The sequence below is a fragment of the Notolabrus celidotus genome, chromosome 17 (genome assembly GCF_009762535.1).
Source record: "Notolabrus celidotus isolate fNotCel1 chromosome 17, fNotCel1.pri, whole genome shotgun sequence".
Classification (NCBI taxonomy): domain Eukaryota; kingdom Metazoa; phylum Chordata; class Actinopteri; order Labriformes; family Labridae; genus Notolabrus; species Notolabrus celidotus.
This window is the reverse complement of record NC_048288.1, coordinates 11,728,664-11,872,842: the sequence shown is the minus strand read 5'-3', so window position 1 is coordinate 11,872,842 and position 144,179 is coordinate 11,728,664. Positions and strand designations below refer to the sequence as shown.

Genomic DNA, 144,179 nt, shown 5'->3' with positions numbered 1-144,179 from the left:
AAGCACATCGCAACCTTTGACAGCATGCCTCCCAGCTATGTTGGCAGATGTCAGCTAATCACTGCCATGAGATTTCAACCGAGGATCTCAGAACCTAGACAAGCTTTTTTTTATATAAATATGTAAAAGAAAAATAATATAATAGCATCTAACTTCTTTACCTTTTTTCCTTACACAAAAGTGGGAAGAATTCAACTTTATTAGTAATGTACTATATTCTGCATTGCCCTTCTGCACTGTCTTGAACTGTTAACCCAGAAGACATCATAAACTGTCAGATAGCTGGGTATCTGTGCCCTGGTCGCCATGAACCTTCTCTGAGCTGTTCAGTCTGAGCAAGTATAACTGACCACTGCTTGAACCAAAGCCAAGATTAGGACTGATTCCTCCTCCAGCATCCCTCCCTGCTCAGTCATACCTTCACTGCACCAGCTTGCTACTGCAGCACTGGCGGGACATGAGAGGTCATCTTTTTAACTCAAATGACCAGACTGACTTGAATAAATAGTGCTGGTGATAGAGGGTGATAGTGTTTCTTACCCTGGCAGTGACATTTCTCCCAGATTCTATATCCTCAGGAATGACATTTCCACCAGTGCTGATGATGTTTCCACACAGGGCAGAGCTGTATTTATCTTCTGACGGGGATCCTGACCCCAGCAGTGACCCATAGTGACAACATTTCTACTCATTTTTCTCTGTTCAGACACTTCTTTTCAATAATTTTTCATTTAATGTAATAAATGAATTAATAATAATTCAAACCAGGGTTTATTTGATCGAGTGATTTTTACTAGGAAATGCTGTGGTTCACTTAATTCTCGGAACAATATGAATCAAGCTCCTTCTGACAGAAGCTTTTGGTGGAGAATCAGAGGAACTAGTCACAAATCTGCCCAAGATGCAAATTTTCGAAATTTGAAATTTCAAAACAGCACTTCAGAAACAGATGGGTGATGTCACGGATACTACAACCACATTTTGTGTAGTCTGTGATTTAAAAGCCACTCCAGTCTGTCATCAAACAAGGTTGAGCTTTTCTAAATTGAATGGTGAAGCTGGTTTTGCTAAAGGGGGCAGTGCTAACTGCTAGCACAAACCAATAGCTGGAATAGAGTTACAAAGGTTTTCACAATTTATCAGATAAAACAACCTCCTCACTAATTTCCTCAAAGTGAGCTCCTGTTTATTCCTGTTCAGTAGATAGAGTCACAAAGTTCTAGGAAGCTGTACAGCGACGCAATCAATTTTTCCTATATTTTCCAGATTAATGAACATGTGCCGATCTGTTCATCACATCCTCTGGATCCTCAAAGGATCTGCAAGCTGATGGGCTATCGAGGCTGGAATTATTTGCTTTAGTACAGATTTTTTTTCAACTGTTGCGAATGAAGCGAGCGAAATGTTGAATGCGTCGCTATAATTGCTTTATTTGCACAAAGATGCGCAATGTCGTGCCACCTGACCAGAAGTCATTTCTACTTGTTTCTTTGCATTGATTTTATATATAATTTAGTCACACCAATTATTTCTATTCCTGTTTGATGAGAACACCCCTTTAGACCTCCAGGTAAACTGGTTTAAAATGAAGTCAAATCAGCCGTGCCCTTAAAGTTATGTATAACTCTTATCCTAAATATAATCAAAACATATGAGTTATAAAAGCTTGACCCCTGTGTAGTGTGTATACACAAAACTGTTTATTCTGTTAACATTTCTCATTCTGCAGTTAAATGAGCATTTCAACATGAGGGTTAATTGGGTTTCTTTGGCTTTTGCAGCCAGCCTCTGGTGGAGATTTTGGGAGCTGCAGTTTTTTACACTTTTGACACTGTGGACATTGAACTGATATTACTGTTCAACTGACTCCTCACTGCTTGCCTCAGTTGCCTGCATGTTGTTCAATGGTAGTGTCCTTGTATTACGAAACATCCTTTTACATATGTAACGATATCTGGAGGAAGTCACCATGACAGATGACAGATGTCTCCGCTTCCTCCTCCTGCATGCTCTACACAGGATGCCTCATTCTCATCTCAACCAAACAAAGAATTTTGAGTCATGAGTGTGCGTCAAACACAGCTCCTGCTGTGAGGTGCATGTCTGAGAGGCAGGACTGGAAAATATCAGGGCCTTAATATCTTGAAATTATGTTGAAAATGTCAAAAGTTCATGTGTGAAAGAGGTTTAATGGAAAGCAATTTGTAAGTAAGTGAAAAAAATAAATTACTTGGAGCTCTTTGGGCTGTTTATAACTTATCTGTTTTCAGAATAACTTCAGTAAACGTCATGCTCTCCGGTTCAATACAGGTAACGCATTTGGACTCATGGCACTGCTTTCTGAGGGAGTTTTTCTTCCTTTTCTGATGGTTTTTATCTCAGCATTTGCTTGCCACAAAAAAATCAGGAAAAAAGAATACACCACTATGAACCCAGAGTAATTTATCAATTTATCTGAAAAATGACTATTCTAAAGGAACTAATCTGCTTTTAAAAGAAATCATGCTCTCAAACTTCTACATTGGATGTCTTTTTTCTGTTAAATTCTCTTTAATCTTAAGTCTGCTATGTCTCTTTACCAACGTAAGATAAGATTTGAACTACCCGCTACCTTTAAATGCATACACACATTGGTAAGCTGCTGTAATGTGAGCATCATTGTTCATACTTGACTGTGTATGTTGCTTATTCCTTTGGGGTACCACACAGTGCAGAGAGAACAATGAGCTCCATCAGCTCTAACTGAACAGCTGCCACATTTCAACCAATTGTTCAGATTTTTTTTTTCTGTGAGACTTAGATTTCATAATCCTGTTTTCATTTTTAGAGGTATGAATGTTTGTTGTGTTAAAGCTATAGGTGTCATGATGCGGCAGAAAATCTTCTCAATTATTGCTCTGTGTCATTCACATCTCATCATGTGTGTGGGGATGAGTTGCTTTCCTCTGTCTGTCTACATGCAGGTCAGACGCATTGGAAATGGCCTGCGGGTGAATGTGTAGGCGAATGTTGACAGAGTGCTGATCCTCCCGGAGTTAACTGCAAGATAGACAGGTGTTGATGGACAGATTACACGTCTGTTAGACTGTATTTGTGAATTATTTAACAGAGATAATTAAGTCAGTGACAACTTCATGAGCTCATCTCTTAAATAAAATATTACATAGTACAAATCCAATGTTAAAGCTCCTGTGAATGGAAACAGACTAGAATTAACAGTGAGGCCTCTTTATGTCCCAGAAAGGGGACCAGATCACTAGCAAAAGACCGACAGGTTCTGTTTTGTAATTGTAACCGCTACAACAGAGTACATGCCAGACGAAGAAAACCCTTTTTATACTCTGGCAATAGCAAAACAATAACAATTAGTGATATATCTGCTGTTTAAAAAAAGCAGGATGAGATGTTTTGTCAAAAAATAAGGCTACGACATGTTCATGACAAGATAAGCAAAGTTTTGTCCACAGGGGGCCCCAAACTCCACACAAAGAAAGTTCCCCACAGGAGCTTTAATGTATTGATTTTATAATGCCTCACTAATCTAAATCATCACTTCCAGGAAGCATGGTAGAGAGAAATTGGTTGTGTTTATTGGTGAACTGTGCCTGATGATAATTACAGCAAATGAGAAGGATTTAAGGATTAAGCATCATATATCAAACTGTGACATATTAGCAGTGAGGCTGTTAATAAAGCAAGCATTGCACAGGCTCCAATTACAGCACTTCAGACTTCTTTAAAAACTTGGCACAGCTAATAAAAATTACAATATATGTATGATATGATCACGAATTTTCCTCTTTTTTTTAAAGCCCTTCATCCACAGTACCAGCAGGTAAAACTGGTGAAGTCTGTCCTCAGTAAAGGCCTTAAAACTCCTGTGAGAAGATTTTAGCTGCCAATGAAACAGACTGATATCAAAACGGATGCTTGGATGTGACCTACGAAAACGAATAAGACCAACACCAAGATTGATTGTTTGTAAATAGGTGTTTTATATGCTCATCACTCCTGATGCAGGGTAAATTTTTTTCCACACCAGACTCATTTAAAGTTGTCTGTGAGAAATTCAAGTAAAGTAGGATGAGATTATTTGTTGTCAGTGCACACTACTTGAGCATGTACAGGACAAGCTCAGCAAAGTACGTTGGCTGGGAAGTGCAATACAAATTTACAAAAGATGAAACACATTACAAAGTTGTAGACAATTTTACATTTTGTTAAACATTATTAAATTATATCAAACATAATTACATTAGCAACATACTTTTACCAAGGCCAAAATAAATAACACTTTTAATTTACTATTCTTACAGATTCTGATGGAAAAGGAATGTACCAAATACCTGAAGTGATCGAGTAAGCAGTTTGTTTTGGCGGAGAGAAATGGACTGTTCTGTCACGGGTCATTGTGAGTTGTCCTTTCAAAATAAAAGCCAAAAGAAATTTGTAAAATGTGATAATTCATGGATATTTTCGATCAGAGATGATGAAAAATCTCAGTTTCCACTGACTCATTAAAGTTCAGACTAATAGTGGACAACCTCATAATGTAATCTAGCCAATCGAATCTTGATCTGAAATTAAAATATAAGCCATTTGAATTTTTTTTTTTTTAAAAGTGATAATACTGGATATTTTCAAACAGAGCCATGAACAAAGTGCCAGTTTCTCACTGAAAAATGTTCCACTATTAGTCTGAACTAAAATGATTCTGTGGAATCATGGATTCTTTGTTCATAATCTCGAATTGAAAATATCCAGAATTATCACTATTTTTTCAAATTTAATTTGGCTTTTATTTTGAAGGGACACATCACGATGACCTGTGACTGACAGGACAGTCCATTTCTCTCCGCCACAAGAAAACAGCTAACTCAATCACTGCCTTTAGTACATTCCTTTTCTGTCAGAATCTTCCGTTAGTAATTCGGTTTCAGGACTGGTAAAAATGTTCCATCTCTTGTAAAAATTGTCTCACCGCTTGTAAGTGATTCTGATTTTGTAAATTTGTTTCTTAAATGTAAATTTATTTTTACCTTAATCAAGTGTTTTCTAATATAATTCTGTTTTATTAAATGTAAAATAGTTATCCATAATGTAAATTTATCTCCAACTTTGTAAAAGTGTTTCATCCTTTGTAAATTTGCATTGCACTTCCCAGCCACTGTAGCAAAGAGATAATAATAATAATAATAATAATACATTTTATTTAGAAGCGCCTTTCAAAGCACTCAAGGTCGCTTTACAGACAGATAAAAACACAGTAAATAATAATCCAGTAATAAATAATCCAAATCCATAAGGGCGCAAAACTGACAGAACCCCTTGTTACTCACAGGGGCTTTAAATGGTCGTATAAAGGTTCAGTATTGACTATATGGTATGATCTCATTTAGTTCATCTGTTGACTATATGGGGCTTGAATTAACATTCACACCTTGTTTCAAACCCATAAATCTGACTAATTCAGCTTTTAACTTCCAGGTTTGAGTGGTCTCAAGAATAGGACAGCATAATATAAGCAGAGATAATTTACCATCCCCCCTTGACTGTTTTTAGGAAACATGTGACAACCTTTAATAGTATAAACTGGAAAATTTGATCCACCCAAGCCTTTGTCATTCATTTAAATGATGGCATTTCCACAAGTTGCTCATGGAAGGGCGGCAGTGGAGAAGCTAACAGCGGGTGTAATAAGTCTGCACCAGACATGGCTCTGAGGATGGCCTCCAGTTAACAATATTTTGTGTTAATTAAAATGTTAATTAGACTTTCCCTGCAGCCACTCTCAGAGATGCAGTGCTCTTTTTTCAGGTCACTCCATCTAACCTCCCTTGGACACCACAAATGTCATGAAACAGCGGGGAAGCAGCTTTGAAGTCTTTGCACATCTGAGATTTCAAACGCAGCATTTAAACAGAAACATGGAAATACATGACTTTCTATAATTAGAAGAACTTCCTCTAATATGAGAGGATTATTTTCACGAGTTGATGGTTGGAGTTGGGAAAGTGGTTGGTTTTCCATAGACAGAAGTGGATCTTAAAACCAAATGGAAAAACTTTTCTGTTCAGAACTTGACCCAGAAAAAAGATTTATAAATGTGGTGTTGATTTTTGTTTCTAAAACAAATCTCTGAAAATCAAAGAACATATTTTAAGTGTATGGACTAAAATGAGACATGAGCACGTTGTCTCTGACTTCATCAATTGCATGTGTTGAGATGGGTTTCTGAAGAGGTGTTTTGGAATTGCTGATCCAAAGAGGTGCAGCTACTGGCAAAATCCCACCAGATCTGTCTCCGATCTGTCATGGCACTGGATCTGATAGTCAATGTGTCATATTCCACTGCATCCGCTCTGATGTGTCGCAGCTGCCTCTGTGATGCTACATTCTGAAAACATAACTGGTGGGTGTTGACCATAGGCTGTATAAATAATGGACAGAGTATCTGTTATGTCACCCATCTGTTTCTGAGGTGCTGTTTTGAAGCTGTTCATGGAAATGCTGAATTCAACCTAACGTCTGTCGAGCTAGTGTGAGGTAAAAAGGCGGACTTTGAGCCTCCAAAATAACAGCTAAAGTTCCCACCTGTCAATCAAGTCAGCTATGCCTCTCATAATGGAAAACTTGCAATCTTAACACCTTTGAAACTGCTGCGTTATGACAAAATTCAAACCCTGTACAAAGTGGGCCAAAAGAGAAATAAGCAATCCAGACTACAGCTGTAAATATTGTCTTCTTTGGTGTGTAAGTGGTTTCCGGTTCTTCCCGGAGGTAGAAAATGTACCTGTCCAAAATCATACAAAACCATGCGAGATGCCAAAACGAGAAGGTGTCATAAAAACACAGACGTTCCCGAAAAATGTCTTATCCTGTTTTGACAGTGGTGAGAGTACTTTCCTTGGAAAGTCTCAAATCTATAAGCATGAATCACTCATGAAATGGTTACACTGTATTACTACGGTAGTTGAGTGCAATGTTCATTTTATATATCTATTAAACATTAATATGATATATAACTTTACAACACTGTGACAAATAATTCTACAGTTGCCTAAAGAAAAAGTTATGGGCTAAAAGTCCAGTTGTTGACGATACAGATCCTGAATATGTAGCCGGTTTGTAATGCTGAACAATATATCCCCCATCAAAAAGTATGTCTTATGTATATGTTCTGATGCATACTGGACGCAGACTCCGTCACAAATAGACTGTGTGTATCTTTAGCAAAGTGGAATGGGTAATTGCCTCTGGGACAGAGCTGAGACATGCCACATGCTCCCTGAGGAAACATGAGCATTGTTTAGAGTGGGCACGAATCAGTGCTGGAGTAAGTGGCACTCACGGAAGGTGACGCACATGCTTCGTAATAAACCCAGGGATAAGTCAGGTACATGATTTATGACCTTTTTTTTTTTTTTTTTTTCAACAATAGTTCAATAGAGACAAAATAATGACAAAATTCGTTCAACGAAAGTTCAATGATCAAAGAGCTATGCAAGTCACTTTGCAATCGTGTGCATTATCGTATTCATAATACTCATCAATACTCTTCCCTCCCTCTGACAACAGACTTGTCACCCCATTGTCTGGACTACCTTCAAAGGCAACTTTCTTTTTTTCACTGATAAATGTTATTTATGCAGCACACTGTGATGACACCTGTGGCGTCATCTTGTTGGGCTCTATTTAATTGACCTCTCTGCTCTTTCTCAGCAGGAGCTCGTTAGAGCAACGAGCCACACCTGAGGGCCCACACTGAGCTCAGGTTCAGCAGGTTCTCTTTCTCACCTTGCCCTCTCACTGTTTGGCTGCCACTCACGACTGCTGCTGTTGCTGCTGCTGCTGCTGCTGCTGCTGCTCTCAGCCCTTCTGTCTTCCCTTAGTGTAGTTTGGTTCTTTGAGCCATTGATTTGCCTTTTTTACGCCCTACTACATGCACATACATACATCATTTCCCACAACTGTCACTCCATGTTTCCCCACCTCTTTCCCTAGATATGATGAATATTAATTTATTATGTTTTAAATATTATGTTTGACCCTGAGGTCCTTAACACAGATGGCCTGTGTTCAAATCTGACCTGCAGCCGTTTACCACATGTCATTCTTACATCGGACTTCCACCAGACCTGTGTTCGGTCCATCTCTGACAGACACCTGAAGTCATGTGACCAAGGTTGTCCTGCAGTAATTAATGCATAAACAATTAGCCGGCTCCTCTCCTAATCTTTGTTGTCTTTATCGGCCTCTATAAACCTCCAACCTGTTGACTCCAGTCATGGCTTCGCTCATTATGACGGTTTGTTGTTGTAGTTAAGTGTTTCTCTGAGTCGCTAATGTAGACGGCCTGTTGCTACGGACGTCCCGGACTCCAGCGACAACAGCTACTACTGTCCTTCTCATCACTATAATCTCTCTCTCTCTCTCTCTCTCTCTCTCTCTCTCTCTTTCTCTCTTTCTCTCTTTCCAACCCCAGATGGCAGGTGGCTGTCTAACATGAGTCTGGTCCTGCTCGAGGTTTCTGCCTGTTAAAGGACGTTTTCCTTGCTGCTGTAACTAGCTGAATACAGTGAGGTAGGGATGGGAATTTTAAGTATTCTCCGTGATCTAACTTTGGAAATGTTAACGATCAATTAATGTCTAATCAACACAAAAAACATTGAGTTTTGTCACTTTGTTTTGAACCTAAATTATATTTTCCAGGTGAGTGTCTCCGCTGTGTGCAACACCTTTAACCAGCTGACTCACTTTTAAACATGCTTGAAACTTGAAACTTAAAACAGCTCCCTGATAGCTGAATGTAATATGAGACCACATGATGTTTGTGCCACGTGATGGAAAATTGAAAACAAAATTGCCTGTTTGGAGTGATTTCTTATCAATCAATTAATTGATACTTGGTTCATTGTTTACATCCCTACTGTGAGGTGCAATGCTCATAGACGATTAAGATGAGATCAGACTGAGACCTGTCTGTAAGATGGGACTAGATCTTATCTTGTCTTGATGTTTGGTCTTTGTTAATAATTTAAGATAGGAGTGGTCTAGAGCAGCTGATGTTTGTAAAAGCGGCTAAAGATTAAGTTTGTTGTGACTTGGCGTTATACAAGTAAAGATTGTTTGATTGATTGATAACATGGAGTGTTATATTAACTGGATGTTTTAATTTTGTTTTGGTGCCTGACTTCTTGTCTCCCTCGATCTGCTCTGTTGAGATTTATGTCATCGTGCTCTGGCATCTGGCCAAAATACAAGTCTTGTGTATCTGATCCAGAGGGCTCTGACCCAACGTAACGGAGTGGAGCCAGTGGAAATTAACACATTGACTAGAATTGAAACCTATCAGATTCAGAGACAGACTGGACCTGGTGGAATTTGCCCATCTCTCTCTTTCTCTCTTGGTTTCCTGCTTTATGCAGTGTCATATCCCCTCTGAATTAATGCATAAAAGCCCTAAAGTAAACTTAAAAAACTTACAACTTACAGTTTGTTCAAGTCAGAGTCATGCTGAACACTAAATGGCTGTAAAATTAGAAAAACCAGCAACCACTCGAATCACACTGGAATTATCCCTAATTATGTTCCCATGATACCAACCTTCTGTTTTGCTAAATTACCATCCTGCCTGATGTCCCTGGCATTATCAACATGCTATATCAACAGTCAATCATGGTTAGACGCACACCTACCCACGCTCACACAGATTCTCATAATCTATATGCAGATTCTCATTAATTTCCTGTGTGTAATGACACAGTTTCTTTTATCACTGAGGCCATTCCATTACAGTCAAGCACAGCTAATATGTGTCACAGATGATGTTATGTGCAGTATTTCAAATCTGGACTAACTTTGGAGTTAACTGTGAGGCTAAATGGCTTCATAATACCCGCTATAACTCAGCCTCTGTGCAGCGACAGAAACATATTACTGTCCTTTTCAGCCAGAGCCATTCAGACCGTCCTCCATCCTGCCATATGACATCTATTACAATACTCATCAATGAGATCCTCAAAATGGCATTAAAAGGTTCTCCCAATGTCAGCTCTTCTATCTCTGAAATGAAGTCAATGATTAAAGGGAATAAAGACGGAGAGCAAAAGGCCGTACTTGAGGTGACGGACTGGCTGCCGAAAAGTGAGAGGGAGTTCTTCAAGTAGCCATATGCTGGGAAGCCACAAAATGATGATGGTGTGTTTGTGCCGAGGCAGCTGAGCAAAGCACGAGGAAAAATTACCCCGAGACATGCTGCTGTAATAAGTGTTAAAAAATAAACAAACAAATAAGATATCTTGAATTGCTCTCATGCATCACTAGATTGATCTGTGCAGGGTGCTTCTCATCTGTGCTCACTCTATAATGCTGACACAGCCCAAATATCCACTTACAAATGTTCAATTAATATTTGTGAATTAACTTGAATTCATTGTGACATTGCTTCATATTAATTGATAAAAAATGGCAGGCCTTGAGGTTTGAGGATAGGAATTTCAAGCCTAGTAAAATGAATTTAATGAAGCAGGTTGTAAAATTAATAATGTAGATTTTTTTAGGGTAAAAATGTCCCTATCTGCTCTAAGGGTGGGCATACACTGTATGATTGATCGTACAATATTGATGTGGAAAGTTAAATTCATACAACGCAAACCCAAAATCATTGTCAAGCACTACCTGAGTGCTCAATTGTCATAGCTCTGTCCTAAAACACATTGTTTTCATTGAAAGCTCCCACACACACGGAAGTTGAAGTCAAAGAATACAACTTCAATCATACATATCAATCTTTATTTGTATAGCGTCAAATCACGACAAACATTATCTCAAGATGCTTTTACAAACATAGCAGGTCTAGATTGTAATCTATGTCAAATTATTAACAAAGACTCATCAAGACAGGGTAAGACGGTCTTATCTCATCTTGATCCACCATGAGTAGAGCACTTTGCAGCATTTAGCAAGTTACAGCGGCAAGGAAAAACTTCCTTTTAACAGGAAGAAACCACGAGCAGAGCCAGACTCATGTTAGACAGCCTTCTGCCTCAACCAAGTTAGAAAGAGGGATAGAGGAGATGAAAAGAGAGAGAGATGAAAGTGGTGGGATGGATAGTAGTAGTTGTATCCTATATCCATCTCTTCAACATGGTCTCAGCAGATGGCCGTCTGACATGAGTCTGGCTCTACTCGAAGTTTCTGCCTGTTAAAAGGAAGTTTGTCCTTGCCACTGTAACTTGCTAAATACTGCAAAGTGCTCTACTCATGGTGGATTAAGATGAGATAAAACTAAGTCTTACTCTGTCATGATGTTGGGTCTTTGTTAATAATTTGACAAAGTACGGTCTAGACTTGCTATGTTTGTTAAAGCATCTTGAGATAACGTTTGTTGTGAAGGAGGATGCAGTCGGGAGCAGCCGCCCCCTAGTGCAATGAGCTAATGGAAGATAATTGGGCAGAAGCTGGGATGCGAAAAGAAGTTGAAAATGTGATTGTAAAGAATAGTCCTTCTAGTGTGTGAGTGTGGCAGATGACATTTTGCATAAAAATCACCTTTGTTTGATTGACATCTCCCTGTCACTTCATATAAGCTGCAATGTCTTGTATTTGTTCTCAAGGCTGAATGCAATGCCTAATGATGGTTGTACTTAACTCCCACCATCAATGTTGAACATCAATGCACATGGCTGTGGACAAAGGTCAGGGATCTATTACAACCTTGAGATACATATTTTTTTATATGAAATAACTGAGTGTACAAAAGCTACGTCCAATTTGGATGTATACTTTTTTCGAATACATTTTATTCTCCATAAAGTCTTTGGTTTTCTTTTGCTTTAAAAACATTCATTTTCTATTTGCATCCTTCTGGGCTGATTCCTCTCCAAGAGCCCTTGGTCTGATTACCATAAGAGATAAATGCAATATAAAATGTTGCACAATAGCATGTAACTTATTAAGGCAGCAAGTATCAAGATGAATGGTGCCATGCATTTGAAAAAATAAATGTCTTTCGGCACTGTTTCTTCCTGTTGGAATTTATTTTTCCTGATATTGTTATTGATCTGGTGCAGACCATTCTTTTAATAAGGTTACTCTCTCAGACATCTTCATATTTTTGCAGTCGAGAGTTTCTTGGCTTCTCTAAATCCCATCTGGGCTTTGAAATTTTTTAACACTCACCAATTTGTTTCACTTTCACCCAATGGAATATGTTATCAGCCTGTGCTAAAATGTCTCCAGAGCTGTTGTGATCCTCCTTTTGATGCATTTTAAGTAGGGAGAGAGGAACACCTCGCTAACACTCTCTTAAATGACTTGCAAGCTGTTACTCTAGCTTGGAGTGACTGTTAGATAAATTAACCTAAATACCTTAATATACATTCTGGGACAGAATGCATTAAATCTGCATGTGGTGCCAATGCCCTGGTAGTTCTGACTTACAGAGCATTGCACATTTTATAGTTAAGTAGCATGGATGTGTTGTATTTTCTTTATTGTTCTATTTCTTAGATTTATGGTTAATTTTGTAAGATCCTTAAATCCTATGTGTTTCTCTTGGCACCTTGTCTTGTGTTATTATTCCTTGTGTATTTCTAGTGTAGTGTTTCCTGTTTTATTTTGTAGTTCTTGCTCCCAGTGTGTCCGGTTTAGTTATACTTCCTGCCCTTGTGTGTTTCCCTCCATTTTGATTACCCTAATTAGTTTCACCTGTGTTCACCCTGTTTAGTGTGTTAAGTGTTTAGTTTATCTGTTTCCCCTCTCCTTTGTTAGTTCATTGTGTGTCATACCCGTCCAAGGGTTGTTCCTTGTGGCGCTCTCTGTGGTTCTCTGGTTTTTGGACTTTTTGTTATTAGTATGTATTTAATTATCTCTTTATGTCAATTAAACCTTTCTCTTTTGAGTCTGCATTTTGGGTCCAACACATTGTGTGCCTTATCCAACTTAACAATTTGCCCGTGTTGTATAGCAGGGGTGTCAAACATACAGCTTGCAGGCCAAACCCGTCCCGCCAGAGGTTCCAATCCGGCCTGTGGGATGACTTCCTAAAGTGAAAAATTGCAGAGATGACAGTAAGTGTAATTTTTGAATAAAAAGTAACTGCTATTTCAAATTTGTCCTCTGGGGAGCGCATACCATCAAACGGCTGTTGGAGCGCACCTGAACAGCTCTCCGGACTGTTTTTCTCAAAGTGAGGAAAAATAATATTAGTATGAATAGTTTAAATTCATAGACTCTTTAGAGCAGTGCATGATTAAATCAACACTGAAGTTTTCGTACATGTAAACTTGTCACAGTAGAAGAGGTGCGCTCTGTCACCACTAACACTAGCACTACACCCCTGCATACAACACTGCCCAGCAAGCAAACTGTTCATGCTGGAGCTGAGGGCTCCAAAATAGTCAACTTTACCTTATCATTATCATAATATCTGTTCTTTTGCTGTAAACATTACACACTGTATCAGGTGAATGGTTAACATGTGTGCTTGGTGTGTTCCTAGCAGGTTTTAGTGCTTACAGAATATCATATTCGGCCCCACTATTAGACTCATCATGGCGAAAAGTTACAGCAGCTGTTTTTGGAAAAAAAAAAAAAAGATAGTTCATGAAATGTGAAATTTTTAAGAATGTACTTGTACTTTTTTTGTACCAAAACAAAGGGAAAAATTTGGAGTTGTAGATATTTATAGGGTTATTATGTTGTGGTTTTGCTGGTACGGCCCACTTGAGATCAACTTGGGCTGTATGTGGCCCCTGAACTGAAATGAGTTTGACACCCCTGTTGCATAGTAACACAGTGACTTAGTGTACCTACATCTCCTTTCAAAAGGAAATAACTACCCTATTCATTCAAACAGGCTTATTGACTCAATTTCCTTTAATTGCTATAAAAAAAAAAGTCCCTTTGTTATACAATAAAGCTCCTGACAATTTGTGGATGAGTCACAGGTCTTTTATATTTTCTCACAAAGGCAGCATGAGATGTGTAATGATATGCACCCACTTCACTTTCCCCAAATGACCTATTGCCTCAAATGTTTCATTCTTGAAGCTAAGGCCAACATTACCCCAGATTACTGCGATGCACGTGTTCTTTCTATGCCAACCGAAAATAGAGTTAGTCTGGTGGATACTTATCTGGGTTTGAGGCCCCATTTACTTCCTGAAGTGCCACAATACAGAGCCAGCAAATATAAAGACAACTGGTGTTAGTGCTGTGTTCTCCAAATTCCTTCCACATCACTCAAATAAGATAAGTTGGATTTGTCTCCAAATTTGGGACATCTCTGCAGACATTTCCACTTCCTGTTTGAATGATATAAATATGATGTGACTAACACATATGTGGAACTTTTTTCATTCTTTTGACTGTGCGACTTAGTGTGATGTTTTTGGGGAATCTGTGCCAGGCAAAGATGTTTTCTTAAGTCTGATGGGAATGATATGTGGGCCACAAACATCCCCATTGCCCAACAGCATAAATTTTGAATGGTGCTTTTGACATGTTTTGCCCTTACAAGGGTTGTGCCATCTGGATTTGGGAGGCTGAAGTGGTTCATGTTGTTCTTCGGTTGGAGTTATGTTTATTTGTTTTGCCCTTACTCATGAATTTATGCAATATCTGTCATCTCTGTTAACTCTATATATTCATATATTTCAGCAAACGTGGGTTGCATAATGTTTCCCTACCTTTTTTTCATTTTAAGAAATGTCTTTATGTCTTTGGTGTACTTACCAACTGCTTTTTGGTAATGGATTGTAGAATGCAAATGCAGCTTTATGTAGCACGATTGCCGATGGCAAATTTCCCATCGGGTACATCGTAGTGAGACTAGAATTAAGTATTGTAGCATTTTTTCCCGCTGTATTTTTTTCATTTCAACATGGCATTTATCACCTGCATCTATTTTAGTGTGAGCAAATTATATGTTATCCATTGCTATCCCTGGCTGGCCGGAGGATTCAGGAAAATAATATGAAAGTAAGTAATGCTACAACATCATGTGAATTCAAATAACTCAAGCAGAAACCTTTGAAACCCTGATGACTAAGCTAAGAGCATCTAAACGGTTTTATTTGGAAATCTGTTAATTGAAAATACAGCCCGAAGAGTCAAGTTAAACCACACACCTGAATAAACAAACAACAGCATTAACTCAGGTCTAATTATTCCAGTTTTAAATCTTATCTTTTCTCTTCTCCTTAAACGCCTGATGAAAATTATTGGATCTCTGCTTAATGTAGGCCTGAATTAACACACCAAACATAAACCCATTTCCACACTCTTCTCATGTTTCCTCAGAAAAAAAGGCTTCTTTTCATTCTTTTATCTCTTGTTTTCCCTTCACGATGCATCTTGGCTCTCACTCAGCCGCAGAGGGAGAAGCTGTGATGAATTACTTTTAGCCTGAGGCTGGAGTGAAAAAAAGAAATAAAAAATGTAAGCTATTTTTGTTTTGACTGTTTATCATAATAGAAGCTCACCTGTATAACCAACTAATTAGCCTGCAAACTATATTTGGGAGATTATGTGTGTTCATTTCACAGTCATGTATGATTATTCAAAACTGAACACATTTGATTTTTCTGTAAGAGCTTTAAACGCTATAATATATGCTATAATCAGCCCTTTCTTTAAAAAATAGGACATCATTGAAGACAACACATGCAATGATCTACAACTTCAAAAGTCTATACTTGTTTCATGTAGCTCTATATGAGCAATCATTTCACATCTACATTGTGATCATGTTAACCAGCATTAAGCTCTGTAAACAAAAGCAAAACAGTTTAAGTATCTCAAGCTCAATGTTACATATCAACTACTTTAAAATCAGAGCTATAGAGGTGTGTTTCTGGGGTGGCTGTCAAAAGCGCGCCCCTTATACAGAGGCTAATCGTCCTTGTCGCAGCGATCACAAGCTCGACTCTCGGCCTCTCGGGAGACCTCCCCCACTCTCTGCTCCCCACCTTTACTGTCTCTCGCCAGGTTTCCAATCTAATAAAGGCAAAAATACCCAAAAATATAACTTTAAAATGTTTTAAAAAGCTGTGTTTTCACAGAGAAATCTGATCCGGTTATGGCCCTTGTGCACATTTAATTGCGTTTCCACTGTTAAAACATGTACTGATCAACTCTTACGAAGCCTGAGACACAAGCTGAGCAGAGAGAAGGGCACCGAGATGGATTCAAAGAGAGAGGGAGATCCCACAAGAAGAAATAATTTGTGTAGTCGCTGTTTTAGAGCCATCACGCAGCCAACCCTTTGTGAAGTACCTAAGGGTTCAGTTAGTGAAAACAAACATAATCAGGGTTTACCTTATCAAACGGGCTTAAATACCACAACTTTCGGTGCATTTTCATTAAACTGTCCAGTTTTGCTCAGTACAAACTCCATTTTGGGGGACTCCATGCAGGAAAACGGTAACCTTTTTCCCTCTGGAAGACTTTCATTGCATTAAGCAAAGTTCTGTTTTTATGCAGATGTGAAGCTCTGTCTGGTACCATCTGTCATTGCTGTGCTGCCAGCTACCCATACAGTAGTTGAGTTCAGCCCAGAGCATTGTTGGTAGTCGTGCAATACAGACGCATGCACTGTTCAGACCAATTCACAGAGAATCATGCCATCACGCTCTGCTGGCCACTTGTTGTCTTTAATATAGTAGTCAAGAAGCACTCTTTTAATTATGCCTCCCTCTCTCTGCATTCTGTGTTGGTTTAGCTGTTTCAAAGTAGTGAATGTTGACTGACAGGTGTTCCATCTGTTTAGCAATCAGCAGTAGCTAATGTCAAATGAGACCTAAGATGTTTTTTTTTAGATGTGGCCCCAACAGGGCTGCCTTTGGGTGGGGCGTAACATTAGTGATAAGTAATATTGTATTTAAATTGTTGCAAGTGGTCTGAAGGATTGCTAGGAGGGCTAAACAGGATGTTATATATATTCTCATATCTTCTGACATAGTTATGTTAGACCCAGTGTGTTAGACCCAGTGTGGGTCTGGAGCTGTAAACATGGTTCTATGGATTTATCTGTGACTACAGTTAAGGTTGATTGTCACAGGGATCAACACTGTAATCAATCATTAGTGGGATCTGCACTATAATCAATCCTTTCACTCCAGAAGAAGATATGCAATCAATGTTTGTTATGGCTTGAGATTTAAAGGATATGTAATCTTAGTCCTCAGTTCACATCAGTCATCCTTTACAATAAGACACTTTGATTGAAAACTATGTATTTAAACCACCAATGTGTGTCCACCTTTTGAAAACCACAACTGCATCTACAAAAAGAGTAACATAAAGCCTTTTATGTCGCCTCAAGTGATGTCACAAGTCAGTCTGTTGGGACCAAAGGCTGCAAGTTTGACAGTGATATAATAATTTTGTAGTTTGATAGAAGCAAGCTAACTTGAACATGAACTACCTAGCTCTATCAAGGCTAACTTCCCCACTACAGCATAACACAGAGACTTGAGCTGCAGCCCATCACCAGGAGAAGCTCCACTGTAAAAGTTTTGGCTTTACTTGGGGTAGCTGTTGTGCTGTCCAGGATTTTATACAGTCTTTGTTTTCACCTCACAGTTCACTGGAATAGATTGGGCTGTTTAACCACTCTGTTAAATATTAACTTTCCACATATGCCTTCGTTGTTCTTTGCCAAAATGTTTTTGTGATATTTGTTAGACATAAGCTTGAGGGCATATTTTTGTAATTTCATTGGAGGACAGTACTTTTTCCACGTTCCACTCTAAATGCTTTATTAGGCTGAACACATTCTGGATTAATATCTCTGCTTTACTCAAATTAAAGACATATTTTTCCCTTTATTTATAGTCCCAAACAAGCCAATAATTCTTAAAAACTTGAGTGTGACAAGGGACATCTTTGGTGACAAATCTCCAAGTCATGTAGTCATTTAAGTGCAATTAAGACAGTTTCTCTCTTCAACCTTACAGCGTCAAGATAAGGGATCTGTCTTCTACTTTCACATTCATGACACTGATTTGTTTTCAGTACCTGAGATGCCCCACAACAACCTTGAATTGATTTGACAGCAGGGTGTCACTCTTCTGTCCTCCTGTGTATGCAGTTCACTTCCTTCACTCGTCCCCCTATGGCATCCTGCGAGGATTTGAAGGAGATAGGAGGATTTTGCTGGAGGGGTCCTCCATTTTGCATGGCACTTAGATTTGGAACTGCATCACGACATTCCTTCTGCATGCTGAATACGACGACACAACAATTTACTGTAGGCCCCGAAACACACAAACATTTACACACATCTCTCAACGACTGTGATTGATAGTGAATTGGAACTAATTTGTTTGTTTACATGTGAGGGAAGGAGAACAGAACATGCCTGTCCACAGTTTTATAGTTTAATGAGACAGGCATCAACACACTTGCAACACTTAATTCTCTTGGGCTGTTGTTTTAAATAGCACACCCACAAACTCACTTATAATGACGCAGAACATTTCTATGACTGCCTGTATAGAGCCTCACCGGCCTTCTAATGCTGTGTTAAACTCAGAGCTTTGTATGAACACAACTTAAGCTGATATAGTCCAAGATGTTATGTTCAATTATTGACAGCCATCCTGAGCCCACTGCTCTACATTCCCTGATAAGCCCATTATGGTTTTCTTCCAAAGCCTGTGGGGTTCATAAATCCCCCAGCGCTGAGAGATGCTTAGCATTGATGGGTGTGCACCAACACATTTTCATTCCTTTGGGCGTTTTGTGGAACAAAACAATCAAGCAGGGTTAGAAAGTCACACGGTACATTACAGTGACGGATTCCTGAAAGCCCAATAAAGACCCTTACATCAATGCCAGTTTCAATTGATTACTTTTAATGAGCGCAAATAAATAATGCAGGACCATTCTCACACACACACACACGTACGCACGCACGCACGCACGCACGCACACACACACACACACACACACACACACACACACACTTAAAACTTACTAGCACACACTCACATTGGCAAGCAACAGAAACTTGAGTAAAGTTTAATGCCCTTCATTTGCTTTGCCTTTGTTGAAATGTCTTGGGCAGAATTGCTTGTTAGCACTTTGCCAGCCACCAGATCCCACTAGCACCAATAAGATGGTGTCAGGGGACCCTTCATCCTGTTAAGTTAGCATGCAGGAGAACTGTTCATTCTGGGATTTCCAAATTCACCAAAATGGTACCGTGTTTCCATTCATTGCAGAGTTGGTTTCTTCATGCTCCTGCTTCTTCAATGAAAGTTCTTCCTAATCCAGTTTGATTTTTGCCCCTTAAGCACCAAGACCCTAGACATGGTATATCTACCCATTAACAAATATCAAGCCTAAGTTAATTGGATGTGGACTGATCCAATTTCCATTAAATTTCTTCCCAGTCCAAAGAGTATTCCAGTGATCACTTCCTTGCCTCTTATTTTTCAGTATCCAAAATGTAAACACCAAATAATTCATGAACCAGCTTTAGCTCAGCCACTGAAGGCATGCTTACATTAGCTGATTTGTATAATGCAGTCATTATTCATGCTGTGCAATCACTTGCTCATTCATGTTTGGTTGCATGCTGATTAATGACTCTTTCAATTATGTTCCTGAAGATGCTCAATGATTCTGTTTCAACCCAAGACAAAACAAGATTTCGTTATGCTGAGATTATTTGGCAGCTATGTTACCCTACAGATTTGAGACAGTCTTAACAAAAATAGCCAGCCTATTCTCACACCATCCATCCAATCAGATACAATCACACTGGTAATTTAAACCCACCAATTAACCCAACAAGCATGTATTTGGGCTTGGAGAAGGCCATGGTACCAAGAGGGAGCACAGTTATGGCTGATTTATACTTCTGCGTCGCCCTACGCAGCAGGGGCTGACGCGGACATGAGCCCCTCATACTTGTGCGTCGGTGTGTCTGTGTCGCGCAGCAATTCTCCGCCGAAACGCCTGAGGGCAGTGCGGTCTCTCTGATAGCCGGTCGCCTGCTTCCGGTCCCGCTACGATCTCTGTTTACTTTTCCACATCGATTCAGAGCATGTTATGTTAATCTACAGCTGATACATGTTGCTGTTTATCATACAGACATGATTACATGAAGAATAGAGAGGAGGAGATGAAATACACGGCCGATGTGTGGCCGATGTCCGGGACCCCGGAAGTGCTGTGAATGCGGGAAAGACAAAGCCGTCGAGCGGACCAATCACAGAGCTTGCGGTCCGCGTCGGCTCTACGCGTAGTTACATTTTGGAGGAGGTGCACGTCAGCTACGTGCGTAGGCCTCTGCGTAGGTACGGGAGCTACGCGGACCTACGGCGTAGGTTACGCCGTCGATTCGACGCAGAAGTATAAATCAGCCTTTAGAAAGGCCCCAGACAGGATTCGAACCAGGAACCTCCTTTTTTTTGTTATATTAAGTTGTATTATTTGGCTTGTATGCCTTTATTCTGAGTGGATAGAGCAGCAAACAAGGACATAGAGTAAGGAGTAACATATATGAAGGGGACTGCAGGTTGGAATCAAACCTGGGCCTCTTGCTTGAGGACTATAGCCTCTGGCCAAGGGCTTAAGATGCTCACCCCGGATCCCCGTGCACGCCTCACCAGGAACCTTCTTGCTGCAAGGCAACAGTGGTAAACATTGCACCACTCTGCATCCCTGTTCTCACTCCAGAGTAGTCAAATACAGATTTACCTTGGGGTGTTCATCAGGCCAATGGGTGGGCCTTTCATCCATGACACCTTAGAAAGGGAGAAAACAGGTGTTAGTTTATCAATCTGTGAGTTTTTAAGGGCAAGGACAAGGCCTTAATATTTTGCAGTCTGGACTGACAATGCATTGGCAGAAGCATGGGAAGCTGTAGTAGAGCTCAGTGGTTTAGTTGGTCATCTCCCAATGGAAAGGCTGGCAGTTGATCCCAGCTCCTGCAGTCCACATGTTGACCTGTCCTTGAGTAAGACATTGGACCCCAAAAATGTTCCAAAATAGCATAGTCAGCAGTTTATGAATGGAGAAGATTAATACTGATGGACACAGAAATGTGAGAAATGAAACATGTAGTGTAAAGAGCTTTGAATGGTCAGAGGACTAGAAACAAACAAGTGCAGTCCATTTAACATTTTACCATTTACCAAATAAAGGCAACAGTTGGATTTGTAAATACTTAAAAAAAAAAACTATTTTTTCTTGCTCTCCCAGACTAGAGGGTAAGAGAAGTCTGCTGAGTCTTAAATCAGACTTTTCAGAATCACAGAGCTGGTTCTCTTTCAATAATACGAGATCACTCAAAGTTATTCTCCAATGCTTACCTGGTCAAGTCTGGGTTGTATTCAGGCTTTAAATTGGCCTTTGAATGTGGTCGTTTTATGGATTATTGCCTGCTGACCTTTTCCACGTTGGTGCTAGATTTAAAATGGAAATGTGAATAGTTTTGGCAACAGTGTGGCACAGCCAATAGGAAATTATATCCAAAACACAAGATTACATGGTGCTACCTTGAAGTTGTGTTGTCATTGGGATGTTATCGGAACAAATGAAGTCCCCCAATTGAGATTTGGCAATGCCAAATAATCGCCTCTGTCCTTGAGGTTGATTCTAAAATGCAGAGTGGTTATTGCCTATGAACAATCATAAACGAGTAAAGGACCCTTAAGAATTGAAGAGTTCAATTTCCTTCATAAAGTTAAAATTTTCATTGAAAGACTTGAGTGTACTTGTAACTAAGTCCAAGGTTGTCAAACAGGACCTTTGCCGAGTTGTTCACAGAGACAGTCCACCTTGTTTCTTCTCTTTTTATTCCTTGCCGGTATTCTTCCTGTCAGATCTTTTCTCTAACCTTTAGGCCTCTCCATCCTCACACTGTTGTTATGGTAAGATCTTCCCCATGTTATCTGATGTACAATGTCATCCTCAAACTGCGAGAAAGCACTTGGGAACACATTGCCTCCGCCATGCAGTGCTACCAGTGGGGTGCATTGCATTAAGGCTGGAATCACATCAGCTCTCTCACTCAGTGTGGATCCTGCCTCTACCATGTATGCATGTATATTTTATGAGTATATGAAAATGTAAACCATTATCTCAGAGTACATTTTTTTTCCTCGATGGTAGCATATAAAAAGACGTATAAATCGTGGCCATCTGTGATTCATCGACATTGCCACAACACAACTTATTTGAATATGCAAGATTAGACAGGCTTAGTCATACAATAATTCCCAGCATCATTTTATTTTCTGTGCTGCAATAGAAGCAGTGGCTTGATTAGAGTGCCAGAGGCAGGCTGGTGGTTTGCCCTCACTTTCCCTCCACATAAATAACCATCATTGCTCGCTGAATTAACAAACATGGGCTGAGGGTTAATTTTGCATTGTTGCTCGTCTCTCTCTCTTTCTCTCTTGCTTTTTCCTGCTCTGCAGTCTGAATTCACTGATTAAGTAAACCTGAGTAGCTGAGCTGTGGCTGCCAAATTCACTCCCGAGTTCCAAAGAGGATTTTTTTTTGGTCTCTCCTTTATTTTCATTCCTCTGTCTTGTCTTTCAAACAGATGAATGGATGATAAGATTTGACAGGCCCATTTTTACCAACAGAAAAGTAGTTTTTTGTTTCCCACAGTTGCACTGATGAAGGCTGACTGCCAAAACCAAGAGCTCTGCAGGAGGACCAATTTGTAATATCACCTACACCTACATATCACCTAAGTGCTACTCTTTTTCCCTCTTGTGTCATGTGCTCAAATGTCAGAAAACCCACTTTGGGAGGGGTCCATGTTGCTTGAAACTCTTTTTTGGTGCCAGAAATATAGGGAAGAAATATGTGAAAGCCTCATTTGACTACAAGAGTGCTTGAAATGCCATTGTGTGCACTTAATGTACAATTGTCTGCATACGAATGTCTTTGCAGAAGGACATGTGTTTTCAACCAATTAATCATGACCTGCATTCTTCTGGTCCTTGAATGCATCCTTTTGCAGGCTGTAGAGTGTTAATTGGTTTATTTTTACCCGTTGTGATTGGTGTGGGTAATAACACACATTGAAACCTGCATTGCCTGCATGAGGCTATGATGTATACATATTTATAATAAGAAGTAATATCTTTTAAAACCAAAACAAATAATTGCAGTTTGAATTGTGTTTCTAAGCTACAACCAAACAGCAAGTTTTGGATAGATGCATGATATTTGTATGTGTTTATTGTATATGTGTACCCAAAGGTGCCATATTGAGGAGAAAGGTTGGGACCATTTGTGGCAGTGGTGCTGGTAGGGGCATATGTGATGTGTTTCCAAAACCTCCAGCTGGGCCCCTGTGCATGACTTTTATCTCACTGCAGGATGATTTGCCCCTGAAAGCTTGTTACCGAGTTAACAATACCCAAAGCAGGTGTGAAGTACTTCATGGTTAATGTAGAAAGGCTGGGCTGTTTGTGCTTGCTTTTATGTTGTGTGCACAGATAATCCAAAATGTGAGAATGAGCTGTATCCTGTGCCAAATAAATCACCAAAAAGTGAGATCACGTTATCAGGGCTGTCCAACAATGATTTCTATAATAGCGATTAATCACATTTTTGATTGCATGATCGAAAATCCATTAAATCAATAAAAGCAGCTTCTTTATATCCAATGTAAAGTAATTTATTTAACCTTGTGTCTTCATTTCAAAATCACTTTCATTTAACTGACTGATCTTGTACTTTTGGCTGGTCACAAATGACCAACCTGAGGACCTTCCTTCTTCAGTGCAAGCTGGACTGCACCCATTTAGCAAGCGCTATAGCCAGCTTCTTTGATTTATTTTTATCCACATGCCTGTTGTGATTTCCACACTCCAAAATGGCACTCTGCAGGCTTTTGTGATGCAGTTGCCTTGTGACATCTGTCTGATTGAGCTGCACCAGTATGCTTAGCTTGTAGGTGGTACCTCAAAGAAGTTTAGGTTGATATATGATTTCTGCTTGATGCTAAGTGCATATTACTTATGAACTGTCAACTGAGGGAGATTTCCAAAGTTAAATGCGCCATTTGAAAGTGCTGATGTCGTCACATGATGTTGTCATCTTCCATCACAGTGGCAGCAAAGCATAAGGATACTTCAGTGGCTTTCCTATAGAGTTGTAGAGTTCAGAAATAGTAATAATAATAATAATAATAATAATAATAATAATAATAATAATAATTAAAATAAAGAATATTAATAAATCATACTTTTCATTATGTCGCTCTTTTCAAAACAGGGTTAAATGGTGCTTCAAAAATAAGAAAGTAACTTAAATACAATAAAAGAGAAATGTGAGGAAGACAAATAAAAGGAAATATTAAAAATGTTTGAAGAAAAAAAAGAACAAAAGATAAAATAACACCATCAAAAATCAGAAAACTTAAAATGTGAAAATCATAAAAGCCTGCCAGTGATACTGCATAAAAATAATAACCTCTTGATTCAACTGGCACAGGATTTAAAAGATGCATTGTTTGTTTTTTTTATGTAATTGCATCATTATTAATGCAGCAATGCTGCCAGTCGTACATTTTATCTAAAGCCCAACTAATAAGACTCTAAAACCTCAATATGGTAAAATAAATCTTTAACATTAATTTATTAATTCTCTGTAGCCTGTCCTGGGCCCCAAAAGACTAGAAATAACAACTTATTTGTGTGAAAATTGGTTTCCCTTTCTCACCTGTAGACCAACATGGTTAAAGCCAAGTATAACTATACTTCATTATCAGTTGGCCAATTTGTGCTGAATTGTGTGCAATTTCTAGCTGCAACACACTGGCACATTAAGAAATTCCTGAAGATTTTCCGTCAAGAGTTACTTCTTATTGAGAAGTTAAAGTTCTGTAATGTTTGACATAGAGATGCTGTGACTTTGTATTTATAACTGTTGTTCTGCCATTAAACAACTCATGACATGTTTAATGACATTTAAAATGTAAAATAATAACCATTGTCAACTGGTATAAAATATGTATCCTTGACATCTGCAGTTTATGAGTTATTGTGCTTTATTGAGTTTTGCATTGCATGTGGATTAACTGTAATAATCATTATAATAATTTACAGTTTAGCTTATAATTACTTGTGTATTGTTATGTGTATGGAGGCCCATCTGTCCCATTGGTTTCAATCACACGCACCTGTGTACACCACCAACTCTGTTGTGAAAAGCTCAGTATGGCATGCTGATAAACTGTACATAATCTCATTATGATGACTTTCACAGCTGAGTTATTCAGAGTTATGTAATAAATCAAATTCAACGGAGGCCTATTCAGTCCTGCACAAGTACACAGAACAGATTTTATTGCAATGTTAAAAATGCTCTTGTTCATTGATCAAGTGAACACAATGTTATTTTTATGAAATGAGTTAAGAAGCTAAATGTTAAATTAAAGTCTATGCAGGGCGCAGTCATTCCCACTCTTGTGTGCAGTTATATATAAATAAAAGTCCTATACAGCAATGCATCAAAGCTTAATGCCAAGTGTTTTAAAGCTCCAATCCTCTCCGACAGCATATTTATCTCAGTAAACACATTAGGACTGTTGTCAAATGATTATTAAGTCATCCAAAAACCGTGCCAATCAGCAACTATACACTCAGTACTATATAACTGGAGCAGAAACGAGTGTGATTGCTGTCATCCTCCTATTTTGTCCTATTCCTTCATCTTGAGTAGTTGCATTAATGAAAGATGGTTGATTTGGAATAACATTTAGCTGCACTATCAAACGAAAAGTGATTAAGCTAATACAAAAAAAGGAGTAACTGTCTCCAGAGTTGGAAACCATGCCAGTTTTTGCCATCATCAGCTATTCACTCCCTTTTTTTTAAAGCTCCAAGCAAACAGATGGAAGCCCTCAGTGTTTGAATTTCATCTGTGAAAATGGTTTATTTAAATATTATTCTGATATTGTCATTATAATACAAACTGTTGCAATGTTCCAGTACAGAAGCCTCACACAATACCAAAGAAAAGAGAGAACTATAATTCATCAGAATTTTTGACAGCTCAACAAACAGACAGGACTGCATTGAAATGAAATACATTAGAAGAAACAAATACATCTAGAGTGGATGGGTAGAGTGGCATATAAAACAGAACGGAGAAATGCTTGTGTGATGGTTCTGAAATAACATCCCTGGATGAAGGAACTGCTGCTCTAGCCATCATCGCGAACTCCTCTCTTCTTTGGTAACGAAGACTTTTGTTGCTTGTGCGCAACTCGGCCTCCATCACAACTCGAACTCACTTTTTGTCACATTTTTCATCACTCTGATCAAAGAATCCATCTCTCCTTCTTTGTTATTTAACACATTGCAAGGGCCCCAAAATCAAGAGTCCCCTAGATTAGGATGAAGCTTTATAAAGGAGATGTTTCTAATATATATAGATACATTTTTTTGTCAAATACATTTTAATCCAAGTTCATTTTGAAGAGATGAAAAAACCCACTTTGGACTTGTTAACACTTGAATATGAGTACATGACACCATTGTTACAAGTACAGAACATCATTGGCCTCTGCCTTTTTAAATGGATTAAAAAAACATGTTAACATGCTGATTATTTCATTTACAAGTTGTACAGATCTGTAACTTTTTACATGAGGGTTGGACAAGCTGTCCACTCGTACTTTGCACACTCTCCAAAGTGCTCGCGGGCACATTCCCAGCACACTCAACATCCGAATCCCATTCTCGATACCTTTTAAAATAAGCTGTACTTCTTCTGCAAACTAAACATTCTGAATCTTTTTTACATAACATTTCAAAACACAGCAATCCATTTCCAGTCACTGCAGAGTGGTTTATTTATATATGATGGTGATGCGAGATTAACTGTCCAAACACACCCTGAAGCTGTTTTTGAACTTGAGGGATTAGACAGGGTTGCCCTCTATCGCCTGCTCATCTTGTACCCCGGCTGGAAGCTGCTGATCAGTAGATGCCTCTTGTCTGATCCCAAAGCGTGACACGCCCAGCCTTTTTTTTTTAACCTTTTGATGCTGAATCAACAAGTTTCCCCCACAGTTCTTTGGGAATGCAGTACATCTATACAGAAGGGATTGTTGCTTTGACTGCAAAGCAGAATAAAAGCTCAGAGGGCGGTGAGTGTTTTAGCCTTGTTGAAAACGCAGCACAGTAAGTGTTGGCAATTTCATCTGTATGCATGTTAGATTATACCATACAACACATGAGGAAGTACATTATCATGCTTCATGTTAGCTTAGAGTTGGTGTCGATTTTTGGGCATCAACCAAGCAAAAAATAGAATGTGCTTAGGGGTCGATGTCTGCCAAAATAAAATATTGATCTTATTGCAGGGGGACTGCTGCACTCTGGCAGCATGATCCTCACGGTGGGTAACATTCACTTACAGCTCTTGAGACATAAATCAACTACTCTATTATTCATAAATATTTCACTTTGAGTTGGAACGACTGCCTGTCTGATGGATGGTGCACAATCTCCTTTTCAGCTCAAAAGTTAACAACAACAAAGGAATCCCATTTATTTCCCAGCTTACACCGCATCACTGTAATAATAAGACGCTTTTTGCGCTATGAAACCGAAAAAAACACCTTTTGTCTGCGTTTGTCAGATTGTCAAAGCGGTTTGCTTATAAATGCTCTGTGTGGATAAAAATCTCTATGATATATCTGAAAATAAAGCTAAAAATATATTACTGTGAAATATAGGAGGGAGAATTCCAACCAAACTAACTAATTTCTTCTGAACATGGGGTCATATACAATGAAAAATTAATCTACATGTTGCACAGCTTCTAAACGACACACTTGAGCTGACCATACATCTATCTGTGCGAATGTATGTGTTGGCATCAGCATATTACTAACTAGCGATACTATATTTATAAAACCTAAAGTGGATGAATCCTCGATCACCCTTCTGCAATAATAAGACATACCAGGGAGGTGCACAGCAACCGAAGCATGCTGTTCAAAAAATGGTGCAAGTGGATTAAAATTAATCACCCAGTGGTCACATATTAGGATTTTAAATGACTCATTAATTGTAACATCCTTTTTATTCCTACAGAGGATGCAATACAAACTAAAAATGACAAGGGACAGTATTTTTTTTTTCACACCGAGGCTAGCACATCAAAACAAAGCTGAATTCAACAAACTGTAACACTGAACGCCAAGTGCTGAGTCATGTAGCTCAAAAAACAGATGCTCTCCTCTTTTTAGCCTTCAGACCAATAAGCATGCACACCTTTATCACTAACAAGATGTTAAATTATGCACATCAGATAATTTGAATCGTTAATACAGCAGAAGGAAAATGATGAATTCAACCTTTTTTAACCTGATGGTTAATTTTTAACAGTCTAAATTAATGTGTACTTAAATATCTTTTGTTTCTTTGAGAGGGCCTATTCACAATGAAACCCAATGGCCAATATGGTGAGCTATGTATACAGCACATACGATAATTCTCAGTGTTTCAAATAAAACATATATCTAGAATTATATATATTACACAAATGTAGATTCTCCTTTTTTCTTGTTCACTTTTGAGCAATGTACACATGAACAGAAACAGCGAAACCATAAGAAAGTCATTTCTCCATGAGCGATATCCAACAAAGATACAGTCCGTTTTCACAGCGGAGCCTCGCACCTCAGATGGTGTTGAGTCGACGTCTGTACAAAAGGTAATCCGACTGGTTTAAAGGTGACTGGTGTTTACAGTGGCTAATAACAATGTGCTGGGTGCAAGAGCAGTGGTGGCTGGGAAATGAGGGGCCAACTGTGCTGTCCGCATGGTGGGAAAGAGAGGGAGAGAAAAATAAAACAGGCAATTTCTTTTTCGCTTTGAGAGCGAATGGGGAGAAGCGAGATCTGGGCGCAAACCATGTCAGTTCTTCAAATTATAACAAGGCATCCCTCACCAAACCACATGCCAGGAGGAGGACAGCCAGTCCATAGCTGGATGATATTCTTGTACCTGAGGAGAGAAAAAACAAGACATGAATATTGGAAATGCAACTCAGCAGAAAGAGAAACAATTATTTTTACTTAGTCATCCTATCCATCTACAAATCAGAACACTGCCTCCCCAAATAAAAGACATGTCAACCACTACAGAATTCGGAATTTAAAATTGTTCTCATTTGTTTGACTTCTCAAATCACGGCATTGACCCAATATGAGACTTTTTTTTTCTCAAAATCTGTCCCCCTATATTTAGGGTTCACTAAATAAATGTCAGTATCTGTTACACAGTGCCACTTATCAGCAAAGCCAGCGTACCCTTCATGACTCAGGCCCGCTGTCACTCACTGCTGCCATGGTACCAACAACTGAGGCGGAGTTATGATGCAATTTTGATAAAATGGTTATCACTGCAGCAGAGACATTTAACAACTGTCAAGTAACCAGGAAATACAGTGTCACATGGAGTGATGTCTGAAGATGGAGAGCACAAAAAGTTCATTGTATAATGTGCGTGAGTATGTTACTGAAAAACAGAGTGAGGGTACGGGACAGGGACTACACAACACTGAAAACGTTGTGTAATGTTAAAAGAAAAAAACCTGAAGGAACAGCTCACCAATTTATTAGGTTAATTTGCAACAGGTGGGTAAGACAACTGAGTATAAAAAGGGCACTCCAAAGAGGCGGAGCTTCACAGAATTAAAGATAAGAAGTGCTTCCCCACTCTTAGAGACTGTGTGAGCAAATAGGTTGACAATATCAGAATACTTTAAAATTGCAAAGAACTGTACTTATTGACATAATATTATTAAAACAAGTCAGATAATCTGGCGCAATCTCTGTACAAAAAGGAACAAGGACGAAAACCATTACTGGATGGCTGTGATAGTCATGCCTTCACAAGCAACACTGCATTAAATACTGACATGACTCTGTAGTGGAAATCACTGCATGGGCTCAGAATCCCTTTCATAAACTATCGTTTCGAAACATAATGTCTCACTGCACCCAAACTTTGTTGATGTTAGGGTTGTAAATCATGTGAAAATTGTATCCACCAACCAAAACATTGTACATTACTAATGTCACTCACCGCAGTTACATAAAAGCAAAAAGTTGTGTAACAATGTAACTTTAAACTATTACATCTTCATTCCTCAACCTAAACCTAGTAGCACCCCTTATTCTTACACGAAAGAGGTATTTTTTCCACAAGTGATTAGCAACAGGTATTTAAAGCACTGACACATGATGGGAAATGCACCAGAGCTTCTTGGTGGCAGTGACAAACATATTTCATTATGTCATTTAGACTCTATCACCACAGGACCAATTGCTACAAAACTTGTACCCAGTTTTTTGATGTATACACTTTTAGCCTCTATATTTCCAATGTTACACAATATGTTTTCTTCTTCTTTCCTTTAGCCTTCAGTTAAAAGTGTAGCTTACAGAGTGCCACATTCTCTGTTCATGAAAAGTTATTACATCAATGCCAACATTAAAAGATGGATACAGAGGAACGGTACATGATGAATGACTTAATAAAGGTTGTGTTAATTTACACCTTCTGTATTGAATATACATTAACCATTATTAAAAGATAAACGTACAAATCTCTTCAGAGGACTACCTCATTTAGAGGTGGCTCAATATCACTGCATATTGGTATTTCAGTGAAGCTGCTGCAGCATTCTTACAAAATGTCAAGGTCTAAAACTTGGATGTTGCTTGCAATTATTGGATTTAAAAACTCACACGAATGCCATGAATTCTTACATGACTGCCTCAATCTTTACCCTACAACCACAGATAATGACAAATGTAACCCTCTTTAGAGTAACCGGTCTTTTGAAAAGGATTTACATGGGCAGCTACCATCGCCATGGCCCTGACAAACTGCTATCAGCACTGCAAGCAGCTCAGACTGTTTACTGAGCATTTGACATGACTAACGACTGCAAACAAGAACACTAACTCTCCAGCCTGCTGTTTTATTCGGCCGTTTCTTCGGGACACTCAACCTGAACTGATGAGATGAGAAGTAACGGATGGCAACTCTTCAATCCGATGCCGCAGAACTCTGAGCGCCGGAGAAATAAGAAAGAAACAGTCTCTATGCTAGCAGACAGAAAGGCAGGACTTCAGAAAGACAAAGCTTTAAAGGAGAAAGAGAGGTGTAATAAAGGAAAAGTACGAGTTGTAATCTTGTGAAACAAGCCAGGCACTTGGGGAATAGAAAATGAAATATTCACTAAATCATATTGACATTGACTTGATTCTGGTGTCACACTAGATGATGCTTCTAAGTAGGAAATCGTCCAAAGGGACATTGAGTTCCTTGAGGCCAGCTCTGGATTTTCTTGGCTGCTGGGGACTGGGGAGTGAAGGGAGGAATGGGGTGGAGGGGGGGTTGGGGACAGAGATGGAGGGCTTTGACCCTTTATTCCTCCCCAGCACATCTCATTTGGCTCGAGGTGATCTAGAGAACAGGAGTGCCACAGAGGAGCAGCAATCACTCTGGGCCAAAACACCCTTCACACAGAGAATAATTAATCAGCCTCCAGCATGGAGTCAAAGCAAGACACAAACGCAGAGAGACAGAATATAGAAATGCGCATGGAAAACATGCACTAATTCACTCGTAGCAAGCTGACAGTGACAGTGAATGAACAGAGAAAGGTGCACAATGCCTTCTTAAAAATGAAGCCACCTAATTATCTCAAGACCAATGTGTCCTTGTCCCAGTCCTTCTTATTTTTGCATGCAAAACGTCAGACGCATTATCCTGGCTGCTTTCTTTTTGAGTTATTCTATTTTTCCTATAGCTATTACGATGTGTCATCTAGTGGAGTATGCATAAGCGTAGTTCAAAGAAGTACCTTAGTTCGTGGAATAATCTCAACAAAAGGACAATTCTTGCAGGGCTTTTAAAGAGCTGGCTCCAATATCAGATCATGTGAGAAAAATAACACCTGTGCAACATGAGTGACGCTTCATGCTGCATTGCACAACTAATCTGATAAGATGTTGTGAAGTTACTGAGGATGAACATGCTGAATGCCAACATTTCGAACACAACACGTGTCTGCAGTTCAATGTATGTAGCCTCAACAATGGTAAGAAGACATGCTGCTCTCTGCAGACACAAAAACAATCACTAGTAAGTATTTCTAAATATATTGATGGAGATTTTTTCATCAAGGTTGAGTGACAATGTGACTGTGACGAGAAGTGATGCAAATGTCAGTACACAGGTCAGTGGGTGCTGTTGCAGAATGCACAATCTGCAACTTCACCAGACTGTTCACACTGGTCTTTGAGAGTTAGCTATTTTTGTTTTGGACTGTGTGCTGGTGCTATTTGTGCATATTTCAAGCCATTACACAGAGACTCTGTTTCTTCTGCAAAACAGTCTGAGGTGCATTTAAACCTGTTGTGTGTGCTTTATGAATTATGAAGTCTGTTTTGTCTCATTTGCACAGGCCTTGCGGGCTCCGAAGCCATGCAAACCTTTTGTGAATCAAGTCCTGAGTTGTGGGACAGCCTGGTTGGCCAAAATACAGAGAAGGCAAACTTCTAGGCCTTTTTTTATTCTAGACCATTATTCTGGTGTATCAACAGGTGTAGATAAGTCTTGTCAAGACCAAGCTTAGACCAGGGGATCACAACCCAGCTCTTTAGATTTACAAGATCAAATCTCCCATCTTGGATTAGGTATTTGGATTCCATTGCTAACATGTTGTTAACATGATTGCGTATGGCTTTGGTCTCCTTGGAAATGGAGCCAGTTCATACCTAATGGCAAACTTGTGCCCAGGCTCTGTAGGCTACCACTTAATCATTTTAGATAACATGATCTGAACACATACAGCATGACTTCTTTCAATTGGCTAAGCATTGTTCCATATGTTATGATTGGGAATCCATTAAATCTTGGCACACTCATAGCTTGTTGAAGAATAATAGCATTAGGATAGTCAAAACATGCCTACACGTAAGCCTCAAAATTGATAGTATTCCACAGTTAATGGTTGTACTCTTCTTACGGTCTCCTATAAAGGTGCTGTTATTGCACAAGACAACCACAGCAACTGGAAAAAGATCCCAGTGGGGTAGAGTGTGATACCTACCATCCTTGCAGTGGACTCAGACTAGACGGGTAAAAAAGTACGGGGGTAAACAGAAAATTGAAGGAAGGTCTGACAATACTGTGGCCGGAACAGTTCAGTGATTGGTTCGATTGAGGTACTTAAGAGGGCACTCTTCCTGAGTACCGAGAATTAAGGCTTGGGTGATATTTTTAAGTAGTGACAAAGACTGGAGAGAGGAAGAAGTGCTTTCCCCCAACTGTTTATGATTGGCCTTGTTACAATCAATGAAGCAGCTAATCAGGCTTGAACGAAAGACTGATCTAGAAGGATTCTTAAGTGGTCAGGCCAAAGATGCTTGCCATTTCCAAAATGTCCATACAGTATTGAATGTAATGTTTATACTTAGCTAACAGAAGCCTGGGAGGTACTTAATGGTTTAGATTAAAAAAGGGGGATTACAAAGCCTCTAATTTGAGAAATATAATGGAACCAGAATTCAAAACATGCCAGAGAGCGTAAATCCTGAATACACAACCTCTCAAGCGAGATCTATATCACAGATCAACTTAAGAATGGTGAGTCTTAAGGGATGAAAGTTACAAGGACTTTCAGATGTACATCAAACTCTTGGGTACTTCTTCAGCTTATAGTCACGGACAACAGGGGAGAGGGTTCAAGGCTCATAGAAAGACCCTTGGGCACTTAGCAATACCCATTCCAGCAGTCTCAATCAAGTCCATCATTCTCAATGGTTGACAGCTGCCTCCACGTGTTACGTTTCTGCATTGAAAATGTTGATTTTATTTTTTATTTTTTTAATGTATGAGGAAGCTGGATTAGTGGCTAGTCATGGTATGACAACAGATGACCCAAGGAAGAAAGTCAGTGTTGTATGTTACTATGACCTGCTTTATTCCAGTACAGTGGAATTGGACTTGATACTTAATTAAAAAATACTACCACGTTAAACTTTATTATTTACCTTTGTTGATGCATACACATATGTATGCACACATTGAAATACATTACCATTAGCAAATTAGTGAAATGTTGCTTGCCTCAACACCTACAGTATGTTAGAGCTGTTAATTCAGTTACTATTTGAGTCTCTGTGTTTGCACATTGCATTAGAGAAGCTTTCTTATGAACTGGATGTGTAAATATTCTACTGTTTGAGAATGAGTGGATTTCCTGCAGATGAGCAAATGTTTTCTTTTTGTCTGTCTGTTGTTTGTGTTTCTTCTTATGTCAAATGTTCATGTATTCTCTCCTGTTTGCTGAACATGATACAGTTAAGCATGATTCCTTTTTAGTAGACTTCCTATCATGAGTTGTTCCAGTTTGGTGTTGGATTTTCTTTATGTTTATTTGCGTTCCCTGTATTATACTCTGTGTTAGTTATGAGTTATCCTCGTTTATTTTGAAGTTCTTGCCCCCTGTATGTTTAGTTTAGTTTTACTTCCTGCCCTTGTTTTTCCCTCCAATGTTGATTGTGTCCTGATTATTTTCACCTGTGCCTCGAGTCACACCTGTGTTAGCTACCCTTTGTGTATTTAGTCTCTCTGTTTTCTCCCTTGGTGGTCAGTTAATTCTGTCAGGGCTGAGGCAAAAAAACAAAGAAAGAGAACCAAAAATGCAGGACTAGAAATGAATGGGATTAATAAGAAAAGCCAAAACTAAACAAAACTTACTCAAAGAAAATCCAAAGTCCAACAAAATTGAAAAAATCCACAAGAAACACTGGAAGAAGCAGGGAGACATGCAAACAAGACTAGGACAAAACACCACTGATAGTCATGGGCAGTCCTTAACCCCTGAGATATGATATCAAAGTCAGTAAATGGCCCAAAGGGTTATCAGAGATTAACAATATAACAGATGTATATCTTAAAGCACTGGTCTTTGTGATAGGTTACATGGAAAGATTGCAATTAAATCGGACCATTAGCATACAGGGGCTGGAGCCAAACCCAACTCTAACTGGGTGCAATTGGGGCACACCCTGGGCTGGTCGCCAGTCTATCACAAGGCTAACAAATAGAGACAAACAACAAGACACACTCACTTGCACACCTACTGGCAATTTATAGTCACCAATTAACCTCACAAGAATGTCTTTGGACTGTGGGAGGAAGCTGGAGTTCCCAGAGGAAACCAGCACATGCAAAATAAACTTAAAGGCCCTAGGAATTAAACCAGGAACCTTCTTGATGTGAGGCAACTAACTAATGCACCCAATATTACAGTTTATGAAATATAATAATTTTATACATGCATGCTTATAACTCCACTGTAATGAAAACACATTTTCCCTTGCCTATTCATACAGTATGTATTTTAGTCATCCTCCAGCCTAGCAACCCTGAGAATGTGGAAGTAGAAAAACCTCTACAGTGTTTCTGTGGCCCACCTACAGGGAAAACTTCTGGTAGGCGATTTCAATTGGCTCCTGTGGTGAGGTAGCGACAAGAGTGATTCACATAGGTGTGCATGCAAGACTACAAGCAATTCCGCCTCCTCATATGCTATTGTGGTTTTGGTTCAGTGTTGCAGTGTTGCAGTGTCAAGACATCAAAGGCTAGAGCCAGACACGCCAATTGCTTTGTTGATGATTGCAAAGACCAACATACTTATACTATCCTAGCACTGAAGGAGCATAAAAAATGTCAGTCGCTTTTTATTTTTAAACAACTACACCTCAGCTAACCACTTCATCTCAGACTGCCTCCTCTTGTTTGAAGTCAGAGCCTGAATCATATATGCATCTATAATGTACTGGCACAAGTTCTTCTGGAGAGCTCACCAAGTATGTTGGTGTGTTTCTACCTCTACATCTGTTGGCATCTGTCTGTGCTCTTCACCCTAAGACAACATTGAGCTAGCCATTCAGCTCAGACCCTCAATATTGCATCATCCCCACCCACTTAGATCATTCAATAGATATTGAGGTTACAAACTGAGAGGCTGAATATGCTGCTTTTTCAACTGAATTCTAAACCTTGCTTAAAAGATATCTAGGACATGTTATCAAGAGCTAAACATATTTGGGGACCTTTAAGAGTGAATGAATCCTATGTTAGTGTTATTATTCTTACATTTAGTCTATATCTCATTGCCGGTATACCCAGGAAAAACTAATACCATTGATGTCCATGTCCTGCTAACTAGAACTATGTCCGAAGCACAGCACCTTCTGTAATTAATTTTTCCCAAGTCCCACAAATACAATCCTGCTGCCAGAAATAGTCTCCACAACCCCAAATGTGGATTAATCTGCCAGTGAAAGAAGCCCCCAATAAGGGCACTATTTCATCCAGTTTGTTAAAGTTTAATGAAAACTAGTGACCATCTGTTTTGGCATACTGAACACATGTTGAGCTATTCCTGTGGCTTGTTGTCTCTCTAGAGTATAACTCTTCGTGAGCTTCTCTCAGTGTTCCCTTGCGGCACTGCAGACCACTGCCACCCAGCTCACATTAAATAGCAGCATATGACTGTCCCCGCTTTTCAGTGTGTGTGAGTACTTAGTGAGATAATTGAGCCCTGTTTTTGAGGGTTTTTTTGTTTACTTTTTGTGGCTTTTTTATGCCTTTATTTAGAGGGATAGTGTCGGAAACTGGAGGAGAGAGTGGGAATGGCATGCGGTAAAGGGCAGCAGGTTCGAATCAAACTGGAGCCACATGTGTTGAGGTCGGTAGCCTCTATGAACAGGGCATGCTATTTAACCGCTAGCCAGAATCAGCACCCAGAGACCTAATGGCTACTGATACAAATTTGACCCTTTTGGCACTAAGGGTTTCATGACTGGCTTTATTTCCACCATGAACTGTTTATTAATACTCCTACAGTTAACTTCAGTTATTAACTTCCTCTTCCTTTCGGAGCACCAGAATGCACCTGTGCCTTTTTCCTTGCACCGTCTCTCCTGAAGTCTCTCCCCTTGCATCGACTTTCATCTCTCCCACGCCCCCCTTGAGAGGCATCTGAAAGTTTGAAACTTCTAACTTAATGAAATAAGATTCAAGTTATAATAAACCAAAGTTGACCTTTAACTGAACTAGCAGACTCATTTGGAGTCCTACCACATAACCTGAGCATGCATCTGGTTTCAGGGTGTTCCAATTCTTACCATGGTACTGAATATAAAAACAAGCCATTGTTGTGGAAGTTTTTGCCGTTACTTCCCGTTACTGGTGAATAATGAAATAGAGACTTCTGCCGGCCGACAAGGTTTTATTCTCTTTGCAAGGAAAAGGTCAGTCAACACCCGAGCGGTTGGAATGAAGAAAGACCTCGAACATGGGGAAAGCTTGAACATTTATACCTGAGAACCGTCCCCCAAGGTGTGTTTCACACTCTTTGTCTGTTGCAGGTATCTACATCAGGGCGGGGTCCCTAAGGTGTGTTTCACACCCTTTCACACCCTTTGTCTGTTGTAGGTATCTGCACCAGGATGGGATTGTTTATTCATCAAGGAGGGTTCAGGGTCACAATTTACGTCACAATTTAAAACACAATGGGTCCCATTGTGTTTTAAAATCAAGACACTAGGTCCTAGTGTCTTGATGAGGGGTCAAGAGATGGGGCGTCTCGGGCAGTTGACCACAAAGGAACCGATTTTACCATTACACCATCAGCAAACAACAGTATTACTATTATTTGCATTTATAAATCAAACACATTCTTTTTGGTGTGTGTGCACAGATTTTAAATTGGAAGCTAACCTTGCCAGCGAGTATAGGAAAGGTAAAAGTACTGGCTGTGCTCTTGTGCTATTTTTAGCAAACAACAAAGGAGGAACATTTGTGCATTATTGTTTTTGTACACTACCTTGCATTTTAATTGCAGAGCAAACATAAAAGATTCCAGGAATGCAGCATAATACACAAAAAAATACCTCTTTATTTGGTCAAAGGTTGCATTATTTCATTTCTCCATGACTCTAGCTAAAAGCATCTCCACCCATTTCCTGTCATAGTTTGTCTGACGATGCCTTTGCAAGTCATTCTGGATTTATTTACAGCTAAGCAGTGGAAACTCAAAGATAAGTTTCCATAGCAGATATAATTTAGAGATGTCTGACTTTGATATCATATCTCAGGGGTTAGGAGCTGAATGTTGCATCTGAATTTGTGTTTTTCCACGTTCTTTCCTGGCTCTTCTTCACAGTGTGAAGGACTAGACAGACTTATCTGCGGGCATAATGAGCGACAGTATCCATCAGAGCTAGAAGAGACCTTTTCAGGCTTCCTCTGTGCATGCTGGGATAGAATAGACCCACACTGAATACTCTTCATTTTGTTCTACTTAACCTAACACAACACTCTTACATTTTTGCCAAAATGTGTTTGGCTCGCTGAAATGGTGATGTGGAATATCAATTCAAGGCCAGCAAGGCCGTCAGGTTCAGCGAGGCAGGGAGGTGAATCACCACAGCACCTCTACAGGGAGCTCAAACTGGCTTAGTGCCAGTTCCATCTATTCCTACTGATCCCTGGGCGGCTGGCTGGCTAGCTGACTGTCTCTTTGACTCGCATGCTTACTTGCCTGGTAGCTGTGTTATAAAACTCACCGTCTGATTTGCTTGTAGACTGATACACCCTCTAACTGACAGCCTGGCTGCCTCAGCCGTGACCGCAATTCTGGCTGAGCGGCTGGTTAAATACAACTGGATGTCATTACCTGAAAGCTTGACTGTTCATCTGTGTTAGAGGGTAAATGAGATAACAAAGCCTGGTGTGTAACGCTACAGCTCCGAGATTACAATCCACCATATCTGAAAGGATCGTAGCTGCGGTTTTGTGTCTTTTAGCCGACATGACTGTGATCATTTCACACACCATGAAGCCAGAACTGACATGCAGAACATGCTGCTGATTAATATGCTAAAGGAACAGCTTGCTTATGAGTAATTTATATTTGCAGATATATGGTATGTACCTTATTTTTAATGGTAAATTTAGCCTTTTAAGTGGGCTGGTACGCTCCGGCATGCCACTACTGAGACTTCTGTGGCGTGCCAGCACTTCTTGCCAGCTGCCGGTATCCTTTCCTGTTCTTTTCCTCTTGGCGATTAATAATGACACCTTAATGCATTACCTATGGCACACTACGCGATGCTCAAGTCCTTACGTGGGAGTTTCATGACCCTCATTTGTCTGATGAGATGGCATTGGAAGCATTAAACCAATCAAGCCAAACAGCTGATCACAAGACCTGCTGGAGCCTCTCTGATGCATATCATGCAGGACAGTAAGATTCAAGATTTCTCTCTTGATTATATTATTTGTTTGTTTACATCCATACTGTCTGAATTAATTTCCCTCGCTGTGTGATTCCCTCTCTGAATTTATCACCACATCCACAGCTAACTCCATCCCTGTGAGCTTCCTAGTCTCTTTCCCTCCCTTTTATTCCTTGGTTTCCCTTTCCCCTGTGTGTTTGTGTGTCTTGTATGGCTGTTTCCGAAATGGCCTACTATACTAGCAGTACGTACTGATATGTCCAAAATTCAGAATGTATTAAGTAGTATGTGAAAAAGAGCAAAATCTGCAGTATGCCAAAACTCCCCGGATGTCTACTGATTCGGGAAAATATCTCAGTATGCATCGGACCAGTCTGCCTCGCGTACTGTTTCCCATAATGCATAGCGCTCGTTCTGCTTTTTCTTTTTCCTCAATTTTGGACGGGAGGAAATCCGTTTTTGGGTGCTGTGAAAGTTATAAAATGACATATAAACCACTTCCTAACTTTTTAAATCATAAATGGATGCTAAATAAGCATTTTATTTATCGGCTTCGCCATTGTTTACTTCCGCTTTCCGAAACCGGAAATCCAGAGAAGTCTGGCTCAGTATGCTGCATGACAGATCGAACAGAACAGTCATACTACATACTAAATTCAAACGCAGTATGTAGTGGGCAATACCTACTGCCTACTAGTAAGTAGTATGTAGCAGGCCGTTTCGGAAACAGCCTATGTCTTCTCTGTCCACCTAGAGCTGGGCGTGGACTAACTCACCTGCTGCTCATCTGCAATCAAGCTACCTACTCTGTCTGCAGTATATAAGGCTGGTTCAGTCTTTCACTCATCGCAAGATCGTCTGTTTACCAAGCATGGTATTCTGAGGCCTTCTGTGAATGGGATTTTTTGGCGCCCCTGTCCTCCCCTCTAAGTGTCATTTCTAATGTGTGATTCTCTTCTGTAGAGTCCTCGAGTGAAAGCCTGGTGACTTCTTTGCACCTTTGCTGTAAATATATTCCATATAACCTGATGGAAAAGCAGGGAGATGCAGAGGTTTTTTGTTTGTGTGACACACTAATGTGTTTTCTTTTCAATAAATGTATTTTGTGATTCACTGATACTGGTCACATGTTACACCTGCCAACAAGTGAATTAGAGGAGTATGGACACATATTTCCCATTTAAAGCCCTGGCTAAATGACCATGGTTAAATATAACTGAATACGTAGGCAGGAGTGATGACTTTTGATGACTGTCTTACTTAGAAACATTTTTTTTTTTCTTACGCAATGTTAAAGACTTTCAAAAAAGTGGTTTGTCAGCATGCATGTATTCTACATTATGGGTGCATCTCAAAGCTCTAAACTGCAGTCTCCTCGCTCCTCGGCCAAACAGGAAGTAGTTACTGACGCGCCATTTCAACTTGCGTCCCAAAGCTCTAACCGCTACTGGATGAGAGAGGAGCGAGGAGACTGATCCGAGGAGGGATAATCAAGGAAACACGAGAGCAGACTTTGCGGAAGTCTTTTCTCTGACAGACATGCTCCCTTATCGAATATCACTCACCGATTGGACGCTGCAGCGGCTCGGCCTTAACCGAAACTTAACATCAGCTGAGTTTAATAACAGAGAAAAGACGGACCTTAAAACAGTCACTAAGGGTGCCCTGAAACAGATCATAAACACACATCAGTTTCTAAACAGTCTGTGTGTGATGAGCTGAGATTAAAAAGTGTTTGATGTGAGTTTTAAACACAAAATACTGAACGCAAAATCATAAATTCAATATAACAGAGGATGGATGTTATATCTGATTGTTTTTGTCAGATTCACTGTCTAATGAAATAGAGTAATAGAGTCTAACATCATTGATAGAATATATATCAATGATCAGTTATTCCTCATGTTAGTTTCCCTGTTTGTTCTTGTTTTCTTCATTAAGAGAATAAAAGTCTGACAGTAAAGTTTGTCTATTAGTAAAAACACTTGTTATATTTCCTGTCAGGTTAATAAAGTTTCATATGAGGCTGATCATTAATGAGCACGGGGTTTGAAAAGAGTTGCATGGTTTCTATTTTCCCTTAAAGTAATAAATAATTTAATAATGAAGCATTTTACCGGTGAATCGATCCGTGATGCTTCAGGACAGAATACACAGAGGGCAGATTCTCTTCATGTGCATGTGTGTGTTAAACAGGTAAACACAGAGACAGAGCTCTGTTACTGTTTATATTTATCAGAGTTATTACAGTGAACATGTGTGCAGACACAAACAGCTGTTAAAGCCGTCATCACAAAACTGACATCGCTTCACGTGACGCTCCGGAGGAGAGGACGTCTCATTTCTCTAAATACAAATCTCCTCTCTCCTCTGGTTTTATCTCCTCACATCTCTAGTGGGCGGGACTAAGACACAAGGAAGAGACGCGAGGATGGACGTTTAGAGCTTTGAGATGCACCCTATGAACCTATACAGCTAATTAGTCATAGTCTTGAGATTTTTAATCTATTCAGAAATATCAGGTTACAATTTTGTTGTTTTTTTTATCTTATGCTAAATTAAAACATTTGTTTTCTTCCCAATCCTATAAATTAAACACAAGGGAAACAAGTAAAATCCAATCATGGAATAAAAATTATTTGTTAATACAATTATTTGTTAAAGGTACAGCATGTTTAAAAAAAAAATGGAAAATTATGAAAAACAACTTATGACATTTCTGAGATCATTCACTATCTAATATTAACCTACCAATTACCAAAGATACTTTATGTTAAGAGTTTTGCTTTTCTGTAGCTGTATCCCTAGCTTTTGTTTTGTTAGTCCTGTTTGTTTAATGGCATTCCACACACATGTAATCGTACCAATAGACTCTCACTCTTCAGGGGTTAGTCTGGAAGAGGGCATGGTGCCCTCAGTAGCCCAGACCCAACTGTACCAGGGTGAACTTTTTGTAAATTTAAGGGCTAGAGCGAATGTTCTGTATCACAATGTTTTGTGTCTCCAGCACTAAGTGTTCAAAAATCAATACATTAATATATTCAAAAAAAAAGGAAAATTAAGTGATATCTAACTGTCCTATTCTAAACCTAAACATATCCTTTGTCACTCCTCCCATTGGTGAAGTGACGATGGCCTTCAATGACATGAAGCTCCTGTGACACATTTTAAGTATAAGCTCCAATTCGTTAAGCAAGTTTTAGCTATCCAAACAAAAATCTGATCAATACACATTATCTTGTGCAAAACAAGACCCACTCTTCTTTTCTTCTTCTGGCCATCAGTGGCCACCCACTAAATACAAACTCCTGTATAGCCCTTACTGGTTTATCCATATGCTACTTTAGAAACATGGTGGTCCAAGATGGCTGCCTCAGTAGAAGGGGAACCACTCCTTATGGAAATTGAAATGGCTAATTCAAAAAAACAAAGCACGAATCATATTCAGGTTATTAAACATGTTATGAATGTAAATTCAATTTCTACTAAGTCTGTTCTGCTAAATGCTGCTAAATACTACACGCTGTGCCTTTAAAATCCTATTACAGAAGCATAGTGTTGCTTTGACCTAATTTCAATAAAAATATAATGACAAAATATACTATAGTGATTAATAGACTTGGGCTGTTTCTTTTCAGTTATAAGTAGTATGAATCTTTGTTGTAAGTGTAGGACTTCACATTTTATGCATTGCACCATTCAAGAAAATTCAATGCGACATTTTTGAGCTCGCCACAAGAGAAACTTATTTTCTTATCACACTTCCAAAAAGGTTCAGGTATGAATTCTTGTCCAAATCCGATTGTCCACATGTAATCCCCCGTTTCTCCATCAAAAGGAAAAAATCTGATTGATGTTGCACACAAAACCACTTTGAACACTGATACAGAAAAAGGATTCTGATAGCATTAGGGCAATATGTAGTTTTTCAGTTAATTAATTTTCGACCGATAATGCTGATAGAAACGGTTGGTTTTACTCTTTCAGTCTGTGTTAGTGCTGTTCCTGTTTAGTTACTTCTGTTTGTTTGGACACAAAATGCCACTTTGCAGACTCATTGGGCATGAAAATAATTTACCACATTTACTGTGACGCTTGTGGGAATCTCAGAAGTGGGCTTTCTCTCCACTGAGCACTCACAGACATTAGCCAGATTTACATGCACCCAGAGGACAACAGTGTGAAGAAGTAAGGATCCACAGAGGCATCCACATGAACCTGAAATGACACATTGACATTGCGTGTGACTGCTTGAGCAATATGAACGCAACCATGAACAGCAGTCGTGCTGTTCCTAACCACCTACTGGAGCGATGACTCATTGGTGTTCTTTCCTTAGACATATGCAGTCGAGGCAGTTTAAAAAAATATGGTGGTTCTTAAAAACAAGGTCAGTGATTTTTCGTTTGGATGAATGCTTATGCAATCAAGCTGAGTCCATATTTGTTTTTCTCCCATGCAGGAACAGGCTGGCCTCAGGGGTGGGGGACAAGTCTGGCTTACGGGACTTTTTTTTTTTTTTTCCATTCAGCTCCGTTCACCTCTGAGCTTTGAGAGAACAACACTGCCAGGAACGATGCAGGCCGATCTGTGATCTAACAGCAGCTGACACACTGGTGGGGAGTAGCTGTGAACAAACCACTCTGCTGCTGCTGCTGCAGCCGCTCCACCAGTCACAGTCACATTCCCCCCATCTGGAAAGTGCCTCGTTGTTTACAGATGCAGCAATGCGGAAAAGGGAAATATCTGCACTTGCCCAGGTTTAATTTCATCTCAACCCATTTACCTATTGTTGCTCATCTGCCTCCAACCTGAGCGGGAGTAATAGAACTCAGCCGCCTTCAGCCGTAACACCTCTCTGCCGCTCAGAGAGGGTGGCTGAGGCTGCCTCAGCAGCCACGGAGAGGCATTTATCAGTGTCAGACACACCGTGCGCAGGACTCACTGCAACACAGTTGTCAGCATAATTTGGCTGCCTCGTAATCTCCAACTCTGCAGCCCCGGGGATTATTCAACTTTTTTACCTCCATTCAGTGACAAGTAATATCTTTCTGTGTTTTGCTTCAGGGTGCAGAGGGCTATCTGGGCGCAGAGCAAGGCCAAGTTTGTGTTTGAACTGTCTGACCAAGTGGAAAATGATTGGCATTTGTAGATGGAGAGGAGCGGTACAATTATAACAGTTTTATAGTCGGGGAATTGAAAATAATGCAGAAGTTAATGAAGGTAAATTCACAGTAAGCCACCAAAGGGGAAAGTGAGGCTCCAATATATGGATTTGTACTGCAGCTAATTGAAAACCATGTGAGACTGTGTTTGCTGAAATCTTTAGTGTGCTGGCGTGAAAAAACATATGAGGAACTATGAAAAAGGTGTAGTATGCAACATTTTACTACATGTATTCAACTCCATGCACATGCAAAACATATGAATATATCATATAGTCTACATGTGAATGATTAACAGTAAATAACAGGTATAGATCTGTGGCCTGTCGCACCAGATCTGCATGAATTTTGCATTCGGGTGTTCAATCCATTAAGCGGTAGATAGTTTGTAACTTAAGTTGTGTTATTGTTCAGTTGACCAATAAGAACATAAGGTTCATCTGAACTATTAGAATCCTCGTCCAAACCAAGCAAAATGTTATTGCAAATATGACGTTAGCAAATCAGTGAAAAGCTCTTTCTGCAATGGGGTGTAGCTACAGCACTGATTCGGCTTATGCCTGCTTTTAACTCCTGTTAACCAACTGACAGCAATGCTAAGTTATGTAAAATAGGACAAAGCATTATGAGGTGTTGGTTGGTCTACATTGTGAATTAACAACAGTGACAATGAGCGGTGTAATTGTTAACTACAACTTACGTTAATTTATCTCTATTATCTCTATTATTGTACTGATGTAAATATCACTGCTCATGGAAAACGGAAGCAGGAGTGCAGACACTCACACAAAGACAGCGGGTGTAGTGGTACAGGCCAGGTACACAGAGTGACAGAGAGTTGGCGGAGCTGGATTTAAATACAAGAGCGTTGGGAAAAAGTTTAGAAATTAGCGAAAACCGAAAAAGAAGCAGCATCTTTCTACATTTCGATTTTTAATTTTAATTTTTTAAAGGGAAGAAAATAATAAAAACAAGAGAAAAAAATATTTAAATAATAAAAAAATTATATATGAAAACACTGAATGAAAAATTGCTTACCAACACACAGACTATTCATAATTGCTAAATTAGGCTGAAATAAAAGGCTCTGAGTGACACTACATGAAGAGCCATTAGGGAGCCGTAAGAGCTGGCTCCTCTAAGGGAGCAGAATCTTTGAAAAGAGCCTAACCTCCCATCACTAGTTTGCAGTCCTGCCAACTCCAAATGTAACCCCTTGGCATACCTCATCTCTTTCTGAGAACCTGGACTTCTCATAAGCTGTCAGTACTTTTTTATGTCCTCTCTATGTTACGGTTTCCCATGGCTGTTCATAATAGCACCTAAAACACATTACCCATGGCGCACTATGTGATGCGTGGGTCCTTTCGTGGAAGTTACATGACACTCACTTGTCTGTTTTTGCTGGATCAACAAATTACTAATTAAAATTGAGGCAGACTGGCATGTCTCTACAGTGTTGGATAAACAAGGAAAATCTGAGATAAAATGGAGATGACAGCTATGTTGGCATGATTGTTAAAAATTCAGAATGTAATACTAACGATCTGCTGACACTGACCGTACAAAACACACAAAACAAGTAATGATAATAGAGGAGTACCGCTTATATGCATACGTAAAGAAAATGAAGCCAATTCAAAGCCTTCAGATTTAGTAACGAGAACAATATAAGCCAGCTCCCATTTGAGAGCAAGTTTTGTTCCCCTCCCCTTTTTCTGTTATTCAATACACGACAGAATAAAGGGACGGTCTTCGGCATGCCATACTCTGACTGAGTGCTGTGCCATGTGACCAATAAGATGCAGAGAGAGGGGCAATGATTATGCTAAAAATGAAAACCAGGGTTTATCTGGGAGTGATGTTTTATACACACATATCAATCATAGGTCAAAACATTCATGCACATGAGTGATTTTATAAAAAACAAAATGGGAGCCGTGTTCGGGAGTCAAAGAGCTGAGCTAGATAATGTGGATCACTAAAAAGAGCTGCAAGTCCCATCACAATTATATACTGTAATGTTGTGTATCGTCACTTCTTTAAGAGATTCCTTAAAGGTGAATTTTATTCACTCCTCTGGAGGAAATCCTCCAGGAGCACTGCTGACCTCCAGAGCAATGAGAGAGTAAAATCATCCTCCCCTTGCTTGGTCTGCACGTTTTCCATTTCTTGCAAAGGATGATGATGTTTGCACTTGCCAAGACGACTCAATAGGTGTTACATGCACTGCACACATCTCCGAGGATTTCAGCCTCCCTGTGCTCATGAAGGACAAAGGTAGCATTGATATTCTTTTAGCAATTTGCTGAATGTAATTACGGACGGGTATTAGAATTCAGTGATGGCAACATCACGCAGTATATCTCATGAATTACATTTGCTCAAGTTCAATAAAAATAATAACTTAAAGCCAGTGTGGGAAGCAGCTCTGTGTTATTAACGCATATGTCAAAGCATTTCAAAGGCATTGTTTTATGTGAGGAATGGAACAAATCCAAGGTAAAGCTACATGTGTTGCTTTCATCCTCTGATTCACATTGTCCCTGCATGGGTGGAGTCATTGTTGATACTCTGAACTGCAACTCTGGGAAGATATTCAAATTCTACCAATGGAAAAAAATTATTATAATAATGACTTAAGCAAATTATAAACGATGTAAAGGAAAGTAATTAATGTGGTAGTAAAATATTAAAAATAAGCAACATTTAGGGCTGGTTTGCTGAGTCAGGTAGTTCCAGAGCTGAGGAGCCTGCAGCAAGAAGACTCTTGGTAAAACGGGAAGTTTAAGTATCACCAGAGGAGGCCTGCCCGAGGACCCTGAGAGCTACTCAAATATGGCTGAGGGCCTGACCATGTAGTGCCTTTAACGGTAACAGTAAAGCCTTAAGAATCAATTTAAAGACACATCTCAGAGGATTAGTTAAGAGATTAGAAAAGCTGGGCATCAGGAAAATGCTGAAGGCTAACGATTGACTTGAAGCTGATCAGAATCAGAAGCATGTAGGTTTTCATATACAAGGAATTCGGAGTGGTGTATTGTAACATGTTTAAGCACTTCAAAATGGTATCGCAAAACAACCAAGGGGTTTTCCCGTCACTCAAATTTGGATCCACGGAGATGTTGAAGCTGATTATATCCTTATCCTTATATCAAAGCAGGAATTAAGACCAATGTGTTTGTATGAATTAATCTCAAAGAGAGTTAAATTTTTTCACTACAGGAATACTTATAAACAGCATTGGCTTTTGAATTATATACACATATAGCTACATAGCACAGTGGCTAGGCTAACAAGGACAGTCAAATTATGCTGTAAAAATGTCCCTTATACCATATTATTTAGACCTCAACTAGCTTTTGCATACTTTTCTAAACATTACAAATCCTTTTAATTTTCCCCCAAAATCCCTTACTGTGGTTCTATTTTGCATTCTTGAATAGATTCTACCATATTCATAAATCACCTTGCAGTGACTGGGGTATTCTGCACCCAATACAACACTTTCCAAAGTCCCCAGTAAATCTATTCAAGGCCCCTTCTAAATATAATGTATTGTGCACTTAAAAAGCCCTCTAGCCACCAGACTTTATGCTTGAAGCAAAAGCTACATGAGTAAAATGGTGCATGAGTCTTTTTTCATGTTCCACGGTGCCCTCATTATGCAACCCTCTCCCCCCGGGGGCCTTACCTGAGCCAGCGTTGTGTTTATTTGTGTTGGAGGATGTGTGAGAGGTTGAAGTTGAGTCCACCCTCTGGTCTGAACTCATGTTGTCCTGGCCCATGGATGAGCTGGACTTTCTGGGCTTCTTGTCCGTCAGGTGCAGCGGGGAGCTCTTCTTGGGAGGCGCCAGTGGTCGTCTTGGCCGGGCCGTGGCGTTGACCTTCAGCCAGGCTTGGGCTTTGTATTCCACAATCTCTCCGTAGTTGGCGCGTGTCACCCTGCACTCGTACAGTCCTTCATCATTCTTGCTGACTCTGGACATCTGCAGCTTGTGTGAGATGTCGTTGCCCTGGACTTTCACTGTCTGTTATAGTGATTCAAAGAGACCACAGTGTCATAATACTTGATGGTATGATGGAGCTCTTTACACATTATGCCACCTGATACCTGCTTTAAGACCTTTATGCAGTCTTGGCATCTGGATACTGACAAATGTTACAAAAGTTATACCATACTATCACAACAGGCATGCAGAAATGTCAAAGATTTCTGGTATCCTGAGCATTCTGTTTTATTTTTCACTCCAATACTGTTTACAGACAGCATTTCAGACAGCTTTTGTTGTCTGCAGGAAAACAGTCTGTGTGGAGATGAATAGCAAATTGCATCAACCATAGTGCAAGCCAGGAACCCACTGACTGGATCGTCTGACAATGGTTTTGCTTTTTCAGGACTCTGTAAACAGATACCTGCACAAAAAAATGCAATAGCAATATGTTCTAGCAGTGTCTCTATACTTCAACTACAATCTTAAGTTATACAACACCGAATCCAAAATAGCTGGGAATGCTTTGTAAAAAGATAACATCATTTGATGGTTTGAACTGTTCTAAAATAAATAATAAAAGTTAAAATGATTTGCAAAAACAACATATCAAAGGTTAAAATTGAACATGTATTATGTTCAAAGAATATAATGTTTGTCAAATTTGATGTGAGCAACATTTCAGATTATCTGGACAAATCAATGTTCTTTTAATTATTTTTAAAACCCTTTGTAACCCTGTTTTGAAAAGTGTAATATAAATAAAGATTATTATTATTATTGTTGTTTTTATTATTATTATTATTATTATTATTATTATTATTATTATTATTATTATTATTATTATTGTTATTGTTATTATTATTATTATTGTTATTATTATTGTTAATATTATTATTATTATTAGAATTATTATTATTAAAAGAGACAAGGCCAAAAATCATAACTAGATAGCTGTGATCTTTGGGCACTCACGCATAACTGTATTAAAAAACAAACATGGCTCTGTAGTGGAAACCACTGCATGAATTGGAAATCACTTCTATGAGCCACTGTTTGTGAACACAGTTTGTATGGTATGGTTTTAACCTGCACTTACGAAGGTCAGCGACAAAGAGGAAACCATATATAGACATGATCTAGCCAGCAACCTCTCTAGTCCTGAGCCCATTTTAGATGGACTGAGGTGAAGTGGAAAACTGTCCTGTGGTCTGACTTATCATTGCTTGACACTCTTTTAAGAAGTCAAGGTTGCTACATCCTCTTCTTCAAAGAGGAAGAGCGACCACCCGGCTTGTCATCGGCACACCGTACAAAAGCCAGCATCCATCTGTGATGGAATGGAGATATTTAGGTGCCCATGACATTAGTAGCTTAAATATTAAGGAAGGGACCGTTAATGCTAAACATTATGAGCAACATATGCTGCCATCAAGACAATGTCTTTTGCAGGGCAGACCTTGCACGTATGGCTCAGTAGTAGAAGAGTCCGGGTGCTAAACTGATCTGCCTACAGTCTTGACTTGTCACCTATTGAAAACATTTGGTGCATCATGAAACGAGAAAAAAGGAGACCAGACTGCTAAGCAGCTGAAATCCTATTCCAGTCATTTCACTTTCAAAACAACAGAAACTAGTCTGCTCGGTTTCCAACAATTACAGGGTGTTATTTCAAGAGAAGGAGATGCAACACAGTGGTATATAGTTTTCATAAAACATTAAAATGTATCAGTTTCAACATTTTCTATGTTGTCTTTGCACTACTTTGAGTTAAATATAGTCTTTAAATGAACCTTCAAATTCTGTGTTTTACAGTATGCAGAGCTTCCCAGCTTTTCTGGAATGGGGGATGTAATTCACAGACAAGGAAAGGACCAGGATGTCTTTTCATATATTTGGCAAATAAAAGAGACTACATATAAAAGCCCCTTTTTAAAAACTACATGTTCTCCCATGATATGAATCCACTTGAGATGCTAGCTGATGGATTCGGAAATTGTCTGATTGCTAGCATAACTTAAGTGTGAACCTTGTATTCCAAGTGTGTGGTTATTTTGAAAATCATCTACTCTGATCTGAAGGAAATGGTTTCATAAAACCTGGGTATTAATGCTGTGCTCATGAAACATGTTCTTATATCTGTAAATGGATGGATTATATCTTGAGCCATACATAACAGCATACCTTTCTACTATATCTTTTGAAGATGTCTCCTGGTTATTCTAACCCAGACGCTACCACTTTTCTTAACAAGAGATTTACAAGAGTATCTGAGGATTCCAATACGACTACGTTGTGTTCTGGGTACAAAATGTGAATAGAAAGTGGCAGGACAGAAGAAAAAAAAAGGGGGCGGAACAGTTCCTGGGATTTGTGCGCAGGCAGGGGACCACTCTGACAGTAATAATACACTGCCTCTAAATCCACTGATTAGCTCCTTTCTCTGGTTGAAGGTGTATTATTCAGGGAAATCAGCTGCTGTTGTGTTTGCTCCGAATGAAACATCGCCAACTGAGGTTACGACAGCTTGCTACCAGAACCAAGGTTACATGACGTGCGTTTCAACTTACACTTATTTTGGTTCCCTCATCATCAGGATCTGGCTCTTGTATCATCTCCATCTGTTGACACAGAAAGTAAAAAAAGAGGAGAGAATTAGCAAAGTGTTTGTATCATACTTAGTACAGTGTAGCTTTTAAAGAGCCACATTGAGAATACACTCAAAAGATGGATTTAGGCAAGTGTGAGACTTCTGCTATGAAACAGCTACAGCAGATTTACGAAAACACATCATCTATCCACTGACAGTTATAAATCTTTCATTCAGACATCAACACACAGTTTACAGAATGAGTGACTGCAGTGCCGTGGTTCTGTCTTTTAAAATAAATGTGCAAAGATGTCACTCTTGCCACCGTTTTTTGATTTATTTTTGGATTCTCAGAATTGTTCTGTAGAGAAATTAGAGACAGCTTCCAGATGCAGCTGAGAATAAAGGGGAAAAAACTGGTTCAGACCAGGATACCATGTGACAAACTATCAGCTTCCTGAGACAAATGATGCCTCAAAACCTCCATCAGACTCCACAGTAAAAGTAATATTACTCCTGAAAACTTATGACATATAATAAATGTCGGAATGGCTTTTCAGTGAAAAATTCCTAAACACCAAAAGCGCGTTGTCTCCAGGGCTCGAGGTATGCTCCTGTTTGATCCCTGCCAGCATAATTCCAGCATGGTGGCGAGCACTAAGCCTACAGCCTACATCATGGACTGGGAATTGATTTTAGAGGCTATAATTTATTTATGCCACATTGGATGCCAAATGGATGTGTGCCCAGGAAAAGAAATAAAGTCTGCTGACTACAAAGCTGAAGAGGAGCAAGAGCGGTACAGCAGAAAGGGTTTGAGATGAGGAGGAGGAGTAAGTTTCTCCAGAGGACATGGAAGCTATTTGCTCCATGGCGGAGACAAAAAAGGAAGGGCAGGATAAGATGGCTACTTATGAGCATTTGCAGCAGAGAGCATTCCTTCAAGTGCTGTAATTACCTTGGAGAAACCGGGGCGCTTTTCTCTGGAGGATGTTTGGCAGACAGGTGATTAATGAGCAGAATTAGGAGCCATAGCTTTCTCCGTCTGCATGTATGCATGACTCTTACATCTTGACTTTAGAGGTGGACTTGGCAACCTCCATTGTATCAAGGAGACGTCTTTAACAGAGGGGCAGGATTAATTGTCCTCAGTCTTGGCGTTTGGACTGTTTCAACTCATCAATTTCAGCCCCTTCTTTTTACAAACTTCAAAGTGGTTATATGGGCTCAGCGTGCAGTCTATATATGTCACCTGAGGAAGATAAAGTCCCAGTGTTCCTCCAGAGGACAAATTCCCTGCCTTAGTCAACATGCAGTAACTGCTGTGATCAGGCAAAACGTGCAAACGGCTGCAAAGAGACGATGCGTGATGGTTTAATCCCTTCTTAAACATTTCATTATGGACAATCTTAGGGGACGGTTGAAATGGGTTTTCATCACAACACAGCTGAACTCCATTTATCTTCCTGCATCCAGAATTTGATTAATTGCAATTTATGTGATGTAAAAAAATGGATTTTAATCAGACAAAGACTGAAAACTGTGTGACTGACATTAATCAAAACAGGGAACCAGTTGCTCCACTGATAAGGAACTCTCAACTTAACTTTATTTATATAGGACCTTTCATACATACAAGCCTGCAGCCCTAAGTGCTTCACAAAAGAGCAGACAGAAAACAGAGATGGGTAAGATAATAAATGGCAAAATCATAAAAAATACTTAAAACTAAAATAAAATCAATACAACAAATTAATAAAATAAATAAGGGTAGAAAGTAAAAATAAAAATGTGTTAAGTTGAAAAGATCAGATAAATACAAGTAATAAATAGATAACTATATAAATAGGAAAAGCTGTTAAAACAAATGTTATAATAATTAGTGAGCCAGTGACCAGTGATGACTTTATGTTTCAGTAAATCATTAAGTAACGACACATCTAGATTGGAACGGTTTACACAACCAACCTGTTGGGCCTAGTACAAATTTGACAAGTCTGATGCAATAGTAGTGCTTATCACAGCGTGCGCTTGGAAAAGAGACAAACTCAAGGCATGAAATTTGGCAGTCACAATTCAGTCAAACGATTCACCCAAAAGTCACTTTTAGATGTGAATAGTGTTTTGGAGCTTTACGATGACAAAAATGAAAACTACTGAGCTGGCAGAAATCTCAAAAGCAGAGGCTATTTGTGCTGCAATTATTCTCATTTCATCAAAGTGGATCAATATAACCAGTGGTTCAATTATGGGACCCACTATTATTCAAACTGTTCATGCGCCTCTTGTTAAAGGCACTGGTAGGAGTTAAACTGATTCTAAAAATAGTCTCACTCTTATACAGATGCATCTTAATGACCTACATGGTGAAATGAGACTACCTGCAACCACAGTGGTTATTTCTTCTTATTTGCTGTTGCTGTCTAGATCATGTTTATATATGGTTTCCTCTATGTCACTTACCTTCACAAGTGCAGGTCAGAACTATACCATACAAATTGTGTTCACAGACAGTGGTTTATGGAAGTGGTTTTGAGCCCATGCAGTGAATTCCACTACAGAGCCATGTTTGTTTTTAATGCAGTGCTGCATCAGTGCCCAAAGATCACAGCCATCTGGTTATAGTTTTTGGCCTTGTCACTTTTGAACACTGATTTGTCCGAATGCTCTGAATACTATAATAACACACTTCTTTTTCAGTGTTTTGTTGTCTCTTCTTATTTTAGTTGCTACATTACGGTCAGATTTCCCACGAAAAAAGCGGAGTACATATTCGGCACTGACTTGAAGTAGACTATTTTAAGAGTGTCACTTGTATGTTAGCAAGCATGAATATTTTTTTCCCGTTTTTTTCTATTGCAACACGTAGACAAAAACAATCGTGACAAAACAGGAAAGATAATTACAAAGCGAGCCAAAAAAAAAAAGATTGAAAAATACATCCTGATTAGAGATTGGCCAATTAGTAATGTCTATTAATGGCAATTTTGAAATAATCAGCATCTGCGGATGTCAGGCAGCATAATCAATGTGGCTGCTGTTGAATAATGTTGACACCCCCCTAAATGATAACACCCTTTTCCCATCCTATATGAAAGCATATCAAATCCAAAACAGCAACTGGCTCGTGTTTAATGGGAATTATGTCATTACATATAACATAATGCGGTTTATTATTGCTTCTAACAGAAATATAAGTCGTGCTCTGAATGTATAGCATAAACCAATGTGTTTTTTCTATGTAAGGAATTAATTTAAAATACATTTGAAACATGTCACTGGCTAAGATAACCCTTAGTATTAGTATTAGATTGTAATATGGGAATAATGGACATTATTACATTAGTGTATTTAAACAACTACCAAAAGAAATCAACAAGGGTGCGATAGCGTCGGCCATTGAAAAAAATGATATCAGTCGATCACTAATCCTAATGCTTACATACATGTAGTCTCTGATCTGCTGCAGCAGCAATGTCAAGGCACAACTAAAGAACTCACTGAACTGCTGTAATGGTCTCTTGCCTCGCCTTCCTGCAAAGACTGTTGGAAATCTCCACTTCATTCAGAACCCTGCTGATAATGCTGCAACAATAACCGGCAGAAATATGCACATTTATTTTGTCCCTTTCTTCCAGTTAGCTTCCATTTAGAGTGAGGCTGAACTTTGAAGTACTGCTTCTGCTTTCTTAATCAATGAATAATCTCGGGCCAAAGTACATTTTTTAGACTCCTCCACCCCAAAGGGCCCTTACATTTTGAAGAATCAGTCAGCTGGAAGAACCTTAAGTCTGGAAAAAAAGCAGGGTGAAGGTGCTTTTAGCAACTTTTCCACCAACTACCTTGTGAACTCCAATGTGCCCAACCACAGCCTCTTAAAATCTAAATTAAAAACAACTGCTGTTCCCCTGTGCCTGCTCTAACTGCACTGTAACTGCACTCCAGGTCCATTTAATTTAATTTATGTGCTTTATTTCACTTTAAAGTGATTTTATTTTTCTTTATATAGCTTGGTGTTCTGAAAGTCATTCTGATACCCTTTTGCCTTTACGAAAAACATTAAATTGCCTTTGAAATGTGACGTGTAAATAAACGCTGCTGCCTTTCTTTGACGTGAAGTACAGTGATTTGAGATTTCAAGTACAACTACAGTCACCATCAGGGAGGCCTCGGAAAGAAGCCTACCATCATGTGCAATAATCTCTTCAGACTGATCAAAGGCCTGCTGTGATACATTGTTTAACTTTTGATAATTCAGTACTCTGTGGGATCATTTTCTTGCTGCACTCTGTTTCTGACACTTCATTTAGTCATTCTCTTCATCATTTAAATCTTATTGAGTGTAACTAAAAAGGAAACAGTCATTATAATCCAAAGTAACTGCGAGTCCAAGCCTTTTGGTGTGTCATCGTCACATCATTTGCCTGTATTTTTTTTTTTGCTCTGTTCCATGTGTGATCTACAGTTTTTCACACCATCTGACTTCCTCACAGCATTTCTGGGTCTTCATCTAAAACACCTGGTAACCATGGCAACAACCAGGCTTATCGTCTTTTTAACAAGCCTAGCCAAAGTGTCGCCTGGAGCCCCGAATGTTTAATTACAGTACTGAGGGACTGGTGGCTGCCATGAACAACATGATGTGAAAAAGATTGCGTGGGTTGAATTTTATAGAGGTGTTCCCAAAAACATGTCATTGAAATAGGACTATGTGTTTGGGGATTACTATGAATACATGGTTTATGCATAACATGAAGATGAAACAGGGAGCTGTTTCTTTGTCTGAGGGTATTTCCCATGTAAAATATTAAAACTGAACAGATTTATAGGCATTTGAATAAACTTTGCAATACTTTCGATTAAGCTGAATATTATTGGTCATACTGTCATTCATGTTTTCCTTAGGTAACCAAATATGACATTTTCTCTGTCAGAGGAAGATGAGCTACAATGCTATTGTAATGTTATATTGTGTTTAAGGTTTTGAGTTAATTAATGTGAAAAACAAACACATCTTAAATTCGGATCAGTCAAAAATCCAGCCAGATCACATCAGATCAATCTATTTAAGGGAGTCCAGCACATCTAGGGTATACTATGTACAATTTCACCTCTTCCTGTTGACAATGTGACAAGAATGCCAGTTTCTGATAGCACCGGTAAAGAACACAAAATCTATTTTTAATGTTTTTGTCAAACTATTTTTAGCGGAGGAGGCAAAAACACAGAAACTAGCTTGAGATCTTAAAAAACACAAAGAGCTGAGCGTAAGAGACATCGACCAAATTGAAGAAAACAAACCCAAGACCACCACAAACTGAAACACTATGGGCCTTGGCAGTGTCACAGAACTGGTTGAGTTGAGAAGAAAAGACAAGGAAGAGGACCTTATATGAGTGCTGCTATGTTTCTAGCTCTGTTAAGAATGTTACTAGAAAAAACCCTACTGTTTAGACTGTAGCATGAATGAAAATGTTATGCTAAATGGTACTTCAACCCATAAGTACGCTGATAAGAATACCATTGCTAAGGAAGCGCTAATAACTGTCGAATCTGAGGGACTAATTCAGTCATCTTTCAATTTACACAGTGTCAACTTGAGTGTATCTTTAGCTGCTAGCCTGGTAATAAGTGGGTTAATGTACAGTATAGTATACACAGGTGGTTATGTAAAATAGAATCCCTTTAGGATGGACAACACCGTGCTTCGAGTCAGGGTCTTCATTTCCCATTACTATCTGCTCACAAAATGTTAGCCCTTACTTGAAACAACATATCTAATAACCAAATACCCAACAGCTAATGTTGGCCTTAAACTATTTCATAGCCAACACAACAGTAAGCTGGGGTTTTAACTAACAGTACTGTTAGCTGGGGAAAAAAATGTGTTACTGTTTGTTAGGAATTAACTTCCTGTTCTATTGTAGAAAACTAGCAAATAACAATGAAAGCATTCAGTTATCTCCTAGCTAATGTTTGTAATAGCTAACAAGGGATTAAATGCTATATGTAAGTTCCTGCCTATTGTCTTTCAGTTGCTGGTCAGTCTTTAAGAGGTGAAACATTAATTACGGATTATCTGCAATCAATTTACAATCAGGCAACAGCATGTCAGCATTTTAGCTTCTCACCCCAAACATGGCATTAGGGCGAAAGTAGATGCTTTGTAAAGTAGGAGGACACTCAAATTTCAAACATTTTATAAAAAAAATACTTTGAGAACAACTTGGTGCAGTTTCATCAAACAAAGGAATTCTTCCATATCACACACGGTATGACTTAATCTGCCAAGTGACCATACACAAACTAACTTCATCATTCCTTCAAAATTAGATTCTCTTTCAGCACGGCAGTCTCCATATGCATGTCACTGGACCCTTTTAGGAGGATGTTGCTTCAGAGACAGGCAGTGAAATCTTCCATGTGGAACTAACATTTCCACCACTATGACTGTGGGCAAATGTAAACAGGGAGTGGATGAAACATTTGATGTTTATTTTATACTTAGCTATTTGTTGAGAGCTGCATTTCCAACTTTGGATAAGTTAGCTGAATCATGCATCCAGCTCCTGACATCTTGTGTTTAATTATGTATTTGTCTTCATCTGGAGCTGGAGCTAAAAAAACTGAGCTAATGGACACGATCATAGATGGTTGAATTTTCAAGAATCATAGCTGTCAAAGTGGATGCAGAAACTGAAAACATGATTCTGCTCTAACTTAAAAAACAGAACTGTATCTCAGGGTTCATCAGGGCAACAGAACAGCATGCATGACTGACATTACACACAAACAGGCTGAGTAACATCCAAGACTGCAGCATCAGGACTCAGTTTGATAACACGGAGAAGCATTTTAAAGAGCTGACAGCCACGATTTGGTATCAGCGGGAACAGTAGGATAAAAGCACTGACAATATGAGTCCTTTTTCTTCAGGGCACTGCTTCTCTCCTCTGTCTCCAGGTCAGTTGGCTTTGTTCCCCTCATTCACATATTGATAATTAATCCACGTCTGGCTTCCCCTCCAGCTTTAAAACTTTGTAAAATACTTTATCCATGTGACTTTTTTGAGTTTGCAGACACTAAAAAAATCAGCCAGTATTTTATGAGTGTGAACCCATTACTCACCCAGCACTGTACAAATGTAATTAAGGTAATTTCGACATAATGAATGTCCAATATCAATTCACTGTCCTGGCATTTATCATCCGCTGTAAAAGGCATCTATCTGCCATTAAGACGTCCCTGCTGCAAACGATAAAAATGTTTGTGCGTTAAATCTTTTACTGAGGATAATCATGCTGTTGCATTTAACTGTTTGAACTAGTCAGGAGGAAATGTTCTTATCTAAATTTGGTCCCAGGAGAAGTAAGTTTGGAGACTGTGACAGCAATGGAAAAGTTTTCAATGAAACTGTCGGAATAAACCTCCATTATTTCCCCATTTATATTTCATTTCTATCGCATGAGTGCCTTCTGAGCTAAAGCTGCGACCGCTCGCAAGTATCTCAATTTCAATCGCTTGTCTCTTTATTGCAAAACCCCTCCACCATGACACACTGCCATTCTTCATGCAAATCTCAAATTGACTTCTTGTAAAATGTGCTCCGCAATTATTGAGCATCAAAAAGGGTTTTATTGAGTTTCTGAGACTAAATTAACGTCACATGGAGAAAAATGGTCATCATTTAAACTGAAATATAGGCTGGACCACCCGTGATGCTGTGATTGTATTGCACTTCTTACTGTGATGGGATAAGATCTCATTTGAGAGCCTTGACCCTGGATGATAGACGTGCATGACCGATGAAAACACATTTAAAAGGCCAGATATTTAAATGGGTTTATCCAGCAATCATCCATTTCACAAATACAAACACTCAGAAGAGGTTAAACTCAGGTCATGGACTTCATTTGACATGTAAAATCCTGTAATCTTAAGCTATGGTGGCAGAGGGAATGTGTCATTAAACCCTGCATTGAGAGCTTATCATCCAAAGTTTCATAAAATGATGCCAGCTTAGTGCTGGTGCAAATTCACATTCAAAATATGTCCAAATTGTCCTTAAATCTGACAGTAAGCAACAATATTTCACTTAAATACCTCTGTGTTGTGATAGGGATGCAAAACAGTCTTAGGAAAACATGGATTTTAATATATTTTAATGTACGCTGTGAATTAAAATTCTTTCAAACTTTAACTATTTTAGTTAAGTATTAAACTTAAACTTAATCACCTCAAAAGTTCCTGCACTCAAAATTTCAATTTACAAATGGGTAGATGATTTACCATTGTATGGAAGCCCTAAGGGGACATGCATCCGGGTAATTTATAACTCCTTTTTTCTGTGACATGTTTACTTTCCAGTTGTTTTGTTGGACTCATCTTTATCTCAAGACTAGCTGTGCTGGTTTTTAAGCAGTAACAAACAGATTTGAGTTATTTTCTTGCTATCAATCAATTTAGATCTGAGGCTTAGTACACCCTGAACAGACTGCTAACTTATCACAGGGCTAACTCTTAGAGGCAAACAACCATTCCTGCACACACTCACCTACGGACAATTTAGATCCATCAATCGTGCCTGTCACTGGACTATGGGTGGAAGATGGAGGGAACCCACGCATTCGCAGAGAGAACATGCAAATTCCACATGTAATTGGCTCCTGCCTAAGTAGGGATTTGAACCAGAAACCTCCTTGCTGTGAGGCAACAGTAGCCCTCACCACAGAAAAATACTGAAAAAAACATGTTATCACAGGGAACCAGTGAATAAATACATGTCAAAGGCAGATGGCTGTCGAACATATGTCTGGTTCTGCTCAAGGTTTCTGCCTGTTAAAAGGAAGATTTTCCTTTGCTGCAAAGTGCTCTGCACATGGTGGATTGAAAAGAGATAAGACTGAGTCTGTCTATAAAATGGGACCCTGTCTTGATGTTGGATCTTTGTTAATAATAAAACATAGAGTCTGGTCTGGAGCTGCAATCTTTGTAAAACAACTTGAGATAACGTGTTGTAATTTGGCCCTATACAAATAAAGATTGATTGATGCCTTAAAGGGCTTCCGTACATGTCTGCTTAGGGCTTCCGAACAATTTACAACAACTGTCTTTAAAGTCACAGCATAATTTTCATTTATCAGTGGACAGAGGATTTAATTAAATTACAAAATTTTCACTCAGAAAAACTGTCCAAAATAAATCTGGTCCGCTCTATGAGTCACTAGTAAAGTAACTGATTTTGTGAAGCATAATTAAGTGCATGGATTAGTATTGATGAAACATTAATTGGCTGAATTTGTACAATAAAGCTGCCATGAAATGTTATACAAGTATAAATATAGGGGAATTGCATGCCAGAATTAATGTTCATGATAAATAGATATAAAAAAGGAAATAAACACTGAGCTGGAGAGCAGATCAGTTCAGCAGGGAGTATCTTCAATATGATAGAAGTTGTCTGGAGCTAAGCAATAAATGATCTTTTCTGTCACTGATGTGAATTGTATTGAAATTATTGATTTAGGACAATGCACATAATTAACATATCAGCAATGTAAATATGCAGGCTTTAGCACAATAGCTTCATCTGTGGTTCTAAGGCAGGTACTGACAAAAACATGATACTTGATGAGCCAAAGCATCATTAATACTTAAGCTTTGATTCAATAATACATACATCTCTTTGCCTCAGACACAGACACACTGATGCAGACCTTATTTTCTCAGTTATAGGGCTGTTGAGTGTTTGTGGTGTCCATGACATTTGCTGTAAGCTTGGTCTCCCTCCTCAGATATAGCCTATTGATTATCTATCAGCCTTGAGCCAAAACAAACCGTGCGTTTAAACGTGGTGAAATTGCTCTGTAGAACTTCACTTCAGGCGGATAAGAGCCCATCTGGCCCAAACGTATAGTTCACGGCTGAGTGATTCCTCCGTAGCCTTTACTGTAAACTCTGTGCCATGCTTAATCAGGCAGAAAAAAGTATTACTTTTGTCTCAGTTAAGTGTTGATAATAGTGTCAAGAGTCAATAAGTCCAAACCTTTGAGCTAAACAAGACATGATGTGCCCTTGCTGGATGTGATGTCATTCAAAGATCTGAATCAGATTGACGGTTACTCTTTAAATGTAGATTAGATTCAATTTAGAATGAACATTTTAACGCCTCAAATGTGTACAACTTATTTTCACTTAGTCAGTAAGCAAAAATGTTTGATGCAAGTACTGAAATTGTATCATCAGAATCAAGTATTTAACACAGCAAGGTGATTATTAAGAAAGCTAGGTAATAATTATTATTGACACAATTCAAAGCTGTTTTAATTGGTGAATTTATGATATAAAATTTAAATGGAATGAATATGGAATATGTTGTAGAAGTGCATCAACAACATTTGTATATTTGTTCATTGAAAGGTCATTTATTTATTTTATGGTTCCCAAATTATGCGAGAGGTTCCACGTTCAGATCCCAGACCAGCCCCCAATTTGTCATGACCCGGCTCACAGGACTTGACAAGAGATGGGAAATGTACAGTCAGCTAGGTTATGCATTTATAACAAAAGAAAGCGCTAACTGTACAAAGGGGTCAAGGTGTGTGTAAATCTGTGAGTTGGTTGTTGGGCGAGTGAGAGATGATTTATTTAGATTTATAGTAAAGCTTTTATTTTATGAATTAGTTTTAATTTTTAATGTTTTACCTCTGTTTTTGCTGTCTATTTGCTTTTATTGCCTCTCTGCTTCTATTATCTGTTTTTACTGTTTTTGTGAAGCACTTTTTTACTTGTATTGAAAAGGGCTATAGAAATAAAAGTATTATTATTATTATTATTATTATTATTATTATTAGTGCTTGCATGTTGTATGGTGTGAAAATAAATTACACAAAACCATGTTCCCAAGTGGAGAATCCCAGCAAGGCTGTAAAAGACAGTGAGTGAGCTGACTGCCCAAGTTATATACACCTTGGAGACTGGCCAGGTACTCCCAGGCAAAACCCCGCCCACTAGTCACCTACAAGTCTATTGTGTTTCCTGTTTTATTTTGTAGTTCTTCATCTCTGTGTGTCTGGTTCAGCCCTTTTGTGTTTCCCTCTCCCTTGATTACCCTTGTTAGTTCCACCTGTGTACACACCTGTTGCTCGTTACCTAGAGTGTGCTTAATCTCTGTGGCTGTTTTTGAAACCGCCTACTATACTAGCAGTACATACTGATTCGGCCAAAATTCAGTATGTAGTATGCAGTACGTGGACGAGAGCAAAATCTGCAGTATGCAAAAACTACCCAGATGTACTGATTCGAGGAAATTTTTCAGTATGCAGCGGATCAGTCTCCCTCGCGTACTATTTCTCACAATGCACAGCGCAAACATTTTGCTGCTTTTCTTTTCTCTATATGACGGGGGCACTCGGTTTTTAGGTGTTGTGAAAGTTACTAAATTCCATATCAACCGCTTCTTGAATCACAAGTGATGCTAAAGAAGCAGTTTCAATATCAGCTTGGTTGTTGTTTACTTCCGCTTTCCGAAACAGAAAATCCAGTGATGTCTGGCCCAGCATACTTCAAAACAGCTCTATCAGAACAGTCATATTACATACTAAATTCAAACACAGTAGGTAGTGTGCAGTACATACATAGTATGTAACAGGCCATTTCAAAAACAGCCTTTGAGTCTGGTTCAGTTTTACTTCCTGCCCTTGCGTATTTCCCTCCCCCTTGATTACCCTTGTTAGTTTCACCTGTGTCCACACCTGTTGCTCGTTACCTAAAGTGTATTTAGTCTCTGTGTTTCCTAACTTGTGTTGTCTGATCATTGAGTCGTTATTGTGTCTTTTAATGCGTTTCCAGCTTAAACTGTGCCTCCTGTGCTCATCAGGGTTCCCTAGTGTTTTCTGTTATAGTGTTTTTGGAATTAATTTCCTGGACTTTTAGTACTTTTTTGTTTGTTTTGGGCCTTTAAATAATATCTTAATTTATGCATGAGTCTTCCTCCTTTATCTTTTAATGTGAAAAACATGTCACAACACGTTAATCATGCTTTAATTTAATAATCTGATGTAGAAAATATCAGACTCACTTTGTTTGTGGAATGGGTTCTAATGCTGTTAACATAAAGTACTGTATATTGATTTCCATAAAAACATCATCGAATGAGAAGGATTTTTAATAGAACTTTCAAGTAATTGTCCCTGTGACTTACAAGGACATCCTTTGAGTTGTTTCTTTTATTATCTGGTATTATTTGATGTTTTGTCTATATTTGAATTCCATGCATTCAGTGTGATTTGTGAATCAGGATTCCTGTCCATAAACAGCTCCACTCACAGTTGATGCCTGAGTCCCTTGCACATCTGGATTCTTTTTGTTACTCGCTCCTGTGCCTCTCTTGTCCTATAAACGGCTTAATGTGCAAAACATGACACAATCTTGAGATATTTCCAGTGCGGCATCAATGGGGCTTGATGGCAGAAAATGTCTCAAAGATCTGAAACATCACGTATCAGTGTCAGTCTCTCAGAATCAAAGAGCTAGGCTTTCTCTTGTAGAGCCGCCATTTGCACTGATGCTCTATAATGATACAAGAAGTAATCCATCATGGAAGATGCTGAGGTAACAGTGTCTCCACACGCGGCAGTGGAAATATGATGGCGTGTTTTGGGTAAGACAAATGTAACCTGCAAATTAATGTTACAATGATTTGCCTGCACACCCACCTTGATTGAATGCAATGGGTTCATGCACTTTATTGGAGGCAGGTAGGATGACTCAAGCTGAACATGAGGAAGATGAGGCAATCTGTTACTCATCAAATATCACAAATATATGATGTTAAAGTAATTATGAGTATGTGTGGAGAATTGTTTTGTCTGGTGTTGGTGTTTTGTACGAATGCATCTTCAATCAGCACTGAAGGTAGACTCAGAATAAAGGAGCCAGTGTGATTTAATTTGATGATTATCATAAGAGATAACAAAACCCAGAATAATCCCTTTGTGTCGATATAGAGGATAATTAATCTGACTTTCTTAGCCAACAAAAATACCCATTATAAGAAAAGAGAAATCCAGATACCTGCAGAGATCTTCATATTTTTATGTTGCAATATAAAGCCTCAAAAGACACCAACGGTCTTAGAGCACAGTATATTGACAGCATCTTTGCAAGTATACCCACTATAGTATACTATGCTCATGTGCAATGGGTTCACAAAGTGTATGCAAGTAAGAACATTTTCTAAGATCGAAGTTGTTAACTCACATTGATTGGTCACAACTTGTGCTGATTCAAGCACATCCTACGGTGTGGTCTAGCCGTAAACAAGAAGGTAAACCTTGGATAATTCTGGACATACTTGCCCTCTTCTATTTACAATTCTGTCCTTTACATTATTACCCAGATGTGTTGAAGCCCCTGTGAGGAGTTTATAACTGTGAAGTAGATTTAAATCAATACTGATGCATCTTTATGACCAAAGATCCTTAGTGTAATTCTTGATGCCCGAAACTGCTGCAAGGGGGGTAGGTGTCAAACGAGATGAGTGACAGCACACTGAAAAAGCCTTTCTTTACATTTTCAACAGCAAATATTTACACTGAGTGACGCATTTGACAGTTTAAAGCAAGCAGGATGAGATTTTTTGTCAGAAAATGCTACCTTGGCTTTTACAGGACGAGATCAGCAAAGTGATAAGATGTACGTCTATGCCCACAGGGGCTGCCAAAACCAACAACAACCAAAAGTTCCTCACAGCAGCTCTCAATACTTTTTTCTGATTGGTTGTCACGGCCACTGCCATGCCCCCTAGTATGGTAATCCTTGAGAGGGGTTCTGTGAATGTGTAAGCGTGTGAGCTAATTAGGATTTAAGTGCTTACACCTGTACTGTACAGGAGACAGCACCTGCACTGAAGCCTTGAAGATCCCTGCCAGCTCAGTGCTCTGGGCACAAACCTGTCGATACTGTCTCTCGTTTTGCTTGTTGGTGTTCTGTTTAAGAACTTGAATAGCTGTTTGTTATTAAGGCACTTGACATATTTTTGTGTTCCTGGACCAAGTGTGGTATTCTGTTATGTACACTGTACACAGATTATGAACCTGAGGTAGTTATTCTTTTTGTTATACATCTTTGTTGATTTGTTCATCATCCACATGTCCTTTCAGTTTCCTTTTGCATCAACATCATGTCCCAGTGCCTTCGCTGGACTTAGCGGGAAAGACTTGTGTTGATAATTTAGCGGCGCAGAAAGTTACTTAGCAACCAGACCAAGATGATGAAGTGGGGCAAATACAAAAAAGCTATATAAGCGCAATTAATTATTGCTGCATTGACATGAAAAATGATACATCTCTTCCTAATACTAGACATAAATTGCGTAGCGCTAAATTGCCTAAAGTAGCCTCATTTGCAAGACAATAGGCTGAAATGTAATGACACATTTTTTATCAAAGTCACCAGTATTAAGAATGCCATGTAGGGCACTTTTCCACAGGACCAGAAATACACCATGTTCATTTTGAGGGGCCGCTGCAGCTGCTGACTTTAGTATACATTATTTCACTGAATGACTGTGGATTTCGTTCCTCCATTTCTGCAGTGCAGTCAAAAGTTTCACTGCACAGCTCAATGACCACTGTATCCAACAACTCTTTAATTTACACTATGCATGTGAGAATTGCATCAAGGCAGCCTACGTGAAATAAAAAGCTGTCATTGCAAAAGGCTGATTCATCCATTTCATAGCACCAGTGTACCAAAGAGGACCTCACCATTTATGCTTCTAAACCTGTAAAGGTTTAGGTTTGCTACACTTGTTCTGCCATTGTGAGACTGCACTTCTCTAACCTCCTCAAAATAAGTGGGAAATCTTCCATGTAAAATCCTGTGAACTGTATAAAGTGGGATTTGATTTGCTCTATCCTGAACTCAAAAACCACAGTAGCTCTCTTTAAAGTCATTGGACTCCTCTTGTGGTCCAGCCCGAGTGCAACACTGGCTGGTTTGTTTACTCCGCTTAATGCATTCACTCACCCTGTAAAACAGATAGCAACAAACCTCTGAGGCAATGCAACAGAGTAAATCATGCATAAGCAAGGTACCTACAAATTGACAGTGTATTGATACTCAATGACACATCTCCAATTATGATGGATGGGTTTGGTGTTTAGAGCCATCATGATCCATTACAGACAGGACAACTTAATCACATCCTGTAATGAGTTATGAATGTTGCACGCATCTAAATTCAATCCCCTCTGCAGCTGAGGCCTTTGATGGCAGCGTGCCCCCTCTTTAAAAACAAAGTGAGGCCATAGCTGATGAAAAGTTGGTGTGCATAAAGCACAGTTGTGTACCCAGGAAAGTGCTCCCTAATTACAACACTAACTGACTACCGCTCGAAGATGTTTTGGGTCTAAGCTTAGTTGTTAACCCTAATTACATCCCACAGCTGACAGAGGTCCCATTCACATGCAAACACTAATCCCCTTCACAGTCCATTGGTTTATGACAAGAGCTATGTTAATTACATGTAAAGCCTGCAATTGTGCGTGTAGAAAACATGAAAGTGCTCCAATTGTGTACAATTACTCCATTACTTTATCCGGCGAAGGGGAAATGATTCCTTGACAAGCTAGTGTAACAGGAATTAAAGACCAAAGTTACACTCTTATTGAATTCTGATATTAAAACAGTCTCACAGCACGACTGAAAGAGGTGCCACGAGACGGGTCTCTGCGTTGACACCAAAATTCCACAAACCCACATTCACTGCTTAACTATTATCATCTATCCATGACACCCATATGCACTTGGGAAGCTGCATTAGCGTTGGAATTAGGACACATTAGTCCCAGCATGCAATGCTGAGGTCAGAAATCAGAGGTTTGTCCTCTTTCAGCGAGAGCCCTGCAAAAAAGCCATGTGGACGTCTTCAGACACGCACTTCAGTCTCTTTGTATTGGAGTATCAGAAGCCCGTAGCGTTTGCTTCACTGAATTACAATTAGTCACCCAGGCCTAAAGGGCTGCTGGACGGCTTTCAGCTCTTCTGTCATCTGTTCAAGTTAGATATCTGCACAACACATTATTCTTCTGTCTTACGTTTTGAGTATGACGTTCAGTTTCTAAATGACTTCATCCTTCTTAAAGATAAGGCCACAATTTTGGCTTTATGTATTCTATTAAGGATGGGAGTTTAAATTGACTTTAATGTAATCCAAAGACAGCACAGTTTAAAAATATATATATAAAGTATTTTTTTTTGTATGACCAAAAAATCTGACCCAAACACATTTATGTGTTCCCCTTTAGTTTTAGCATCATGTTCCAACACAACACATACATGTTCCTCCACCTGAAGGGTCTGAAAATACAACCAAACTACATGATGAGTGGTTTTGACAGTGATGATGACAAGACATTTACAGTTTACGCAAGAGGACATCTTTTTTAACCAGAGTACAGAGAGGAATAACGAGACTCAATGCACCGACGGAGAGAGTGGAGAAACTTCTGTTGTACCTGAAGAAGAAGAGCTAAAGTTACCTGGTGGTGCACTAGTGCAAACTCTGAGCCAATGCCTATGAACCCAGAGAGCCACTGCTACCTCAAGTGGGACTTAGTAACAATAGTATTTCAGGATACCAACATCCAGAGGCTCCAACCTTACAGAACATTGCTGTTTTAAGGATGTGTTGTGGGGAAAATGTGGCGCTAAAACAAATAGGCTATCTGACGGCAAAATACGCTCTGAAACACTCTAAATGTAGTGTGTCAAACTTTGATGCTAGGGTCAACTTTTCCTCAAAATTGAGGCAGTTTTTAAGAAATCTGACCCAGTCTGCAGCAGCCGATAGCTTAGCTACTGCTGGTTCTCCACCCGGTTTCTCAACAAGGAGGCCGAGCTCACTGGCATCCCTTGTGGGTAGAACCAAACCTCTTCACTTTAAAATATGACAAAAGAACTACCCCTTCAAAATATGAGAGATATAGTTTTTCTATTGCCATTGATATGCTTTCATCTAAACATTACAAACACTACAGATGTGCTTGATTTAGCTTTAAAATCTCCAGATACATGAAATGACACACTATGGTTCTCTAAAATGCTAATAATAAACTTCCTAAAGTGACATTGCACTTGAACACCATTTAAGTCTCTACTTCCAGAACACCAACTCAGCTCATTACATTGATGACGCCTCAAATGATTTAGAAGTGCTTTGTAATTAAGAACAGAACTCTTAATCATTTGACTCCAGTTTGAAAAGTTCATGAGTATGTATACGTAATACAAGCTGTATTCACTTCAACTAGAGCTGCATCCTTCCATCATCAGTGATTTGACAGTTCTCAGATGCTGTGGACTGACACCAGTCAAAACAGCCTCCGAGCATCTGAGTGATACAAATCCACAATTATATAATAAATATCAGTAACACAACAGCCTCAGACAACAGGAACATCTCTTGCACTGGAAAGAACTGGCTTGTTGGCCAACATGAGGGCGCTCAATGAAGGCAGACACATGCCTTTTTCTGTCTGATATCAAAGTATGACAAATAAAGTAAGATCATGGAATGAATGTATACAAATAATTTGATATAATAATGAAATTAACAATGCATGAAAGCTAAAGTGTTTGGTCCTGTGTTCAAATGTGCAACGCCCTATAAACTCTGGCAGCATACAAAACAGGAACCTACAGAAGCAGGCCATCTACCACATTACAAGTCAACAAACAGCTGTAAAGGCAACTTATAAGCCTTCTCCATCTGCTAATCCAAGTCCCCAGTGTCGCTAAGGCCTGATCTGTTCCTGGTGGTTGCCCTAATGCCAAGGTCAGGCGGTCAAGCAAACTGTGTGTCTGTTATGATGGTCACTGTGTACGGTTAGGTGATCAAAGAGCCATAAATGCTAACCTAGTAATGCTAACGGAAATGAGTCACAATTTGAATAGTGTCTGATGTGTTTTTCAGACTGTCGTGGTTGTCCCTTGACGATTCATCACAAAGGCAGGGATGTGGTTGCCAGATCTGTATCTTCATCTGTCTCATGATTCCATCTTGCAGCCCTCCTCTTTGGCTTCACCATTTTGTTCATTTACACTAAACGGCAACCACGCGTGACTATTGCACATGTAACATATCTGCGCTCTTATTGGTCGACCTCATGACACGATGGAACAAATCTTAGAAGGCAGAGAGAAAAATCAAACATGCTAGACTTCAGATGTGGTCATGATTGAGCTTATTATGTGACCTCCGCATTAAAACAACTCCCCATCACGTTACACCCAACCCTGTAACCCAGGTTCAAAGCATCCCATTGATCCATCCATTAATACAAATTCCGCAACCAATGAAATGCTTCTCATGTCCTCATCTCTCTCCACCATAGCGTGTTAGACCTACAGTATATAAGTAAGTGGTCAGTACAACAAACATTTCCCTTAATACAGCAAAAACAGTGACTCTTTATTGTAAAATAAGCTTCTTTGCCTCGTCATACTCTATACCAAACTTTATTTTGGTACTTTCATGCCCTTATTTCTACACCCTGCATAGAAATAAGCCACTTTCATTCTATATTTCTCCTTTTAAAAGTTGACCTTTGCAGGCTGGCACATAACAAAAGTGCAACCAATAACCCTAGGATGGAAACAGACAAGTGTAGAAAAGGGCGTGATGAACAAGCGTGAAAATGAATCTGCACCTTTGACGAGCCCTAATTGATTTGGCAGTTTCATTTTTTTTGTCCTGGCAGGCTTATACATTTCCAGAGAGACAAAAAGGTGAAATGGCAGGGCTAGAAAATGAGGGGACGGAGGCACAGGCAGTCCCTGTAGACTACTGAGTGAAATGAGGGACACTGAGTGAAATGTCAATTCAAGGCGACGGCTAGCAGAATGACAAAGTGCTTACTATTCGCAACGGGAATGCTTAATGAGAACCGAGGGTTGACATTTTGGGGAACGCTGGATTGTGACAGCTTTAGTCCAGTTTTTAAAAGCTCAACTTGGCTATTTTGTACATTGACAGCATTGACTGACAACTGTTTGAAAAATCTGAAAATGAAATGCCCGGAAACCACCCGAAATGAAATCAGCAAGCAGTGTGTCAGGTTTTATCGAGATGGTGTCCATCTCACTTGGAGAAGAAACCTCAAACACTTTTGATTTATCTCTCTTGGGGACAGACTTTTTGTGGCATTTTTTAATTTGGATTGAGTAAAACTAAAGGAGCTCACATAGTGGGAAGCCCTGTCTTTTTCCAGCCCTAATGGGAAGTTACACGTATATCACGGTTTCCTAAATTATAGCTTTGCATCAAGACTTCAAACTTCCAAATGAGCTCTCTCCTCTTTATGTGAGATATCCAATCAGCTCTTTTCTTCTGTTCTCTTTTTAAACACATCATAACATATCAGCAGTCTCGGCTGCAATAAAAACTACCAAGATCACTTTATACATCTAAAACCCACTTACTAATGATCTTAGCACAATATGGTCCAAACACATCGAGGTGTACAGGAGAGATTCCTAATGAGTTCACAAAACTTGAAAAAGATTTGAAGCGTATCCCTCAAGACTTTGGCAGAATAAGAGTCTGTGTTCAAAGCACTACAGATGGCTGTAGTCTGATGCCTACAGTAATGGTTTGAGACTGTTAAAATAGAGCCACAGGGGTGGTACAATAACGAGAGCAGCCCTTGAAAAAGAGCTTTGAAAAAACTAGATCACAATTACGAATGCAGCCGCACAAGTGAGCCGTATATCAGGTTGAATGACGATTAGAAGCCGAGGTGTCAGAGAGGGAGTCTGGCAGTGGGTGGTCTCATGGTGTAGAGAAGTGGGTCCCAACATGGAGGGGGGTGTTATTGAAGACAGCGCACACGGTTCTGCACTGCTAGAAAGAAATGACCAATTTGTAAAGGATTGCAAGGGAACAATGAATCGACACATCACAGCCACTAGAACAAAGACGAGAAGATATGATGAGTCATTCCTTGCTCAGGCCTCCACCTCCAATGGGCCACCCATCCATTAAAAAAAATGTCTGCCATATGTAACAGTGTCACTTTTGATGCTTTCTTTATAAAAGTTGCTTTTTGGTTTTTCAGTTTAGTGTCAGAAATTGTTCAGAATAACTCAGAATACAGAAATTTGTTTGCAAAGGACGTTTCTGATAGTGTGTTTGTTGATGTGTATGGTTAGGGGAAGATGTGGTTGAACATTTTTAATCTACCAAAAAGGGGACTAGCACAAAAGTTTGGGAAAACTGGTGTAGAGGATGGAATTTTACAGCCTTACTAATAAGCCTCACCGTAGACCTAGATAGAGAGATACTACAGATGTTCAATGCAAGGAAAATGAAGCTGCTTGGCCCTGAACTGTGACCCTAAGAAATACCAAAGGATAAGAAGTGCAACATGGTTTTCAAATAACCTTCAGAAACATTTTTTATTTAAACTCCAGCAAAGATTGACCTTTTGTCTTTTGAAAGAGGCACAATCAAACCACAATCAGTTTCAAATAATATCTTCCCATCTGTGATTTCATTGGCTACATCCTCCAGAGTCTTAAAACCCACACTGTCAGAGACAGCTTGTGCACATGACGATGGACCTGCGTGCTTGTGGACAGGTAGCAGGCAGTCTGAAGGACAACCAAGCATAAATACTATTCTTGACAAACCACTATTTTTCATTACTCTGCATTACTACATTTTTACTGTTGGCTGTAGTTACTAGATTAGATGGCATAGTTTAGCATAATTCCTCCTCTAACACTTTTCTGTTGTGTTTTGCTGTTAAAACATTACATTCATCAGTTCCCACATAATTGCCTTAAGGTATTTAAAAACAACAGTTGTACCGTTGTGCAACTTAAGCAAAATTAAAAGTAGGATCATTTTTGTTTCTTCACATTGGGTAGGAGCAACCAGACAAAATTTGCCGCCTCACATCTCCCATAGTTGCAACCCTAGAAAAAAAATCCTCTCAAATGCTCCTGTTAGGCTGGCCTCACACCAGACGACTTAACCAATTATAAAACCATTAGAGACCACACACATAAGGACAGTTCAGACTGATATTTAACATTAGAATCCTCTGAAGACACACGAGATCTTACAAAAACTTGCATGATGAAATGTGACTTCAGAAGACAATCAAATATAGAGTGTGATCAGTGTCGTCAGCTGTGTCTTGTCGTGTGGGTGAATAATTCTAAAAGTTGATCTTATTTATCAATAATCCACTTGGCTCACGGTAAAGTGTGTTTAAGTTCACTGCCATGTTTTACAGCTTTAAAAATACAGAACATCCAGTGAATGACGCTTCCCAGTCCACCCCTCTTATTGGTTATTGGGGGTATTCCGTCAGAGGTGGTCCGAGGTGGATTTGTCAATATCAACCATGTTTGATATCCCAAGTCGGGAGGGTTCGACTCGATCAGCGGCGGTTAAGATGTCTTTTTGAGATGAGGCACTTGAGGATTATTTGGGCAAACAAACAATTACAACAAGCCTCGAATCAGGCTACACCCCCAAATCACTGGGGTGGCAAAACCCACCCCAAACTGTCTAGAGTGGGGCCAGCCTTCTGACGTTTTGGTTGCTTATGGAACAAACTAAAATTAACATTAATGTTTCTTTATGATCTACACAAGTTATGGTGACCGTTAGCAACAAGACTGATGGTTTCTATAGGGTAAGCTCTGATTAATGCCTGCAACTGCTGCAAGATCGTAGGCGAAATAAACAAAGTCCCTCACAGGAATTTAAAAATGTCTCTTTACACCTACTGTATCAAGTTCATTATGGACTTATGGGTCATTGTGGCTTAAATTAGGCACATAAGATACCTTAACTGCAATGACTCAAATACACTCAACCAGATTTGAGTTTTTGCAGTATGATGCTGCCACAACCAGGGACAATCTCAGTGCTGATAAGCTTTCAGGAGGCAGTGTCATGGAAATTTCCTGCTTGAGTTGAGAAGATATAAGTTGCAAGGCACGAATTTGGGTCTATTTCTGTCTTGAGGTGTTGATTTCTGAATCCTGAACACTCATTGCATCATTCACAAGACTGCCAGCACCTGCTTTATCAAAAGTTCATCACAATAGTGGAGTCTGCCAGTTATTTCCAATCTCATCTTAGACAAACTAGAATGGAAAAAGGCTTCTCAAGAAATTAAGAGAACCCAGTTTGTGACAAAGAGTACTTAACAATTCATTTACTGTATGACAGCTTAATGAGTAAGTGTCACTAACAATTTGGCTTTGTGCTGGATCAGCAATTTTAGTTCCTCCATTTACAGACTACAGGTGATTTAGTATGACGTCAAATTAATGTTGCTTTAAATTTTAACAAAAACCTCCTTTACAAACGTCACTATTAGAAAATTGAAGTTCATTGAGGATTTTACACTTAAATGAGTAATATGAAAACTATTTGCTGAATTAAATCATAAAATGACTTCAATTTATCATGAGACATTAGGGAAACATGCTATATTGAAAATACTGGCTTCTCTGACAACAATACAGCAGATCTATCCAAGTTCTAATTTAACATGGCTACTAGTAGATATGGGCATCATATCAAGGCAGTGAGTTAAATTACTGGACACACATGGTGGGCGAAGCAACAGTTAGCTCATCAATAACTCAAGCTAATGGTCTCTAGCTAGACTGGCTCCATGTAAGAGTCATAGACAGTGACACTTTTTGATTCACATTGAGAATTTACACATTATCAGTAAAGATTAGCTCTACGTAAACAGGACCTCGAAAGTAGTCAGGCTTGCAGTCACTCGGTGTGTATTTTTCTGAGCATAGGACGTTTTTAATTTTTTTAACATAATAACAGGGTTAGTATCAGGTACCGTAAACATAGCCAGACATGCACCTAATTTTGATAGTTTGTAAAAAAAAAAAAAAATTCAAGGGATTGGTTCATGATTTACAAACCAAAAGCACATTGTTCAAATGTTTACCTTCAACTCACAGTGAAGGACTCAACTTGGCCTTGCCTTGCACTCCAGAAGCTTAACTGTCCGCAACATGGTAATCTGAGTGGCCTTGGGAGAAGATGTTGGATGGAGATGGCTCTCTCAAATGTCTTGAATTTGGACTGCACTTCCAATTTAAAGGGTACGAGTTAGATGTACATATTGCTACTTCAAGGCCTTCTCTTCACTAACGTTTGAAGGATATCACCAAGACATTTTGATTCAGAGATCCAACCCTTCAAAAACACTTTTAAAGCCTCCATTCATACAGCAGTGTGCCTCCAAGGTCCTGCATCACCTATAGCAAATTCCCTGATAGAAAATCTGCAGTCTGACACTCGGTGGGGAGAAAGCCTATAACATTTTCATCATATTTTTGTCTAATTTAAAAAAGCAAACTGAACCTTTCACTACAAGCTTACATCTTATATTACCTTACAGCTTGACTACTTAAACTGCAAGCTGCTGAATCAACACCCTTAAGGGGTAAATATTTCACTATTGATCACTTAGAACTCTTGGATACAGCACACAGCATGCTCATGTTTACCAGCCAGGCAAATGTGTGGTGCTTTATAGCAAATGGATTCCAAAGGGAGGATTGAGGCAAAGCATCCATCACTCCCCACAAAAACTGAAAGTATCTGCCTCTGAGGTAGCTTCATGTGTCGTATTTTTCTGCTCTGCTCCAAAAATGTGTTCTTTCATTACCTGCTGTTCTCTGAGGAGGTTTCCTGGCAGTTGTCATTTCCAACAATGTGAGTTTATAGGGACAAAAAACAGGCCTTTCGTGTTACTGTGTCCCATTTCTCAAATGTGGAGTGTCACGCATCACTGATGGCCGTTCAGTTCATCTGCAGGAACTGTGGCCGGCAGCGAGGCTGAGTCTCGTGGCTCTGGACATTCTTAGCTGTGTTAATCTTTTTTTTACTGGGATTCAATGAAAATAAAGGAGGACTGATGGTTTATCCACTGAAATATTGGTGATATGTCAATATGAGTATAATGTCTCAAAAAAAGCCTCTTTTCTGCTGGAGATAGTCTTTTTCGTCAATACACAGGCTAACGCAGAGGTCAGACTTCACTTTTAAAGCATTATTATAACCCAACCAGCAGATGTAGGCCCCAAAAATGAATCGTTTTATCCTGTGTAGCATCAAGGCCACACCTTGGATGCCTCGTGACAGAAAGTCAAGTTAGCAAACAAAATGACAAAAGATAGAGCTACGAGACAGACAAAACATTTGTCAAACTCTGACATCCCTTCCTTTTTGATGTGTTACTGAGAGGAACTGCCACGACAGAGTGAAAAAAGAGAAATGCTGGCACTTCAGCAGTCTGGTGACAAACTGTCATTAGCATTTTGGGGTATCGTTCAGCACATTAAGTAATCCCATTCACACACTAATGGCACAGCTACCGAGAGCAGTTTGTGGTTAGGTCTCTTGCCCAAGGACACTTGAACAGCAGGACCTGGGATCGAACCCGTAACCGTCTGATTGAGAAACAACCCACTCTACCATCGAGCCATAGCCAGTGTGATCATCTAATCTCACTCAGTGACCATTGCAACAGACAAACCGATTACGCAGTCTGACTCTGAGCTTGTAATTTAATGTGTTTGTTGTTTCTGTTGTGGTTTTAGGGTTCCCTTGACCCAGAATCCAAGAAAGGGTTACAATAGTGCCGTGAAATGTATTTTTAGGAAGACAAAAGGCTGCTTGTTTCATAGTGCTCACCCACAGGGATCGAAGTCTTAAGTCCTTGACAGCTTAATAATTTAGTACGCGGTTAAATGATAACACTGGTGTAAAAGAACTATGAGCATGTGGCATCAAAACAAAGGCAGAAATAGATTTACAATTTGGGTATGACTCATTTCATTGTGAGAAAAACAAGATAAAAAGCCCATCATGCAAAATATGATGAAAATGTACCACAGCCTTTTTTTGTGTGAAGCCACCTCTCCACAAACACAATCACACTTTCCTTCCTTTCTAAATCCACACACCTGTTCCTCCTTACAATCAGTGTCTCACTCTCACCTGTCTCCAATTAACTGATTATTCTCACTGCATATACCAGACTGTCTCCCTAGTGGATGTGCCCACTACATACCACAACATGCTGAGTTTTAAGCATAAAACCAAGTAATCGTGTGTGGTTCAGCTCAGTTGGCAGGCGCTCCATGTCTCGACAGGATTTGGTTTCATGCTATCCCTGACTCTTTCAGAGTGTTTTCTTGTCTATCTTGAGCTGTCCTATCTTGTAAAGCTCTCAAAATATTACATAAATAAATGAATCAAATGAATAAGTAATACAATCAAGAAACCCCATGGCCCTCTCTCACCCTGCACACTAACTTGGTGTGCGCACTAACTTGGAAAGTTCCCCAAGACCTCAGGAGTGTGGAGTGAGAGTGGATTATTAGACCCTTGAACAGCAGGTCACACCTAACTGAACAGGTGTAGAGCTGTTGTTGTTGTGTGTCATGGAAGATGCACAGTAAATTCAAGGTCCTTGTTGTAACCCACACTGAGTTCAGCTGCTTACGAGATGAAAATAATATAATCATACTGATGTAAAATTGGAACTTTTAACAATACATCCAGGTCTTATGCTGCCTTCAAATGGATCTCATAAAGTTGTGAAGTCGTGTGAATGAGTGGCTTGGTATTCAAGTGGTAACACGTGGACTTTTGGCTACATGAATGCCAAAAGTTTAATCATTGTCCTCCTTGCTATAAAAGTGGAAATGGAAAAAAATCAAAAGAACACAAAGTTAACGATCTAGATGAACCCCTGCCATGGCCCCTCTCGGTCCTGTACGTGGCCAAGGCCAACTAAACATGTAGTAGCGTTCTCGCTAATGTTAGCTAGTTTTCCCTCCGCTATCTACAGACCCTATCAGTTGCATAATAACGTAATGTATTTCAGTGAAACTGGAGTCATTCATAGTCATTTCTCATCTAATAATCTCATCACAATCTCATCTAATCTCTAAAACGGCACGTGTTTCGTTTGACAACATGTCTCCAAAAAAGAAGGTGGAGATTTTCTCATTTTTGTTAGTGTGCTGAATGGTTATGTAAACTCAATTTATCAATTTATTTCAAAGCTTGCAAATGCATCTGATCCTTCCATCTTGATGAAGGGTGCTTCATTCAGCTGTGGCATGACTTCAGACAGAGTGCACTCTGTAGCAGAGTAGAATTTTGGAGGAACTGACTTGAGAGAGTCCAAAAAACATCTAATATCATGCAGTAATACACTTCTCACCTCACCTATACTTACATACTTTTTGTGACAATGTGTCATTCAAGGTCAAACCTCATGGTGAAATATACTTATCTCACAACCTGCTTCCTTACATGCCAAGATGGGTCGTGAATTCTGTGTATATCATAAACACTGGTTTCAGTCTTTATCAAGTTGCACTCAACTTTGATGGACAGTGCACACAATTACTTGAAACTTATTTCTGGCTGTGCTACAATTTGGATTTGAATGCTAAATAGTTTGGCCTCAAATATGATGATATGAGAAACCAATTATTGGAGCACAGTTCTCTTCCCTAATGTAGTCTTTTGCCAGGAGATGAAAAGCCACTGACTTTGAGGTTGCCAATCAGAGGGCAAGGAGAGCAGCAGCACCAACCCCCCCCCCCCCCCCCCCCCCCCACACACACACACACACACACACACACACACTCCCCCCACTCTCTAAGACGTGTGTTTCGTGAGCTTGTAACCTCCAGAGCAGATGTTATCAAACTGTGAGACGTGGTTCCCCAGGGTGGTGTGAGAAAGTTGAAGAGCAGCGTGTGGAGGGAAGGACCTGAGGCAGGAATACTTGTTGAGGTGAAAAAGGACATGTGTATGTAGGTGGCCTCAAAATGACAGTTTCTTTTAGTATGCCAGCTGCTTTTCAAGCATTGGCCATAGCTAGAGGTTCAGGGTTATTCCAGTCATTTCTGTTTGTCTTTTCAGCTGAAAAACTAAAAAGTAATCAGGAAATTGTATTTTGACTACCTACCTATGTGTTTTGTTCCCCTAGCACTTTGAGTTTTGCACATGCTAGTGCTACCAAGCTAGCACCACAAGAATGGTACAGAAGGCTAGGTAAGGGAACACAGCATGCACTTCCTTCTCTCCTGAGTCCTTCGCAAACACTAGTCAAATCGTCTTTGTGTGAGTGTGTATTTTAAAAGGAGGGTTGCTTTGGCGTGTTATTTTAATTGCATACTTCCAAAATGTCGCTCTTCCTTTGTTTGTTTTTCAAAATTGCTTTCCTGCTCCAGCTTTAGGCAGCTTAAAACACTTAACACCTAGTTCCAGAAGCTTGAGTCAAATCAAACGTATACTTAAATTACACTTTCAGAGAGTCCCCCACTGGGTCTGTTGCAAATAAACATCCATATATCATCACAGAGGTCATAGAAAACAAAGGCTCCTTACAACTCTGGAACATTAGCGCTTGGCATAATGGGCCTCATTTACCAACTGCTCCAAAGAATTCATGTCTTCTAACTCAGCTTTTGAGAAGATTTACCGACGTTTTTCTTTCCTGGAGTTTGATCTTAGGTGAGAACAAAAATCTGTGAATATTCAATAACACTTTTGAGTGCTGATACGCCTGTGTGAAATTATTGGATAATGCATTTTGCACCTTTTTAGATCAGTAAATAACAAATTGAATTATGTCAACTTTTTTTCCATCATGCTATGTTTGTTCTGAAACTAAGAAACTGGACTCAAAAGTTTCGTAGAATTTCTTAAAATATATTTTGAAAGTGACTAATCTCTCATGTTCTTATTACACAGCTTTAGAATAAATAGTGCCAATTCTGTGTTGTTTTTTCCCTCAGCTTAACATAATTTATTTGACTACAAATGATATCAGTCCTTTCCTGATGACATCATCCAAGAAGCCTTACTATTTGTAGTATATATATATTTTGTCGACTGCTTCTAATGAAAATAAACTGTCCTAGTATTTTTTCATTTTCAGCAATACCACACCATTTCCACTTCCAGTGTGAAATAGCTTAAAGGTTTCAATTTGGGCATGCCCAATGTCTCTTTCTTTCCCAAATTCTATTTTTTCCTTCCTGTGTGATCTCACAGGAAGTCCACACAACACTGTAGTCTCATGCCCTTTAATGGTTCATAGAGAGGGGAGTGCCTATGCTAATTAGGAACCAGCTTCCAGTGTACAAGGATACAGCACTCAGCAATTCAAGAACAGGTCCAGAGCAGTTAAATGAAGTCTGGTGAAAAATACATATCTTTAAATATCTGTGATCTGTTAATGTGTGGTTTAAGAACATCAACTATGTCATATACCAACAACCAAGCTTTAAAAACTAGAAATCTCTCAAAATCTCTCAGGAACATGCGACAAACATGGCGGACGACAACCCGTTCGTCAAGCTAAATGTTGCTAGCTGCTTCACTACTTGGTACACCAATTTCTGTCCCAACTCCTGTCCTTTAATATGTTCTACAGGAAACGTTGCATTAACACTCATGTTGCTGCCACAAATCAACAAGTTGGTCCTCCATTTCTGACGTCCATCTCACTTAATGCTTAATGCTTAATGCACTTTATTATTGTCACCATGGCTGTGTTTGTCATGCTTCCTAATTCAGTCAGGACTGTAACAGACTTGTGTCTGTAAACACACAAGTAGATTTGTGATCGTGAATGTTGAATATTTTTAATATTAGTGATCTTCTTCCAAGCAGATCTGGGGATGTTAAATCATTCTTTACAACACGATTCACTTCAAAAGCAATTCAAAAATCAAGACTTTGTTGACTTTTGTTGAAAGGGGAAATTGTGGCCCATAATTGGTTCAATTATCTTGTAATGTACACCTCACTCTTGACTTTTCTTGAACACATTTTCGATAAATCTGAAGAAGATTCTTAAGTTGTTTTAAGTGTGATATTAAAACCCCATTGACTAAATGTGAGCCCCAGAACTAGAAAAAATAGGTAAAGTATCTTTCCTTTGTATCTACTTAATTTCTGTGGACGTCTGACGTTGCACCATTATTCATCAAGGTTGTGACTGTTAATATTTTTCATTTTCATGTTGAATAATAGCTCTAATTATGCAATAGCTTTCACTTCTCCAGAGTATAATAACATTGTGTGATATTATCTTATTTAATGGAAATTAAGTGGCACATCAATCACACATTCAGGTGCTCCTTCTTTATAGTTTCCATGTCAGAAGTGTTAATGGTCGAAATGTTTAATCACAAGTTTAATTATGATTCAAAACAGAGTGAATTACATAACAAGATTAATACAGGGGGACAGGAGGAGTCACATTAATAAAATCTTGACAAGCTCTGAGTCACGGAGATAAAGACGCTGTGTCAGACACTCCGTGTTTGTCAGCTACACTGGAAATGACTGCATACAGGTGCTTCAAATTTGTGTTATTTAACATTTGCTCTGGGGTACAGAGTCAAACCTTTTCCCTCTTCCTTCAGTGAACCATGGCCAGGGAAGGTGTGTGCGCTGCATTATTGAGAGGCTGTGCTCCTGCAGCGCTTTGATTCTATAAGCAATAGACCTCTTTAAGCAGATAAAAAGTTTGAGAGAGACTGAGTGAGAAAGAGAGAGAGAGTCTCTTCAGAATACTTTGCCATGAATCCATATCAGCTTTGAAGTTCAGCTGCCTGACTTCAGAAGGTAATGAAATAGTTATCACAAAATTTCCCAAAGTTAAAAGGGAGAAATGAAAGCATGGAAAGGGAGAAATTGCACTTAAATGTCACATTCCTTTTAAAAGATTGTGAAACTGAGCTTGATTTCTCATGCAAGAATTACCTCTCTGGGTAAAGTATATCAGGCCGATATTACACCATTAAAACAATATTTGTAGAACATTTTCATTAGTCAAAGATTGCACTCTTCTACTGGCAGTACTCAAGCACTCATTAACACCAGCTAGTGGATTAGCCTCTCTAGTCTGAACCCACAAATCCTGCACCCATCAACCTGACAGCAAGCTATCAGTTAAGTTTAATTGCATGTTGGTCTTGGATAATGGATAGTGTTTTAATCTAAGGAGCAACCTTAGACAACTTCTTCAACTCTCTCACGGGCAGGCATTAGTGTCCTAATCAATTTTACGAGGTAAACGATCACGGCAGTCAGTGGGGACTTTGGAGGGGTGGACATCAGGGGAAGCAGATGGAGATATATAAATGGTGGAAAAATGATCTGAATTGCAGATGTTTGTCGGAGTAACGGGAAAGGTTTGACTTTAATGATGGGCTTGTGAAAGTGTTGATTCATTGGACTTTTGCAGTCGTACAGACAGAGTGCTGCCGTCTGAGTTTATTTTAATATCCTCACACCACTGGGCCATCCTTGTTCAACAACGGGCCAGTTCGCAAAGTTTTCATGGTCCTCTGATGGTTCCAATTGTGAAGCTGGCTCTCTTTTCTTTCCTGTTATGTGTCACCATCGGGCCAAAAGGTCCCCCCTAAAACTGAAATCTGATGGACAGAATTTTTCCAGTAGAATTTGTTGATAATTGAGTTAACAGATTTAACCCATTGGTCTGTTGGAGTGGTGGGAGAAAAAATGGTTAACTTTAGGTAGAATCTTCATTCTGACTGTTGCAATTCGTCCTGTTAGAGAGATTGGCAGATTTTTCCATCATTTCAGGTCATCTTCTATGTTTTTTATCAGTGGTGTATAGTTGATGAGGGAAAGAGCTAATAGCCTGGTGGAAATATTGATCCCAGGGTATTTAATGTCAATGTGGAAAGGGAGGAGTTTGTTTTGGGTTGCAGAATCCCAAGCATCTTCATAGAGAGGGAGTATAGTTGATTTATTCCAGTTTAATATTCTAGAGAAGTTGTTGATTAATTAAAATTTTCTCGTGGTGAATTGTTTGGTTCTTGTAAAGATAATAACATGTCATCTGCATAACGACTGATTTCATGAATGATTTACGTTGGACTCTCTTTGTCCACTGAGGTTGAACTCCTATTGGATTGGATGATCCTTTTTTTTTTTTTTTTTTACCTCTAGCAGCACCCTCAGGCCAAAGCATCATCTTTAAATAGATGCTATAAACCTATAGGCTCCTAATAGATCATTTTTATTGCAGATGTTTGTAGATATGACAGGGAAGGTTGGACTTAACAAATGTGAAGGAAGTGATAATTCAAATAGTGCAGTCGCACAGACAAGGAGCATTCCTGCAGGGTGTTTCTTGGAGCGAGATTGGGAGGGTGAGCTTTAAGTCAGAGTTTCAGTGTCATGAAGCTGGCTCTCTTTTAACTTGGCTAGATCAACATGCTAACTCACAAGATCTAGCTTGAAGTTGGCTGTACAGTGCCATCATTTCATTACCTAATGCCTGCTTATGTCTTCCATGGATCATATCGAGCATCAGCAACTGTAGCATGAATATTTTTGGAACCTTAACATCAAATCAATACACATATTTAACTTCCATTGATCTCCAAATAGCTTGATAAAGGTATTCCCACACTTTTGTTTTGAAGTGAAAGTGAACATAAAACATGTACTGTATTAATCCCCATGGGGGAAAATAAAGTTTTACACTCTTGTGTATTTTGATCATGCTGCACATATATTTGTTATACATACACTCATTCATAAATATGCTATGGACTTGAACCTATGGAGAGATGTCAGAGTGAAGAGGCTGCCATCAACTGCTCAAGGGCACATCAGCAGCGCCAAGGCAAATGAACCAGCATCTCTCCAGCCAATGGTCCAATTACCACACTTGGTCCATCCCGGGACTTGAACTGGGGGCCCACCGGTGACACCCCTCTCTATGTTTTCAGAGTCTGAAGCAAGAAGCTTGACTTAACCAAGAAAGTTCATAGCCACCTTTGTGAAATCTGTTATCTCCAAGTGGGCCTTCAGGTTTACTCAGAGAAAGCCTGAGAATGTTGAATGCTTTGTGGTATACTCAAGCTTCTTGAGTGTAGACCCATACCATTTTCGATGTTCAATTGTTTTGCTTTAGTAGCAACCTTAGGTCAAAGCAGCAGCTCTATACAAGTACCTTTAATGTTCAGGTTCCCAGCAGGATTATCCTTTGAACTTGTAGTGCTCCTGGAGCTTTACCTAATGTACCATCCACTGCACTAATTTAAATGCACAGTTCTACTCTTGATACATTTGGTATGTCTGTATGAATGAAAAAAACACACACCACAACTCAGAGCTCATGGAGGCAGGTAAGAGCTTTCAAGTCCATGTGTAGTCAGGTTGTAAGGATGCTATTTTTAGAGCATGAGCCCACAAAACAATGCAAACAGGAATGCCACGAGTGCATTGACTCTCTGGGCATCAGAGTGCAGTTGCTTGGTACATCCAAGCCCTAGCAGTGCTGTGTGCAAAAGGTGGTTGTGGAATATTAATCAAAGGTGGCAGCTGGTTTCATGACTCATCTTAAAGTGCTGCATTACCTGTGCCAATTATGCAACCTCTGTGACCCCATTTCCAACAAGCCCAACATCCTGCTGTGCACTGCCTGGTATGAATGAAACTCCAGCTGGGTTGAACTTCTCCCATGGGCAAGGCTACTTTCAAGGCCAGGAAAATACAAAACTGTCAGGGCTCTACTTGTTCCAGTTGAAGCGTGACTATGGAAATAGTGCCCCAAGAAGTGGTGCTGTCATGAGAATTTGTTGGCTGCTAGCTTGGCATTAAGGCTTTTACTCTTGTTTTAACAATTGGTACCTTGGCTGCTAACTTTCCATGCCCTTCACCACAGCAAAATTAACTAAGGATTTCATTCCAACAGAGGGGATTGTATTTTGACAAGGGTGTTTCACAAATGCAATTTTGTTGTCAGAGACAATGATGACAAAGCCGTGTTGAAATGCACTATGGATATGGTTGCTGCTGTTGTTCAGCATACTTGACACTGTTCTGGGACGCAGCAGTCATTTTATCAGCAACTATCACATTCCCAGGTCTTCTATCAACAACACTGAACTTTAATCTCCCAACTGTCCATCAGCAAACAGCCTTGTTACCAACCCTCACTTCAAACGACTCAAGACTCCTCTGCTGTTTTGCATCTTTCTTTCTTCCTCTCTTGTTTTTAAACTCATCAGAGAATCCAGTACACATCTACTTTGATTATTTGGGACATTATTGATTCTAAGATGCCTTCTTCAGCTTTCTTGCTGTCACATTCTAACAGTGTCCCGTTTCAAAAATGTTTTAATCAGAATATCACAATGGACTGAAAATAGAAACTTTAAATGGGATCTCTTTTGGAACCCAAAGTAATGTATCTTCTATTTTGAAATGTCATCAGTTTTGTAAAGGTATGTAATTGAAGTTTCTGTTCAGCTTTTACTCATTGTCATCCTGTGGAAACTTAGGATCCAACTTTCACTTTTGTGTGTTTTAATTGAACCTTCAAAGCACATCCACACATGACTAAATAACCACTTTAATTTGACCTCTACTAGAAGGCAGCCTGTTTTGTGGTATTTCTGATAAGGTTGTCGATCAATTATGTAAATACATGGAGGTATTGGATAATATCATATACTTATGCTTAATTAATGCTTATATATTTCTGTTTCTACTCGATCGAACTGTTCTGTCTGCTTATTGAATGGTTTTAATTAAAATTCATCAAAGTACGTCTACTTTAACTAAAACAAATTGATCCAGTGGTTAAATTGTGTCTCAGATGGAGATGTCCTTTACACCTCTTAGTTTTACATTTTACTTTCTAAAATTAATACCAACTTATGACATTTTCAGGAGCCAGTCAGGTTAAATGCTGAGTCATAGCTATGATTTAATTAAAAACTATAAACAATTAACTAACAGACAGAACACAGTTTACAGACAGTATTCTTAGCCGTTCTGGTTTGGTTTGGTCCTGTCTTCGTACTCGGCACCTTAATTTTAAATTGAGCATCATTTTTAATCACAGTAATTTTTAATTACAGTAAATCCAGATTGTCTGAAGAAATACATTTTATATTAAGCAATGCAAGGTGAATCACTATATAGATACCTGTGAGTCTATCTGGTGGTTGGTCAATAACCATAATCTACACCAGTGGTTCCCAGAGTGGGGTAGAAGACCCCTTGCAGGGTCACAAGATACATACAAAAAAAAAACTGAAATAAAAAGGTTGCATTTAAAATTGCATCCATAATTTTTTATATATATATATATATACAATATATACAATAAAGTAGCTACATGTTTAATATCAAACCATGCAAATAAAAATGTTTCATCAGTTTTGTACTCTTCTTTGTTGCCAAACCTTTGAGGTGACTACTACTGATTAACAAAAGTATGAGTAGCAGCAGGTTCATTTACATCAGTAAAGTTTCTGCAGACCAGCTGAATTAAGTATGTTAGGCTTTATCCAGTATGAACACAAACTCACCTGTGCATCTTCTTATCAACTATCGTATGTCCTTCCACTTTCAAGTCTAAACATGAATGTTACTTGTATTCTGCTTCTTGTCTTTTTTTTCTCTTAAAATAATTTATGGATGTTTGGCTGCTGTTGTTCTAATTTTCCTTTTCGGATTGGCCTGCTAGTGCTAGTCCTACAATGGGTACACCATTCTCTAGCAACATAATTTGGGAGTTGGGGACAGAAAAGTTTGGTAGCCCCTGAACTTTACTAAAATATCTGATAACAATTAGTTTTGTTCAGGTATTCATGGTTGCTGAAGAAGAAGCCCGTCTAATGTAAGAGATGCTTTGTTTTTTCCACTAGAGCAACTTTTCTTAACAGCAGTCAGATCTATTTCCACTGTGCCCAATAATATGAATTCTTTGTATATAAATGAATGACACCCAAAGCAGTATTTGATATTTACTTTTACTAGGCTAATGTTAGCATGCTAATATGCTGTGTTTGCATCTTGTTGACTAATTTTTTCATTTTAGTGTTCAACCCAAATCAAAGACAATGGGAAAGAAACAAAGTTGCATTGCACGTCATATTGGAACCTGTTTTTGTACCTATTTGGAAACATTCAAATATTTTGCCCAAAGTTGGCCACTTCCTGTGCAAAATAAGTCTCAAAGCAAATTAAGTCCATTGTAGGAAATGAATGAAAACTAAATGGAAGCGAGAACCATGTTTTAATTATTTTGATGTTGTCTTTTCATTTGTGTTCTTGGTATGCAGCTATTTCCTTAGCCTCGTGGATAACTGCAATAAGATGCATAATAAGAGAGAACTGAACCGAGCCAAGCTGAGACACTTCATGACTGTTTGCTTAGTCTTTTGTGAAGTAGACCTTGAGATGGGGCTGAAAACGGTTGCACGTCATGGTGCTATCAGCAACTAAAGTCTTTCTTCACTTGTGAATCAGATTGGTCGTTCAGTTTGACTGTGGAGGAATCAATTTTTCATAAATATCATATTAAGGTAGAGGTGGAAATGCAAGTAATTGAAAAGTGTTGCAGGTGCTCTGGACTTGAGTAACTAAGTGGAGACGGTGATTGGTAAGGTTTTTTTTTTACCATTTTAGACATTCTGTAAACCAAAAAATGAAACTTATTATAGATAGAAGGAACTACCTTACCTGCTTAAAATAAAATGACTTACTGTGGCCAGACTGTTTTTTTAAAACCCTCAGGGACAGAAAGCGATCCACAGTAACCAGTCCTCAGTTTGGGTCTAATGTCACTGCATTACCAGTATAAACCCTGGCTGCACTCTGAGTGATTGATACCTCCATCTTCGAGGAGATGTCAGCGATTCTCTTTGATTGACAGCTTGAAATGACTTTCTTTACTCACCCAAAGTGCTTTCAGTCTGCTTCCACCTGAGGATATTGAATCAGTCATTCCCACTGCTTCGCCCTCTCTCTCTCCCTCGACACACACACACACACACACACACACACACACACACACACACACACACACACACACACACACACACAGAAATCTTCCTTTCTTCCCTCAAAGTGTCTGCCGGCCTTCAGACTGTCATTGACCTGAGAATGATAGGGGCCTGTCTGTAAAATGTCTGCAGCGTGGGAGTATTCAATTTCTATAAGCCAGCCATGACTCGTCTGCAGCAATTGTGGTTTTGAATAAACAAGGTCTGAAGGACATGATTGTATTATCTTATCTCCGCATGCTGAATTATTCCTTGAATTTCCTTCCTGTGTTGAAACTGCAAACAATGTCATGTGGTGTGTGTAATTTACAGTCACATTCACTGCGACGGTAGCACCTTGAAAAACATGTAACTGTTGCGGCATCTCATCTCGGCTTATACAAGAGCAGAACAGGATAATGCTTAAATAAAGCATCTCTGCGGGTGTAATTTCAGAGTCCGATTGCAAAACTGCTGCTGCTTCATCACCTCGAGCACGTCGGGTAAAATTGCCTAAATGTTGTACAAGCTTATGACAACTCATCTTCCTCTCCACACCAACAGCAATCCTCCTATTTTTTGTGCTCGCTCTCTGCTTTGCTAGACAGTTTGTCGGTTCGCCATGGTAACATTATTGTTTGAGACAAAGAGGTTAAGAAAAAGAGAAAGATAGAGAGAGAGACTGGGGGAAAAAGCAGAGACTGAGAGTAATTCAAACAAAAACCCACAGGATGAGTTAAGAGTGAAGTGGCTATTTAAATTAGGTGTGAGGAGTGAGGAGTGGAATGAAAGTGAGGACTCAGGTGATAAGGCTTTGTCACAGGATAAGGTCACTTTTAAATGAGCTCTTCCCAGCCTGCCGGAATGGGAAAGCAAACATAATGGTGCAAAAAAAAAGATCCATCACAGGCTGTGCTTGAGGTGACCCTGACCCAATGAGTCAAGGTTACACAGTTTACACCAGACCTCCTCCATTTGGGATATTTTTGATATTTACGTCCATTCGGAAGGAAGAACTAACAAGCAACTCTGAAGCTCTGTGCAGCTTTCCGCCAATTTAAGCGCATTGTTTGGGGTTTGGGGTTTCCAGCACGTGCAGAATGCTTGCAGGGTCATGTCACAGAAAAAAAAAAAGGGGGGGGAAGTGAGTCATTCCCAAAACAGTGCACAAAAAATGTCAGAAACAGAAGAAATAAAGCCAAGAGGCTGTTTCAAAATGAAGATTGGTGCCTCACAATCACGTAATTACGTGCCTTAAACTTAAACTTCTATGAAAAGTATTTTCGTTTAATTGAATATATGTGTCTCTGTATGTACTACAGGAGCACACCAGACTATGTGTGAGAAAACAGGCTGTTCTCTGAGGATGAAGCATTCTGAGGACAATGTTTCCTGCATGCACACTGACTGCATATAGCTCCCTTTAACATAACAGTGTTATGCAGTTATTCCGTCTCACCTTTTGTATAAAAATACAAAGATGGGAGAGGAGGACAATGTTGATCCACCATTCCTGCAGCAGGGGAAGGGCCAAATCGATATCTGTGCAAATGGTGAAGCTGGCAGACCAGAACAGCACTGTATGTGTGCTGTTCCACTTTGTGCCTCTTTTGCTTCTGGAAGTAGCTCTCTGACTAAAATCAGACATTTAGGCAGCGATACACCAGATTTTTTTTAGTTGTGTACAAAAAGAGGAAGAGGAAAGGATGGGGCAGCATTTAAAGGGAGCAGGAGGATAGTTTTCTTTAGAATATACTGTACACACATACAGTATGCAGGATACTCAGCAGCCAGATATGGAACATACTGAAGAACAGAGGAGCTAAAATAGACAGCAAGACGATGGGGCTTATACGTGTTAACCTTGGTCTGTCATTCAACGGATGAGGATATAGAAGATTATATAAGAGGGAAAAACCAATCCTAAATTTGTCTCCTGCCTCTTCCACAGATTTGTCATATCCCCGTCTTATTTTTGAGCTGTTAGTTGGGCAAGGCGTAAGAGTTGTACTTGAACGTGATTATCTGAGCTTTTTCATTTGACACAGACACACACATTACCTCATCATTACGCAAACCTTCAAAAATAATGTGTGAAAAGAAATCAGGATTGGATCTCTCTCACTCTGTTCCAAAAACAAGCCTAGGGTGTTTTCACACCTAGCTCGTTTACTTTGTTCCAATTCAGATGACAAGAGGTTGCATTTTTCCCCTTGGCTCGTTTTATGTTAACAATGCAATAATGTAAAGTGGGCCAAAGCACAAACCCAATGCGGGGTTGTCATTGTGTCACACAGCCTCTTTTCCCCACTGCATAGGGAACAAATGGTATATGTGCTGGTCACACCGGTCACCAACTGACCTACCGACAAATGAGTCATGGGTTGATTTGAAGCAGCAAGGGGGTCTATGCCTTGGGAACCATTCACAAAAACACAGAGTTCTAGCCCTCTGTTGGTGTTTGATTGGATGGAGACAGCATAAAGATAGGGATAGACTAACATTGCTCACTAACCATCAGTGGCAATCTAAATCCCCTACTGCTAGCCTACTATTGCTAGTGTGATGAGTCAAGCAGTTACTTGGTCCAGTTGCTGAGTTGATTGTGTTCTCTCAGCAAACGAGCCACTCCATTGTTCGACTGGAAGCGAGTCAAGACCACCTCTTCTGGGCGATCTGGGCGTGTGATTGTTGTGTTCACATATGTCCAAACGAGCCGAGCCAAGTAGGGAAATGACCCTTGATTCAGAACAACTCCGCCAAATGATCCAGGTGTAAAAACACCCTAAACTTGTCACACCAGGCGCACATATTTTTCCACTGAGGCTGCCAAAATTGACATAAAGTTCTTCTCAGCTGCTTCAAAGCTTTATCTGTTGAGTAAGGAAATCAAAAATACCATGTGTGATGTTTGAAAAATTCAAACACAGTCTAAATAAAACTGTGATATGCCTGCTAATGCTGTACAAAATTAATGATGAACAGCACAACAGCTCCCCCAAAGTGAAGCCAAAACTTGTAGACCTGACTGGTTGGAATGCAGTCCATAAAGCCTGCCTCCTCCATTTGAACAGACCAAATATTGGTCAAACTAAGGAATCAAAACAAGTCATTTAGCCATTTTCTCAGAGATGGTTTCCCTTAAAGCAGTTGGCTCTTATGCTAATTCCTGGTCATGACAATAATGTTGTAATTAGGTATTTCATGTTAAATAGAGGGGATGTGAAGTCATGATTGAGAGCTTTGTAGACAAATGTGGGCTCCAGTGGCAGTATTGTTGAGGCAGCATTTTGGCTTCACTTTGTTTTACAATTGGAGGAGATGGAGGTGTTATGTCCATAATGATATACAGACAATGTTTCCCCCTGATTATACTCATGCTCCTGCTTGTAGTCTAAAACCACGTTACGTCCTTCCTTTTTCCAGATAGTGGTTTATATCTCATAACTATTACAAGCTTCCTGTTTTCTGTTGTGCATTGCTTTGTGAGACGACAGTATCCAACAAAACCACACTCAAAAATCCCATATTTTTAGACTTCATCATCTGGTCGTATATTCCGACAAGCTCTTAACCAAGCTGGATTCAGTTTGTAGAATTAAATTGAATCACAGCCCAATCTTTAAACAAAACAAAACAAAACAAAACCAAAAAAAAGGCTCCCCTATTTCCTCCCTTCCTCCTATGCTACTGTAAGCCATGTGCAACAAGCAATAGACAGCTACATTAACCTTAGCTAACTACAGTCAACAATTATCCTGTGATAGTGATGTGCAATTATGAGTGCGGGAATATCCAACCCGGTGTGATGAAAACAGCAGTTAACAGTTTGGTAGAAATGAGCAATTATGTAAAAAAAACACATTAGAAGCTTTAAAAATTCACCAGTTTGATGCAAAATATGTTTTTTAAATCTAGATACTGAGCATTTTAAGGCTAATTTAAAAAGTATTTTCATCATATTGGAGTTTTCTTTAACTTTGTCACATGGTAGCCTGTAAGAACTCACATTATAGGGGTTTAAGCTAGTCGTGTCAAGCTGAAAGATACAATAACACAGATATAAATCCACTATACGGACTGCTCCCATCAAACAGCTTAACCTTGATTCAATGCAGCAGCTGTAACAGCTGATTTAATCAACCCCCTATGATAAAGAACTGCTTGCGTCATGGTATCTCAAAGCAATGGGGTGTGAGAAAAAGTTCAACCCAGAAATGAATACCTGATACTTAAAACAATGATGTAATCACTCATTGAAGTGTTGGAAGCTTTTCTTCACAGTGATTAAAAATAGCAGCAGGTTAGACACGAACAAGAACAAAGCCATTAATAATTATGACAACATTTATCTGTTTGTGTCTATAATTTGGGCTACCGCAGCCAAAGAGAGCAAAGAGCCATTGGCTGGAAAACATTGGTACAAGTGTGTTTGCATCCAATTTTGGAAGGTTAAAGACGTTGGTGGATTCTATAAAGCCAAAAGCCAAGAACGTTTATTACTTGGGCAAGCACATGTTGCAAATTTGTGTTTCTGTGACTCCACAATAAATAAAATGTGAAAGACAAAAGCGCCATAACCCACGACCTAGCGTACAATAGATTTACCCTCTTGTGATGCTGGGTATGTTGCTGTAGACATAATGAGAATGGACGGAGAGGGGGGCATATAATGACCTCACAGTTCTGGGTAATGAAATCCATCAAAATTCAAACACCAGCTGCTGTCTCCGGCTGTCATTTAGGGTTGCTAAAGTGAGACACGGCCTTGCACGGCTGCAAAATAAACAGCCTGACATTTGGGAAAATACACATTGATTGCCATCTAACCCTGAGTCAGTTGCGAGGATCGATAGGATTTTCATCTCCATGCATACAGCACACGGATGTTTAACCTTGCCCTGCACAAAGCAGTGAAAGCAGAGGGGGGCAAAGCTTCATTTGAAAAGAGCCGTTCTCTTTCATAGCCTGATGTCAAAAAAGCAAACTCTCAATAAAACAGCAGCTCTGCTAACATAACTACTTTATTTTGCTTCATCAGATACAGTGTTTCATGGTCTGTTTAAAGGCGTCAGTATGATTCAAACAAATGGCTCATCAGATCGTCTGCACAAACTATTTTTAGAACTTTCCCAAACCGACAATCCAACAAGCATGCTCAGTTTAGGCAGTGATTGGCCAGCCATGTGGAGAAGCACTGGCCCTTCTCTTTTAAGAGCTCCATTCTCATTCCTCACACAAGTAGTTCCTCTTATCACGGACACAACCCACTTTGAATGCCGTCAGCATGCACCTTAATCCCCATTTGAACAACTCTGCATGTCACCCCGTCTCAGAGGGAGGGTTTTTTTTTCCACCTATTTAACAGTGGCCATTCGGAAAATATAGCTATAACTGCTTTTGCCTTTAGACATGATTGGATGACACTGTGTGTGACCTGGTTTGTTTCAATCATACTGCAGCTGTTAGGCTCTAAATCTACCAGTGGATTCTAGAAAAGCTGAGAGCTGACAGAAAAAATGAAATCAAAGAAAATAGAAATGACTTCTGGTCAAATGGGAACAATTCAAAGTCCACACAACGCTGGCATTTGATCCAGACCTGTGACGGGAGACACAATGTCGCTCTTCTCTTCTGGAAATCACTGCAGACAAAGAATAATATTAAAAACCAAGAAAAGCAGGGATGCAGGGAATCATTAGTTTGGCTCGATAAAATATCCATGCTGGATGGAAACGGGGAGCTACTCTGCCTGAGTTATGCCCCTGAACAATCGCTGTAATTGTTTGGAGGCGGCCCCAATCGATAAAAGGATTATTGGCACTGACAACACATGAGTACATATCAGTGTGTGATCAGTGTCATAACTGTTCTAGTGCAACAATACATTACATTTAATATCCTTGGACTGCCATCCAGCAGGCACAGGCCTAAAGCAATTAAAGGCAGAATCAATGCCCTGAGTCAAAACACTGTGACAGCTCTATTATCCCTGGATATAGGAGGCCTAGTGGAGTCCCATTTCTCTGCTTCTCTCCCTTCCTGTTGCCTGGTGCACACACACACACTCTCTCCCTCTCCCTCTCTCATCCGTCTTTAACCATCTGCAGTAGAGTAGATACACCGCCACACTATCACACGCATTATACAGTGACCTTTTACATGTTCAGCCGTTTTCCGTCTCTTTCTTTCTCCCCCCTCCAAGAAAATTCTTGCGGTCTTTCCATTTGAAATAATCCCTTCTGGTACTTTCTTGCTTTTCCCTTCATTACCTGCCTCTCCCCATCCTGTCTGCCTGCCTGTCAGCATCAGTAGTTTACCGTTGAAATCCAACCCCATCAATGTCAGACACACATCAGCCCTGACAGTGCTTTAGTCTAATCGCACTGTTTAATGTGCTCAGGCTGCTCCAGTCCTCTAAGGAAGCACAGGTAAAAGTGATTTTTGCCTGCATTTGTTCACTTTGACATGTAATATTTTGCTTCAATGAACACTGTAGCTACAGTAAGCTTGAAATTATCCAAGGTAAATTTTTCAAAAGGACACACCAACGCTTCATTGCAGCGTTATGTACGGGGCCCAGAAACACCAAGCAGACCAACCGAGGAACTGATTAATATTGAGAACATTGAGGTCGAATCAGGTTTATTTTGAGGGATTTGGGGGGTTCAGCAAGTGGAAATCTTTAGCTCAGTATTGTCCCATCAGGATTCAGTTTGTCGTCACCTAAACTGCCCTCCTTTAGGGAGCTTTGAAACAGCACTCAGACACCGGAGTTGGAAAACACAACTAGCTTTTTTTAATTTCACCAGTCAACAAGTCTTTTTCTTAAAGGTCTGTTGAAAGAGATAACTAAATATTGTTTAAGATGTTAGATGATAAAGTTACAGGAACATTGAGTCAGAGTTCTATTAGAAAACCCATTTGAATTCACCTTTTTAGTAAGACTAAGTTGAATTGTCCTTTAGATATGGATCTGGCACGTGTGTTGTTCAGTGGCACTGTAGTGCCCATTACAAATTTTCTGAACGTTAATTTGGCAGGGAAATATATTATGACCTGTATCTACAAAAACACACATTTTGATTTTGTAGATTTTTAAAATGTTTTTTGGCCATTAAATACACACTTGTGCAAACTTGTCCTTGGTTTTTCATCCACCCGAAATCTGATCAGTGTATAAAAATGACCTCAAAGACTATGACATTTTGATGAGTTGCCAAGGTCAAGGAAATTGTTTTTCCTCTCATTTCCTATCCTCAATCTGCCCAAGCTTTAAAATATTTAACATTATATATATATATTTTTTAATATTCAGTCATAGCTGAAGCAGAAGCATCTGTTTAGTGGTTTGTGACAGACATAATTCTATGTCTTAAATCTAGATGTGGTTTTCAAGGGATGCGCAGAAATGTAAAGCTGTTCAATGGGTGACACCATTGATGAAAAAAGTGACATTTATCTCCAGTGCAATGGCAAAAAATACATGAAAATTTGGGACTGTGTCAAAAAAAAAGGCAAATGTACTTGTACTGATATTCACCCATACACTCCACATCCATACACTGATGGCAGCAACTCTGAGTACAGTGTCTTGCTCAGGGGCACTTCAGCATGTTACGGCGGGAGCTGGGATCAAGCTGCCAACCTTTACATTGACAAACAGATCACTGAGTCAGATACATGAGCAAGCCTTCAGCACACCTCAACATGCTAGAAAGAGAGCATGACCATGCAATGCTACTTTCAGCTTTAATTGTATAAGTTTTGAGGCGGTTGGAGTTCCTTGTAAAAATATACAAATTGTGTCAACATAAATTTAATGAAAACAATGCTCTGATCAGATCTTGTGACCACAGGTGGTAAATATGGTTCATATTATTTTCATACATTTTCAGCAGGCCCTTTTGTCTTGTCTTTGTATGGGAGCACCTCTGTTTGTTGTGTTTCTCTGCTAATTTCTCTTGCATTTGTCATCATCTGAACAGCAAGTCAGCCAGCGATCTCTCACAGGCTCCCTCTGCCACTGACTCAACACGAAGGGTTGCCTAAATTACCAGTGACAAGGGCCGACAACAGCCAATGGATGATGCCAAACACACTGCCAGACCAGAGAGTGGCCATCAGCCACAGATGCTCAATTATGCCCCAACAGTGCCTGATTGTGTTGTAGAAATGGTTGAATTTGACATGCCAAGTCTTGCTAATATCTGCAGTTCTTTCACTGGGTCTTTACTATCTTTTGTTATATCGATTTAAAGGGGTATTCCCCTAGTGATTCCTTAAGTTTGTATTCATTCCAATGACAATGGAGTGACACTGAAGTGAATTTTCTTGTCATCCACCTTCAGAGGATGTAAATTATTTATTCAGGACTTAAATAAAAACAGTCTTGTCAAATCTGTTGTTAAGGACTGGTCCAGTATGTTCTACATTAAATTAAACTAAAGGGTTTTTTGTTTGTTAAAAAAGAGATCCAAATCTGGGTCACAGGTTGACTCACTAATCAACAGATATTGGAAACACCTGTGATTTTCTTTAACAAAAAACTGCACTTGATGAAAAAGTTAGTTCCCCTATCCTTCAAGTTCTCGTTTTGGGAAAAGGTAACACTGTTCATACTTTAAGATAGACCAATGGTGGGTAATCCAAAAGAATAGCACATTGTGTTCACCTGTGCAGCTTTGTCCAAACAGACCGTCAGCATCATGGCAGTAGGTGAGCTTAATGCCAGCAGACACACAGGGCTGACTGATGAGGATGCTGCCTGAGGAACTCACATTTCCTGCAGAGTCCATCATGTTTTTCTTTTTTTTTGTCACTTCACCATCGGTGGGTTGCCCTAATGAAGCATAGCAGGTCCTGCAGCCTGTCGGTATCACTACACCTGTAAGCATTCGTAGAGGAGACAAGCGACAAGCATTATGCTTCATTTGTTTTAGTTGTAAACCAGGTCCTGTGCTCCTAATTCTTGACATGAGTAACATTCCATACATTCCCGTTAGCAGTAATGATGTTTTGCTAGGGTCAATATCAGCATACACATCTATTTAGTATTTCTCCAAGAGCCAGCTTATGTACTTGTGAAGTGCTTGCTATGGTCTCATGGTATGGATGCAGTATCTGATGGTGATATTTTATTTCTCCTGCTGTGAGGTAAGACTTTCCACAAATTGTGACTGACAAGCATTAATGCTTTAGGGTGGGTTGTGTAAGGCTCAACCCTGTCCTTTAAAATACCATGAAAGGTTGAGCAGCATGAGTCAGTATGTCCAGAAACATACAGTATATGCCTATGTTGTTGTTGTTGTTTTGTTTGTTTTTTTGTATTAGTTTGTTTCAGTTCTCTGCTGGCTTTGTCACACACACTTTCAACATTTCAATAATTTGAAGCCACTGGTCGAACATTGGTGTCTTTAAAGTAGTTATGAAAATTGTTATTGGTACCCAGCCACCCACCACTACCTAGACCATAGTTAATGTTCACAGGTGGCATCTCATAGCATGACGTACTTTCAAAATGGAGACAAAGTTGTATGTGGTCAGATTGAATTAAACTGTTTGGTGTATGAGCAGTGCATAATCATCACAGGCATGTGGATGTTAGCTTGCAGGGAAGACCAAAGGCTGGGGGTGCTAGCTCTGCTAATGTGAGAAAAACTCTGCCAACCAATTTGACTCTGTTTGCAGACTCTGTGATCTGTGTTCAGCCCTGTTAGATAAAATGTAATTACATTTTTGTGTGTTTCCTCACCTCTTTTAAAATAATATGCTAGTCTGAATTTAAATTTATGTTTAAAGGATATCACTTGTTTTTGGCGATTAATTAAATCTATCATTTTTACTTTTGATTCAATTTATTTTATATGAAGGGTCATTTCTTTTGTTACCTCAATTCATCCAAAGCAGAAAAAAACAACCAAAACCCATGATTAATAATATTTTTAACATGTACCTTCCTCAGCTGTAGCTTTAGAGATCTATATAATCACATGTTTGCCATGAACAGTCTGGAGACAAGACACAATACAAAGTTGACAAGTTTAAACAAAACAGTGAATTCTTTCTCTGTACCTGCTTATACTTAAATTCTTAACTATTTTTATTTTCTTCAAATTTGCATCAGTGTTGTGGATATTTTGTCGGCAGCTCCTCTTTGTCTCAAGACTCAGCAAAGGAAAGTGAGTAAAGCATTAGTTCAGGCAGGCCATGAAGGCAAGCTCGGCGCACAGTACATCATCCGCTCTTAACACAATACCCTATTAACTGACAGCTCAGCTGAGTGCATCTATATATCCAATTGGCAAATGGCAAAATGGGCGTTGTATTTAAACTGCTTTAACCCGCCTTCTTTTGCTGCTTCCCTTGCTAACCATTGTGAAAAACACCTCCACCCCAGCACCTCCTTTTATGCTGTGTCTGATTTTTACCAGTGTCATACTAATGTCACTGGAAGTTCTTTGTTGCTGCTGCTGTCATGCCTTGGCTTTTCATGCATGCACCTCCAGGCTTTGGCATTCCACGTAAGCTTGTGGAAAGGCAGGGAACTCCCAGAACAGAGTCATACTGCCAAATATAACTTATTACATGCAAATAATTAATTCTCCTATCTCAGAATGGTCATAAATGTAACAGTTTGGCCATTTATTTGACTCTTGTTTGGTTTGAAAATGTTTTAAAATATGTCTCTCAAACATTTTCAGTGAATCCAATTGAGGTCCATCCATTTTATCTTATATCAGTTTAGGCCTTGATGAGTTGAAAGTGTTAAGTAATTCTCTCTACTTAAAATGAAACAATGGAGAACATATAAAAAATCTGGCAGTGCTCGTGTAATTGTCTTCATCTCAGTGAAAGTAGGTGGATAAGGGGACTGGACACAATTACAGAAATGAATCATGATAGCCAATAAAAATCCACTACATTAGGTCCAAGCTCCTCAGGGAAAGCATTATGGGCCATAAGTCCTGTAAGCTGAAACAAATCATCCTCCACCCTTTCTCTGGCAATAGCCTGCTTCCATTATAATACAAAATGAAACTAAAAGAAATACTGCCTGCCTAATAAATAGAAGAGTCATCCTGCCCTCACTTAGACCTGGAGTTTCATACCCTCAAGAACAAACAATCTTTGTGGTTCAACACATAAGTTATTCATCAAGGTATTCTCTAAATATGCACATCGTCAGATATGGTGATACTCAGCTTTATTCTGTACAGTAAGTTTATATATAATTCATTTTTAAAACACAGAAAAGAGAGCCTATGAGAGTTTGGACCAAAGTCAAAGCGTTTGGAACAAAGATAAATCTATTCCCTTTTTGTTTTGTTTTGTTTGGTCTTCAGTTTCTTTCGCTGACACCAACATGAAATATCGGAATGAAGACAAAAGGGGATTATATGCAGCCATAGATGGGAACCGATTTGAAGATGATATGGGAATTAGGGTTCAGCAGTACATCAAAATTGATTTACTCTGAATGATACAAGACTACTTAATTTAATTAGCAAATGCTGTTATTAATAATAGTGCAGGATTGGCATTTACAAGCCGTACAAGCACATTTAATACATTTGAAATAGTGGAGTCTATTAATCAGCAGATAAACAATATTACATTTTCATTATGTGTCCTTGTGTCTGTCTAAGTTGTGAATTTTTATTACAGTCAATTATGAACACAATGTTAAACTTAATAGTTGGAAGCCTCATCGCTGAGTTGTGTTAAAGGAACCAGACTGAAATTTGTGTACCGACCTCATGCAGATGTGAGCTAAGAACTGTGTGTGTGATCTCCTTGATTTTTCAAGGATCCCATCTGGAGACACATAGGCTTCATTCACACAAGGAAAAAGTGACCCAAATCAGTTTGTTGGCTCAAAAGTGACTCACATGGAATCTGATTTTTGCAAATCTGATTTGGGATGTATCGTATGTGGTCCAAAGTCAGATACAGGTCTGATCTTGAACAGTGCACCTGCAGTTTGAACGGCCAGGTTGGAATGAATGCAACTATGACGTTATTCTTGAGCAACACACGTCACAGTTCTGCACTGCCAGGATTGGTGGGAGTGGTAGTCAGTTGAGCTCAATGAAAACAAACAAGGAAGACTGCTGTGATGTAGGTAGTCAGTGGAAGGAAAGTGTGGTGTAAGACTTTTTAACTTGGGCTGCTGTATTATTGCGGTCGTGGTTGGTTCACCTGCCCATTTTACAATGACCGTGACCCTATTTTGGTGATCCACCAAGTTGTTAGCCACTGGAGCTGCTTGATAGATTGGTCGATGCAAGTGAAGAGGAGCCTGTTCATTCGTCTACCACTATACTGTCTTCAACAGGTTAACTAGCTGCCCCACAGCTCATTACCTGATAAAACCTAATAACATTTATCTTACTAAAATACCAGCAAGACAAGTCATCCAAACCAGTAACATCCCAATCCCACCAGTCCTGGCTCTGCTTGCGCATCTCCATTCACCTAGGTACCAACTTAGCGGCCATTGCTCCACAGAAAGCCCTCATTAAAATATTGACTCTCCTCCTCCTAACGTTCAGCTTCTTGTACATTGCCCCATCTCTGCTACTACTTACTTAACTACTTCAGCAAATAAAACAAAAACATAAACATGAATACTCCAGTGTCCGCCATGTTCACTTTCTGAATCATCATTCTGCGTATGTCTTTGTTTTTGTTCTTTTGCGAATGCAGGGCAGCTCAATACTGCAGCTTGCATGAGAATCTGATACAGACCACACTTAAAAAATAATATGAACAGCCAAAGGGCAATAAAGTATCAATTCCCAAGTTCAACTGTTGAGAAAGCTTTCAGCTCATATTTGTTTTTTCACAGATGAATCATGTGTTGTTCATCACATTATGTGATGAACAACACATGATTCATATTGTTTTTATTACTATTGTTGCATATTGTGTTCTTAACCTTTGGATTGTGGGGTGGGTTTGAGGTTGGGGCTGAGGGTGGGATCTTTTTCTTAATTTATTCTATTTTAAGTTGTTTTTATGTACAGCACTTTGTGTGACAATGTCCTTGTATGAAAAGCGCTTTATAAATAAAGGCTGATTGATTATCAGACACATGAATATGTCTAGTCCCTAGCTTGTTGAAAACATTTCAAACATTTTTGAAAGTAACCATTGCATTGTGCCAGTAAATGTTTTGCTGGCTAGCAGTTCATGTATAAACGGAAATATTGGGTTTTGTTTTCCAACCATTCAGATTTACTGAAAGTGTTCCATAGCTGACTCTGAAAACCTGCTCACCATGGTTGCTATCATTCCATTTTAACTGCAGATGAATAAATTGAATATTGTCTGTTTCTGCATAGGTGCTCTGTCCCTTTCTAAAGACTTTCCCGCCACATATCAACAGCCCAGACATTAATTTTTGGGCCACAAAGGGAAACCAGTGCACCTCCAACAAACTTCCAAAATGTCCTCTGCCTACAGAGTCTCCATTCATATGCATAAAGATCATATTTTTCTACAACAGAGCACTTTGGGGGCGGCAGTAGCTCAGCCCATAGGGACTTGACTTGGGAACCGAAGGGTCGCTGGTTCGAGTCCCAGTATGGACAAAGTTTGGCAAGTTGACAGGTGGCTGGAAAGGTGCTGGTTCACTTGCCTGGGCACTGCCGAGGTGCCCTTGAGCAAGGCACCGAACCCCCAACTGCTTGAGTTGCGCTGGCTGATGGCAGCATCCTCACTCTAACATCTCTCCCTAAGTGCATGTCCACTGCATGTATATGCATTGTATGTATATACCAAAAACTGTGCGTGTGTAGCATGACGGAAAAATAACGAGTGAAAAAATTGAATTTCCCTCTGGGGATTAATAAAGTACGTTCTTCTTCTTCTTCTTCTTCTTTGAGAAACAAAAGCAAATGTCAAACAACCTCAAAAGCAAACATTAACACCAGAAAATAATCATGTTCATTATAAATGCATTAACTAAACAAGTATTTAATAAAGGCACTGATACAGTAATTAAGATCATCACTGCAGCGACATGTACAACTAAGATTAATTGTGCCCTTAATGAGATCTCTGAAATTACTCAGGAACACAGAATCAAGCTACAGGATCAGTTGGAACTGAATCCATGAAAACGGGATAGAAGTTCTAGTTCATGATGAATGGCAATGGAAACTGAGCAGATATTTGAACAATAGACACAACACCTTTTAATTAAAGTAAGTGTTTAATTTTATAACACCTTTCACAGTGACAAAGTGCTTCATACCAAAACAATACACTGCACTGCTCTATTTCTTCATACTTATGCATGTGTTTCTGCATAAAGAGCCACATAATTAAAATCATGCATAACTAAAAATGCAGTAACATAGTCTGGTGAATGATGTAAACACAGAGGATTCATACTAAAAGATGAGATGTCCCTGGGATGGGCAGATAGGACCTGGGGTTCTATGTTATTCTGGAGAAGGATGAGCTCAAACCTGTCTGTGATGGCCCACATTTTATTTCAAACATTTACACAATACTCTGTTTCATCAGGAGCTGGCACCATTTGACGTGCCTGAAGGTTGATACTGAAAGAATTCAGGTTATATAAGCAGTGAAATACAAGTCGGCACATAATGAAATTATGAATTCAAATTTGAAAACTTTTGATTAAGCAGAGTGAATCGTGGATCTAGTATCAAATGGTATAAATATGTCCCTGAAACTTCACATTAAACTTGCAAATTGTTATTATGAGCTTAAGTTAAGATGTTACAAAGCATTACATAATTGTGGAGCTTCAGAATTTCTCTTTTACTGAATCATTTCCACACATGTTCTGAGCATGTTTTGCCTAATGTGGTAAAACATCTTGATTTCTTATCTTCTACTGTAAAGCCTGCAAGATCTCGGTGTCCAAATAGGCCAGGCTTTGAGTTCGGACCAGCATGTACATGGTCTGGTTCGCTCCTCATTTAACCATTTAAGAAATGGTCCAAGGTCGAGCTTGACTTGATTGTTCACACTGTTGTTTCATCTTGTTTAAATTATTGTAATTTGATCAATTGTCTTAGCAACACATCTTTGAACCCTCTACAATTGGTCGAAAATGTTGCAGCTAAGCTCCTCGCAAAATCATCCAGAAGGTCCCATGTCACACCTGTCCTCAAGTCTTTGCATTGGCTCCCCATTAAGTTCAGAATCCAGTTCAAAACTCTTGTGACTGTGTATAGAGCAATACATGGTCAGGCTCCAGCATACTGTAAATCACAGAGCTGCTGAAGCTGTATAACTCTAGCAAGACTCTGCGGTCCTCTGATCAGGGTTTGCTGGCTGTCCCTTTTGAGGTTGTTGCTCCGAAATTTTGAAACAGTATTCCACCAGAACTGAGAGCTTTGGACACTGGGGACATTTTTAAAAGCTTTGTTTGTATGTTTTTAGGCCCCGCCCACATCAAGAGCCCCACTTCACTGAGTCTTGATATTGTTTACTGTGAAGATTTTCTGTCATCTTTGAGTTGTCCTCCCCATTCCTACATCATCACAGCAAACACAGCTGACCACTCCTCAGTACACCATGGCTGGGATTTTAACTTGTGCCTTAATAATGTTGAGTCTTTAATTTGATGCTCTCTGCTCCACTCTAAGAGACACCTTTTTAAAGTGTACTGTGGATAAACATATGCTGTCCCCTGATTGAGAGAGCAGTGTCTCAGTCAGCATCTGCAGAAAGGCACTGGCTTTGAGGAGCATTGCCATTACTTCAAAGAGCTCTGGCATCTTTTTAATGAAGCAGTACAGAAAACCTGAACAGCTTATAATGCCAATATTGGACAGTAATCTTAATCTAGCTCAGCTGCCAAACACTCTTTCTTCTTAATTGCAACAAATGAAGCCATAATTGGTTTTATTCATCAATGAAGTGACTCCTGATTCAAAGTCTGCCCATATATCAACGACAAGTTACTACTTCTGTTATCGGAAGACGTTTAGAGACTTCTTGGGATATTTGTGAGTTAATACAGATACTCTTTTCATGACCTGTATGAACATACAACATAATCTAAGCTCATCAGTATTTAAGAAGAAGTTAATCATCAAATCTGCCTTGAATGGAACATTTGTCTTAACCCCAACAAAACAAACAACACAGATTTGAATAGGACAATGAACCGCATTGTCAAATATACAGAGCCACATATCTGCTTCAATGCGTGGAGTGACAGGGTAAGCAAAGGGCTGCAACTTGGTGAGGTCTCCCAACAACAGAAAAGTATTCCAACAGAGCTGACATCAAAGGCATTGTGTTTAGGCATTTGAAGAAGCCTCTGATTCAATTTGAAAAGCACTTCTCTCAGTCTGACAACTGCTATTGTGACGCCAAATGGATTCAGTTTCCTTTTGGTGACAGTGTAACAGAGAGGTCATGAAGAACAGTGACAGCAAGAGGATCGGCTGATTGAATTATCCGCAGCGACTGTTTGAAAAAAAGCCAGACATGAGATCCAGCCCACCGTCTATGTCCGGCGGTGGATCGTCTGCACAGCAGTTACCAGCGCTGATATCAAAAGCAATAAAGTGACTTTGCTGTTTACAACCGCGCATCTGTGACAGTGAACTCTCCACCCTTGTGTGCAGGGAGCATAAATGTAATAGAGGAAGAAGAGGAATGTGTGCAGTTCAGGATGCTGAGATTTCCCACTGGCAGGAGAGAAAAAGTATTTTAATTTTCTTTCTTTTTTTGCTTTTGAATCAAGGTTGGGATTGAAACGCTGGTAATAAACCACTGCTGTCCGTGAAAGTGAAGTGCTATTGTTTTGGAAGAATACAAGCATCCCATCATGCAGCAGGTTGTAATTTCAAAGTAATCCTTACCGCCATCTCAGCAATAAAATAAAAAATATATAGTTTGTGCCTTCAGATCAGCATGAAGAAAATAGTCAGTGTGTATATAAAAGCTTATTTCCATGGTGTTAGAGCCACAGTGAACCTTAACACCTCCATCATTACGCTTGTATTATAATCTGCAGCTGCTATCAAACAGCAAGCATAAATCTTCTCCCTAATCCATGTTTAATTTCCTGTCCCACTGTGATGTATATAAGCCCTTTTTCTGCCATCACTGGTCATTATCTGCCGCTGATTAAAGCACCAAAAGGAATATGGTGGATTATGGGAAAGCTCTCGGTAAATGTGTTGGCTGCAGGGAATATGCAGACATGTGAAGGCCACAGTGATTGATGACACTTCTATAGACTTTTGTATGATTTTTGCTAAATCAATATTGTGTGTGGTAGCTGATTCCTTTTAAGTAAAGTTGATTGGTAAAGTCTTGACATGTCCAGACAATATTAATGTCCGTGTAAGTCGCTGCTGGCATTGAATGATTCATTTCCACCTGCAGCTTTTACACTTAATGTTGTAAACTGGTGTCTGGCAGGTCATTTACAGGAGCTTATGTATGTACAAATATATGCTTTTAATACAAGAAACCTGCAATAGAAATGATTGGCTACTCCTTCAGTCATGTTTTTGCTCATTGTCATGTCAGTATTTAAAGGTACAATGTGTAGAAATGGGAATACTTAGCGATACCTAGCAGTTAGGTTCTAGATTGAAGCACTCCCATGCTCACCCCTACTGTTGGTGAAATGATGGTGGCCTTTAAGGACATAAAGCTCCTGTGATGCATGGTCGTGTTTTTTTCTGTTATGTTTTTCTTCCATTACACCAGCTGCCACCCACTAAATATAGAAATGTTGATTGCGCTTACTGGTTTGTTCATTCTGTGCTACTGTTGAAACATGACTGTGCAAGATGGTGGCCTCCATGGAAGGTGACCAGCTTCTATGAAGATATAAAAGCTCTTTCTAAGTTAACAAAAACATTTTATAAATGCAGGATATTAGCGTACCGTTTTTAATTTTAGCTTATCATTGTCTAGCTATTTCCTATGTGTATCTGTTGTTGTCGTTGCTAGGGTCTGAGAGAGAAACATAATGTCAAATCCTCTGTACGTCTGGTGCATACTGCAGTTTTTGACAATAAAGAAGACTTTGACTTTTTGACTTTTAAACACTCAATTAACTGTACTAATGATTTTAATATTCAATTTCTACCAACTCTGTTCTGCTTAATGCTGCTAAATTCGACACTGTACCTTTTAAAGAAGATTCAAATATTTCTTATCCGCATCTGCCTGATATTCTAATTGTTTTAAGTTATATTTCTATATGCAGAGAGGATAGCAGAGTGGATAGAGCAGGAAACTGGGAGAGAGAGTGGAGGAATGATATGCAGGAAAGGGGCCTCAGGCTGGAAACGTACCTGCGCCGCCTGCTGTATGGCACTCAATTTAACTCAGCTAAATCTGCACCTTGTTTGACATTATTTAACAAGAATGTTATGTTATGAATAAAATAAATGAAAATTATCACACCCATTTTTTCCAGTCAATTCAGCTGTACTGATTTCACATTTTCCAAGTGAGTGTCGTTCTCACCTGACGAACATGTCCTCCCAATTTGGTGCTCTATTTAAGCTGGCAGATTTACGGTCTCTGCCTCAGCTTTGCCAATGCCATCGCTATTCTGCGCCAGTGCTGCACTCAAACATTCAGCCCCAGCATGCACCTGCAGGCTCCGACTGTAGGGGATTTAAGATACTGTCTCACCACTCCTCAGTTTCTGCATGTAAAGTTTATCCGTGTGGAGTGTGGAGTTAATCCAAGAAATACAATCACAAAATGTAAAAGTAATCAAATGTTGCTGTGCATAATATTCAAATAAAAATTCATAACTTGAGGGTATAAAAATGGATTTTACTTAAAAAACAAACTTTGTTGTAAAATAACGAATAGGTCTAAAGGACAATAACTAAGATGTCTTCAGGCATTTATGCAGATGAGGTCCACACTGACCTAAACCAGACTCAGGGTTAGTTTCCTTTAAGCCTTTAATCGATCTTTGTGTCCCTTTTCATGTTTACTGATTCAACTTGAATCCATCCACTTGGATTCATAGTGATCAGTCAGCATTCTGCCTGCTGCTTTGCAAGTCCAATGAGATGAACTGCAGGTTGCAACAAGTTGCACAAGTCAATCCCATTAGTGTGAGCTCTTATGTCTCATCTCACTACATTTCTTTATCTTTCCTCATTCTTGAGCTTAGTTTCATAAAGATAGCTTTCTTGTTTGAACCAATCATGACACTTAATTTCCTCAAAGGCAAGTAGTTTCTTTGGTTTTTGACCAAAATGTTGTTTTCAGGAGCCTAGAGGTCAGTTTTTGACTTCCAGTTCCACTCCAAGAAAGGTTTTAGGTTCATTTCATTTAAGAAACACAGCTCCACTCTCAGTCGTCCTTCTCTGCACTTGTGGGATAAATAGAGATGGTTTCAGTCTTGGCATCCAGACAAGTAGCATGCAATGATTACAGTGTTAGACTTCTTTTTTGACCAGAGGGTGGATATGTTGGGCGCGGAGTGCATTGTGTTCTGTTTGGAGGCTGATCAAAGGAAGCCGGATGCCAACAGCAGAAGGTTAAGAAGAGTGCAATGTAAGTTAAATTGCAACGTCTCTTATTGCAGATTAAAATGGGTCAATGAATTGGAATCAAAACAAATAACTATGGATACCATATACTTCTGAGGAACAAGCACGCTGCAGTTGTACAATTAAACCAATTATTCTTATCTCTTTCCAAGACATTCAAACCTCCAGGGTTTTATATTACAGCACAATACTGTCATTAGATCCAATGATATAATGAGTCACTAAGCTAACTAGCTTCTGTTAGCTCTCTCTTCCTCATTATGAACAAGAAGCCAGGATTGCTGGCTTCAGTGAAACATCAGGTCCCTGCGTAGTGAGTCCACTGTGTTCATGTCTGGCCAGCATACAGTTCTAAGTAGATCCACATGGGACGGTAAATGAGGATTTGTTTTGCATGCATGTATGAATCTCTTCCAGATTTTACCCCAGAGGCATCCTGTATCCTTATTACATCACATCTCCCATATGTTTTCTTCCATCTGCCCATCCCTTCATCTCTGCCTCCATCATCTCGTTCCCTCTATGGCACATGAATGGACTCGACATGGCTGAAGCTGCCCTGGATCCAAATAAATGCCTTCAAGTTTTGACATCACTGGATGCTGGAAAAGACAGTGAGATGAAAAAACTGGCATGGTTTGTTTAGTTTAAAAAAAGCAGCCTTATCTGTTAACCCTGTTTGCTGAAACGTGCTTTTCTGCACATGTTTGACTTATTCTGATTATTTAGCAGCACAGAAAGTACATCGCCACGGGAGATCCAACCATTTTGCAAACCACAAAGCACAGAAATTGCAGGGCAAATCGAGGAGCATCATAATAGCATAAAGGCACACCAAATTAAAAATGTGCAAATTCACATGCAGAATAAAACCCTTAAAGGACGGGGGGATCTTCTCTGTGACCTTCAAATTTCAAAATGCATTATGTCTGCGTTGCATGACAGTCCAATGCGTCACTCCAGCACTTTGATTTTCAAAGAAGAGAAAAGAAGACAGCCATCTAAAGCAGATTTATCAATATGGTGAAGTATCACCGTGAGTCAGCCGGCAGAGCTCCGTCTGTCATTCTCACTGACACCAGAACAGTCAATCACAGTCCATAAGACTTAGTCCATTATCATCATAATAAAATCAATGCCCTCTAACTACAAAACTTTGGCATAACCTTTCTCCAATCTTGACAATGTCCCATTATTCACCCTCCGCTAAGACAGAATGTGCTTTTAAGGATTAAGTTATTCTTCTTCTTTAAGCATACATCAAAAATATCTTTCCCCCCCTTTTTTTAAATCCAAAGCCTAATCTATTTTCTCTGTACCATACAGCTCTATTGTTGTCACTCCACTGTGTGTGTTCAATTCAATTGTTTATCCTCACTCAGTCCCATATCCACTGTCCTGCTGGCCCAAATTCTCACTCGAGCACCAGATATGGATTAATCCACCGCTGGAAATAGTCCCCAACAAATGCACTATTTTCTACAATTTGGGTAATAATGAAGCACAGATCAGTGCTTTTATGGTGAATGATTCTCCCTGTTTCAGAAATAAAACTCTGGATTAAGGTTGTTTTTGTGTTTTGTCTTTATTTTCTGTTGTTTGCTATTTTTTTTCTCTAGCTTTTGCATGCAGATCTGCTTTTTTTCTGTGCATGGTAAGACAAAAATAAACTCTTTACTGTAGTATAATAAAATAAAACCTTTATTTGCCCAATCTACATCGTGAAAAGCTCTTTTTTTTATCCAGCCAATGAAATCATTTTATTTAAAAGGCCCTGTATGGAGTTGATATTGATGCATTACAAAAGCATACAAGACCATCATCAGCATAAAGACTGACTCCCTCTGTTTGGTCAATTGTTACGCCCAAAACAGCTGCCATGAAGTGGGTCTGAGACGAAGTGACTAACATGCTGCAGAAACAGCCTTATTCTTGACTGTTTTAAAGACAGCAGGATTATATTTTTTTGGGATTAAAGAAACAATACTTTGTTAAAGTCCCTAAAACATATATTGATGAATTTCTCATAGATGGTATGTAATCACTGTTCTGGAACTTTTTGTTTTAACTTTTGGTGCCACATGTTTGTGACATTTTTTTTTGTTTACATTATTTTGTATTTATTATACTATTATCATCCTTAATCTATTTCACATTTTCATTTTTTATTTATATACTCGGTTGTTATTGCATTTTTATGTTATGGATACCATGTGATTTAAAATAAAATGATTTTACTTATTTGTGTTTTGTATCGTGGACCCCAGGAAGACTAGCAACCACACTGTGGAAGCTAATGGGGATCCCATAAAGAATAATAATAAAGAATACTTACACATGAACAGGAAAAATGGAAGATGAAAAAAAAAATCAGTTAGGATAAAATCAATATGACCCAAAATAAAAGTTCTCCACAGGAACTTAAAGCAAGTGTTCATGAAGCAGTGATGCTACAAATGATTCTGGCTGTTTTTCCTGCAGTCAAACACGCTGCCTGCTATTTATCAAAACACAATGGATTCTTAACTTATTTAGTGCTACATTGATTGGTAACTTTAACTTTGGTAATTTGGATAGACTTATTCTTGTGTAAAACTAACGCAGTGTAGAATTTTTTCCCATTTGACTTTATTATGATTAGTGATCATCACTTTCTATAATTGGAAATGACTTCAGAATGTATTTTAACCAAAAAGTTAAATTGAATTTGGCTCATGATTGTGCTTTCACTAAAATATTTGAACCAGCATAATGATAGTATTTATTCTCCGAGAACAATTCTCATCCAAAAAAACTCAACATAATAATTAAAACCAGTATTGAGTGGCTTTTCAGTTTTGCATATTTAGTCATTGGACTTGCAACACAAAGGCAGCAGAAAAGCAAATGCATCTGGTCTTCCTCTTCCTCAAACCAGAATCCACACAATGTTGATTACTGAGTTGTATCCAGGGTATTAAATTATCAACCCATCTTCCCCAAAGGAACAGACTGTATGTGAAAACGCAGTAAGGCCTCTGCTCTGCAAATAACTTCTAAATAATTCTATCTATCTTAATATGCACACAGACTGTTTTATATCCAGTCTTTTTTCATGTCTGTTTCCCATTAACTGGGATAGCTGACATCAGCTTATTAAAATTAAAAAGACTGTGACCATACATGCTACAAAAGCCTGCATATGAGAGGAGAATTTCCATTATTATCTGGAAGATCATTTGAAAACACAATTCCATTTATTGTGAGTGTTTCCCACAGGAAGGGCTTCTCGTATATTAATTGGTCCAGCTGGGTCCATCCACATGAGTTGACCTTGAATATCTTCTCGGGTATAAAGAGGGTTAATCTTGAAAACTCAACGACACCTTCAGTCCAACTCAACTGATTTAAGGTGCCAAAAACAGCACAGACTCAGATACAAAGTTTATTTCCCCCTCATAATACATCTAAAAAAAAGAAGCAATATTCTCTATATATGGTCTGAAGTAATTAAATATCAAAATAGGTTACAACATAAGGTGCCACTTTTCAGTGAAGTGAGTGTACGCTTCGTGACTGAGGCCAGCCGAAGCTCACTGCTATGATACCAGGGAGTGAAAGATGGAGGGACATGTTCTACTTTTGTTTTACTTTGTATACCAAGTTAACCAACAACTGAGGCAGAGTCAGTCAATAAACATGACGTGTGGAGTTTTGGTTAAAGCAAAAAAAATCTGAGGCTTTACTGCACGTTCGTGAACGAATCTTGGTATGGAAAAGTAGACAAATATGGTTATTTGTATCGGGTATTATTTCCACTGGACATTTTGGCCGATAATATCTCCACATGCCGGACAAACTTTTTTGGAATTCTGCATTTACATCTGACTTTGGTTCAAACATATAAGACCAGACAGTGCTGTCTCCTGCAGCCATGTTTTGGGGCACCCTCATGATTTGCTATGATAGCAAGACGCTCTTTTCATGTTGGCAAACCTCATGGAAGAGAGGGGCATGGTGAGAAGGAGCTCATGTGGACCAAAACCAACCGTTTTTAGAGGTGGTTTTAGAGATGCTCTAAACCATCTCTGGTGCTTGATTTATACAATATTTTGACTAACACATGGAAAGGACTTTTCATTTATACAGCAGAGGGCTGTATTAAATGATTGAAAAAGGGCATGATATGTGACCTTTAAAACAAAGTTTATTAATGCAGCAGAGATATAAAACAAGAAATATGGTGTCCAAAGATAGTGAGCCATGAAAGACCATCTTAAGATGCGCTCTCACTTTAATATGTTACTGAGAAACAGATCGAAAGGTATACCCAGGTTATTTGACGTCTGTAAGTATGTGCAGTAATTTCAACCTTGAATTATACATAAAATCCCCTCTATCTAGAAGCCGAAGATCCTTGGTTGCACAGTTAAGATCTGATATTCTTCCTGGCTGTTGAGGTTGGTCGATTTAAAAAATATCCCAGAAGAAAACAGACTTTGTGAGTTGTGTGATTTGAATGAAGATGAGTCCCTTTTTCTTTTGTTCTGTACGAACTATGATGAGCTCAGAGAGTTATTGTTTCACGAAACTGACCGCAAAAAGACAGAAAAATTGTGGTGGACAAGTGAGCAAAAACTAGAATGGTTGTTTCATTTTGATGTGTTAAAGAAGACAAAATAGTCACTGTAAGTAGTTGCATTTTTATTTGAATTGTATGCTGTGTAATTTTTCTTCCTCAGTTTCTTCACTATGATTGAACATGCTGTGCACTCTGACCTTGGACTGTGTGAATTCATGGTGTCTTTTAAGCCCATGCAGGCTGGACATATGACTATATGTAAGACACGATACTAAAATAAAAACTTTGTCTTTTTTAGGTTATTTCTTCTCCTCCATAGTTGTTATTCAGATCCTTCAGTAGTGTATAAACCCTGTCCGTCCTTCGCTTGTAAGTTGCGGCCCCGAGTACAAGCTTCCCTACAGTGTCTCACCATGCCAGCCGTCAATCAAACACACACATCAGCCTGCCTACTTTAGAGGTTCAGAGACTTAAGGATTTATTTCTAATAAATCTCTCGTGTCAGACCATTTTTCTTCTTTTAGTGGTAAAAAAAACTGGTTATGATTCAAAGGGGACTTTGACATTACTATAGGAAACTCTGAGCTGTAAGATTTCTATTCTTTGGTTTGAACGGATGAGCTGACGGTTAAAATCAGATGTTTTTTGTTTTGGTCTTTTTGTGTGATTTAGCAAAGTGCAAAGATCAATCAAAAAGAATGAAGATCATTGATTCAATCACTTTCAATAAGCAAACTAAGCTGTCTGTGTAAAAGCGTCACACCTACCTTTATTAAGAGAAGGCTATGAGGTTAGAATCTGTACAGCATTTTTTTTCACAGAGCAGCTCTTAGTAAATTCAAAGGAAGCCTTCCTTCAAACTGATGACTGCAGCCTGACAGTGAGCTGTCCACAGTCCACCAGTGGAAAATGAAAGCAGCAGGCCCACTCGTATGTCTGCTCTCAAGCTCACACTCAAACAGCAAACCTCCCGCGGAGAACTCATATTCACCACAAACCATTTGGAAGCCATTACAATCATTACAGACGTGTGTGTGCACAGGCAGGCGGCGAGGCTGATGAGAGCAGTTACCGGGCCTACGCCTGCTGCATCATATCGACTGGCACTGCCGTTATCGCAGCAAGAGTGTCGGAGGAGGCTGCACGGGGCTGCAGTCAGGCAGTGATGGAGGGGCGGAGAGGCAGACAGTAAGGTCACTCAGAGAGCATGGCGGCCTATGGATTTTATGCTTCCTTGCTGTTACACCCACTGGATTTATAAACTCACTTGTTAAGAGAGGTAAAGCTGGCTGTGGCTCGGGTGCATTTTTTGGTCAAAGTGCGCCAGTGGATGTTTTATGTAACTGTCATTTGTATTCCCACCGCAGGCCTTGGCTGATCCCTGTTTTTCTCGCGGCCAAGGCCTGGCAAAGGGCAGCCTTGCATCATGTCCGCTTACCTTTTTTATAATCCATCTCACTTTTACAGAAACACATCACACCGCCTTTTAACATATCCACGCTCAGGTAAAACCAGGTTTGAATCTCCTTGCAGCACAGCCATTCATGCACTCCGGGCGGTATTTGAGGAATGAAATGCAATATGAATTTTTAAACAGCGCGCATCCAAATCAAGTCTCTGGCATCATCTCTGATTCTTTGTGCCTTTGCTTGATCCAGCTCTGAAATTCACACTGCCAGGCTGTGGCTTCTCCGATTCTCCAGATATGCAAAGAGGTTGTTTTTTTCCCTCCACCTTACGGGAAATTGATTCAGAGCTTTTTTAGTTTCTGTGTGTATATTCCTGAGGTAAGCAGCTGCACACTTTAGCGAGCACTGGCTGAAAGGATCAGAAGAGTTACCTTCATAGATCTAACTCAGCTTTTCTCCTTTTTTCCCTGATATCCAGACATAATCCCACACCAAATAGAATTACCACTGGACAGGGTTGTAAAGATTTACTCAATAAATTGATCTCATGGCAAACAATAGCTCTCGGATTAGCTGGATAAAAAAGAGAGATCAAATCCCGAGAAGAATCGAATCCACCTCTTCAGAATAAGAGGGATTTAGGGTTTGAAACCAAAAGGGGAATTCACTAATGCATTTTTAAATTGAAAATCATGGAAATGAGGCTTTTATGTCCACTGTGTGCGACATGGCCTACAGCTATTACCTTTACCCAGGAGCCTCTGTTCTGTTCCTTCAATGCTTTCTGATTCTATGATGGAGGTCAAAGCAGCAAAGCAGAAATTCACAGCCTGAGGGTTTACGTATTTAGTGTTGCTGTATTTATTACCTCCACCGTGTTTTTCACCTCTGACTTTTATGTACCACATCACTGGGGTATAGCTACGGATCTGATTGAAAGGTGGTGGGTGAGATAAGCCGTGGCCTGGAGAATTCCTGAATGCATGCTGTTGATCTGGGTTCTAGAGACTTGGCTTTCATTGATTGTGCATCTCAGGAAGTGATTTGGGCTTTTTGGGTGCAAATTTCTGAGGAGATCAATAAATGAAACTGAGAAATATGAGGTAATAATTTGGCTTGGCTATTTCTGTTTATTAGGGGCTCCTTCATTTTCCTTCTGATCTTATTGCAACCCCATATTTAGAAGGCTAGCGATGGACACAAAGACAACATATGCAAAAAAAACATTAGGTATCGTAGCACCAAATAAGGAGGTGTGTAACCTTAGACATTAACCATGAGGAGCTGTTGTTGCTATATTTCTTTATCATCTTTCTACGCCCAAGCTGTATCCCAGTATTTAAACCCAAAGGCTCAGTTTGCCCATCTACACATATATCAGTACTGAATTCACTCAATTTTGAAGTTATGATCTATCTTAAAGCTGATGTTTGCCATTTTTGACGGGTCCTGGAACAGACTAGTTCATACAGAAGTATCGCTATTAATCTCAAAGGCAATTGAGACCAACGACAACAAGATTTGCAACTTATAGTATGTATTTGTGCCTGTAACCACTGCCACATGGGGGTAGGTGCCAGACAACAGGATCTACAGAATGCTGAAAAAACTGCTTTTTGATAATTTTTTAATCACAAATATTTAATATTTGACTGATATCAGAAGTAGGCCTACCACAGTTCCACATATGTCACCAAAATTGACACAAACTTAAAGTTCCTGACATTAGAGCATACAGAGAAGGAAATTGTGCTTGGTAAATGGGTTGCAACTGCCTTCAGCTCAGGCAGCATTGTGGAAGACCTGTGTCTTGGGGATGTCATTGTGTTAGCATGTATTGATTAACATGTTAATATGGACTCACAATTCCATTACATACTTTAAATGTGAGTAAAAACACAGGGGGCAGCACGGTGGTGTAGTGCCCTTTCCTCACAGCAAGAAGGTTCTTGGTTCAAATCCACGGCTGGGCAGATGCCTTTCTGTGTGGAGTTAGCATGTTCTCCCCGTTCTCTCCGGGCACTCCAGCTTCCTCCATATTCCAGAAACATGCTTGACAGGTTGATTGGTGATTCTAAATTAGCTGTGTATGTGACAGTCGAGGTAGATATCTGTCTAACATGAGTCTGGTTCTGCTCGAGGTTTCTGCCTGTTAAAGGAAGTTTTTTCTTGATGCTGCAAAGTGCTCTGCTCATGGTGGATAAAGATTAGAATAGATAAGACTGAGTCATGCCTGTAAGATAGGACTGGATCTTACCCTGTCTTGATGTTGGGTCTTTGTTAATAATTTAACACACATTACGGTCTAGACCTGCTCTGTTTGTAAAGCGTCTTGGGATAACATTTTTTGTGAATTGCTTCCATATGTTTACAGATTGATTGATTGACTGTGTGGGTGGTTGTTAGCCCTGTGATGAACTGACAACCTGTCCAGGGTGTATAGCTGGAATAGGCTCAAGCCGCCCCCTTACCTGAACAGGGTTAGGGATGGATGGATGGATGGATGGATGGATGGATGGATGGATGGATGGATGGATGGATGGATGGATGGATGGATGGATGGATTTAAAATGCTTTTAATCACAATGAATATTTTACCATTTCAATTAAAGCAGAAGACAGATTCTAAATCTATCTTTCTTTTTTTCTTTTTTTCCCCTAACCTTAACCACAAACCTGCACTGGATTCTGAAAATGAAGATCATGGTGCACATCCAAAGTCACAATCAACTCAGCCAGTTCTTTACTACTTAATCCATACTGTATTTGCATACACTTTACATTTAGACTTCTTTTAATGTATTGTTAATGAGGATGGACAATTCCACCATGAACAAGCAGAACCAGACTCTGTGTAACTATGATGCACATCCTTATCTGCCAGTGGATATACTTACAGACAACCTTTTTGGTTTTCCACAACAAAATCTAAATAGGGAACGGTGATAGTGAAGAAATGGTTGGCTGAGATGGTTTTGGTAGTACAAGCTGCTTTGCTTTCAGGGGTTATAAACTGCTCTTGTGGAAAGAAATGAATTAATAAGACGCGTATAAAACAAGGCGAGGAGACAAGGCAGGCATGATGACTAATGATGAAAGTCCAAGCAACGGCAAAGAGAAACACAGACGGACAGTAAATTAATAAACCACATAAAATGGATGCACAATTAAATGGCTCACATGAGTGAATGAATAAGGGAGGAAATGGATAAACCGTAACGCAATAAAAGTGGTGTGTCATGAATGAGGTTGAGCATTTAAATGTAAAAAGAAGAAATGAATTTAGAGGAAATGTGGCAAACTGAAAAGCTCACTGGGAAAAAAAGGAAACAAAGTTGCTAAAAGAAGAGTTGTGCAACATGTTTTAGTGCATAACTGAACTGGGATCACTGTCTTAAATGAAGATGCCATACACCTAGAACATACAAAGTATTTGGACCTCATACTGGATCTGCAGAGACAGGATTTTACCAGATAAGCAAGCAAACAGCACCTCTAAGTACAGCAGGCCTCTTTCATCTTAATACTGTGATTTCCAAATTGAAGCATGCACCTAAAAGTCAAACTGCCCTCAAAAAATCCCTTCTTTCTACAACTGAATTAATGAAGCATCAAACCCCACTCCACAGCATTGTGGTGTTCGAAATGGTAATCTTTTAGGAGCTACCATTTACACTTTGTTGATTATAATTCCAAATATAAAACCTGGTCCCAGAGCATGCAACAGAAAATCAAACACCACATAATCAGCTGTAATCATGCCCTGCACTGCCTCATTTTGTAGTAAAAAACCTGCTGCCAAAAGTGCTACACAGAGTGATGACCCGTTGCTGTCGCAGCAATCTGCTCATGTTCTGTAACAGCAAATGTTTAGCTCACACTCTGCCGCTCTCCTCCTGTCTGTGTATCTTTACTCTTTGACTTGAATCAACAGCATCACGAGAGTAGCAAATCCCGTCACCAGCTTGAATCCTCTTTATCATGGAGGTGTGAATATTTTGTTTCTGTCTCTCTCTGTTTGTGCATAATTATGAGCTGGCAGCATGTCATTTATAATCTGAAAGGAGAATCATTTACCACTTGTTGTGGAAACTGGAGCCAAGCAGCTTTCACTACTGATATGTTTAGTCTTTTTTTCCTCTTATCCGTGTCCAACACGCTCATAAAACCTCCTCTCATAACACCATCTTCCTACAGGCCCTAACTTTGTGAAAACAAAACAACTAGGCCACTTTCCTATATTATCTTCACCAGAGTAAACTGGATGAACTTTTGTTTCCTCCCCTTCTGTTGCAAAACTTACAGCACACAACTCACTATTTGTGTGATGCCTACCAGAAAGTTCTGCACAATTTTTCATGTCCAACTCATTTACATCCTCAATCGTCACATACTGATGTTTTGACACAACCCACACAAAAACTACTGCTCAGCATCTGTTTCAAGGTCTGTTTTCTTTATCTAAAACATAAGGCCAACATGAAGCCATCTGGTTAGGTTTATGTAAAATAAAATGCTACTCAGTTAAGATCAGGTGAGATGTAGGAACCTCATATTCAAATCATGGTCTTTTACTTTTCAACTACAGTATATAGTCAACAGTGAACTAGAACAGCCTCCAATAGAGCTACCAAGTATGCAATAACTCCTGCCGCTAGTTATAGCAATGCCTCATGTTTGAACCACTCCTGTGATAGAATTGAATGTGTTTGCTTAGATTCAAAAAAGGATGTGCCAAATCAACCAATTGCATAGTCCTTTAACTTGACATTTATTTAACACGGCTCATCCCTGCATCACCGCGTCCAAACATCTTCTGTCCTCCATGCGGGTTAACGTCCACGTGCTTGTGCTGGCGGTAACACATTGCCTACATACAACTTTTTATATCACAACACAGCATAACTGTGCCACACTACAAAATATCATCTGTCAACTGTGCTTGTTTACATCAGGGTAGTAAAGCATTATTGGTAGTAGCCATTAACTGGAGTTTCAGCCCTAGCCAATGGCCAGTGGCTACGGAACAGCTCAGACACAACATATGATTAGTATATAGTAGTACTCATATAAGTCACTACTTATTCTGGTTTCAACTTCGAGACGAAAAAATATGTCATACATTCCAGTTTTGAAGTCATGTTTAAATAAATTACAATATAGATATGAATGACAGTTAAAGCTTTATATGTTGTAGATTTATTTTCAAATGAAGCTGCCTCAGTTATGCTTTTAAAGGTGCCTAATCTTGTTTGAAAATTCAGTCACAGTATGTGTTAGCTGAAGATCTTGTGAAGCGTCCTAGCTTGCTGTTTCTTCTGGATCATGTTGTAGTCAGAGATCATCCAATGTTACTGGAACATATGATATACAATGTGGTATTCAAACCACATCTGAAACTTAAAAGTTTAGTTGATCACCTAAATTAGCAAACTGTTAGCAAGAATCTAGCTCTTATTCTTTGAATAGTGGTTGACCAAATTAAAACCATCCTAAATATGGCAAAAATGACATCAGATACAGCTTGGAAACCAAGGCTTTATCACATTTGTTTTGCATTGATTTTTATATACGTTCCAGTATCAGGCCCAAAAACAACAGCTAGACATACTGACTTAAACTCATTCTGAAGATGATCCTGCGGCCAATGAAAGACTTTCTCAGATCTTAATTAATACACACAGGACTCACACACTCAGCAGTTATTGGTTGCAGTTTTGTTTGTGTTTGAAAAATCTTTAACCAGGAGTATTGGCTGCTGTACATGCCAGTCAATTCAAAATCCATAATAGGACACTAGTTTCCTCATTTGAAGGAAACCTGTGAATATGTAGAACCAGTGGACACTGCAAGCAGTTTCATGTACACTTTAAATTAGAGATGTCACATGCTTTTGTGGCCCTTTTAGCACATCATAGATCAGCTGCTGCAGCTTCTTCCTGCTTCCTGCTATCACTGTGGTGGAAAATATGACACCACTGCTTTTTGGATTGGTGTACTAAAATTCCACCTCCAAATCAAGAGCACTATTCTCTTTGCGACAAACTGATTTAAAATATCACAGAAGTACTTTGAATTTGAGCTACCACTAACAAGCTAAGCATACAGGTGCAGCTAATCAGACTGATGTCAGCTGGTAGCCTCATCACTAAAGCCGTAAAAGCACTATTTTGTAGTGTGTGACCCACCACAGATTACAGAAAATGATAAATACAATACTTATTTCTGCTTATGGAGTTACTTTTCTTGGAGCAAGCCTTATTGCAATTATTGCTGACTCACACGTCATGTTCCTCCATTTTCAACAACACTAAAAGCTAACGGAGCTATGGAGTAGTTTGGGTTTCTCATGCAATTTGTAGAAATGTGCTGCTCATTTTGGACATGCACTCCTGCATATTTCTTAATGTTTAACAGTGTAAAAAAAAAAAAAAAAACTGCTACTATTAAAAATAATCATAATCAATCATAATAATATCATTATGTATACTATTCTTTATCAAATCAAGACAGTGGTAAGAATCACTTTAGATTGTTCAAACAGACTTAGAACTGTTTTGAGAGAAAAATAATGACATTTAAACGTGATTAAAAAAGTAATAAATTGTGATTAATTACCAAATTTCAGCAATTATTCACGATTAAAATATCAATAATTTGACATCTCTACTTTAAATATTTTGTATATACATAACACAAATACATTTTTTTTCGCATACTTGAGCGTTCTTTCAAAAGATCTAAAAAAATGATACTGTTGACTGAATAGACTGAATATAATTGATGTTTGGAGGGTGTGTGAGATGTCTCAAAGAGTTTACTAAGCTGCCCTTCCAAACATCAGACAGGGAAGACAATCTGCTCATGTAAAGTTAATAGAAGTGGGAAAATGGTAGTTTGCTATCTTTTACTTGCATCTCTTTGTATGTCCTTTAAAAAAAAAAGGTGGATAAAGCCAAGTATGTGGATGTGAGGACTTTATTTTTGTTTTGCAGTTTTTTGTGGCATGACTGAATAGCTTTAAATTAAATCTTCAAATAACATCAAGGTTGAATAAGACGATTCAAGCTTTTTCAATAAAACATAGTTTCACAGCAGAACACTCATTTGTAAAGTTGAGAACTGATCCTGGGTCGTTGAGAGTTGAACATAAAGAATCCACCCAGCCATCCACCTGACGCATACTCTCTACGTCTGCTGCACTATTTCAGTTTGTAACTGCTGTCTGTTTTCTCTGCATTCCTCTTTTCATGTCGCCCCTCTTTCAAAGATCCAACAACTCTTTTCACTTTTCATGCATGCAGCTCATATTTGCATACATATTTGCATCCTAAGACATGGAGCTCATTTCCTCTGAATTTCCAGGAGACCAGCTGCTTCTCAAGCAAGCATCTCTCTCACACAGCCTTGACTCTGTTCCCATTCAAACCGCAACACTGCAGGACAAACACACACACACGCGCGCACACACACGTGCACGCACGCACACACACACACACACACACACACACACACACACACACACACACAGCGGCTTTCATTTCAAACAGCCCTCCCTGATAAGAAATGTGGCTAACAATGTGATGTCTGCATCAATAGGCCACTTCAGCCCCAACATCCAAAGAGTCACATGGGATCAAACCCACATCAAAGCCTGGCCGACGCCACCATGAGAGCCCGGCAACAATGGAACAATAATTAAAGCCACATGGATATCCAGTCACCCCCTGTCACACACATATCTCCCTTCCTCTTTGTCACAGAAATAGAAAATGCGCTGTTTGATGTCTGTCACGACAATACCCCAAACCCTTCCAAATCTTGACATGCAGCTACCTGCCTTACAATATGTAAGCACGTCATTTTCCATCTATTTGAATGGTAAACACACTGAGACGCTCACATCCACTAAGCAGCCAGTCATTATTTGGGGCGAGGGAAGCTGTCATATGCAGAAGTAATGGAAGAGCAATACATAACAAAATGCCAACGCGCTTCCAACGCACTGTTTAATGAGGCACTATACAAGAAAATGCTTCGGCTGTATCGATTCAGACACTTTTTATCCATTCATGAGTAGTTAGGCTCATTTACTTCATTTATTATGTAATTAATATCCAGAACGAGCTCTTTTTTTTACCCAACAGTAATCCTTGATTAATGTTCTTATATTTTTCTTGATGGGGCTGCTGCCTGCTCAGTGTACGAGGACGAATTAGTTTAACTGTTTGAGGGGAGGAGGAAAACTTAAGCATTAAAAAACATCAAAGCCGGTGTGACAGAAACTGAAGTTGATCATCTTTTTGTGGGAGAATGTGTGTTATACATTAAAAACATTCACAAAAACGTCTTTTTCACTGCGTATGCATCTTTGTAGTGACGATCATCACGCGGTTCTTATTGTGATAACTGGATGTTGGGGTAACACGTTAAATAGAGGGTAAAAAAAGAGGTGAATAATGTTACAAAATCAAAACTGTTCACTTCAGTTTTATGTATCTGAAGATCATTGCATGTTCCATGTACAGAAACAGGTCAATCAAAAGTTCTGCTATAATTCTCTGATATTGTGTCTAGAGCTGTTGCACAAGCGTGACGCAGACGATACGGGAAGCTTGTGCGTAAAGGCGCCAAATACTTGTTGGATACCCGTGTTCCCTTTTATGAGAGCATGTGCAAAAAGCACAACTCGCTCAGCTCTTAATGGGGGAGAAGGGGGAAAAAAAGAAAGGAGAAAAAGAGCCCTTGTACCTCCTCAGCATCCACGTCCTCCTCGCTGTCAGTGGGTTCCGGTGCTTTCACGAACCACCACTGGATCTCCAAATAGACTGACGCGGTTCCGCTCTGGAACGCGCACGCCATCTCTATGTTTTGTCCCTCTTTAACCGTCATGTTGGAGGGCAGATCCGTGAAGCGACCTACAGATGAGAGAAGGATGGGAAAGGGGGAAGGAAGGGGATAGGTAATATGATGGGGACAGTTGATTTGTGCACACAAAGACAGGAATACATCACTTAATTGGTGTGCTTGTGGCTGCAACCATGAATGCGTTGGGTGCGCGGTCTCAGCAGCTGTGTTATTGAAAGCAGGAGCTTGATAGAGGTGCGTTCTTGTTTTAATTGAAGGAGATGGCGGGGGCTCCCCCCTCCTGTCACACACACTGACGCGTCTTCATCGGGAATTTACATAAGGCACAGTCGCACCATTAGCTACATTAGAAAGGTATTTATTTATGAGCATGTTGGGGTTATCATAAGAGTTTTTACATTCCCCCAGTCTTTTCTGTGTCATTTTGGGGTGGCTGTCGTGCTGTTAGCGGCCGCGATGAAATACTACATAAACTCGACTGTATCCGAATGAGACAAATACAGAAACAGAAAGCACGCGGGAGGACAACCAGCAGAAATAATAAATGAGTTTGTTTACGGGGAGGCTAAAAAGAGAATGTAGCCTAAAGGGGAGAGTGGTGGCGACGATAGAGAGAAAAAGAGAGCGGGGATGTCCGTGCATGCAAACTTTCATACAAAACCATCAATGCAAATTTGCATATGAAACTACAATCAAACAAAGACCATTTAAAGGTTTGTGCGCATTTAATAGGGATTTAGGAATGCAGCCATAAGTAGAAAAGACGAACACAGACGCAGTTTGAAAGTAGGGTTCTTATTCAGATGAAGCATGGCACAAAAGGAGCTGTACGTCGCTTTCAGGACCACGGACAGACGCATGCAGCAGAAGCTGTCCGTGGTGCTGAAATCACCGGCTCATCACTCACTTTCCATGCATTGAAAATAAGTAAGGTTTCTTTGTCTGCGGATTTGTCTTCTTGCATGGAAGACGACGCGAAAAAGCCGTCCGCTTTCTACAGCAGGATGAGAAATGACTTGATTCCAAACAATCACCAGTTGCATTTTTTGGTCATCACGGTGTAAAAATGCAACACATCTTTCATCATTAAGCGTGTTAAGCCCTATTTTCCCTTTCTGGGCTAATGTCAGTGCATCTTACTCAAAGTATGTGCTCCAAACAGCCTCCTTTGCTTTCCAGAAAGGCTGCGCACTTTTAACACTTTCTCCTACTGAACTGCGTCCTTCCACCATGCAGGGCAGCAAGCCCGACACGATGATACTGAAAGAGACTGCTGGTTAAGATGAAAAAATGACATTCTTACCTTCAAAGGAGAATCCAAATTGCACGCAAAATCCGGCTAAGAAAACAAATCCAACAGTATCATGAGAGGTCCACATCATTCCAATATAAAGGGGTTGCTTCTTTTACATCAGCCGAAGGAGGAAAAAAGACGAATCTTTCCCAAAAAGAGCCAACACACCAGCAAAATCAAACAGTTGCTGGGCTCGTGCGTTGAAACGGAGATTGCGGAAGGTGGATCATGCTGCAAAACTACAGCCTGTCGTTGACGAAGTTCTTTTTTTAAAATTCCGCTCTGTGTGTGTCTCTCTGCAGGAGAGACTGTCGACTGCTTGGCTGCACTGAAGTCTGTAAAATAACCGGGCTGCTGCGGTCTTCGTCTGCGCTACCGGAGAGACGTCAGTCTAGTGGATCACTGTGGCATCCACGCGCTCCACACCTCTGCAAATCTAGTCCTCATCCGGCCCCTCACTGTCACCTTGACCGCTTGTTTCAAAAGATGCGCCGCGCACCTCAGTGTCAAACACAAATAACTGCGCCTTTATGAGGGGTTTGATTGTGAAATGTTTTATAATGAGCGCCGAATGGTGCAGAGTTCGCTTCTAGTTTGTTTGCTGCGCCTGTGCACTACTTTTCAAATGGTTTCATAAAGGCTTTCCAATCGCTGTTTATTTGCAAAACTGACACACACACACATACACACACATACACACATACACATACACATACACACACACACACTCACACACACACATGCACGCACACACACACGCACACTCACACACACAGTGCAAAACTTCCCCTCTCAAACTATAGCACAAATAAGTGTGCGTATTTAGAGTGGGCGTGTTCAATTCATGAGTGCTTATAGTCAGGGGGCATTCCGACAGCCTGTCTAAAAGGCTATAAAACAATATTGTAGCATTAGATTAGAGCAAACAGGGAGGGGGTGGGGGGCAGGGGAAGGGGGGGGGGGGGGGGGTGCGGGAGTAGACCAGCGACCCGGCAAGAGCAGGGCAGGCACAGCATGTCCCGAGTCATTAGGAGGGAAGAGATCCTGCTGTATTATATTATTGGTCTCCTGGGCAGACTGAGAACACTTTGCCCTTTTGTTGCGATGGGCACAAATTGTGCTACTCCTAATATTTGCCCTTAATTGATTCAGAGACAAATCAGGGATCATCCTTTTGGGACGAGCACTCTTCTCCTCCATCCACCAGAGTGTCTGTGAGCAGAGGTATTAGAGCGACTGGTCAAAAGTCAGCCGGATAATCACTGGCCCCTGCTGGAGTCTGGCTAAGACAAGACTAACAACTTGGACTTGGAGTTGAAGTTACACCTTAAAGAAGCAAAATTATGTTAATGGTCTAATTGAAACACCTTAAATTGATGGTAAATTAATTTATAATAACTAAAACATCCTTTTCTTTGGTGTCTTAACTTTTGATAGAGTTGATAGTGGTACTGGTCTGACATTTTCCCACTCCAAATAGCTCCTTTATTCATGTGTATTTCTTATCATCAGTACAAAAGGTGTTGATTATTATTGATGTTTAAAGAGGAGATTTTGATATTTTTTTCTGTTGTGAGAAAAAAAGGTTTTGACTATTTTGAAGAAAACTTTCAATCATAAAAAACAAGGTTCCGAAAAATGACTTTTCTGATCTGTTATTTGTTTATGTAATGTTAATTATTTTTTATTTCTACTATTATTAGATACAAGGTTAATATTATTCTTGAGATGTTATTAATGAGAAAGTGAGGCTGCTTTTGATCACTTCATAGGCCATATATCAGGTATTGTTTGTTTATTTTGGGGGAGGGCAGTTAACCTTTGGAAATTTGCATATGCATATTTTGACTTTTATGTAAAAAGAAAGAAAAAAAGAAAGAATGAATAACACATGTCATTTGATCCCTGCTGTCCAGTGTTTTGAATTTGCAGCTAAATTAATGGGGAAACAGCTGATGTTGTTTAAAGTGATGAAAGTAGAAACGATGGAGCTGTCCATGGTGCTGAAATCACTCACCTCCCAAACAGGTTTTGGATCACTTCTCATGCAAGGAAAGAAAACAGGGTTTATTTAAAGACTCTGACAAGAAGAAGTAACCTCGTCAGCATCAGATACCCTTTTTTAAGACTTGAAACACTCAAAATAGGGAACTTTATTTAAACAGAGCTGTTTGAATGTGGCTTAAATGAGATTGTCAGGCAGCTATGTAAAGAATCCCAGCCCCAGCAGTTTCAAAGCAGTTAGAAGAACACAAATAAACACATTTCAAAGATAAATACATTTAAACAGTTTTAAATTAATGGGGAATCTTGGTTTACATGTAGGACCTCATCATTCCTATTAGACTCTGATTGGGAACGAGGGTTTTCAGGGCCCCTTATGGTCAAACTGATTCTGTGGTGTCAGAGTAAAATCAAAGCAGCCATGTAGCATGCTCAGGACAATGCGAAAAGGAGTTGGGGCGCCTGTGGCTCAGTGGTAGAGCTAATCATCTCTCAATGAGAGGGTTGGTGGTTCGATCCAAGCTCCTGCATTCACATGTCGAAATGTCCTTGGCCAAAACACAGAGCCCCAAATTACTTGCGGTGACACAATCAGCGAATGTGTGAAAGCATGTGATTGAAATGAGTTAATAATGACAGTCCCCTACTATAGCATTCTCTGCCATCAGTGTGAATGTGATGAGTAGTGTGAAAGTGCTTTTAGGGCTCTGAAAGACTTAGTAGAAGTCTATTCACCAAATGAAATTATTGTATTTGATTAAACTGGGTGGTAGAAATTAACCTTGATGTTGGTGGTGTTATGTTTATTTGAATTACTCTGAGTGTTTTTCTCTCAAGCTGATCAGAAATAAATTAAATTATAGCAAAACTGGAAACTCAAAATGCTTTTAACAAGTGAATCATGAAGTTTTATATTGCTAGAGTGAATAATGTTAACGTTGTTCAACTGGCGCCCTTTCAGTTTTGGAGTCTTTTCAATATTCACCTTTATTCGTGTTTAAATTTCCTATGAGGCATTCATAATCTGTGTAGGAAAGAAAAAAATGTAAAGACAAAAAAGTTAGACAACAGTAGGAACATGTATCAACACTCGAGCAGTGTTATGAGATACAGTAAACCTGATTAGCCTTTTCACTGGAAGCTTGATTAGCCTCTACCTGCAGGCTACACTCTGCTCTATTTTGCAGCATGTGTTTGAATGCACCTTTTTTTTCTCCCCCTTCATCTGAGCTGCAGTAGACTTGGAGACGTGTTTTTGGAGCAGCACCTGTTCGGGGGGAGCGCTGGAGGTGTCACTGGAAAGTTCAGCGACACGAAAACACTGTGGCTCTTCCAATCATCGCTCCAAATCTGCTGCACAGGTGCATTGAGCGTGAGGCAATAAGCTGACGTGCATCTGTTGTAGAAGCATTGCCATACCCTAAAGTATTGTGGAAATCCCTGAACAGGTGTTTTGATAAAACAACATATTCATCTTTGTGAAACATTTCCTGTTGATGAATCAATGATCCTTTAGAAAGGCCTTGTGCTAATCATGATGTCAATAGCTTTTTATTGGAAATCACCAACATCCCTTCATTTATCCATATCAAATGCATGTGGAACCTCACTCTAAGCAGGATTATTAATTATTAATCCGAGATGTAATAAAGGCAACATAGGGGAGTGTAAAAAAGTGCCTCAAAATACTTTAATTTCAAAGTTAAAGTCACAAAGTATTTGGAATTTAAAGGGTCTCAGAACTTCTTCTTATATTTACCCATAGTTTATTATTTCATAGTTATAATTGGAAATGAAAGGTATCATTAGGGGATTGAGCCAAATTGCATTGAACAACAGAAGTACCTGAAATTTCATATCATCTGACATGCGGTCTATGAAGTCATTGGTATCCATCATCTATCATAAGCTGTGCGAGCATGTCACTATGCGATATATGACTCTGAGAATGGATGCCAACTTTTGGGTAATTCCGGTATAAAGTAAACGCTGTCCTTTCTTGGTCTTTTTTCTTGGTCCCTGGAGTAGCCGCAGTTCATCTATTTTTAATAGGTCTCAGTTCAACGGTACACAATACATTACACAGGGACCTCATTCTGGCTTACTTTTGCAGGATGAGACGGAAAAAGAAAGCGATTGTCTTGTGATTTGCTTACAATCAACAGGTTTGAAGTTTCCCAAAATAACATCATGATGCAGATTTGTAAAAATCAGAAATTACATTTTTTTCAAGTCTGTCATCAACAGCTCATAAAATGACTGTTTATTGAATTGAGGTCAGATTGATCATTTCCACTGCATTAGTTAATTTTGGATATCCAAAGTGATTCGTGTCAACGTAGAAGTCTGGCTTATAACAGGGTCAAGCAACTTTCACACTCAAGTTCAAAGTTTTGATCTACATACATACATCAGATTGTTTTCTGCACGCGCAAAAAGATGTCTCTTCTTTTAAGTTTATTATTGAGCTTTTATGCCTTTATATAGAAGATGGAACAGTAGATAGAGTAGGAAACTGGGAGAATGAGTGAGAAATGACGTGGTAAAAGGCCATAAGTAGAACTGTGAAACTGTAGAAATTAGTGCCCAATGATATCTCATTGCACAGATAAATAAATCATTGTCAGATTACCGCTGATGGAAGCCGGGATGTCATTGCAGCGTTTTGCGTCCTGCCTACTTTTGCTGTCCACACTGGCTGTTTTTCCTGCATACACAAAAGCCTGCTGATAATCGGGCAAAACTACTTGGATTGCAAACAATGGAAACCAGGAATTCAAACCCTTAGAAATTAAATGAAAGATGAAACAATTAGATACAAAATATATCTTTATATTCTTTATGATATTCGACCGAGAGCCCTCTTGGAACCATTTGTTTTGCTTTATTTATCTCCCGAAGCCCATAATTTCAGTAAATGTTCCTTTAAAATAACAGTTTATTTAAACTGTGTTCCTCCTCTGTGTTAGGAAGTGATGCCCACTCTATGATCAGCGTCTTGTGAGGAGGGAAAATGTGCTGTGAACAGAGAATTCACGTGCTGACTTCAGATAATCCAGTGATTCCTCTCGCTCAGAGGTCTGCATTAAGACCTATTCTAATGTTTATGAGAGTATTTCTGCTGTCAAAGACTAAACTACAGCTTTTAACAAATAACACCAGCTTTGTGCACAGAACAAAAAGAAGAAGGCAGCCAAGATTCCTGAGTAAGGATGAGTTTAATCTGATTTTATTCTTAATGCAAATTATTAATTTAGTGACTCACAGTAGTTTCTAAGTTCAAGAGAAATCTTGGAGAGTGTGGATTCACTGCTGTGAATACATAAATTTAACATAAAACTGACTGTGATATCTTAACTCAACATTCTTTTTTGAGTCTGAATGCAGCAGTGTGTGCTACACCAAAGATTAGCTGCGGTTCCTTTACCTTATATTTTATTGATTCAAATGCAAAAACCAACTGATGTGTCACAGGATTCACTGTAGTTGATGCTGATTGTTGGGATTGTAAGAGAGAGAGAGCTCAGATTTATATTGCCAAAATGTATCTAAGTGTTAGAATTCCATTACACCTTTGTGTAACGTGACAAAGCTCATTAATTCCATTTTGTTATGGTATTAAAATTCAATGAACAGAAGACAAAACGGGCAACACCAAACAAAATCAAAGTTAAAAATAGATAAATGAGAAAACACTATAATATCTGAGTGCAGTGCTGAATAAAAAGTAGAAGCAACAACATAATTAAATGTTGTGCATTTTTAAAAAAAGGTAAAAGCAGCACCAGAATAAAGCATCAAGTGACCTCAGTGCAAAAGTATTGTATGTACGGTCCCTGGTGTTTCTTCTCACTGTCCTGTAAGAAAGGTATGATAGAGACCACAGCCCCGGGCTAAAAGCTGCTTCTAGATCCGTTTGTTTTGGCCTTCACCAGCCTGAAGCATTTGCTGGACGGCAGGAGTTCAAACAGCGCGTATACGGGTTGTGTCAAGTCTTTGTAAACACTCTTCGCCTTCCTTTACAAGTGTTTCGGTGTCTGGCTGTGGGAGCTCCATCTCAGTGATTTGCTGAGCCGCCTCCCCCACACCACACCTCCTTTCAGAGGCAGTGCAGCTGGCGTGCCACACTGTGGTGCAGTTCAGTAGGATACTTTCTTTTGTGCTCTCGTAAAAGTTAGTCAGCAGTTTTTTTTGAGGGAGTTTGGCCTGGTCCAGTTTCCTGAGAAGAGTCTGTGTGGTGCCTTTTTGGTGCCAGGTGTGAGGTGTTGTTGGCGGAGATTCACAGGAACTCAAGCTTGTCCACCCACTCTACCTTCTCTCCATGTGTGTGGAGAGAAAGTTGTCTTTTGTTGTTGCACTACCTGAAGTCAATGATAGTTCCCCTAGCTTTTGAGGTGTTAAGCACCAGGTCATTGCCTCTACACCACCCTGTGAGGTGATCCACCTCCAGCCTGTAGGCAGCCTCATCATTATCTGAAACCAGGCCAACTACTGTGGTGTGGTCTGCAAATTTGATTAGGGAGTTAGATGTGTAGATGGGGGTGCAGTCAGATTTAAAAAGTGTGAACAGCTTTGGACTCAGCACACAGCCCTGCCCTGCAGTTTGCAAAGAATTATCATGTCAGCTCAACTTTTAAACCCCAAACTGTTTTTCAGTAATACAAAAAATAAAGGAAAAAATACATCGCCTTGGTTTCCGACAAATCATTTTTAATCATCTTTGCAATATCTTACTTCATACTGTGACATTTCATTAGCTTCAATGTCCTCTGGAAAAGTGCTCACAATTATACAACATAAAGTATTTCATGATCAAAGAAAGATCCAAGAAGTAAGAGACAGATAAAAATCTAAATGCCCTGCTGTGAAGACAAGAGAGCATTTCAGAGCCCGTCACAAGTAAATCAGATTTTTATCCCAGCGCTTTCATACGGCATGTCCTACTTGTTTGATTAAAGGATTGACTCAGTGTTGGGTTATGAGCAAACAAATCATAACACACCCCACACTCGAGCCACTTTGTTCTAGATAACAGTTCAAACACAAGACACGGTTACTGTTCCTCATGTCTGTCTCTGTGCTTCAGTTAATCAGCTTTAGTTTTTTATTTAATCCGTGTCCAAGGGATAAAATAAAGCAGCAAGCTCCACTGTTCAAAAATGAAGCCAATCCTGAATGCAAAAAGCTGCAGTTCATTTAGTGTCCACTTGAGGCTGGCTCCAAAAACCCAAGAAACACCATTAATGTCCATATTAATTAAAATAACATCTCTTACAGCAGAACAAACATGTACAAAAAACTGTCATCATCTGATGGCTCATGTCTTATGTCTTGTATACAGTGGGGATACATTTATTAATACTGGTCTGTTTTGGTTATACTGCGGCTACAAGTTATGCACAAATCTGCAAAATTAGACCTTGTATTTCATGTCTTGTATACTTAGATTCATGTGTGTGTATTTTCACTTGTGTTTCTCAGTTTTGTCTCTTTGTAGTTTTTAACCCCTGTGTCAGGTTAAGTTGTACTTCCTGCTTGTGTGTTTCCCTCCACTTTGATTACCACAATTAGTTGCACCTGTGTCACGTTGTCAAGCCTGTGTTTCATTACCCTGTGTTTTTGCAGTTTCTCAGTTTTCACCTTTCTTTGTTGAATAATTACATAATCCCGAGTCTTGCTTACATCGTCTCCTGTGTTCCCTGCATCTTCCTACTTTCAGTGTTCCCTGTGATTCCCTGATGTTTTCGGTAAGACTGTTTTTGATTTTGCATTCTTGGACTTGTTAAACTAAGCTCTTATTCACTATTTGGGCTTTTGTTTAATAAGTCTTGATACATTCTGCACATGGGTCCCCCTCTGTTGTTTACCCGAACATGACATTTTTATGGCGATGGCCATTTGGCTTAATGGCGCCTCCGAAGCGACCAATGGGTCACATCACTAAGACTATGGATGTTTTCGAAACACCATGACAACTGAAGTAAAAAAACAAACAAACTTTTAACTAGATTCCAACTTGTTGTACCTCCAATTTAAGGGGCTTGTAGGTAACATGCAGCATGAAATATGATGATGAGGGTATCATAAGAAAAATTTAGTTTATTATTTTCCAAGTGGTGCACACAGTATTGCCAAACAAATGAGCATTCAATCAAATTACAACAAACCAGCTGCATATAGCAAATCTTGACCTCTGAGACGTTAGTCTTGGGTTCTGGGGCTGCCTACCTAACCAGTTATTAAACCAACATTTAAACACGCACTACAGTCGTGTGTTGCTTTTGTTCAGTTTTGAATCCTTTCCCAGTGTTATTCAGTTGTCAGTTCTTGTGTTGTATTTTCATTCTTCACCTGTGTCTGGTGTGACACCTGTGTTTGATTATACTTAGTGTATTTAGTCTCTGTGTTTCCTCCCTGTGTCTTTTCTGCGTTGTTTCTAGTGTGAATTTTGTTTCAGACTTTTGTGTTATTTCCCTCAGTTAAACATACGCTGGTCCTCCTCCTTGTTTTTCATCACACCTGACAACTCTATGACTTTAGCATCATTAATTGTTGTACTCAAGATGAAGGCTAAAATATCTGATCATTGTCAGCCAATTTACATGCTATTCTTATTACCCACAATGCAATTTGGCACAGAAAATGTTGTGTTCGACGTCAGGGAAAAAGCCCAGTGTGGTGCCCACTATCAGATTGTGTGGACACCATGAAAGCCAGAACTACACAACTCACATCGGAGGAGGGTTGCTCCTGTTAGCTTCCATAATATCTCAACAGTTGCTTTAACTGAGTCCCTTTTTTCATCGTAATTTGTTTATGACATCAGCAGAAAGTTAGCCAGTGCATCATTAAGAACAGTGGGCAGAGTTTTTCACTCAAGCTACAGTAAATGTGTCCAGCGCTTAGCAGTTAATTGCTGGGGCTGCATCCTATCCTGGTGTCTGTCTCACCACCCCTTTGATTATATAAAGATGCCACAATGGAATCTGATTGGTGAGAGACATTACACATTTAACATCATTTTCTGAATCTTGTGAAATGAACTATTGTTCACTCATAACTTAGTCACTTCTGACTGAAATATAACTGTGACCCATACTGAGACATAATCCTATTTCTTCTAAGTTCTTAGTTAAAGGAACAGGGATTAACCTCTACCGCCAGATTTCAGTCACCAATTTGACCTTTGCAGTAAACACAAATTTTACAGACAATATAATCTAACTGATTGGTTGAAAAAATAGATTTTACAGACTTTAATTTTAATGTTCCTCTGGAAGAAGAGACTACTTGGATTACTGAACTTAGTATTATTACATTTCTGGCAACTCTCTTGTTTGAGGGACCTTTAATTTTAATTTTGTACCTGGACCAGCTTCGAATTCGTTTGAGAGACAACATCAAGATTCAGTGTTTATATACTGTTTATGTTGCTGGGTCGTTGGTACTCTGCTGATGTATACTAAGATGATAAAAAAACTTAAAAACGAAGCAGTGTCACCTCTGCCCCAGCGGATCTCAGTGCACCTCCACTGTCAAGACACACCATCTGCCCTGCCAGTACAATAGCCATTAGGCAGTGAAACCACAGTTTAGCTGGTTCCCTGCCAGCATCCATTTTGTCAGCCTGAGCACACTCCATGAGGCGCGCTGAGTGCAACAGAGTGCATCAAAAAATAATTAAACACTTTTTCCAGGGTGATGATGCAAGCAGTAATTAATTGCCTTTGCATTCAGTAATGTTCATTAATGTGACTGCCACAGTTATTATACTTTCTACCAAACGGTCTCATCTCTGGTTATCTTGCTTTTCAAGGTTTTATGGTTATAATACAGAAGCTAGATTTGGAAAGAAACTGGTGTATTAATAATCCCCCAAGCCCTCCTTAGCCAGCTGAGCAGTGTACACTGAGCAATATACACTGTACGGGCGTGTAGGATGTACACATGAGCTGTTACCATTCAACAAAAACTGTAAAAATGCAAAAATGGTTCACTTGAATTACCTGAACTGTGTGCATTAGAGCTCTTACCTCATTATAATACACATGGTGGATGGTTTTATAGCTGTCCTTTTTTCTGACGTCACAATGATTCAGCTTTCTTCTTTGAGACGGTTTTGAGCAAAGCCTGCACTGTATTTTTCACTTTTAACAAATGAAGAATGTCATTTCTCAAAAACACTGGTCACCCTGGCTCTGTGTGTGTGATACAAGCCAAAAGCCAATGAACCTTTAATGGAAAGTTGTACTTCATAGCTCCCTGAGGGGGGAGTACTATTTTTTTTTATAAGAGGTCATGGTCAGCTGCAAAATGTCACCTCTGAGGAGGGATTAATCTGACCTGTGGCTGGCTTCACTCAGGACATGTGCAACTTTAGACTGAAGAGAGATGTGTCTGTGGTTCCCCAGAATGTCACCTACACCTGTCAATCAAGTAACAGAACACAGGGTGCACATTAAAGATGCAAGCTAATGATGTTAATCTTTAAAAGCAGGTGACATGCATTCATAATTTAGTATCCCTTAGAAAATGCTGCATTTCCCATAAAACACCTTAATTAGGGACTATTTTCAGCGGCGGATTAATCCCCGTTTGTGCTCTAATGAGGGTCTTTGACAGTCTAAGTGGGGATGTGTCAAAATAAACTGTAGCCTCTTTGTTCCTCATAATGAAATATCATAATGCTACTGCATGAGTGTGAGGCATTGATGTATATTTAAAAGTTTTTGGACAACAATAGAGCTCCATCCCGCTGAGGAGTAAGATCAGACATGTCAAATTAAGTCATGAGGGTTTTCAGATCTTTGTATCCCTACCACCTGCCTCACTACCCAAAAACAAACCATTAAATTGAAAGTCTTTTCAAAGTGAGTTCAGTCCTTTCTGCTGGATGTGCGAGAGTGAAAATCAGTGCTTGACACTACTCGGTGGTTAGCAGTTATAAAACCTATGCCTCTGTTCACAAAAAGCAAAAAGAGCTTGTCTCTCAAAGAGAAGACTCTCAGACAGTACTCCTAAATGCACTTTGCACGAACACACTCAGTCAGCGCTCACAGGCATCACAAGTCCATCAGATTAATTGCTCTGCTGGCTAGTGGGTATTTTCACATGAGGTGGTATCATGGCAAAGATGTGTGAAACCAAACTCAACAGCTGAAAACACAAGCACAAGTCTGGTCACATGTGGAGAGATGAATGTTTAAAGGACTCGGTCTCTGACTGGAAAATTGGCAGATTAGTGAATATTGCAGCATGAAGTGTTAATCTAAACTGATAAAGCATGTATTTACAAATCCAATAACAGCATAGCAACTGCCAACAGGCTCTTATTACACAGGTTTTATGATAAATGGGAACATAAAGAATAATGCAAACGGGTGGTCTGTGCTAATGTGTAATACACAAAGTAGCAGGTATAATGAATAATTATGAAATAGACAAAAAGTCAATAATCTGTTGTTGCTTTCTCTGAAACTATTACTGACTGTAGAACAGACACAATATCAAAGCTGCTTAATATACATTTTGATTATGAGAAAACACAGAAGCATGATCATAATCTACAAGTCATACCACTGAAATCCCAACATCATCAGCATATAAAGTTATTCAAGTCAGATCTGTTAGTACCAACATTACCAGACATTTAATATTGAGTTTCTTTCCATTGGATAAACATAACTCTTTTTTTTTTGCTCAGTTTTGGTCCCCACCAGCCCAGTCCCACTTTGACAAACAATTCCAGTGAGTGCTTCCTGGCTGTCCCACTGTCGAACCATCCAGTGCATGACCTTACAACATCAAATTTGACACTTTTCATGACTCTGCATTTCTGTAGACTTTCCTGTGATCCTTTCCAAGAATATATTGCAAACATGGTGCTGTGACTTGGTGATGTACTTGTCAAGTGCTGACACTGAATCTAAACAAACATTTGTATTTTGAAATTTTGTTCAGTTTGTTCAAATTTGTGTTTTTCAGTTTCATATTTGAGTTCATGGTCATGGCTTTTCTGACTTTTGATAGTTTCCTTAAAAAATAAAAACACTGAAATACAAGGCACCCAGATACAAACTAGAGTCAGGCTATTCTAAATTATTCATTGGTACATCTTTTTGCAAGCAATGTGTGATGACCCACTTGTGTTAGACGTGTGAGATGCGTTTTATACGTAAAGTTTTGTTCACCTTTATTTTCTATACAGTGAGAAACTACAAGAACACCCTTAAAACAAATTTTAATCCACTTGCAAAGCTATGACATCACCAGAGGTACATGTCAACAAGTTTTCTACACCATCTTCTCTAGTTGTTTGCTTGCTGTATGTTTTTGATAAGAGTGTGTGTTGTTCAAGGGGAACTTTCTACTACTTAATGACTGCAGGGATTGCACACAGAGACACACACACTTTAACACACTAAGCTGTCCTCACTCTCTTCTAGCCTGTCTAATAACCTGTTTAATCTCACTGCCATCCTCCTCTCACTCTTTGTCTTAGCAGGGTTACCAAAGGTGCACACGTGGGAGTTCTATTTTCACCTACCCAAGCATTTAAATAAACCTTAAACTGCTTATGGGTGGTAGATTATAGAACATGGCTGCAATAACAATAATAACCACGTTGATGAATATCAATGTTTGGAAAGCTCCAAAATTCTATTCATAGAAGAAATATTTATTATTATAAGCTGTGTAATTAATAATGCCAACTGGTAGGGGAGTACAAGTTTAGGCTGGGTATACTTGCTGTTTAACCTTGCGTTTGCATAGACATCCAGCTGCGTCATGAGCGTGATTGTACATATACTTGTGTAGGCACTGAGCGTCTTACTGGAGGATCCCTCTAAAGGGCAGCCCAGACAACTCAGGCTTTATGCAACCACTGGATTTGCCGAATGTGAACAAGATACATGGCAGAGGTCACAGAGGTTATGTCGGCAGGTGGACACAACACACCACTGATATGCCCCAACTCAGTTTATCCAACGTTTTCCTTGGATGAAACAGCTGTGGAATTGTTTCCCTTAGTTCTGTAAGTTTCAACGTCAACTATTGAAATTCAACTTATCTGTCGTCAGTTGTTTTGACCAGCACATAAGTTACTGTGCAGTGGAAATGACATAATGTCACATGTGTAGCATGTGGATAACTGCGGACTCGGTCCATCCGCTTGTCTTCAAATTTCTGTCATTGTTGTCCCTGCTGCTCCCCTTTGCCTCTACACTGCCCCCTGCTGTTAATGTGAATACTGTACCTTGCGTTCACAGCCGATGCACCAACGCTGGGGACGATTGGCAGCCATCATGGGTTTGTGTGCACGTATTTAACAGTAAGTATATCTCGGGCCTAAAGCTCCTGTGACAAACTTTGGTTTGTGTCAATTCCGACGCCCCCTGTGGACAAAGTGGTACCTCTTTGGTCATTGCCCATTTTGTCCTTTACTTGTTGAAGCAGTTATTTTTTATCAACAAAAGGTCTCACTCTGTCTTTCAAATCTCCCACTTACAGAGGTGTTTAGATGTAGAAAATGTAGAAAAAAGGGCAGTTACTGTACCCTGCAGTAACTGTCTTTATAATACACCTACCCCCCTAAGCAACAAATCTAGACATTAAGAATAACCATAGAATTAATCAGTCTCTGTGGTGATGATCCGGTATGCTTTTGTAGCCTACAAAGAGGCATTAATATAAACTTCAGTCTTCTTTTATAACCAGCTTTAAACTCCTCACAGGGGCTTTAAAGGGAGCAGCCACAGGCATTGAGAACTACATTTTTTATCGTAAATGTTCTCATTGCACCTTGCAAGGCTGGCTACATGAACCTAATAAAAATATACATTTTATTCAAATTTTGAGGGGCTGAGAAGGAGAATCCTGAAACATATATACACTTTGTCCTTTAGCTATTTGTTAATATTCAGTATGGATTTTAGCAGCTTTCATTTGTGGGCAAACATAAGCAAGAGCAGATTAATGCATTTTGAAGACAAAAGCCAGGAGGTAGAAAAGCTCCATTTGGGGAGTGAATGTGCAACAACAATAATAAAAGCAAACTACAGTACAGGCTAATGTTAAGCCTATACTGATTACCATTAAGCAATAGAAACTAACTAGTTTTAGATGAATTCTACCCTGATCCTACCTTTGTCACATTCTTGAATAAAAGGCAGATAAGCTAATTCACGTGGAGTAATGAGCTAATCCACACCTGTCATTTCACACAAAGGGGGCACTGACTCATTGAAGGTTTAATACTGGGATGGGTAAAACAAAAAAGCACATTTGTTAAACGCAATGTAAGAAATGCCTTAATGTGTCCTCTCTGTGAAGTACCTCCCTGCTCTGCGTGCCTCCCCTGGCTTTGCATAACAACTCGCATCACTTCAGCAATCAGCAGTATGTTAGGAAAGTAGAATGACCTGAACAACAAGAGGCTTTCATTGCATGTGGAATGTTGCCTCGGATCAATTGCTGAGCTGCAGAGTAGTCTCTTCTAAATGATCATGCAGTTCATCATCATCTTATCATCATCAAGGGAACAGAGCATGGGTGCTCTGAGCAATGTGTTTGGGTATAAAAGGACCTAGAACGTTGAATGAAAAATTCATGGGCCCTCAGACGTGGTTTGTAATCCTGAAATATCATGTCCCGCTGAGCTCGATACTTTTTTATCCAACTCAATTTTTCCTGCTGCTCTCTACAAAGTTTTAATGGGAACTCTGGTTCTTAACTTCAGTTTTTCATAGTTGTTAGCATCATTCCCATTACTGACAACACTTTATGTGCAGACATGGGCAAATTGAACTGAAAATTGAGACACAAAGAGAAGTATAAAAAGTTTGTTGAAAGAGAAAAAGTTTTCTGGCTATATTCTTGCTTCACATTAAATTGTACTTAGGATGTTCCCACAGTTTACCTGTTGGAGGGACGGCAGGTATGTCACGTTATTTTGTGAAGTGGATACTTGCCCTTATGATAGGTAGGAGAAAATGTGCTTAAGAGGGGGAGGGGCTTGGTTGACTTTTCAGTCCCAGTTTTCCTTCTGATGAGTCATGCTCGATGTCACGCAGAGAAGTGGGTGAAAAACGTCATTCTGATGCTAACACAGCTAGGACTACTTCACTGCCTTTTCCAGTAGGTCCAGTAGTACTTACTGCATACTGCATACTGCATACTGCATACTGCATACTGCGTTTGAAGGTAGTATGTAGTATGACTGTTCTGTTGAATCTGTTTTGCAGTATACTGGGTCATGCGTTGCTGGATTTTCAGTTTCGGAAAGTGGAAGTATACAACAACCAAACTGATAGCGAAACTGCTTCTGTAGCATCCACTCATGATTTAAAAAGCTAAGAAGTGGTTTATATGGAATTTCATAATTTTCACAGCAACAAAAAACTGAGTGCCTCCTGTCATGTACGGAAAAAAGAAGAAGCAGAACGTTAACGCTGTGCATTGTGGGAAACAGTACACGAGGGAGACTGGCCCGCTGCATACTGAGACATTTTCCTGAAACAGCACAACATCCGGGTAGTTTCAGCATAATGCAGATTTTGCTTAGTATAGTATATATTGATAATGACTGCGTCCAATGCTACTTGAGGCTGAGCTGATGATCAGTTTGATGACCTGTTAGCACGTATCGAAGCCAGGTTTCCCCAGCAGTCTACAGAAGTTTAATGTCTGCAGAACACCTCTCAATCTGACTCTAGCTAGTAGCATGTGTAACAGTCAGAATATAATTGTTGTTATACCTGGTAGCACCACAAGGTGGCGCCACCTTTCTGTGTCAGTCTGTTACATACAGAGAAGTTGCTCCCCCTGAGCATGCAGAGTTTTTGTGTGAGAGTCAGACAGAGACGCGCTCCCTGTCTGCTCCCTCACGTAACGAGTTGGTGTAGATTATGCTACTGTTGGTATTATCCTGTAGGATTGAGCAACATAGCGCTGTTAAGAGATGGCATTCTATGGCTGATGTTTTAAAAGAGCAAATAAAGAAAACGTGGGAGACCTCCATTCTTATCTGTCGAGTCTCTGAGCTAAGTGGCTATCCGGAGTGGCTAGCTCTTTCCACCTACTACAACTAACGTTATACATGGTATGCTCCACAAGTCATACCTTACACTACAACAGCAGCACAACCCTAAAATAGAGAATAATTTGAGTCAGAATGCTGCAGCAAAACTACCAGGATGCACATTTATGGTAGTCTGGCTTGATGCTTTTTCATTTCTGTTAACAAGACGTCAACCCAGTATTTTTTTTAACAGTAGTATTGTACATTTGGAGCATTAGGGCCTACATATACACAGTGTGGCCGAATCAACACCAAGTACACCAGCTATAAAAGTAGCACTGTTTTTATGCGCAAGTATGAAATACATCTAATTTTGAAAGTATATTTATCCACATCTGGATATGCGTATGGTCGCGGACGTCATTGATCAATCCACGCTAACTGGCTTCTTTTTTCAGCCTGTACTCTACTCAACAATGATTAAAAAAAGAATGTCTACACTTTTCTCTCTGTTGTCAGTCCTACTTGCAGTGCTTTCAGAAAGAAAGAGAGCATATGTAATAGTTAGTCGTGTAAGAGCACTCAAAAAAATGAAAATATGTTGCCACAGCTGTGCCGTGACTTCACAGAGATGGATCACCTTCCATTCAAGCTGATGTCTCACTTTTGGATGTTACAAAGAAGCATGTCTTCCTGGACATCCCTCTCCAGAATCATGAAGTGTATTAACTGTGACGTCAAAATACTCAGTAATATGGCAAGATATCATGCATATCACAGATAAACACCGACTTCCAACAAAGATTTGCTCTAAACATGAAATAAATATATCTTAATTGACTTGAAACTGCTGCGAGGAACTTCTTCAATGTACTGTTAGTTGTTAGGTCTGCTGAGACCATGTTGGAGAGAGGGATAGATAGAGATGAAGAGAGAGATAGAGAGATGATAGTGGTGAGATGGATAGCAATAGTTGTGCTAGTCGAGGCTGACTCGTTCACAGCAGCAGGCTGTCTACAGCAGCGACTCAGAGGAACCTACGAGACAAGGGAGCTCAGGTACTCCAGAAAGGTCTATGGTTAGTAACTTTAATGGGACAGGGAGAGTTTAAGTCAGTGATAGGCAGAGAGAGGAGATCTCAGTGTGTCAGTTCCCCCGGCAGTCTTAGCCTGAAGCAGCATAACTAAGAGCTGGTCCAAGCCTGAGCCAGCCTTAACTATAAGCTTTATAATATATACAGTATATGAGGTCATTAAGAAGCATCAGTATCAAATTCAATCAATGAGCAGTTTTGAGTAATAAAGTATTGATGCTGCTAAATTCATCCACTAACCTGTAATGGGAATTACTTCATTGTGTTTATCTATTAGGAACTAACTCAGGAGTTAATTGACAACCTGCAGCCAATCAGAAAACAGCATTTATAAAAATTGTGGTGAAAGAAAATAGAATTATCTACACTGATGATGTGGAAAGCTGCTCTTTTATAACTTGAGCATAAATTATATACAGTATATTAGCAGTTATTTATATTCAGCCTAGCATCCTTTAATTCCTCTGTGATATCATAGTAAAGTGCTGCCACTCTCTCCATATATAACACTTAATACTGTCCTAGAAGTAGAGCTGCTTCTCTTCCTGTGGTTTGAATTTGTCTCAAACTAAAGGGCTTTTGTGGATTTTTTTTTTATTATTATTTAAATCAAAGGCCCATTGAGGATGACACTCTTTGCGCAGATGGCAAATTGGTGATTTGTCCTATGATGTCCTATGAATTGACTTAAGTTGAGACAAATCTCAGGACACAGAAGGACACACTACTTTCTGTCACAGGGCTGCACATTAATGACCCCCGAGGCCTGCTTGATTGAATGCAAGGTTGTAGACGGTAATTGCTCTCAGCTCTTTCCACACAGCCTGACCTTTGACAAATGAGATATTTGTGAGGAATCAGTATATTGTGAAAAAGCTCTCTTGCTTAAACCTTGATCTTATCAACAATGATTGAGGCAAACTCTATCAGCGATGAGGAAAAACCTGTAAGCCCTCTCTCTGGCTACAATGCAAAGCTAGTCACACATGAATGAAAACATCTCATCAAACATTTATGCCGTCAGCTCTGCAGCAAATCCATTTGAATATGCAGAGCCCCAGGTATAATTACAACCCGTGATGATAAATAATCTCTTCAGCAAAGTTAGAGGGACACATTCAGGCATTATGTTCCCCCCAGTCATTGCTTGTGACGAGGTAATTAATAGCAGCATGAAAATCATGACACAATTTCTTAGTTAATGCTAATTACCTGCCTCGCCATGGAGGATTTCAGCAAGACCACTTTGTTTTTGACAGTAAATTGCTATAAACCCAAGGCCCTAGCCCTGTGTGTGCTTAATGAAATAATGTAGTGGAAGGGAAGATGTCAGGAAGTCAAAAGTACCTCCAACCCACTGAGAATGAAAAAAATGTTGACAGATAAATTGGGGACTCCTAGGGAAAAACATGAATACATAAGTTGTTAAAACTGGCTTAATGATAAAAATAAAACACAGGAAATCTAATCTGTAGATCATTTTTTAATGCGAACCACCTTCAGAGCACTTATCTTATGCTGGTGGTTTTCTTAAACAAAGGTTAATGAGTTTTTCACTTTATAACAGGCCAGCAAGTCTGCTTAAATGGCTGCAAGCCCGTCATTAATGGCCACAGGTTTCTCATCACTAAATGCCAGCAGCACAATTCAGTTTTTAATAAGGATATTTTAATTGTTTATGAAGTTTCATGTTGGAAATGGTGAGACATATTGATTAATGAGTTTTGGCCCAGGAGCTATGCAGTACTATGACTCAAAGGTCAGAGGTCATAAAGTCTGATGGAGACATCTTTCTAATGAACAAAATAAACCCAAAAACTGCCCTCATGGACGAAGATTAACACAGATTAATGTGATTTTTTGAAAGTCGAAGGTTTTCATAACAAAGCTATACAGCGTTAGTAAAAGATTTACAAACCTTTTATAAGGTCTGTTTTTATAGAATATGTCAATGACATCTGAATGCTGCACAACCACACAGTGATAAAGCACCTCTGAAAAAAATGACAAGATAGAATTACAACTGTTCCTTTTCCACATCAAACTAGGTTTACGGACCCTGCAGAATAAAAAACTTGGGCGGTCAAACAATTAAAAAAAACTTGATTAATCACATAATTTTGATAGTTTGCCATGATTAATTGCATGTTTCATCAAGTTAAAAATTCTATTATTTTGCATCTCAAAACAGGTTTTAATTCCATATAAATAACATTAAAGGCATTATGAAGGCACTGTTGTGGTGTGAAACTGCTACACCAGTGTCGTCTGAAACCAAGACTTAGAGCTAGGAGACAGCTTCAAAGTCTTAATTCTGCAAAGTACAAAGTTTGTCTATTTTTTTAGATAGAGGTTTACACTATTATACTTTAAGAATTATATCCATTTAGTGTTGATATGGTATGCAGTTATTGCGAGACAATTTGAATCACTCACTGATGTCAAGGGATTCCTGGTTAATGTGACAGAATTGGTACTTTTCAGGAGTCCCAGCTTGATGTCTCTGTTTAATACAAGTCCTCTTTCAATGGAACTATTTTTTTTCTGCAACTTTGAGGCAAATAAATGGGTCACAAAATGCACACCTGTCGACATCCCTTTGGCCAGAGGCTTCAACAATGAAGATTGACCTGCCATCATTTTAGTGCAAGCTGGAAATATACATCATAATGTTGAAACAAGGAATTTCAGGAGTTGGAAATTAAAATTCACCTTGTGACTTTTCTTGTTTGAAAATTAAGTTTGGTTATACAATTCCAGTAGTGCATGTAGAACATAGTCGATGCAAAATGTGTCCATGTCTACAAACTAGCAAACATTAAGCCAGACAATTTTCAAAACCTCCATCAACGTAAATACTCTCATGGCTGTTTAAGACCGTGGTTGCTAAGGAAAGAAAAGGGTTTACTGAGCTTGTGCCCTCACACCCTTGCACACACTTTCCACAAAACAAAAAACAGCAGCACAATCCTACTGCACTGGTTTGGTGGTTTTGACCTCCAGTTCGATCAAACACATTAACCCCTGCTTAGTGCCCAACAGCTTGAAGCTCAACATGAGCAGGTCATTACTCCAGGTGCCTAGGTTCTGAAAAAAAGAAACTAAAGTAAATAAATAAGTAATGATAATAATAATACACAGTAAAACAACAAAAACAATAATGAAGGTATATTTCAAAATGAAGGAACCTGTTTTTATGTACTTAAATTTGGTCTTAAAGTGACAAACCTTGATAGTTTAAAATTCCAGTGTTTTGTGATGGTGGAATCCATAACGTCTTAAGTACAAAACTATTTGTCTACTTGACACAGTGAACTGGAGAGATTAACAGTTTGGTAGTAAAAAGAAAAAGTTCTCCATCATTTGGTCTTTGAAGGAGGGTGATATATAATTCTCTCATTGTTCTCACTGAGCTGAGATTTCATCAGACTGCTGGCCTGTATTATAACATCTGCATTTTTATATTACTTCATTACTTACACTCCGCGAGGCCAGGGATGCTAATTAATGAACCAAAACGCAAATGTGTTTGGAGCAGCCTAAGCTCCTTTATTGTAAGTCTGCTCTAGATTTCACTTCCATCAGGCCAGCAGACTAACAGGGTTGAGAACCAAATTCTTGTGATAGACAGACAAACACGAGGCAGGGCCTGTGTGAGTCCAGAGGGTGACAGGCAGTCCTCCTGCATCATTAACCCACTTTGTTGTGAGGACCTGCTGCCATTGTGAGGTTGTGTTTTTGGCACGGCGTCTTATCAGTAGTGATGGGGAGACTGATTGCAGCTACACAAGGGGGAGGAAATTTCCACAGCCCATCTATCACAGCTTCAGATAAACAGATGGAGGACTGTCGGCACTACAGGCTGAGCACGCTGCCTCCCCTGCTGTCCATTAAAGCAGAGGATTTGGTGGATCTGGGAAAAAGTTAAAGATGCACTGCGGGCAAGATTGTCTTTATTGTAAAAGGAGCCTTAATCGGTCCCAATGAAGAACAATCCCCAACATTACTAACCCAGATTCCATATATTAACACTCCTCTCCACATTGAGACATTCCTGCATGCAAACACTTTTCTCAAGCTGTTGACCAAATGATATGACACTGCTGTAATAAACATGGCCTTAACAATTACGGCATCTATGAAATCAGATTTATATATCAGCATTGAGAAATTGATTCCTGATCAGCTGCAAATGCTGATTTATGCAAGCCAGGCTAGAAGCTGACCATATAACTTCATAGTGAAAACACCACTCAAGAACACCATGTGCCTGTTCATAAAGGCATTCTTCAACAGCGTGATGAGTACAAACCAAAAAGGAGACGGTATTAACGATAGGCAATAATAAACTCAGCAGAGTCCGCATCTCCACCATCGGTAGTCCACCATTGTTGGTATTGTCCTCCT

The 144,179-nt window shown here is 39.4% G+C and overlaps 1 protein-coding gene across 1 annotated transcript; it reads right to left on the bottom strand.

The window, feature by feature from the left end:
* Positions 1 to 28,060: 28,060 nt before the first annotated feature.
* Positions 28,061 to 123,099, bottom strand: vstm2a (V-set and transmembrane domain containing 2A). The gene is made up of 5 exons (XM_034706038.1): positions 122,665 to 123,099; positions 121,245 to 121,411; positions 51,059 to 51,109; positions 48,191 to 48,527; positions 28,061 to 29,003 (listed from the first exon to the last, which is right to left on the bottom strand). Exons 1-5 carry the CDS (start codon positions 122,741 to 122,743, stop codon positions 28,927 to 28,929), a joined length of 711 nt encoding a protein of 236 aa, XP_034561929.1. The 5' UTR covers positions 122,744 to 123,099; the 3' UTR covers positions 28,061 to 28,926.
* Between the last annotated feature and the right edge of the window lie 21,080 nt (positions 123,100 to 144,179).

What these genes read in the sequence shown, in the direction of transcription:
- vstm2a (XM_034706038.1), bottom strand. Translation starts at nt 122,743, where the DNA reads ATGATGTGGACCTCTCATGATACTGTTGGATTTGTTTTCTTAGCCGGA. An exon ending in ATTTGGATTCTCCTTTGAAG is followed by an intron (nt 121,412 to 122,664) that starts GTAAGAATGTCA and finishes TCTCATCTGTAG; the next exon opens with GTCGCTTCACGGATCTGCCC. An exon ending in TAAACACAACGCTGGCTCAG is followed by an intron (nt 29,004 to 48,190) that starts GTAAGGCCCCCG and finishes TTCTCTCCTCAG; the next exon opens with GTACAAGAATATCATCCAGC.